Source organism: Mustelus asterias, chromosome 15 (assembly GCF_964213995.1).
Source record: "Mustelus asterias chromosome 15, sMusAst1.hap1.1, whole genome shotgun sequence".
Taxonomy (NCBI): domain Eukaryota; kingdom Metazoa; phylum Chordata; class Chondrichthyes; order Carcharhiniformes; family Triakidae; genus Mustelus; species Mustelus asterias.
The window spans coordinates 68,637,406-68,781,584 of NC_135815.1; the positions used below are offsets into that span (position 1 = coordinate 68,637,406).

General features: G+C 45.3%; 1 protein-coding gene across 1 annotated transcript; it reads right to left on the bottom strand.

Annotated features, from left to right (window-relative positions):
• Window positions 1-8,443: 8,443 nt before the first annotated feature.
• nt5e (5'-nucleotidase, ecto (CD73)) lies at window positions 8,444-85,157 on the bottom strand. Its single transcript, XM_078230064.1, has 9 exons — window positions 84,793-85,157; window positions 45,827-46,049; window positions 45,555-45,743; window positions 34,412-34,609; window positions 28,687-28,841; window positions 19,164-19,272; window positions 14,989-15,138; window positions 13,698-13,898; window positions 8,444-9,724 (listed from the first exon to the last, which is right to left on the bottom strand). The coding sequence occupies exons 1-9, from the start codon at window positions 85,108-85,110 to the stop codon at window positions 9,555-9,557; spliced, it is 1,713 nt and encodes a 570-aa protein (XP_078086190.1). The 5' UTR covers window positions 85,111-85,157; the 3' UTR covers window positions 8,444-9,554.
• Between the last annotated feature and the right edge of the window lie 59,022 nt (window positions 85,158-144,179).

A 144,179-nucleotide genomic window follows, 5' to 3' on the forward strand; every position in this document is an offset into this window, starting at 1 on the left:
TATGTTCTTATTTCTTGATATTGAATAGATATTTATAATGTTGGATATCTCAGGAGGGGGCTAGAATGGATCATCCATTCGATACTTCCACCTTAAAATTGTTACAGATGTTTCAACCTCATCCTTCAGTCAGTTGTTTATTTGTCCACCACCATTCACAACAGGATGCAGCAGTACTGCAGAGCTTTGAGCTGATCTGTAGGTTGTGGGATCCCGATGCCCTGAATATCACATGTTGCATATGCTGTTTAACTTGCATGGTGTCCTGTTTTGTAGCCCCACCATGGTGGCATCTCATTGATCCAAGGTTGATTTCTTGGTAGTGGAGTGTAATAGTTGAGGGGGGATATGATGGGCCATGAGATTAGAGATGATTAGAGATTAGGGATCAGAAATTGGCTAGCTGTAAGAAGACAGAGGGTGGTGGTTGATGGGAAATGTTCATCCTGGAGTTCAGTTACTAGTGGTGTACCACAAGGATCTGTTTTGGGGCCACTGCTGTTTGTCATTTTTATAAATGACTTGGATGTGGGCGTAGGAGGCTGGATTAGTAAATTTGCGGATGACACTAAATTCGGTGGAGTTGTGGACAGTGCGGAAGGATGTTGCAGGTTACAGAGGGACATAGATAAGCTGCAGAGCTGGGCTGAGAGGTGGCAAATTGAGTTTAATGCGGAAAAGTGTGAGGTGATTCACTTTGGAAGGAGTAACAGGAATACAGAGTACTGGGCTAATGGTAAGACACTTGGTAGTGTGGATGAGCAGAGAGATCTCGGTGTCCATGTGCATAGATCTCTGAAAGTTGGCACCCAGGTTGATAGGGTTGTTAAGAAGGCGTACAGTGTGTTAGCTTTTATTGGTAGAGGGATTGAATTTCGGAGCTATGATGTCATGTTGCAGCTGGACAAAACTCTGGTGCGGCCGCACTTGGAGTATTGCGTACCGTTCTGGTCACCGCATTATAGGAAGGATGTGGAAGCATTGGAAAGGGTGCAGGGGAGATTTACCAGGATGTTGCCTGGTATGGTAGGAAGGTCTTATGAGGAAAGGCTGAGTGACTTGAGGCTGTTTTCGTTAGAGAGAAGAAGGTTAAGAGGTGACTTAATAGAGGCATACAAGATGATCAGAGGATTAGATAGGGTGGACAGTGAGAGCCTTTTTCCTCGGATGGTGATGGCTAGCATGAGGGGACATAGCTTTAAATGGAGGGGTGATAGATATAGGACAGATGTCAGAGGTAGGTTCTTTACTCAGAGTAGTAAGGGCGTGGAATGCCCTGCCTGCAACAGTAGTGGACTCGTCAACATTAAGGGCATTTGAAGGGTCATTGGATAAACATATGGATGATATTGGAATAGTGTAGGTTAGATGGGCTTTAGATTGGTTTTACAGGTCGGCGCAACATCGAGGGCCGAAGGGCCTGTACTGCACCGTTATGTTCTATGTTCTATGGTTGAAAATAATTTTACTGCTGTTGATGGCCCACAGCACCTTATGGATGTTTTGAACTGTTAGATCTGGTCTGAGTCTATTCCATTTAACATTTAATATTGCCACTTACCATGATGCAGGGCATCCTCAGTGGGATGCTGGGACCTCGCCTAGACAATGATTTTGTGGTGGTCAGTCCTACCAATGCTATCATGAATGGATGCATCTGTAACAGGTAGATTTGAGAGGGTGGGGTCAAGTAGGCTTTTACTTCTTGTTGGTTCCCTCACCACCTGCTGCAGAGCCAGTCTAGCAGCTATGCCCTTTCAGATCCAGCCAGCTCGGTCAGGTATGGTGCTGCTTGGTATTAGACATTGAAGTCATCTCGAGTACCTTCTGGTCTCTTACTACCCTCAATACTTCCTCCAAGTAGTGTTCAACATGGAGAAGTACTGACTCATCAGCTGAGGGTGGTAATCAGCAGGAGGTTTCCTTGCCCATGCTTGCCTTTATGTCATGAGACTTCATAGGGTCTGTTATTGATATTGTGTACTCACAAGGCCCCTATCTCCCAACTATATACCACTGACAATTAGGGATGAACAACAAACCCTGACTTTTCCAGTGACACCCACATTGCATGAAAGAATAAACAAAGAATAAATGGTGCCACCAGGCATTGGTGAGCTTCCTTAACTGTAGTGTCGGCATGGGGGGACCAGGATAGGTTGTTGGTGATCTGGACATCTAAAAACTTGAAGCTCTTGACCTTTTCTACTTTGTCCCCGCTGATGTATACAGGGGCATGTTCTCCTTTACGCTTCCTGAAGTCAATTAAAATCTCCTTCGTTTTGTTGACATTGAGGGAGAGATTATTGTTGCCGCACCAGTTCACCAGATTCTCTATCTCATTCCTGTACTCTGTCTCATTATTGTTTGAGATCCAGCCCACTACAGTCATGGCGTCAGCAAACTTGAAAATCAATTTGGAGAGGAATTTGACCACACAGTCATAGGTGTATACCGAGTATAGTCGGGGGTTGAGAACACAGCCTTGTGGGGCATCGGTGTTGAGGATGATCGTGGAGGAAGCGTTGTTGCCTATCCTTACTGATTGTGGTCTGTAAGTTAGGAAGTTAAGGATCCAGTCGCAGAGGGAGGAACCAAGGCCCAGCCAACAGAGTTTGGAGATGAGTTTCATAGGAATAATTGTGTTGAAGGCTGAGCTATAGTCAATAAATAGGAGTCTGACATAGGTGTCCTTGTTATCGAGGTGTTCCAGGGTTGAGTGCAGGGGCAAGGAGATGGTGTCTGCTGTGGACCTGTTGCAGCGTTAGGCAAACTGTAGTGGATCCAGGCAGTCCGGGGGGCTGGAATTGATTCGTGCCATGACTGACCTTTCGAAGCAGTTCATGATGATGGCTGTCGGAGCCTCCGGATGATGGTCATTAAGGAATGCTGCTTGGTTTTTCTTCGGTACCGGGATGATGGTCGTCGTCTTGAAGCAGATAGGGATCTCAGATTGTTGTAAAGAACAGTTGAAGATTCTGCAAACACCCCTGCCAGCTGATCTGCGCAGGATTTGAGTGCTCGTCCAGGTACTCCATCCGGGCCAGTTACTTTTCCGTTAGTTGACCTTCGAGAAGGCTGTTCTGATATCTTCAATGGTGACCTCAGATACAGGTTCATCCAAGGCTTCCAGGATGGAGGGCATGTTCTCGCTGACCTCTTGCTCAAAACGGGCGTAGAATGCATTGAGCTTATCAGAGAGAGGGGCGTTGGAACCGGCGATTTTACATCTTGTAGCCTGTTATGTCTTGCAGACCTTACCATAGTCGGCGGGGGTCGGTGTGGCTAGCCTGGGACTCTAGCTTGGTCCGGTACTGTCTTTTGGCATCTTTGATGGATCTCCTTAGGTCGTATCTGGCTTTCTTGGATAAGTCGGGGTCACTTGACTTGAACGCCTCAGACCTAGACTTCAGCAAGCAGCGGATATCCCTGTTCATCCATGGTTTCTGGATGGGAAACACGCGGATTTGCTTCTTTGGCACAGAATCTTCTACGCACTTACTAATGAAGTTAGTTACTGTAATGGCATACTCGTTCAGGCTGGTTGCAGAGTTTTAAATACTGACTAGTCCACTGACTCCAAGCAGTCCCATAGGAGATCATCCGATTCCTCAGACCAACATTGCACGACTTTCTTTGATGGATTCTCCTGCTTCAGTTTTTGTTTGTAAGCCAGGAGCAGGAGCACAGCTTTGTGGTCTGATTTGCCAAAGTGTGGGCAGGTGCTAGAGCAGTAGACATGATTGATATTTGTGTAGCAGTGGTTGAGGATGTCTGGGCCTCTGGTGGAACAGGAGATGTGTTGGTGGTAACTTAGTAGTATGCTCTTGAGCTTGGCCTGATTGAAGTCCACGTGGCCCAGTTTGGCCCAATTTCTCTGAGGAGTGTCGATTGAGCTGGGTCTGTTTTTTTTTGTTTCTGGTGCTGGGTGTTCTGTCCTGAGTTTTATTCTCTTTTGACTTTCTGTAATGGCTTGGCATGACTGAATGGCTTGCTTTTCAGAGGGCAGTTAGGAGTCAACCACATTGTGTGGATCTGGAGTCACATATAGGCCAGACTAAGTAAGAACAGTGGATTTCCTTTCCTGAAGAATATTGGTGAACCAGATGGGTTTTTGTGTTTAAGTAAAAGTAAAATTTATTTATTTAACACTGCAATGAAGTTACCCTAGTCACCACACTCCGGCACCTAACCAGCACGTCTTTCAGACTGTGGGAGGAAATCGGAGCACCCGGAGGAAACCCACGCAGACATGGGGAGAACATGCAAACTCCACACAGACAGTGACCCAAGCTGGGCTTTCAATGTCACCATTACTGAAAATAGAACAAAACCAAGCTTTGACCAGGCAGTCAACAGTCCGTTCAGAATCCCACCTGGCAAGGCATTGTAATTGTTTCCGTAATGCGGAGTCAGAAAAGCAAAGTAAGCCTTCAAGACCTAGATTTAGGAAAACGACATATAGGCGTGTCCAGGAGAGTGCAAATCATGAAGGTCCATGTAAATCTGATGTGGAACAATTAAACTGCATAGTAATGTCCAAATTTGAACCAATTATGATAACTAAGATTAAGTGGACGTCCAGTGTTGATGGAGGTTGATACAGGTGTGTTGGTGGTTGGAAAATCAGTATTCAGTAAACTTTGCACTGGACTCCAACCCTCAACTTTAATCAAGATGTTATACAGGAGAACCACTAAGAGTTGTGAGTACAACCTTTGTTCCCGTCTCTTACGAAAAGCAGTTGGTTCGCTTACCATTAATGGAAGTGGAGGGTTCAGGCCCAAGCCTAACATGGTGAAACTGGTTGAGAGAAATCCACCTGGAGTGGGTCAACATCTTCCAGTTAGAAAATGGTCGCTTGAGTGAAGTCCTGCTCAGATACCCAGAGGTTTTCCGAGAACGGCTGGGAACCATAAACGGAGCCAAGGTGGTCTTACATGTCGATCAGGATGCAGTCCTGCGATTTTGCAAGGCCTGCCGGTACTGTTTTGCTTAGTTGTTCACCACCATTTATGAATGGACATGGAGTGACTGCAGAGCTTTGACCTGATCCTTGAAGAGAGGGCTGAGTGGAGATTTGATAGACACATTCAAAATCATGATCGGTCTGGACACAGTAGAGAGGGAGAAACTGTTTCCATTGGTGGAAGGATCAAGAATGAGAGAGCACAGGTAATTGACAATAAAAGTAATAGAGATGTGTGGATAAATGTTTTCACACAGAGACTGGTTAGGATCTGGAATGCATTGCTTGAATGTGTGATTGAGTCAGGTTCAATCAAGACATTCAGAAGGGAAATGGATTGAAAAAGGAAGAATGTGCAGGGTTATGGGGGATTTGTACGAGGTGAACTGTTCATTCGGAGAACGAGTGCAGATACGACTAGCCAAATAGCCTCCTTCTATACTGTGATTCATAGAACATAGAACATAGAACATAGAAAGCCACAGCACAAACAGGCCCTTCGGCCCACAAGTTGCGCCGATCACATCCCCACCTCTAGGCCTATCTATAGCCCTCAATCCCATTAAATCCCATGTACTCATCCAGAAGTCTCTTAAAAGACCCCAACGAGTTTGCCTCCACCACCACCGACGTCAGCCGATTCCACTCACCCACCACCCTCTGAGTGAAAAACTTACCCCTGACATCCCCCCTGTACCTACCCCCCAGCACCTTAAACCTGTGTCCTCTCGTAGCAACCATTTCAGCCCTTGGAAATAGCCTCTGAGAGTCCACCCTATCCAGACCCCTCAACATCTTGTAAACCTCTATCAGGTCACCTCTCATCCTTCGTCTCTCCAGGGAGAAGAGACCAAGCTCCCTCAACCTATCCTCATAAGGCATGCCCCCCAATCCAGGCAACATCCTTGTAAATCTCCTCTGCACCCTTTCAATGGCTTCAACATCTTTCCTGTAATGAGGTGACCAGAACTGCGCGCAGTACTCCAAGTGGGGTCTAACCAGGGTCCTATAAAGCTGCAGCATTATCTCCCGACTCCTAAACTCAATCCCTCGATTAATGAAGGCTAGTACGCCATACGCCTTCTTGACCGCATCCTCCACCTGCGAGGCCGATTTAAGAGTCCTATGGACCCGGACCCCAAGGTCCTTCTGATCCTCTACACTGCTAAGAATGGTACCCTTCATTTTATACTGCTGCTCCATCCCATTGGATCTGCCAAAATGGATCACTACACACTTATCCGGGTTGAAGTCCATCTGCCACTTCTCCGCCCAGTCTTGCATTCTATCTATGTCTATTCAGTGATCTATTGACTGTGGAATTGCTTAACTGTCTATAGCACGCTGTTTCTGCTCTTTAACATGTCCTGTATTATATCTTCACCGAGTTGGCAGCACATCTTCAGGTATGTCTGCCTATAGTGCCCCAGAGACACCCAGTTTGAGCTGCTAGGTTTGTTCTGAATCTATCCCATTTACCGCAGTGCTAGTGTCACATATGGTGGGTGCATGATTTTTATATAAAGATGGAACTTGGTCTCCACAAGGACTTGGGGTGGTCACTATGTTATGGACAGAAATGTTTGAGATAGCTAGATTGGTGAAGGTAAAATCAATTGGTGAAGACAAGGTCAAATAGATTATCTCATGTTGGCTCTCTCATTGCCTGCCACAAATCTGATCAAATATTTACATTTTCCAGGGCTAAGCCAGCCCCATCAGCCTCCCACCCAGAGTACGTTCTGTGTCCTTGCTACCATCAATACTGCTTCCAAGGAGTGTCCAACATGGCAGAGAATGGATTAATTATGGATGGTAAGTTTTCAGATGACACCAAGATTGGTGGCACAGTGGACAGTGTAGAAGCTTAACTAGGATTGCAATGGGATCTTGATCAATTGGGCCAGTGGGCTGACGAATGGCAGATGGAGTTTAATTTAGATAAATGTGAGGTGATGCATTTTGGTAGATGGAATCGGGGCAGGACCTACTCAGCTAATGGTAGGGTGTGGGGAGAGTTATGGAACAAAGATCTAGAAGTACATGTTCATAGCTCCTTGAAAGAGAAGTCACAGGAGGACAGGGTGGTGAAGAAGGCATTCGGCATGCTTGGTTTCATTGGTCAGCACATTGAATACAGGAGTTGGGATGTCTTGTTGAAGTTGTAGAGGACATTGGCAAGGCCACACTTGGAATACTGTGTACAGTTCTGGTCACTCTATTATAGAAAGGATATTATTAAACTAGAAAGAGTGCAGAAAAGATTTACTAGGATGCTACCGAGACTTGATGGTTTGAGTTATAAGGAGAGGCTGGATAGACAGACTTTTTTCTCTGGAGCGTAGGAGGCTTAGGGATGATGTTATAGAGGTCTATAAAATAATGAGGGGCATAGATAAGGTAGATAGTCAACATCTTTTCCCAAACTAGAGGGTATAGATTTAAGGGGAGATGCACAAAAGGGTCCAGAGGGGCAATTTTTTCACTCAGAGGGTGGTGAGCGTCTGGAACGAGCTGCCAGAGACAGTAGTAGAGATGGGTACAATTTTGTCTTTTAAAAAGCATTTAGATAATTACAAGGGTAAGATGGGTATAAAGAGATATGGGTCAAATGCGGGCAATTGGGACCAACTAAGTGGTTAAAAACTGGGCAGCATGGACAAGTTGGGTCAAAGGGCCTGTTTCCATACTGTAAACCTCTATGGCTCAGATGAGGATAGGCCATGATTAAAAAAACAAAGCCAAAGCAAGTGTTTTCCCATTGGCGCACACAAACAAAATAGATTTAACCTTTGTGTACCAAATGTCTTTTGAAACTTGCACAATTGTTGATTGCTTAAACTGATTTTTATTTCATTTCATGAGACTTTATGGTTGAGGACTCCCAGGACCATTCCCCTCAGACTACATAACGTACTGTCCCCACTTTGGAGGGTCTGTCCTGTCGGTGGAACAGGGCAAATTCAGGACGAATGATGCATGTCTGCAGGACATTATCTGATCGGTCATCCCATTCCCCTTCTGCCTCCAACAATCCCATTCCCTACGCTCCTACCATTGCTCATCTGACCCTTTCTGTACTGAATGGAAAGGGAACTGAATGGATTAATTTTGACGGGCAGTTAACTAGCTCTTTCTCTCCAATCTCCAGTCTTAGAGCATTGGCAACCCTAGCGCAGAGTCCATGAGCGCTTATAGTTATCTTACAGCGATAAATGATCCACATTATTGGTAAATCATTGACCACAGACTGTTCTATAGGCTGTCGCCCATTTAGAATTGGATTTAGATTGCCCAGAATCAGCCATCAGAAAGAGATTCTTTTCCAATTAATAAAGGGCTGGATTTTAACCTGGCATGTGTCCAAATTTCCTACACTTCCATACTCAAACACGTATATGCTCATTCACACAATTTTCATAGTTTAAAAAAAATTGCAAGAGTAAAATCTGAAGAAAAGCAATTACACAAAGTAAACAACTAAATATCTTTATTCAATCTCCAGTAGATAAAAAGTCAATTCACTGATCAATTAGATATAAAAATATTAAGATGGCAATACATTGTCATTTTTCAGTAATTACATCTCATTGACTGCTTCCAGTCAGTAAGAGCCATGAAAGATCAACCCCTTCACCATAAAATTATTTTAAAATTAACTTATAAATCCTTACTGATATTATGCCAAGAATAATTTCCTTTTACTTTTTCTAAAACATCTTTGGTAAAACATTGTTTCTGTACTCTCTCTGAAAGTGACTTGATTTCAACCCAAGAGATATTTCTTGACATATAGAAGACAAAGAAATTACTTCATTATAAGGAGCTGCATATTCCATAATTACACACAGTTACACAATTACTGCCTCCAACAATCAGTTTAAATATAGGATTGTGCATTGATCAAGTCTTGGTCTTGTTGCCCTGGTACAGTGATAACGCTCTCACCCGAGTCAGAGGTTGTGGGTTAAAATTCCAGTTCAAAGATTTTCACAGGTTGATGCTCCAATGCAGTACCGAGGATGTATTGCTCTGCTGGAGATGCCATCTCTATTACAAGAAGTAGAACCGAGGCTCTATCTGCTCTTTCAAGCAGTTTACAAGAAGCCATAGCACTATTTCGAAGAAGAGCATGATTATGCTTCACTCATACACGAAACTGGTGTCCTGGCAAAATTTCATCCCTCAATCAAGAACTAAAAACAGATCTTCTGGTCATTTATCTCAATACTTTTTGTGGGAGCATGTACAGAAATTGGCTGCTTTGTTTCCTGCATTACAGCATGTCTGTACATTGTCAGACAAGCACTTTGGGATATTCAGGGGCTGTGACAGGCACATAAATGGAAGTCTTTCTCAGTGCATTTGTTGGTTGCTCTGTGCAGCTCCACTCCATTATCTAGAAACCTATGTGCCTCCTCAATGAGCAGCTAGACTGGGGATCATCCCAACACTGTGTTAAATGGAAAATATGATCAACTTCTCTGGGAATATGCAAATTACAGGGAATATGCAAATTACAGAACAAGATTTCATTAAGAAGGCCAACAGTGAATTCACTGAACTAATTAACTTGTCACAATCATCATAAATGGAAGGAGCATGCAAAAAGTGAGAGAAAAAGCAATCCCATTTTCAGATTAATGTATGACCGTGTGCCACTGTTTCCAATTAATAATATTCTTCCATCAACTGCAGGATAAACCCGTTGCATTTGTCTGATGTAGCTCGAAACAACTGAATAATCGGTGTCACCTGCAATAGCAAAAGAATACTTATTAAAGTTACATTTTACATAAATACTAGCAGAGATCCACAAACTATTTACAGTGAAATCAGACTGGAGGCAATCTTGAGCCTGTTTTCACTGTCCACGAGAATGGCGGTGGGGGTTAGATTTGATGAAACCCTGAAGTCACGGATTTTATTGGCGAGATTGCAACTTCCGATATTCCCTGCCCTTCACGGGTGAGGTAATCTCATTCACCCCCATAATGATTGCCTGAACCTGGTTTACATTAATTTTAATATAGTTACATTTCATTAACCCCCCCCCCCCGCTTCACCGTATATTGACCCCCCACCATGACGTCACATTGGTGCAGTTTACAACAGGTAATTGCGGACTAAACCTGTCGTGGGTGTCCTCCCAGGGGCATAAAAGGGAGTATAATTCCCGGAGGAGGGGGACATGGCCAGGCAGTGCCCTGGCAACTGCCCTACAAAGGCTGGCACCATGCCCATGCCAACCTGGCAGTACCAACCTGTGCCAAGGGGCAGACCCCAGTGGGAGCCTCATCGGGGAGGGAGGGGGAGGATTCATTTATATATGGTGGTGGCTGGGAGCTGGGGATACTGGCGGTGTGTGTTTGGGGGAGGGGGGGGGGTAGGTGGGGTTGGAGAGGTTCCAGCTCCGACTCCCATTAGGTTGGGGGTGAATGCTGGCTCCTATTTGGGTTCATTTGGGCAGGGGGTGCTGATGGGGGGGCGAATGGCAGCTTTGATTAGGGAGGGTGGGTGGTGGGGGCGGCTGGGGCGAGCCCTTTAGACCTCCGTTGTGGGCTGAGGGGGGTGGGCTGAGGGGGAAGGTTTCTTCATGTTGTAATTGGGGTGCCCTTTAAGCATGGCACCCCGATCTCAGTGCAGCTGGGTTTTGCAGGTGTGTGGTGGCCCTGACTCCCTACTTGATGGCGTGAAACTGGAAGCTGGGAGAAGCTGGAATCAGATGTAACAGTAATACAGTTGAGTAAAGATAATTAAAGTGGCAAGAGGGAGGAGCTGGCCAGAGTTGATTGTAAAAGGAGCCTAGCAGGAAAGATGGTGAAGCAGCAATGGTGGGAATTTCTGGCAAAAGTTGGGGAAACACCAGCAAAGTTTCATCCCAAGGCAGAAGCATACTAAGGGGAGGACAAGGCAACCATGGCTGACGAGGGAAGTCAGGGACAACATAAAAGCAAAAGAAAAAGCATACAGCGTAGCAAAGATTAGAGGGAAGCCAGGGGATTGGGAAGCCTTCAAAAACCAGCAGAGAACAACCAGAAGAGCAATAAGGGGTAGAAGAGGAAATATGAGGGTAAGCTAGCGAGGAATATAAAAGAAGATTGCAAGCGTTTTTTTAGATATATAAAAGGGTCAGAGAGGCATGAATGGACATTGGATCGTCAGGAAATAATGTTGAAGTAGTAATGGGAACAAAGAAATGGCGGACGAACTGAATAGGTAATTTGCATCAGTCTTCACAGTGGAAGACACCAGTAACATACCAAAAATTCAAGAGAGTCAGGGGGCAGAGATGAGTGTAGTTGCCATTACTAAAGAAAAGATGATAGGGAAGCTGAAAGGTCTGAGAATAAATTATCTAGACCAGATGGACTACGCCCCAGAATTCTGAAGGAGATAGCTGAAGAAATAGTGGAGGCATAAGTAGTGATCTTTCAAGAATCACTGGAATCAGGGAGGGTCCCAGAGGACTGGAAAATTGCTCATGTTTAAGCAGGGAGGAAGGCAAAAGACTGGAAATTAGAGGCCAATTAGCCCGACCTCGGTCATTGGTAAGGTTTGAGAGTCCATTATTAAGGATGAGATTTCAGAATACGTGGAATTGCATGGAAAAATAGGGTGAAGTTAGCATGGTTCCATCAAGGGGAGCTCATGCCTGACAAAATCTGTTAGAATTCTTTGAGGTAATAATGAGCAGGTTAGACAAAGGAGAGCCAGTGGACATTATCTACTTGGATTTCCAGAAGGCTTTTGTCAAGGTGCCAAACAGGAGGCTGCTGAGTAAGATAAGAGCCCATGGTGATAGAGGCAAGGTACTAGCATGGATAGAAAATTGGCTGACTGGAAGGCAGCAGAAAGTGGGGATAAATGGGTCGGATGGCAGCTGATGACTAGTGGAGTTCTGCAGGGGTCAGTGTTGGGACTACGACCTTTCACTTTATAAATCAATGATCTAAATAAAGGAACTGAGGGGATTGTGGCCAAGTTTCCAGATGATACAAAGATAGGTGGAGGGACAGGTCGTATTGAGGAGGTAGGGAGGCTGCAGATTAGGAGAGTGGGCAAAGAAGTGGAGATGGAACACAACTTAGGAAAGTGTAAGGTTATGCACATTGGTAGGAAGAATAGAGGTGTAGACTATTGTCAAAATGGGGAGAGAATTCAGAAATCGGAAGCGCAAAGGACTTGGGAGTCCTAGTTCAGGATTCTCTTAAGGTTAACTTACAGGTTGAGTTGATAGTTGGAAGGCAAATGCAATTTTAACATGCATTTCAAGAGGACTAGAATACAAACGCAATACAAGAGGACTAGAATACAAGTGCTGAGGCTTTAAAAGGCTCTGGTCAGACCGCATTTGGAATATTGGTGAGCAATTTTGGGCCCCGTATCTAAGGAAGGATGTGCTCGCCTTGGAGAGGGTTCAGAGGAGGTTCACAAGAATGATCCTGGGAATGAAAGGCTTGATGTATGACAAGCATTTCAGGAATTTGAGTCTGCATTTGATTAAGTTTAGAAGGATGAGGGGGATCTCATTGAAACTAACAGAATACTGAAAGGCCTGAATAGAGTGGATATGGGGAAGATGCTTCCATTAGTAGGAGAAACTAGGGATCTGAGGGCACAGCCTCAGTGTAAAGGGAAAACATTTTAGAACTGAGATGAGGAGGAATTTCTTCAGTTAGAGGATGGTGAATTTATGGAATTCATTGCCACAGAAGGCTATGGAGGCCAGGTTATTGAGTGTATTTAAGACAGCGATAGAGAGGTTCTTGATTGGTATGGGGATCAAAGATTACAGGGAAAAGGCGGAAGAATGGGGTTGAGAAACTTATCATTCATGATCGAATGACAGAGCAGACTTGATGGGCCAAATGACCTAATTCTGCTCCTGTATCTTATGGTCTTATGGAAACACGCCCAGTTGTTCTTTTTGTGGCAGAGTGTGGTAAGATCTGGAGAGAAAACTGACCCAAACTGGGTGGAACTTTCCTGTCACACCCGCCATGGGAATTGTAGCAGGCAGGACAGAAAATTCGGCAGACCCTGCAAAGGTCCGTTAATCTTGGGCGGGAATTTCGGCCTTGGGCGAGTGTGGCCGGAAAATCCTGCCCACTGTTTTTCTTGGTGGAACCGACATACTGCCATTTTTGTAAGATTTCGCCCACTCTTTATTGCAATTATACATCCTTAAATTCCCATCTTGTGCCACTCCATCCATTCCAGGCCATACCCATTGCTCTCCTCTCTCTCACTTCATGCTCATGTCTAACCCACCCCTTCCCCCTATTCAATCCAACCCATCATGTATCTCCCATGCCTCAACCCTCTGCCAAGTTGTCTACCCCCAATATTGTTCCCCCACAATGCCATTTCTCTCCTCACATGCCATTCTCCTTGGTGTCATTTCCTGCCCCCTCCCATGCCATCATCCTCCTCCAGCCACAGGAACTTTTTTGTCGGGCTCCCCTCACCGTTTTTTACCCCCCCATTTTACTATTTTTTTACCCCCCCCCCCCACCACCAACTTCCCTCAAACCGGCGATCACCAGCAAGCACTGGAAGCCGATGTTCATCTAATGTTTCATTTGGCCTCATGGCTCATGTGCCCTGTCCAGCAAATCAACCCATTGACTAATCAGGACAGTGTGGACAGATAGAAACTGCGTATTATTATAGGTTGGTAATAAATGGCTGCTGATTTGAACATCAGTTGAAAATGTGTACATACCAGTATCATGTTTCAAGTTTTTATCCTTCAACATGGTGAATCCATCTCCACCTCCAGCAAGATAAGAGTTGACAATGATTTTGTAAACTTTGGAGTCTTTGAGTGGCTCATAGTGTGGCACTCGGCAGTCTGAGCAGAGAACATCCAGTCTGACCACCCTGTGACCCTGCTTTTTACTCAGGTCGAATTCCACATGGACGCCTAAGACAAAGAATCATGTCAGACTTGGCAGCAAGGAGAGAATTAACATCGTAGGCAATCACATTTGGCACCTTATGGGTGGGATTTCCTGGCCGTGCTCACCCAAAGGCCAGAAATTCCCGCGCGAGGTCAACAGACCTTTGCATGGTCCACCCCCGCCCGCTACAAACCCTGTGGTGGGCGGAACAGGAAAATTTCACCCAATGTCCCTGAACCTGTTCGCTTTAATTCCCTCCCAACTGGACTCCTCTCTTCCCTCTGAACCCTTCCCCTTCCATTCGCTTTTGGTAAACAAAATTCTTCTATTTGTTGTGGGATGAAGATGCTTCATTTGTGTATGATATACACGTCATAGGATCTGGTTTAAATATTTCATGTGACTTCCCACCTGAAATGTCATGTTCTCTGGCTGCTCTTCTCAGGACCCCTGGAAAGGAGGCAGCATTGGAGTGTCACCATATTCAGACCAACCTCTCCTTGTTGATTCCTTTCTTATAGGTACACCCACAGTACTGATAGGGAAAGAGTTCTAGGATTTTGACCCAGCGACAGTGAAGGAACGGCGATATATTTCCAAGTCAGGATGATGAGTGACTTGAAGGGGAACATCTGGGTGTTCCCAGATATCTGCTGCTTTCGTCCTTCTAGATGGTAGTGGTTGTGGGTTTGGAAGGTGCTGCGTAAAGACTAATTTACCTCACTAACCGGCTTTTCTGTACGTTCCAACTATTCCCAGAATGCCAATTGGTATCCTTTGAGATAGGCTCCTATTTTTCCGATTAAAAAGGTCCTAAAACATGAAGACTCTTCAGATACCCCATGGACAAAAGTAACCATGAGCAAATACAAGCAATTTAGAAGGTGGTATGTCTACCAACCCCATTCTGAGGGAGTTGTGTTTTCAGTAAGTTAAAATTGGCTCCACAATTATAAATTATGACTGCTTGATAGATTTAAAGTAATGATCAACAGTGTTCTGAGAGGTATGAATGATTGCTGAAGTGTATTTTTGCCAGAGATTAGCTATTGTATTGCAGCTACAATTGTCTTGTAGGATAGTTTTGTGTTCAATGATGTAGAATGACCTTACCAGCCACCTGCAGGAACTCCCCTCTTCCCTGTCCATATCTGTGGACAGAATGCTCAAAAGCTGCTCTTAAAGTGGAACCGTAAACTTTCAGCAGATCAATAGTATTTCCAAATGGTAAAACAGTTAAAATATTTTCTGCTAGTATTGTTCCTGTGCGTAGAAAAGAAAAGATAAACACATTAAGTTACTTCTAGCTTTTTTCATTGAGCTTTTAATCCCCCAAACTGGAGAGTTTTACATTTCAAATTCACCTATTATTTATTTTGCCCTCAAATATTTATGATGTGGAGATGCCGGCGTTGGACTGGGGTAAACACAATAAGAAGTCTCACAACACCAGGTTAAAGTCCAACAGGTTTATTTGGCAGCAAAAGCCACTAGCTTTCGGAGCGCTCGCTGCTCCTTCGTCAGGTGAGTGGGAGTTCTGTTCATAAACAGGGCATATAAAGACACAAACTCAATTTACAAAATAATGGTTGAAATACGAGTCTTTTCAGGTAATCAAGTCTCAAAGGTACAGACAATGTGAGTGGAGAGAGCGTTAAGCACAGGTTAAAGAGATGTGTATTGTCTCCAGCCAGGACAGTTAGTGAGATTTTGCAAGCCCAGGCAAGTCGTGGGGGTGACAGATAGTGTGACATGAACCCAAGATCCTGGTTGAGGCCGTTCTCATGTGTGCGGAACTTGGCTATCAGTCTCTGCGTTGTCGTGTGAAGAGATCTTCGGGTAAATTGAGTTTGTGTCTTTATATGCCCTGTTTATGAACAGAACTGTAAGAAGTCTCACAACACCAGGTTAAAGTCCAACAGAACTCTATGAACAGAACTCCCACTCACCTGACAAAGGAGCAGTGAGCGCTCCGAAAGATAGTGGCTTTTGCTACCAAATAAACCTGTTGGACTTTAACCTGGTGTCGTGAGACTTACGCAAATATTTATCCAGTTTTCTTTGAAAGCATGCAGTTTTCCTGTCTATGACACGATGATTCCAGGATATTAACCTGTTGAATTCACATTATATTCTCTCTTCGACATTAATGTCTTTTCTATAATGAGGCTCCCTACCTGGCAGCTAGAGACATGCTAATCGTGGCTCACCCAACATTTATACAAATTTATCATTCCTTCTTTAATCTTGTACATTGTACCTGTATTTCTGAGAAACACAATGGCTGGAACTCTACCACCCCCCCCCCCCCCCCCCCCCCCAACGGAATCGGCGCTGCGAGAGTCCAACAACAGAAATCTCTGTTCACCTCAGGCAGGAATCTGCCCTCTGGGTAGGATTTTAAGGATAGTGAGTGATCAGCGCCCCTCATCCCGAGAGTTGGCATGTAATGCGCTAGCACCAACTTTTTAGCTCCCACTGCCATTTAACGCTCAGTTGAGCATTGATTAACAGTGGACAGGACTTCCATCCACTGTTGTATGGAAGTCCTGGCTGTGAGAGCTGTCGGCCAGATTGACGGACAGGTCTCCAGACCGGCCAGGCACAACACTGCAGTGGCCAGAAGCGGTACTGCAGCACTCTGCCTGGAACCAAGTCCTGGGACCATTGGAAAGATAAGTCCTGGGGATCCCCAGGGTGGGTGAGTAAGGGACACACTGCGAGGGGGGGGCGGTTTGGATCTGGGTGATCGATCGCGGCGTCAATGGTCGGCTGGGGGGGTGGGGGCGGGGAGCGGATCCCAGGGCTTCAATGTCCTGGAGGAGAGGGAATCGCAATTCTGGGGGGGGGGGGGGGGTGGGGGGGCGCGGGGGGGCGGCGTTCAGACTGAAGTACCCGCCTTCTCTTTCCACACTAATTGCCTTAGATGGAGAAATTTATTTTTCGGCAGTTTCCTACCCTACCTGCATCTGCCAGCCTAAAATTTGAGGCTGGGCAGGAAGTCGCTACTTAAGAGTTTTAATAAGTTAAAGGGGCAGAATTCCTGCCCAAGGTCCTGCCCAATTAAATGTGAAATTGCATTGGGGTTTGGGTGGGTGGGTCTCTGTGGGGAATCACGTCCATTCAATTTTACACTCCCCGTGACCCCCCCCCCCCCACCTCACACCTCAGAACCCGCCACGGGGGTAGCATAAAATTCTGCCCAATGTTGTTGCCTTTTTAAGGGTTTATTCATCCACATTCTCACTTCAGGGAATAATGTGTCCAAACCAATCATTCTCTGTAACCATCTGCTCCCTTCCCCATCTTCTGATGGACTGCTTTATCCCATACAGTGCTCTTGGCCCGGATCCTTCAACCTCGCCCACAGCTGGGATTCTCCAGTCCCACTGCTCTGAATGGAAATTTGGCTGAGCACAAAATTCTCCAGTTTCACTGGCAGCACTGGCAGGGTGTGAACAGTCAGAGAATTCTGGCCCTTATTTCCAATTATCTCACAAAATGTCCACAAAAATGTACCTTCTACCATCTGTTTGTTTTCTATCACCACAGCAACAGCTTACAGCTGCTTCACAGGAGGGGAATCGGGCACAAATCTATCAACCTCTTCATATTTTCCTTCTGGCTTTTGCTTTCCTCTTTTCTGTTTACCAAGCCTGTATTTTGTTGTCATCAGCAGGTTTTGAGATTGTGCTAATTCAAATTATCTCTGCATATAGAGAAATAAAATGGTCCTCGGATATCCCACTGCCAACTTGGTCTATCCTATGCAAGATCCATTTGCCTTCATTTGTTATCAGACAACCATCCATATTGCTACATTTCCTCTCGTGCTTTATGTTTGAATTTTCTAACAACTTGCATTTTTTAGCTTTAATGTAACAAAACTTTCTAATCCTCTTGTGAGACCCTTTCTCTAACAACCCGTTTATATCAATTCCATTCCCTTTATCTAGAGCTAATGTTGCAAAGTTGAGTAGAGTAATTGTAGATTAGTGTTTGTAAAATGCTAGGTCCCTTTAAAAGGTGGTGCTTTTTCTGTGCTTAGAGAGAGTTAAAAAGTGCACATAGAGCCCCAAACTGAAACATTTGTATCCTAAGGACAAGCAGCAGTGTTACTAAGCCAACAGGCTTTTGAATTCAGCCAATCAATTTGAATAGGCACATAGATACCAAGAACCTATTAAATTTAAATCTAATGGTTTTGACAACCTGAGACCAATCTTATTGTGGAAATATTGATATGTCATCACAGCTATAAAAGAAGGGGGCAGTGGGACCATGACAGGATTCCTGTTACATCATTAATGGGGCAGATGGGATGAGTGGGGGGAGGGGTGCCAGGGACAATACCTACGGGAAGTTCCACCAGCATAAATCATGTTTTGGGCCTTCCACCGGAGTTGTTTTGAGTCCGGAAGACTCTTTCTTCATTGTTACAGCTACCTCTGAGGGGCATTCTTTTTAAATGCCGAACAACTTCTAAATCTTAATAAAGCGAAAGGATCTTTTTGTTTTAGACAAAACTTTCTTTTACGTTTTCAATTCACTAAAATTGCTGAATTTGGGCTATTCCAGTTGACATATGTTTTAATGAAAGCTTCATCAGGTTTATTCATGGTCAGAAGTGCTCAAAGTGTTTGAAAGGGTTAATAATCACAAGTTTAAAAATCACAATCTGCAAGATGCTAAACTCAGTCACACAGGACAACAATGAGAAAACCATAGGTCTTGATTAAAACAAACCCAGATAAACATCAAGGACCATAAAATTCATAGTTACATAGCACACACACATCACCTCTATTGAATTATGCACAACTGCAGTTCTAACAAGAGACAGTGGGACAGGGGAAGACATGAGGGGTTGATATGCCACTGGTTGGAAAGATAACTGATAATTGTGTAGAAAGAAATATAGCCTGGTGATATTCTAATTAGGTAGACATGCACAAGATGTAATTGGACGAGTAAATTCTTATGTTATTCGTATGTAATCCCAATTGTTAATTTTGAGTGGATATAGATAACTTCAATACAAATGTACATCTCTGATTGGTATATGTTAATTACTTGTAATTGAATCTGGACAAACATCTGTTTATGTGAAACTGCAGCCAGTGCTTTGGACTGCGATACCAGCTGGTGTACTGGAGCCCGAGCTGTAGTTATAGATTTTAAAACTCCAACATTCTTCATCTGGTCACTTGAAAGCAACAAAGTCCGTAAACAGCTGGACACAATGGCCCCTCTACAGTATTTGTGAAAATAATAGATGACCCACAAACCATTGCCACTGAGTTCATCAATGGGTGCTCGGATTCCACCCCCTTGCGTCAAACAAATGGATACATGGGTCCAAGATTTTGTATCTGGCTTTCGGATATTTTCATAGATCTGAAATTATTGCAGATAAAGAGAGAAGAGCAATGTAGGTTCTGTTAGCTCAGTTATGTGATACGCTGTAGTTCTGTTAGACATTCATTCTAATCACTGCTCAGATGCATGCAGATCGTCACAGACATTTCCTGGTTAGTGAGATTCAACAACAACAACTTGTATTTATGTAGCATCTTTTCCATAATGGAATGTCCTAAGATGCTTTGCATAATATAAGACAAAGTGTGACACCAAGCCATAAAGAGCTGGCCAGAAGCTTGATCAAAGAATTGGGTTCCAAGAAGCCTCAAAGGGGGAAGGTGAGGTAGGGAGGTAAAGGGAGGGAGCTTGGATCTGGACAACTAAAGACGTGGCTCCTAGTTCTGGGACAATTATAAATGGGAATGCATAAGAGACCAGAATTAGAGGAGCACAGATATCTCAGAGGGTTGTGGGGCTGGGAGAGTTCACAGAGATTTAAGAACATAAGAGCTAGGAGCAGGAGTAGGCCATCTGGCCCCTCAAGTCTGCTCTGCCATTCAATAAGATCATGGCTGATCTTTTTGTGGACTCAGCTCCACTTACCTTTCTGCTCACCATAACCCTTAATTCCTTTACTGTTCAAAAATTTATCTATCCTTACCTTAAAAACATTCAATGAGGTAGCCTCAACTGCTTCACTGGGCAGGGAATTCCACAGATTCACAGCACTTTGTGTGAAAAGGTTCCTTCTCAACTCAGTCCTAAATCTGCTTCCCCTTATTTTGAGGCTGTGCCCCCTAGTTCTAGTTTCACCCGCCAGTGGAAACAACTTCCCTGCTTCTAATCTATTCCCTTAATCTTATATGTTTCTATAAGATCTCCCCTCATTCTTCTGAATTCCAATGAGTATAGCCCCAGTCTACTCAGTCTCTCCTCATAAGCCAACCCTCTCAACTCCGGAATCAACCTGGTGAATCTCCTCTGCACCCCCTCTAGTGCCAGTATATCCTTTCTGAAGTAAGGAGACCAAAACTGTATGCAGTACTCCAGGTGTGGCCTCACCAGCACCTTATACAGCTGCAACATAATCTCGCTGTTTTTAAACTCCATCCCTCTAGCAATGAAGGACAAAATTCCATTTGCCTTCTTAATTACCTGCTGCACCTGCAAACCAACTCCTTGAGATTCCTGCACAAGGACACCCAGGTCCCTCTGCAATTTTTTACCATTTAAATAATAGTCCATTTTGGAAATGGATGACCTCACATTTACCAACATTGTACTCCATCTGCCAGACCCTCGCCCACTCCTGAGATTATCTATATCCCTTTGCAGACTTTCAGCGTCTTCTGCACACTTTGCTCTTCCACCCATCTTAGTGTCATCTGCGAATTTTGACACACTACACTTGGTCCCCAACTCCAAATCATCGATGTAAATTGTAAACAATTGCGGTCCTAACACTGATACCTGAGGCACACCACTAGTCACTGATCGCCAACCAGAAAAACACCCATTTACCCCCACTCTTTGCTTTCTGTTAGTTAACCAATCCTCTATCCATGCTAATACATTAACCGTAACACTGTGCACCTTTATCTTACGTAGCAGTCTTTGGTGCTGCACCTCGTCAAATGATAGAAAGGGGAAAGGCCATGGAAGGATTTGAAAACAAGAATGAGAATTTTAAAATCAAGGTGTTGCTTGACAGGGAGCCATTGTATGTCAGCAAGCACAGGAATAGTCACACCTCGAGGTGACAAAGGCATGGATGAGGGTTTCAGCAGCAGGTGAACGGAGACGGGCGAAGTTGATGTTACCAAGATGGAAATAGATGGTTTTCGTGATGGTTTGAATATTTCAACATAAATGACTCAATCATTGTAGGTGGCACAGTGGTTAGCACTGCTGACTCAATGTCAGGGACCTGGGTTCGATTCCCGGCTTGGGTCATTGTCTGTGTGGAGTTTGCACGTTCTCCCCGTGTCTGCGTGGGTTTCCTCTGGGTGCTCCGATTTCCTCCTACAGTCCAAAGATGTGTGGGTTAGGTGGATTGGCCATGATAAATTGTCCATTAGTGTCAGGGGGATTAGCAGGATAAATATATGGGGTAACAGGGATAGGGCATGGGTGGGATCGTTGTCAGTGCAGGCTTGATGGGCTGAATGGCTTCCTTCTGCACTGTAGGGATTCTATGACTCTATGATCATTATCATAACTATAAAAATGTTTTGCATTTTACTCTAAATTGATATAGTGACATGATTAATGAATATGAGGGATGGAGATGCAATGGAATAAATTTTATGTTTCTGTTGACTAATAGAAGGACATGCACTTGATTTTGATATAAACTCAATTGACAGTAAGTCCCACTTGATGTTGACTCACTTTAGCATTATTAATATACAGCAGATTTTATGGCCTTGCTCATCCCGAAACCGTAAAATCCCACCCAAGGTCAGCAGACCTTTCCATGTTCACCACCCCTCACCCGCTCAGATTCCTGTAACAGGCGAGGCGGTAAAATTCCAGCTAGTGTCAAAGTATTCATTTATTGTCACAAGCTTTGCTTACATACTGGTTGCCAGATATTTCCTGTTCTCTCGACTGCCTGCGCACATGACCTTTTCCCAGTGGTTAAATTCCCCCCCCTCAGTCCTGAAATCCATCGTGCTCCCATTCCCACCCATCATTCTTACTTTTAAAGTTCCTGATATGCATTGTCATCACTGGGAACTTCTTTAGCTGCTCCTCTTAACTCTTGCTCCTACCATTACCCCTGGCCTTGCTCCCGGCTCTGCTCCCTGCATGACTTTGCTCCAACTCCCACCCCCATCCTCAGTCCCTCTTTTACCCACCTCCTGTTCTCACCCTCTTATCTTTAAAGTCCCCTGTTTCTGTTGCCATGACTGGGGATGTCTTCAGCCGCTGCACCTTTCCTAGCTCCCCTTTCCTCTCTGAAATCACAATGAAATCCTGGGACTTCAGCTGCTACCTACACCAACCAATTTCTGTCACTAGATGGAACCTGGTCAATTTAAAGCTAGGCAGGTGTAGCTTTTTAAACATTTAATTATGGTTACTGTATTTTTTAATATTTTAAAATGTATTTCAGTTTTAAGCTTAGTTGTTACAAATGAATGCAAATTCCCATCCAAGCCACACGCTATCCTAACTTGGAACTATGTTCCAATTCCAGGCTACACTAACCAGTGGGCCATAATTCTGGAATTCTCTCCCGAACAGTACTAAGGATGTACCTACGCCACAGGGACTGCATCGGTTCGAGAAGGGAGGTGACCACCAACTTCCCAAGGGTAATTATGGATGGGCAATGAATGCTGGCCCAGCCAATGATGACTGCATCCTGTGAGTGCACAGCACTTAACTTAAAATGTTTTAATGTTTCCTTCTGCTGAGAAAAAGCATACAGTACCTCAGTATAAAGTATTTATCTTATATTTAGTGAATTATTTTATTTTGTAAATTAGTTCATCTATGAATACATTGTACTATAGGTGCATGCTACCGTATTTCAACCGGTACATTGGTTTTTCCAACAGCAAATGTCTGAAGGAACATAACTCTGATTTTAACATCGATTCCAATGGGAACCAATGATTCAATTAAAGTAGTTTCACTTAAAACCCTGATTTTCAGAAATGCAACCATAAGTGAGGCCTTACTGTAGTTCCATTGTGCACATAATCCACAGCTCAAATTTACCTTTAATTCTGCACTAACATTGAAATTTCATACTTGATTACAGTAATGTAGGAAGTGTAAAGAAGGTTAGCAGTGATTTTCATTTTGAAACTGGAATTAAAGTATAGAACATAGAACATAGAACATTACAGCGCAGAACAGGCCCTTCGGCCCACGATGTTGCACCGACCAGTTAAAAAAAAAACTGTGACCCTCCAACCTAAACCAATTTCTTTTCGTCCATGAACCTATCTACGGATCTCTTAAACGCCCCCAAACTAGGCGCATTTACAACTGATGCTGGCAGGGCATTCCAATCCCTCACCACCCTCTGGGTAAAGAACCTACCCCTGACATCGGTTCTATAACTACCCCCCCTCAATTTAAAGCCATGCCCCCTCGTGCTGGATTTCTCCATCAGAGGAAAAAGGCTATCACTATCCACCCTATCTAAACCTCTAATCATCTTATATGTTTCAATAAGATCCCCTCTTAGCCGCCGCCTTTCCAGCGAAAACAATCCCAAATCCCTCAGCCTCTCCTCATAGGATCTCCCCTCCATACCAGGCAACATCCTGGTAAACCTCCTCTGCACCCTCTCCAAAGCCTCCACATCCTTCCTGTAATGTGGGGACCAGAACTGCACACAGTACTCCAAGTGCGGCCGCACCAGAGTTGTGTACAGTTGCAACATAACGCTACGACTCCTAAATTCAATCCCCCTACCAATAAACGCCAAGACACCATATGCCTTCTTAACAACCTTATCTACTTGATTCCCAACTTTTACCAAGGAGATGGATGCTAACCAGGACATGGTGACAGATGAGGAATGTCACTAGAAGTGTTTAAAATTGATGAGGAAATGTTGAATAGATTGTCAGTACTTAAAGTTGACAATGCACTGGGACCAAATGAGATGCAACCAATGATATTGAAGGAAGGGAGAATTTCAGGGGTACTGGAGATCATCTTCTTCGTCTTCACTAGACTCAGGGGAGGTGCCAGAGGACTGGAGAATTGTAAATGTTACACCCTTTTTCAAATAGGTTGCAAGAATAGCCCCAGCAATTACAGGTCAGTTAGTTTAACATCAGTTGTGAGTAAGCTTCAAGAAACAATTATTTGGGACAGAATTAATCACATGGAAAATTGTGGGTTAATTAGGAAGAGCCAGCATATATTTCCAAAAGGGAAATCACATTTTACTAACTTGCTGGAGTTTTTTGAGGTGGTAACAAAAAGGGTCGATGAAGGTAATGCTGTTGATATAGTGTACATGGACTTTCAGAAGACATTTGATACAGAGCCACACAACAGACTTGTGAGAAAGGTTGTAGCTCATGGAAGAAAAGGGACAGTAGCAAGTGGATGCAAAATTTGCTGAATGATAAGTAGAGACTAATGGTCAATGGATACTTTTCAGGCTGAAGGAAGGTTTGTAGAGGAGTTCCCCAAGGGTTGGCATTGGGACCTTTGCTTATCCAGATATGTATTAATTATGTTAATTTTATTAATTATCTTGGTGTGCAGGAGACAATTTCAAAGTTTGCGGATGATTAAAAACTTGGAAGAATTGTAAACTGTGAGGAAGACAGTGCAGAATTTCAAAAGGACAGAGACAAGTTGGTGGAGTGGGCAGATAGGTGGCAGATGAAGTTGAATGCGGAGAAGTATGAGGTGATGCATTTTGGAAGGAAGAACATGGAGAGACAATATAAAATAAGGGATACAATTGTTGAGGGGGTGCAGGAGCAGAGGGACCTGGGTGTATTTGTGCAGAGATCATTGAAGATAGCAGAACAGGTGGAGAGAGCAGTTAATAAAGCATAAAAAAGTCTGGGCTTTATTAATAGGGACACCAAGTAAAGAGCAAGGAGATTATGCGCAACTTATTTATACAAGACATTAGGTAAACCTCAGCCAGAATATGGTGTACAGTTCTGAGTGCCACACTATTGGAAAGATGCAGAAGAGGTTTACATGAATGGTTTGAGAGATGAGAAACTTCAGTCATGCGGATAGGTTGGAAAGGTTGGGACTGTTCTCCTTGGAGAGAAAAAGGCTAAGAGAAAGTTTTGCAGAGATGTTCAAAATCCAAGGGAGCTGGACTAGAGTCGATGGGCAGAAACCGTTCCCATTAGTAAAAGGACCATGAATGAGGGGACACAGATTTAAAGTCATTTGCAAAAAGAAGTCAATGTGATCTGAGAAAAACATTTTTACACAACCAGAGCAATTTTGTGCCTGTATTTGCAGTGAGCATAATTGATTTTAATTTGATTTATTATTGTCACATGTATTAGTATACAGTGAAAAGTATTGTTTCATGCGCGCTATACAGACAAAGCATACCATTCATGGAGAAGGAAATGAGTTCAGAATGTAGTGTTACAGTCATAGCTAGGGTGTAGAGAAAGATCAGCTTAATGCAAGGTAGGTCCATTCAGAAGTCTGATAAACATAAACAGTGATGCTGGCTGGAATCTTGCAAGAGTTGGGAAATAGGATTCTTGCCGGCAAAAGTTTGTTTCCTGGCTTTCCCTGCCTCACCCCAGTGCCAGTGAGGTAGTGAGGTGCCTGTCCACGAAGGGCAGAGACCTAATTTAAATATATTTGAATGAATTTACATATTATTAAAGGGCCTACATGCCACATGATTTCCCCCTCACCCTCACTGAATATTCAACCTCGTTAATCAGCAAGGTTCATAACAGGTTTATGAAGACAGTAAACAGTCGAGAGGATCCCATTGAGGCGTCAAGGTCGCTATAGTTCTTGGCGGGAGAGGGCAGTACACTGCCAGCTGTGCCAACTTATGCCAGTGACAGTGCCAGGGCAAGCCCTCTGGGCAGCCCAATTGGGGGGGGGGTCCTATTGTGTGGTGTGGAGGGGGGTGGGTAGAGCACCGAGGCCTTTGAAGGGAGTACTTGGCAGTGGCAGGGAGAGTGCTGGCAGTGAGGGGAGGGAACCTGGCATTGGGTGGATTGGGGGGTGCTGGCAGTGAAGAGGGGGAGGACGGACAACTTGGCAGTGAGGGGGGGGGGGGGGGGAGAACACCAGCGATATGGCCAAGGCTGTGTGGGGGATGTGGAGAGCCCCTGATAATTGTGCAGTGGTGGGGGGAAGCGACCCTGATACCTTTATGGTGTAGGTGGGGGCTCTGAGGGAGTTTCACATGAGCATTGATCGGGGTGCCCTTTAAAGATGGTGCCCCGATCTCTGCAGGGTGGGCCTTTCTGTCTCTATCAGACCCTGCCCCTCCAGGCTGACAGCATAAATATGTCCCCGATTTTATTTTGCTGGAGTGGCTCAGGGTCTGATCTGAAAATTCTGTCCATCTGGAAAGATACATGCCAGATCCTGACACTGTGACATGCACTGCCTGGAAGTGTGGTGAAGGCAGGTTCAATTGAGGCATTAGATTATTACTTGAATAGAAACAATATGCAGGGACACAGGAACAAAGCAAGGGAATGGAACTAAGTCATTATGCCCATTTGGAGAGTTGGTGCAGGCATGATGGGCCAAATGGCCTTCTTTTGTTTTATAATGATTCTGTGATACAAATACCACCTCAAATCCAGCTCACCAGCTCAGCTGTATCCATTTTGAAACATGCTTATGTTTCAGTGGGTGCTGAAGATTCATGCTCAACATGGATTCCTCCTGCTAATTGTTTTGTAAATACCAAGGAGCAAGGCCAATGTAGATATTCACAGGATGAAAGCAAGTGACTTGCAGAACATTTTTCATGACCTCAGAATGTCCCAATGTGTTTCTCAAATACCTTTTGAAGTAAAGGTCCAGGTCTACGTGTCTCAAAAATGTTGGGAATGGGTGTTGGTTTGGCAACAAAAGTCAGTGGAACCGCAATTTTTAATTTCCAACCGGAAAAGTAGCCTGCACAAACTTCCCAGGACTGGGAAGAGGTCTAGATCAGGTTCAGGTTGTAACCCTGTGTGAATGTCCTGTGATATCGGGGTCATTTACAGCCCCAGGGGAAATTTGTTTTCCCTATCTCCCAGTACTTTTGTCAAGTCAGGCGGGTTTTGCAAAACCCAGTTTGTTTAAGTTTGTGAACCTTGGGAAAAGCCTGCTGAAGATTGGGGAACATTCTGACAGCTAAATGTTAAATAGTCTGATGGCTTCACATGTTATTAGTGGATTTTCTCTTATAGGTTTGATGCATTTTTACTGCAGTGCTTGATCAAATAACTCTATTCTGCAAAAGTAGGTTGACTATTACATTGACTGGCATTGTGTGTACATTGAAATGTATTAGAGTACTTTTCCTACAGTCTCAAAACTGAAAACAATAATGCTTGCAAAGTCTTGCATTATGATCTGAATTGATTTAAATGCCCAGTGTTATTTAGCATAAACAAAAAAAAAAACAGCAACCACCTCTGGGACTCCTTTGATTGATAGGACATCTGGTGTAGCTCAGAAAAATCACAGGGCAAAATTTTAAATTTTTTTCTGCAAGTGCTGGACCAGGTGAAAAACCCAGTGTGCAGCTCTCCATCTGATCAGCCCATTTTGCCACCAGCACTCACTCCTTTGACACAACCTTGAGGGTTGGACAACCTGAACCATGTCCATCCATATCTCCAGGAGATAAAAACATGTCACATTGTGACAGCGGTGACAGGCTTAAGTTTCTAAAGTCAGGAAATGGCCCAACCCGCATTTCCCAAGCCCAAGACAAAAGTCCAGCCCATTGCCTCAGATGTTGTGGATGGAAATGCTGCAGTCAATTTACGCTCAGAAACTCCCACAAGCAATATTGTAATAATGAGCAGCCAATCTGTGTTTAGTGCTGTTGGTTGAGCATATAAGGGAGTGCCTGTTATAAATGCCTCTTCCTCAGTTTGAAAATAGTTTCTTAGAATTCCAGTGCTCTATTGCATTGTACCTTCACCTCAATCTCCTTCCTTCAGCTGTTTCAGTTCTGTTATTTAACCCAGTGTTAAACCAAATAACATAAAAATGGAACCAGAGTTCAGAGCAGGATGTACAAAATCAAAGTTGGTGATGCAATGCACTCCTAATATCATCACTATCCAAATTTTATGACTTGACCACTCAGACATATTGGTCAAGTATGGAGCTCTGACCACGCGTAAATGGCAGGATTGACAGTCTAGACTTTCAGTCAGTCACCAGCTGCTGCCTGTGTAAGCATCCATGAGAGAATGGAAAACTATATCTAAGTATAAATTCCTATCTTTCAGAGGTGAGCAGGGAAGAAACTGGAGGAGTTTCTATCACTTGATGATTGTACAACTCCGATCACTTGAACAAGTGACAGAAAATGGAATTAAATGATGTCAGATCATCATTTACTTCACTGATATCAACCCAATAGTATATGACACTGAGGTTGTTCACACAAGTGGGAGGTAATGGCATAGTGGCAGGTAATGGCATAGTGGCATTACCACTGGACTAGGAATCTCACCATGGCAGATGCTGAACTTTGAATTTACTAATAATCTGGAATTAGAAATTTAATGATGGCCATGAAACCAGTGTTGTGGAAATCCATCTGGTTCACTAATGTTCTTTAGGGAAGGAAATCTGCCATCCTTACCTGGTCTGGTCTACGTGACTACAGACCCATAGCAATGCAGTTGACTCTTAAATGCCCTCAGTTCAAGGGCAGTTGAGGATGGGACAATAAATGCCAGCGAGCAATGCCTATGTCCCATGAATGAATTTTTAAAAAGTGTTTCTTACCATGGCTTCACAGATTAAATTCCCCATATTGCATTCCCGATTCCTGCATTCCTCCATGGTTCCATTCAGGTAGACCAATGTTTGCCCAATGAATTCCTTTGAAAAATTGCCAAGTGCTTTTTTCCAGCTGTTTACATCCGTCAGCAGCACCTCATCTGAAGGTCAGACAGGAGAGAAAGTGTTAATGCCATTGATTTATAGAATTAAATAATACTCCTCGACAGCTTTTCTTTTTCTGCCCCAGGGAAGAACTCCCCTGCTATTATTCAAAATAAGAGTTTTAACAACACCAGGTTAAAGTCCAACAGATTTACTTGGTAGCAAATACCATTAGCTTTCAGAGCGCTGCTCCTTCGTCAGATGGAGTGGAAATCTGCTCTCAAGCAGATTTCCACTCCATCTGACGAAGGAGCAGTGCTCCGAAAGCTAATGGTACTTGCTACCAAATAAACCTGTTGGACTTTAACCTGGTGTTGTTAAAACTCTTACTGTGTTTACCCCAGTCCAACGCCGGCATCTCCACATCATTATTCAAAATAACAGCAACAGCTATTTGAATTTATATCGTGCCTTTAATATAGGAATTAAATAATGTCAGATCATTAGCATTGCACGAAAGCATTATCAAACACCAAATCACATGGGGAAATACTGGACCAAAAGCTTGGTCAAAGAGCAATGTGTAATGGAGGATTTAAAGGAGGGTAGAGAGCTGGAAAAATTTAGGGAAGGAATTCCAGAGTTTGGGTCGAAAGTACAGTCACCAGTGGTGGAGTGATTAAAACCAGGAACACACAACAGCTCAAATTTGGAGGAGTACAGAGCTTTGAGTGTGCCAGAGATATTTTATGTCCACTTGAGAGGCCGGATGAGGCCTTAGTTTAACATTGCATCTTTCAGTGCTGCATTCTCACAGTACTAGTCAGCTGTGGCTCAGTTGGTGGTGCTCTTGTCTCTAAAGACAGAAGGTTGTTTACTTCTGGCTCACGGTCCTTCATCTTTTGATGGTTGAGTGGCATTCTTCAATGACTGTACCAACCTCTCCACCAATCTGTTAGTGGAAGGATGATTAGGCGCAGTTTTGATATGATGCATGCCATGACTTCTAAGGTAGTCCATTAATTCCCTCAATGTGAACTGAGTTCCATTATTGCTAACTAATTGCTCCGGGTTGCCAAACCATTCAAATATTGCGTCTAGTCATTTGATTGTCTTTTCAGTAGTCGTCGACTTCACCATTATGATTGTACATTTCAAATGTACATTCAGTAGAACGAGAAACATAAATCCCTCAATTGGCCCCAAAAAGTCAAAATAAACTCTTTGCCATGGTTGTCTCAGCCAATCCCACGGGAGAAGTGGTTGAAGAGATGGAGTATTTTGTATCCTAGCACAAGACTAATACTGTCCTACTCTTTTATTCTGTGAATCTAGTCCCAGTCACCAGAAATAATTCCTTGAGTTCTTTCGTACGTACGACTCCTGGATGTCCTTCATGAAGTTGGTCCATTATGACTCTTCAAACATGGAGGAATGATTACTCTGATTCCCCCATAACAGTACTCTGTTTTGTAATGCTAACTCATATTAGGTTTGAATTCTTGATTCCTCCTCTGCTTATCCAATGATATTCCTTTCAAAATCATGTCCATGACCTTTCCCATCACTGGATCTGATCTGGTGCGTCTTTGCACTTGAGATGCTGTAATAGGTACATTAGCAACCTAGGAAAAGTACAAGATGTTCACATGATTCTCCTGTGGTTCAGCTTTGTTCTGAATTGGTAGACATGATAGAACATAGGTGTTCACATGTTGCTCAGATCTTCTGTATTTAATCTTATAATTATGCGCTGATAAAATGAGGGACAATCTCTCGCAGCTAGAGATGGTATTCCTATGTTTAGACCAAAGATCGTTGTTAAAGGCCTGTGATCTGTTAACGAGGTAAAATGTCTTCCATACAGATAATGATGAAAACCCTCGATTCCAAAAACTATACTCAGAGCTTCCTGTCCAATTGAGCATCATTTTGTTCAGCACTTGTCAACGTTCTCAAAAAGTGAAAGCTGGTCTTTCGTCTCCATTTGACATTATGTGAGAGAGAACCGCACCCACCTCATTAGGCGGTGTCACGTGAGTTAGATTTTTAAATGTGTAGAAATGAACAAAGTCTTCGATTTTGTGAGCATATTTTTGACTTCATTATATGTCTTTTTGCAGTCTTTTTTCCAAATCCATTGTTGGTTCATACATAAAAATTAATGGAGTGGTTTTAATTTGTTAGCAAGATTTGGAATAAATTTTCCGTAATAATTGATGAATTCTAAAATAGATCTGTTGTGATATATTCTGCGGTCTAGGTGCATCTAAAATCACAGTCACCTTCTTAGGTTCTTTGTGAATCTATCCTCATCGATTACATGGCATACATAACTTATTGCTGATTTGAAAAATTTGCGTTTTCTTTCTTCACATGAAGATTGTACTTCTCTACACTCTCCAGTGTTTCTTCCAAATTATGTAAATGTTCCTGTTCATCTTTCCCGATGATTAAATTGTTGTCCAAATAACACTGAGGCCACTTAGGATGTGACTCAGTTCCACTTGCATTTGAAGGTATGCTTGGGAAAAGTCTATATTACTGAGCTGTTGACTCCCAGACAATCCAGTGAATAGATCCCCAATTAATGGTAAGGGATACTGGTTGACAGACAGCACTGGATTTATCGTTGTTTTGAAATTCTTATAGAATCGTCTGATTTAATGACAGGGACAATTAGAGTTGCCCAAATCGCTTGGTTACAAATTCGATCATTCCATCTTTTCCAGTTCCATTTCAACTTTAGGTTGGTTAGTGTAAGGCATAGTTCTTTAGTCATTTTGGGTTGCTATTAGGTTTAATCTTAAATTGTGCCTCGACTCCTGTCATTTCCCCTAAAGCATTTTCAAATACCTTCTTGTATTCTTCTAAGACTTTCTGTAATCTATTCTTTCCATCAATCAATTGGTTAAATGCTTGCCAATTTAGTTTGATTTTGTTTAACCATGCTCTTCTGTAAAGTGCAGGAAAATTTCCTTTCACAACATGTAATGGCAATTTTTCAGATTGACCATTTGTTTCAACCTGCACCATGATATAACTCGTCACTGGAACCATTCCACGCAAGTTCTCAGGACAGGAAGCCCCGAGTATAGTTTTTGGAATCAAGAGATTTTCATCACTCTCTGTAATGGTACATTCTGGAGATTTTGTCAAAGATAAGAAATACAGAGGCTCCCATATCTACTTCCATTTTTATTTTGTTCCCATTCTGTTTCGGATAGACGCACAATCTCTGTGTATTGCCTTGTATCTAAAATACACCAAGTTTTAGTTCCTCGATCTCCATATACACATGTATCTTCCTGGGAATCCTTCATAGCTTTCAGTTATTCTATAGACCTTTTGTGTAAATTTGGGTGTATTCTTGTGTTTATCCTTGTTTGAGGTTTGAGGATTCTGTCTGGTCTTGGTTGTGTGACCTTTTTTGCCACAGTTGCAACATTTGTTTTTTCGACACCAACATTCCCTGTGGAGAATGCCCCACCTGGGTACACCTGTGGCATGCTTGTGTGTTGATAGATACTGTTTCCTCAGTATTCATCTTGTGTATTTAGACACCAGCTCTGATTTGGGAAGTTTATTTAGTGGCCAATTCCGTGGACACTGCTAGCTCACCAGCAAGTTTTAATGTTAAAGAGCATTTGGTGAACAATCGTGTTTGAATAGCTTCATTTCAAAGTCCACAAACAAATCTGTCTCAGAGTGTCTTCAAGGGTCGGGCCAAATTCATTACTCTTTGTTAGTTTCCGTAGTACAGATACAAATTGTGGAATATTTCACCTTCATCTTGGCTCCGTTGATGAAATCTGAATCTCTCCGCTATGAGTAAAGCTTTGGGCGAGAAGTATTCTTCAAGAGTCTTAGTCAATGCTTCGTATGTCTTTGAACCAGGTTTAGCAGGAGGAACAAGATTTTATAATAGGTTTTCCATCCTATTACAATCAGGAAAGTCACTACTTTAATTTCATCCGGTATCCTGTTTGCAGCAAGGAGTATTGAAATCTCTCTTCATAAGTACTCGCATAATGCCATCTGCTTCTGCCATCACGGTTATCAATTCTTAAATTGTAGTACTTTCTTTAACTTTTCCTCTTGTTTGATTTATTTTCTCTTCCAACCTAATTTGTATTATTTCTTTTCTTTGTTTCTTTAAAATGTTCTTTTTTTTGGACTGTAGCTTGAAGAAGACATTTTCTCATTCTGTTTTTTTTTCAAACATCCTGTTTCAAAACCAGGAGATTTCAGCTTTAGTCCTGCTTAATCTTGGTTACAATTGCGTTACTTGTTTTCCTTATTGAGTAGTGACTACCCCAAAAGTCGGTTTCTCTCTCTCTCTCTCACTGAGTTTGAGGACCCGATGCTGCAACCTGCCACGTATGAAGGCAGCTGCTGGAAAAGACCCCCCAGCTTCAGTAAGTGAAGTTGTTTCTACACAGCCTACGCTCTTATTTTCGCACTTTGCTCATTTTCTCGGAGCCCACTGATTGTTTAAATCAGCCAATATCACTGGCGACATGCTGGCTGAAGAAATGTTTTTCTTTTCCTGCTCCGATTCTGAATGCTTCCAAGGTTGCAGTGAAGTTAAAAAAATTAGGGAATGGTCCAGAGTGCTTTTTATCCATTTTAAAATTGATGTACACCCTTAGCAAAGGCTATAAGTCCATTTCCAACAACCAGATTTACTGCACTCCAATTGATGGTGGAGTGGTCTCCTGAAAATAAATCCTTAACTCAAGGTCCAGGTCTGAATTATTCCTTCTAACTATTTTCACCATCTTTGTCACCAATTTTGTCTTTTACTGTTGTGTATTAAAATGGTCAGCTCACTTTAACAGCAAATATAAAATAATAAAAAGGTTGCCACGCGGTGGGTTATTTAACCAGTTAGTGAAGCTTTATTAGATAGGTGCTGTTTGCTTACAGTCCAGGATGGAAGAGAGAAAAAAATCTCCCAAATGTCTCTGATGTCACCAAGTAATCATGTGACACACTACATAGCGATGTATTGGTTTACTTCTTTCTTTCACTGAGGTGTTAGCTTGGTTAATGCACTCAAGCCTCTGGAGTGGACATGCACCCACAGGCTTCTGATTCACAGGCGGGAATGGGACCAAAGAGTCAAGGCCGACACTGGACACAGCGTCAGGCACTACTCTCGATGCAAGTAATGCATTATGGGAATGTCAACAAAGCAGTCTCCTCAATTCTAGTCCAGTTCCTCAAAGGATTTATTCAGCTGGAAGTTCTGGAGTAGAATAAGCTATTTTTATACACATTATAATAAAGAGCAACAATTGTGTAGGAGTTGAGACTGCCATCTTTAGATCATGCATCTTAAATACAAACACAAAGAAAATAACATGATTGATTTTATGAGGATCAATAATAAATATAATGATTGGATAGAAAACTGAGGGAAATTTGAATGGTTACTGCATGAGACAACAGTCCAGCCTCCTCCAGTTGTACTGAGCATCAATCAGCATTTGTATCCAATCCGGTTAAATTCTTTTCATTGCATTGTGTCATGGTTCAAAAAGCTATGAAAAGTTGCTTCAAAAATTCAATTTTTGTCATTGATAGGGAGATTATTCATTGCAATGTCTACTTGTCATATTACCTTGAGGAATGTTGCTGTTTAACAATATTGGATTTCCCTTTGCTTTGGTCACCAGTCCCTTCTCATCAAATGTCACCTTCAGATGTCCAAGGTATTTTCCGTAAGCGTAGGCCTGTACGACAGGAACGTCTTTGCCGTCGTCTGAATGTACAATGTAGGGATAAGGACCAACTGGGACATCATTGGAAGGAGCCTTGCCTGTTGGGTTAAAACATACAATGTAATAAGTAGAGAAGATAGGCAAGGACCAATTTATTGACCTTAGTCATAGAATTGTCCAGCACATTGAGCTGATCAAGCCTGTGTCGGTTCATTGGACGAACTTTCTAAATATCCCAACACTCTGCACTCTCCCAAAGTTCTGTAAATTTTTCATTTCAATATAGATCCAATTCCCTTTTGAAAGTTATTGATGAATCTGCTTTCATCATTTCTGGAAATGCAATCTTGACCATAACAGCTGTAAAAAAAAACACCAACAAATTCTCCTCATCTTCTCTGCCCATTATTTAAAATCATCCTCGAGTTACCAATCGCCTTCTCGGTGGAACCATTTTCTCTTGATCAAAACCCTTCATTTTCTATTCAATCTCTCAAAGAACAATACAGCACAGGAACAGGCCCTTCGGCCCTCCAAGCCTGCACCGATCATGTGTTCCTAACTAGACCATCCGTTTGTATCCCTCTATTCACTCTCTCCTTAACCATTGCTTGAAGGAAAAGAATCCCAACTTCTCTAGCCTCAACATTGAACTAAAATCTTTCATCCCTGGTTCCTGTTGAATCAATCTGCTGTTGTACTGAAGGCTTTATCCATTCTAAAGTATGGAGTCCAACATTGGACCAATAAATAGCTCGGGTCTAATTAGTGATTTGTAAAGATTTAGCAAAACGCTCTTGTTTTTGTACCTTATTGTTTCGATGTACAAGGGTGAGGATTCTGAATGCTTTCCTCAATGTCTGACAGGTATTTATTCCCTGATTTGACAGCCAATGAAACAAGTTAACAATTCCCTGTAAACATCAGGAAAATGATGGAAGACCTGCCTTCAGGCAAAGAACAAAGAGAACAAAGGAAATTACAGCACAGGAACAGGTCCTTCAGCTCTCCAAGCCTCCACCGACCATGCTGCCCAACTGAACTAAAACCCCTGACCCTTCCGGGGACCATATCCCTCTCAAAGAACAAATCTGTTTTAGGTGGAGGAATAAATATTGGTTAGAAGCTAACTGCTTTTCTCTCTGGGATTAGGAGAGAGAATATTTGGTCATTCATTTCTAATATTGTCACTTTTGATATTCCAAAGTCTTGCACAGCCAGTCAAATACTTGTGTAAATTGTAATGTAGGAAACATGGCAGCCAAATTGTCTACAGCGCAATGCCACAAACAGCAATATAATAATGACAATAAAATCCCGTGGCACAGTGGGCAGTTCCCCGGCCTCGGAGCCTGAAGCGCTGGGTTGAAGTCTCACTCCAGGACTTGATGTTGGCCGGGGAAGATGCATTTATACAGCTAAATAGCAGCCATGTGATGGAAACAAATTCAAGCTTTATCATCACTATTCATAGCTCCAGGCTACAACATGCATTGAAAAATGTGCACTGCCTCAGCAACTCAGACTCCTTGGGGGCTGGTTGGTTGGTGCAGATCAGATTAGTGTCAAAGGCACAGAGTTCGATCTCCATTCCAGCTGGGGTAGATTCAGGGAACCTTTCCTTGTCCTACCCTTGATGCAGATCAGACCTGCCTTCAGGCAAAGAACAAAGAGAACAAAGAAAATTACAGCACAGGAACAGGTCCTTCAGCTCTCCAAGCCTCCACCGACCATGCTGCCCGACTGAACTAAAACCCCTGACCCTTCCGGGGACCGTATCCCTCTCAAAGAACAAATCTGTTTTAGGTGGAGGAATAAATATTGGTTAGAAGCTAACTGCTTTTCTCTCTGGGATTAGGAGAGAGAATATTTGGTCATTTATTTCTAATATTGTCACTTTTGTTTCTGTTTCAGCAGCAACAATTTGAAGTTATCTTTACTACATGATGTGTGTTTGGGGGGGGGGGGGGGAGGGGGCCGGGGGCGGGGGGGATGAGCAGTTGATATCAAGGTGCTGATTCTCTTAAAATGGGGTTGAAGTAAATGATGAAACAGCATCATATTAAAACCGCAGGAGAAAACAAATAAGTCAACTTTTCAGCAGCACCCAAGAGTTGGATTTAGGGTTTATCAATTTTATTGAACCACAATTGTCCATCTTTCCGGTTCCTCAGAAGGTACATCCACTCTTCCCCTTTCCCAAATAAAGGTTCCATTGAGATGAAAACAGATTTCATAAAATATTATAATCCGGTTCAAATCATCACACATGTAACATTTTCTTGATGAAGGAGTCAATGGGTCAAATGTTTTTGGAAAATAGCATGTGAATGATGCTCACAATTATTGATGCGCTAATCAGCCAGCGAGCTGGAGAAATGGAGATACGTGTGAGTTAGGGGAGGCAATGGCATAATTATATTATCCTTAGACTATTAATCCAGAAACTCAGCTAATGTTCTGGGGACCCAGGTTCAAATCCCGCCACTGCTGAAAAATATTTGGAATTAAGAATCTACTGATGACCATGAAACCATTGTCGATTGTCAGAAAAACCCATCTGGTTCACTAATGTCCTTTAGGAAAGGAAGTCTGCTGTCCTTACCCAGTCTGGCCTACATGTGACTCTCAACTGCCTTCAGGCAACTAGGAATGGGCAATAAATGTTGGCCAGCCAGCAATGCCCATGTCCCACAAATGAATAAATTAAAAAAAAATGCATGTGTGAAGATGTTATTATTTTTCATATTTTTAGGGTTAAATGTGTGTGTGTATGTGAGAGACAGAGATAGAAAAAGAGACTAATTTAGTCAAAGTGATGTGAGAGGGACGCACTCAAAGTAAATGTGGCCAAATGGAATTCTCTACAGGTGGTTAAACCATGGGTAGGAACTTGCACTGGGAAATAAGGGATGATTTGGATTTTTCGTTGTTAAAGTTAAAGGGCTTACAACTTGGAAAAGATCATGGCTGACTTTGGTCTCTCACACCCCACCACCGCTGCGAGACTGGAGAATTTGGTGCTCAGCCAAATCTCTGTTTACAGCCTCGGGACCGCAGAATCCCAGCCGCAGATGATGTTGGAGAATCTGGCCTTATAAATAAGTAAAGCAAGGTTATTACATTTTATTTTACCGAAAGTGGGAGCAGTGGGGAGAACATAATAGATTTTGATTTCCTGGGAAAGGTGAGTTTCTAAGGAGGATAAGGACAATGGAATGAAGAGGAAATAAGGAAAAACTGCTTAAGGAGAGATGTGAAAACTGTATGGGAGTGGCCATGTGAGAGCTCATGGAGATCATTCTGTGCTGGAAAAGTGAGCAGCCTTCTATCCAGTCCACCCAGAAAAGTGTCCGTCTGCTTTCTCAGAAAGCAGGGTTTTGTTTCAAAGTGACTTGAATTTCTACAGCAGAGAGGGAGCTGAGAAACTCTGTAATATTCCTTCTCTGCACCAACAGTGGGTTTGTCTTGTGGTCATACCACTGAACTTTTTAAAGTTAAACAGAAAGGATTGTTGTCTCAAGGGGTGTTCATTTTGAGAGTCTAACCAAGTAGGAAATCCTTTTTGGGGAATGTTCTGTAAATCTAATTTTAACTCTGTAAATGAAATCTTGTGTGTTTAAGTTTTTTGTTAATACATGTTTTAATTTAATATTCAAAATCCTCAAAAATGTTACAAGAATTTGTGGCTTCAGAATTCAGCGTAAATGTCCCTTCTCATTATTAAAAAAACCAAAAAGAAGAGTTGCGATACGTAGGCTAGTTTCCATTTGAGATTTGGTCTGTATGGCAATTAACATGCACCAGATCATAACACATGCACTTTGTAAAATGTTGTTAGCAATTTTTAAAATTTCAAATGTCACATTTTTTCTCTTCTCTCTTACTCCAATCTTTCTTTCCTCTCTTTATATATTTTTTCTGTACCTGCTTTAACCTCTGCATCATCCTGTGTCTCTATTGGTCCTCTATTTATTTTCCAATCCTCAAATCTCACTCTTTGCCCTATCATTCACCAAGGTCCCAGATGTCCCACTGCCCTTGACACATTATTAGCTCACACTTGCAGCAACTTGCTGGAAATATTTCCCTTGAGCTGATAGCTGAGGGAAATGTCTACCTAACAGCAAGACTTGGCCCAATATAAACCGTACAAACATTGTGAATATTAAATAACCTGTGACATTAGAAAGTGCAGATAATATTAAAATTAAACAATAGTGATTATCCTCCTTTGAGGACAGACTCTTTAGGAATCGGTTCACTCCAAGGTGGCATGCCTGACGAAAATGAACCAACTATGTCCACCTCGATGATCTGATATCTGAACCAGGTTAAGTCGACGAAACCGCTCATAGAAATCACTAACAGAAAGAGGCCATTCGGCCCATCGAGTCTGCACCGACCACAATCCCACCCAGGCCCTACCCCCATATCCCTACATATTTTACCCGCTAATCCCTCTAATCTACGCATCCCAGGACACTAAGGGGCAATAGTAGCATGACCAATCAACCTAACCTGCACATCTTTGGACTGTGGGAGGAAACCAGAGCACCCGGAGGAAACCCACGCAGACACGAGGAGAATGTGCAAACTTCACACAGACAAGCCGGGAATTGAACCCAGGTCCCTGGAGCTGTGAAGCAGCAGTGCTAACCACTGTGCTACCGTGCCGCCCCAACTGCTGATGCTGTTTGGCCCACATGGGGCAGGAGACATATCACTGTGAGCTGGGCGTTACTTGATTTAAAAGTCAGCTGTAGCCTTGCACATACAATTCCTAGGCCTTTGATTAGACTAAGTTCTATCAATTTGGGAAGGTTTGGTCCCAATTACCCACTCCACATGGGGAGAGAACATACCATCAAACAGGAACTCCACCTGTGTAACTTCATGTTGGTTTGGAGACTGTTACATAGGAACAAAGGCAGCCTTATACTTTTGGGGGCCCCACACTCTCCTTGGCAAGGGCTTCATGAGGTCACATCCCACCCCCTGATGATGTGGCAAACCACCCACCAGTGAGGGCCTCTCCCTCACCTGCCCAAGCCCTGGTCTGGGGATTGAGTCGCCACTGCAGCTACTCCCCTCGATGATCTGAGCTCACAAGTGTGTTGGTGGCTCAATGGTTAGCTGGTGCTGGCTTTATCTGGCTTGCCCCAAGTTGGCGGCCTCATCCTCTCCGGTCCTGTTGCCCAGTGCCCCTCACTCTCAGCCCTGGCCTCTGGTAGAGTTGTCTGGCTGCTCTCCAAAAACCAGTTGGCGCCTGCCAGGCCCTCACACCTCCTGACTGCTCAGGTGGTGAGCCTTGACAATTGTGTGCGCTTCTGGCTGGGTGCCTGACTGCTGTTGCTGGCTCTCTTTGGCCTGGCCTCTGCTCTTGCCCTCTCCAATCTGGTTGCCAACCAGCCCTCTCACTCTCTGCCCTGGTCTTGGATCGAGGTGCCTCATTGCTCCCCGAAAAGCATGCTGGGTCATGCCTGGCCCTCACACTTAGCGAATAATGATAAAGCTTGATATTAGCTTGGTGGATAGCGGGCGATAAGGGAACTTGCTTTGGGCTCAATGAATTTCCAAAGTAGAGCCTTATTTTCAGGTCGTTGTTTTAACCATCAAATTATTCTTTCCAATCACTCCCAAAGAACAAAGAACAATACAGCACAGGAACAGGCCCTTCGGCCCTCCAAGCCCGCGCCGCTCCCCGGTCCAGGATTGAATCCTGAATCCAGGATCCCCGCCCAATTTTCCAGCCTATCTACATACCAATATCCTATCCACCGAGCTGTCCCTCACAGCTACGATGCTTTGTTCATTACAACCTATTAACTCACCCCCACCCCCCCATTCCAGACCATGTGATCTCCAGGGAGAGGCGAAAACCCAGAGTGAAAAACCCCAGGGCCAATATGGGGAAAAAAAATCTGGGAAATTCCTCTCCGACCCCCTGAGGCGATCGAAACGAGTCCAGGAGATCACAATGGCCCCGATCGGAAAATGCTTCCCAACCCTAGTCATTTCCACTTCCACGAACACCATATGAATTCCCTGCCCCCGAGACAGGTTCCCAACTATCCGCAGTCTCGCTCTGTACTGGCACCAGCAAGATGATCATAGAATGAAGCCTTGAAACGAGAAACAAAGAACAATTAGCCCGCGCTGCTCCCTGGTCCAAACTAGACCACTCTTTTGTATCCCTCCATTCCCACTCCGTTCATATAGCTGTCTAGATAAGTCTTAAACGTTCCCAGTGTGTCCGCCTCCACCACCTTGCCCGGCAACACATTCCAGGCCCCCACGACCCTCTGTGTGAAATATGTCCTTCTGATATCTGTGTTAAACCTCCCCCCCTTCACCTTGAACCTATGACCCCTCGTGAACGTCACCACCGACCCGGGGAAAAGCTTCCCACCGTTCACCCTATCTATGCCTTTCATAATTTTATACACCTCTATTAAGTCTCCCCTCATCCTCCGTCTTTCCAAGGAGAACAACCCCAGTTTCCCCAATCTCTCCTCATAACCAAGCCCCTCCATACCAGGCAACATCCTGGTAAACCTCCTCTGTACTCTCTCCAAAGCCTCCACGTCCTTCTGGTAGTGTGGCGACCAGAACTGGACGCAGTATTCCAAATGCGGCCGAACCAACGTTCTATACATCTGCAACATCAGACCCCAACTTTTATACTCTATGCCCCGTCCTATAAAGGCAAGCATGCCATATGCCTTCTTCACCACCTTCTCCACCTGTGACGTCACCTTCAAAGATCTGTGGACTTGCACACCCAGGTCCCTCTGTGTCTCTACACCCTTTATGGTTCTTCCATTTATCGTGTAGCTCCTCCCTACATTATTCCCACCAAAATGCATCACTTCGCATTTATCAGGATTGAACTCCATCTGCCATTTCCTTGCCCAAATTTCCAGCCTATCTATATCCTTCTGTAGCCTCTGACAATGTTCCTCACTATCTGCAAGTCCTGCCAGTTTTGTGTCGTCCGCAAACTTACTGATCACCCCAGTTACTCCTTCTTCCAGATCATTTATATAAATCACAAACAGCAGAGGTCCCAATACAGAGCCCTGCGGTACACCACTAGTCACAGGCCTCCAGCCGGAAAAAGACCCTTCCACTACCACCCTCTGTCTTCTATGACCAAGCCAGTTCTCCACCCATCTAACCACCTCCCCCTTTATCCCATTCAAATGTACACTCCTAATGCTTACAGCAATGCCTTTTCAAACAATTCACCACTCCAACCCAGTAACACTGACTGATCTATTCACAGCTCTGATGGTCCCTTCAGCTCTTCACTCTGCAATCAATATTCCAAAATTTCTCTCAGTTTCACAAGGCAATACATTAAATGTTACAGGATCGCAAGAAAAATATTGGGGGTGATTCTCCCAAAAAAATTCTAAGTGTCAAATTCACGTAAAAACTGGAGTAAATCCCGTTGGGTTTTTCAAAATGTATCTCCCACACTCTGTGCACTGCAGAGTGCACTAGCGTCATTCACTCCAAATATCAGTGGCCAGGCTTATTCCCGCCGGAGAGGCCGGCAGCATTGCACTGAGTGGGCCACCACGCATGCGCTTCGAAATCGGCGCATGCACACTGGCCCTGCACTGCTGGCCTCCTGATCGCTGGCCAGCAATCAGGAGGCCAGCTGAGGGGGAGGGCTGGAGAGGTCGTGCCCACTGATTCGAGTGAATGGTGACCACAAAGACCGAAAACCCATGGGAACAGGAGGTGATGTTAGTGGGTAGTCTTGCCCGCTCAGCGGCCACGACTCGGAGTGTGTGGAGCTGGGGTCGTACCTCACAACTGCTCAGCTCTCGCTCAGGTGGCCGGGCCTTGACCCTCGATGACCTAGTATGCTCCTAGCTGGCTGCTGTTGGCTTTATCTGGCTTACCCTGTGATGCACCATCAATCAAGCAAAGACTAGTTTGTATGCAAGAACAAATAGGCTTTTATTAGCACACCCATGCCGATGAACTGGTCCAGACTGAGGCAGGGGGGTGGGGAGCAGTCGCCTTTATACCTGGACCCGGGGAGGGGGGGGGGGGGGGGGGGGAGGAGTCCCGGGCAGGGCCGGCAGGGACATGTCCAGACATGTCACACACACAGGCAATAAGCCAACAGTGGTTTACCACATTCACCCTCTGTTTTTAAAAAAAGAGTCCGCCGGGGGTGAGGTGGGTGGAACGATATTTACAGAATTACAAATTTAGTCTCTCTGGGGGCTTGATCTGCCGCTGCGACTGCCGTAGTGCTGGTTGTGGTGTTGGTTCCGGTGGCCGCGGTGTTGGATCAGGCGCCAGGTCGTAGTCGCTCGAGTCGTCTGTAGTCCCCTCAGATTGTCAGGTGCGTGGTGGCAGCTTTTGGGGCTCAGGCATGCTGTATATGGTGGCTAGGGGGGGGGCGTGCTGTGGCCCTGGTGCTGTATGGACAACGTTGGGGGTTGGGGGTGTGGGGTTGTGGGTCGTAGTGGTCCCTGGGGCACCTGCGGGTGCCAGGTCTCGAATAGAGACCGTGTCCTCCCGCCTGTCAGGGTACTTCACATAGGCGTATTGGGGGTTGGCATGGAGGAGTTGGACCCTTTCGACCAGGGAGTCGAACTTATGGGTCCTCACGTGCTTCTGGAGCAGGACAGGACCTGGGGACGTCAGCCACAACGGTAGTGGGGTCCCCGAGGAGGACTTCCTGGGGAAAACAAACCTTCTTTCATGAGGGGTAGCATTAGTAGCTGTGCAAAGGAGTGATCTAATCGAGTGTAGTGCATCAGGGAGGACTTCTTGCCAGCGGGTGACTGGAAGACCTTTAGATCTCAGAGCTAGTAAAACAGTCTTCCAGACTGTCGCGTTTTCCCTCTGTACTTGTCCGTTCCCCCTGGGGTTGTAGCTGGTGGTCCTACTCGAGGCACCCAAGATGGCGGCCCCGCGGGGTCGCACGCGGCGCTACTGGGCTTGGAGGTCGATTTCGCTCTGCATACCTTCACGTAATGGCCCTTCTTTCCATACCCGGTGCAGATCGCATCCTTCGCCAGGCAGCGTTGTCGGGGGTGTTTCCCCAGGCCGCAGAAGTAGCACTTCGGGCCTCCGGAGACTGCTGCAGCGGTCGGGCCATTGGTGGGACGTGGCGTGACGTAGGCCTGCGGCCCTCCCGAATAAAGAGGTGGCGGCGGCCGCGGTGTCCACGATGCGCCCCTGTGGTCGGGGGTGTAGGCCGAGATTACGGAAGGCCACCTCTAACGAGTCGGCAAGCGCCACAGTCTTTTGTAAGTCCAGCCCACCCTGTTCAGCAGTCGTTGTCGGATATAGTTTGACCTGATACCCATGACATAGGCATCGCTGATTAAGTCCTCAGTGCTTTGGGCGGCTGTTACGGCCTTGCAGTTGCAGGCCCTGCCAAGTGCTCGCAACGCACGCAGGAATTCATCACCTGATTCTCCTGGCTGTTGTCTGCGAGTAGCCAGAAGATGTCTGGCGTAGATTTCATTAGACCGTTTGTTGTACTGGCCTTTTAAAAGTTCGATCACATCCTTGTAAGTTTCAGCGTCTTTAATCATCGAGAATACTTGATCGCTTACCCGGGCGTGGAGCACGTATAGCTTGTCGGTTTCGGTCCGGACGACAGAGGAGGAGGTGAGGAAAGTTTCGAAACATCGCAGGCAGTGATTGAAGCTGTTAGAGGCTCCTACAGCTTGAGGGTCCAATTCGAGTTTGTCGGGTTTCAGTATCTGCTCCATCCCAAAACATTTGCTAATAAAATTGATGCACCATCAATCAAGCAAAGACTAGTTTGTATGCAAGAACAAATAGGCTTATATTAGCAAAAGACTTGGAGCACACCCATGCCGATGAACTGGTCCAGACTGAGGCAGGGGGGTGGGGAGCAGTCACCTTTATACCTGGACCAGGAGGGGGGAGGAGTCCCGGGCAGGGCCGGCAGGGGCATGTCCAGACACGTCACACACAGGCAATAAGCTAACAGTGGTTTACCACACCCTGGCCTCTGCTCTCACCCTCATTTGACGGACTTGCCCTCACCAGTCTGGTTAACATACAGTCCTCTGTCTTCTCAGCCCTGACCTCTGGTCATGTAGTGTCGCTACTCCCCGAAATCCACGCAAATTCAGAGCTACCAGGCTCGGATTGGTGCTCCCACAGTAATCTCTCAGTATTGGACCGGGGCCCTGTGTGTTTCATTGTAAGTCCACCTCTCGGAACAAAGGATCATTTAGTTCCTCAAGCCTGTTGCACCGTTCGAATAGATCGTGGTTATTTCTCTACCCGAGTTCCATAAGCAAAAATCTATCCATCTCAGTTTAGACATTTTCATCTCCACATCATAAGTTTATCCAACCGCCTTTTAGCTAAGTTCTTACTCTGGTGAATCTGTACTGCATTCTTTCCAAGGCAAATATATCCTTCCCGATTGTGCTGAATGCAATTCTAAATAGAGTTTGATCAGAGCCCTGTACAGCTGTAACAAAACTTCCACTCCTTTATATTCCATTTAAAATAAATGCAACATTCCAGTAGCCTGTTGAATTAATTATTCTTTATAACTATCCATTGGCTTTAAGTGCTGTGTGTGTTTGGGGCCCAAGATCTTGTGGTTTCTCCCCAGTTCCTAGCTTCTTGACAATAAGAAAATAGATTAATCTACCTTTTACCAAGAACTTTCCACGTTGAATTCATCCACAATCTTCTCTGTGATGTTGGGCTGCGATGCATAACAAATATTTGACTGACTAAAGGTGGATTGGGTACAGTGGTCAGGGTGCAGAGCTGGGGGAGTTGCGGAGGTGGGGAGATTCAAGAAGATTCAATAGAAACTCTCAAAAGAGAATTTACGTTAATCTTGAAGGTGATTAATTTGCTGGTCAATGGGGGAAGAGTATGACTGAGAATGGGACTAACTGAGAACTTTTTCAAACAACTGGCCCTGGTGCAATGCACAAAATGGCCTCCTTCTGTGCTGTAAAATTCTCTAACTTTGGCAGAACTGATAGAGGAGTTGTTTGAGATGTTTACCTGTGTAAAGAAAAGTGTTGGTATGTCCTCCCACTACAACATCAACCCCTCTCACTTTCTTTGCAATTTCTTTATCTGTTTCGAATCCTGCATGACCCAGGGCGATAATCTTGTTAACCCCCAGAGTTGTGAGTTTGTTAACTTCACGTTGCACAGCTTGAATCTCATCACCGAAGATTAGATGTGGGCCTGGAATATATAAATAAAAAATTAATTGTTGCCCATTTCAAAGCTCCAGTAGACAGTGAAGCTCAGTTTCAATCAGTACCTACCTGAACTTGAAAGTATTGGTGTTTCTTTGGTGGTGTATCCGACCACACCAATCTTCTGCCCATTGACTTGTAGGATTGTATAAGGATGATAATAGCCCATGAGATTTGGGGATAAGTATTGGTCTGCTTTGATATTCGCACTCAGCACTGGAAAGGAAACGTTCTGAAGAAAGGGGCCCAGGAGACCTTCCACACCATTGTCAAATTCATGATTCCCCAGAGCCTAAAGAACACAACAGTGATCGAGTTACAAAACTAAAACAAGAACCAAATTATACAGGGCATTAAAATTGATCAACCTCAATTCAGTCTGATTCTAATTCGCTTTATGATTATATTGCCCAATCTGTTCAAGTTAAACAGTGAGTGCAAATGGAGATAGAGGGCGAAATCTGTTTCAACTCTATCTTAATTTTACAGTTAATCACAAACAGAGCGAACTGGAAGGGAAATAAAACAGTTTGGGTATGGTGTCACCATAGGTTCTGGCCAAGATGACACAGAAGGATGAATCTTTGCCTGTCAGCAGTGGGGAGCTAGGTGGACACGGGAAATTAATGTGGCATGAGGCCAAATATCAGTTTCCCGATGTTGGGTTAAACTTTAGCAATTATGTTTCTTGATACTTCATAGATTGGCCAAGATCACTGACGAACAATTCTGGAAAGTCTTTTTGCATGCATTAGTATGTCATACATGCTCATTAAAAGGCCATCTCCCAGGAACTAAGTTCCCCTCCAAATTAAATTCCCCACCAGTGAGAAATTAGAACATTCATATTCACGACTGCACGCAAGTCGTGACCACCTGGTGAGGTTGACTCCACCCAATTAACAGTGTTGCCGATGCATTGTCCACTTAAAAGTTTAAAGTTTATTTATTAGTCACACGTAAGTCACACTGCAATGAAGTTACTGTGAAATTCCTGTAGTCGCCGCACTCCGGCGCCTGTCCAGGTCATTGCACCTAACCAGCACGTCTTTCAGACTGTGGTAGGAAACCGAAGCACCCAGAGGAAACCTACGCAGACACAGGGAGAACATGCAAACTCCACAAGCCGAGAATCGAACCTGGGTCCCTGGCACTGTGAGGCAGCAGTGCTAACCACTGTGCCGCCATGATGTGCCTGAAAATGCCAGCCAGCGCTTGAGAATAGGTGCAGTACAAGGTGAGTGGAGCATGACCAAGGAAAGGGGAAAGGGTTAGAAATTGGTTTGATTTATCATTGTCACATGTATTAATATACAGTGAAAAGTATTGTTTCTTGCTTGCAATACAGACAAAACATACTTTTCAAAGAAAAGGAAAGGAGAGAGTGCAGAATATAGTGTTAGTCATAGCTAGGGTTTAGAGAAAGATCAACTTAATGCAAGGTAGGTCCATTCAAAAGGCTGATGGCAGCAGGGAAGAAACTGTTCTTGAGTCGGTTGGTTCGTGACCTCAGATTTCTGTATCTTTTTCATGATGGAAGAAGGTGGAAGAGAGAATTCCAGTGTGGGTGGGGTTCTTAATTATGCTGGCTGCTTTGCCGAGGCAGCGGGAAGTGTAGACAGAGTCAATGGATGGGAGATTGGTTTGCTTGATGGAATGGGTTACATTCACATAACATAGAAACATAGAACAGTACAGCACAGTACAGGCCCTTCGGCCCTCAATGTTGTGCCGAGCTTTGTCCAAAACCAAGATCAAGCTACCCCACTCCCTATCATTCTGGTGTGCTCCATGTACCTATCCAATAACTGCTTGAAAGTTCCTAAAGTGTCCGACTCCACTATCACAGCAGGCAGTCCATTCCACACCCCAACCATTCTGAGTAAAGAACCTACCTCGAACATCCCTCCTATATCTCCCGCCATGAACCTTCTAGTTATGCCCCCTAGTAACAGCTACATCCACCCAAGGAAATAGTCTCTGAATGTCCACTCTATCTATCCCCCTCATCATCTTATAAACCTCTATTAAGTCGCCTCTCATCCTCCTCCGCTCTAAAGAGAAAAGCCCTAGCTCCCTCAACCTTTCCTCATAAGACCTACCCTCCAAACCAGGCAGCATCCTGGTAAATCTCCTTTGCACTCTCTCCAATGCTTCCACATCCTTCTTATAGTGAGGTGACCAGAACTGCACACAATATTCCAAATGTGGTCTCACCAAGGTCCTGTATAGTTGCAGCATAACCCCACGGCTCTTCAACTCAAACCCCCTGTTAATAAACGCTAACACACTATAGGCCTTCTTCACGGCTCTATCCACTTGAGTGGCAACCTTCAGAGATCTATGGATATGAACCCCAAGATCTCTGTTCTTCCACGTTCCTCAGAACCCTACCTGTAATCCGCATTCAAATTTGTCCTACCAAAATGAATCACCTCGCACTTATCAGGGTTAAACTCCATCTGCCATTTTTCGGCCCAGCTTTGCATCCTATCAATGTCTCTTTGCAGCCTACAACAGCCCTCCACCTCATCTACTACTCCACCAATCTTGGTGTCATCAGCAAATTTACTGATCCACCCTTCAGCCCCCTCCTCCAAGTCATTGATAAAAATCACAAATAGTAGAGGACCCAGCACTGATTCCTGTGGTACACCGCTGGTAACTGGTCTCCAGTCTGAAAATTTTCCATCCACCACCACCCTCTGTCTTCTATGAGATAGCCAGTTACTTATCCAATCGGCCAACTTTCCCTCTATCTCACACCTCTTTACTTTCTTCATGAGCCGACCATGGGGGACCTTATCAAGCACCTTACTAAAATCCATGTATATGACATCAACTGCTCTACCTTCATCAACACACTTAGTTACCTCCTCAAAGAATTCAATCAAATTTGTGAGGCAAGACTTACCCTTCATGAATCAGTGTTGACTATCCCGGATTAAGCTGCATCTTTCGAAATGGTCATAAGTCATATCCCTCAGGACCTTTTCCATTAACTTACTGACCATCGAAGTAAGACTAACCGGCCTATAATTACCAGGGTCATTCCTATTTCCTTTCGTGAACAGAGGAACAACATTCGCCACTCTCCAGTCCTCTGGCACTATCCCCGTGGACAGTGAGGACCCAAAGATCAAAGCCAAAGGCTCTGCAATCTCATCCCTTGCCTCCCAAAGAATCCTAGGATATATCTCATCTAGCCCAGGGGACTTATTTTCCCTCAGGTTTTTCAAAATTGCTAATACATCTTCCCTCAGAACATCTACCTCCTCTAGCCCATCCACCTGTATAACACTCTCATCCTCAAAAACATGGCCCCTCTCCTTGGTGAACACTGAAGAAAAGTATTCATTCATTGCCTCTCCTATCTCTTCTGACTCCATGCACAAGTTCCCACTACTGTCCTTGACCGGCCCTAACCTCACCCTGGTCGTTCTTTTATTTCTCACATAAGAGTAAAAAGCCTTGGGGTTTTCCTTGATTCGACCCACCAAGGACTTCTCATGCCCCCTCCTAGCTCTCCTAAGCCCTTTTTTTTAGCTCATTCCTTGCTAACTTGTAACCCTCAATCGAACCAACTGAACCTTGTTTTCTCATCCTTACATATGCTTCCTTTTTCTTCTTGACAAGACATTCAACCTCTTTTGTGAACCATGGTTCCCTCACTCGGCCATGTCCTCCCTGCCTGACAGTGACATACCTATCAAGGACACGCAGTATTTGTTCCCTGAACAAGCTCCACTTTTCATTTGTGTCTTTCCTTGACAGTTTCTGTTCCCAACTTATGCCCCTTAATTCTTGCCTAATCGCATCATAATTACCCCTCCCCCACTTATAAACCCTGCCCTGCCGTATGGACCTATCCCTCTCCATTGCAATAATGAAAGACACCGAATTGTGGTCACTATCTCCAAAGTGCTCTCCCACAACCAAATCTAACACTTGGCCCGGTTCATTTCCCAGTACCAAATCCAATGTGGCCCCACCTCACGACCCTTTGTAGTTCCTTGCGGTTGAAGTGGGGAAAAACATAAAGATGGGTACATAACACATAAAATGGCTGCCTGGCACACAAAAAGTTACCTGGGAGAGAGACATTAAACAGGCAATGACTTTTAGTGCAGACAGCTACTTGAAATTGAAACATACAGGACAGACAGTTATTTAAAGTTAAACATGCAGGGAACAAATACTACAGGAAACAGCCAGGGCTTGGGGCACTTTTAAAATAAGGACAGATCTAGGACAATAAGGACTGATAAAGAGGTTAGCCACAAACGGGAACGGGAATACATAAATGCAGGAAAACCAATTACTGTATGTATAGACCAAAACTAAGTCATTGATAGGGAAAATGTACCCACTCTAGGAAACAATGTGATGTTAAAAGCCAATGTCTGTATATGTCTGGCTGTAACGATGTGTTAACTATCGATCCTACTCAACTGTAACTATGTGTTAAATGGCTAATGTCCGGACTATCCATTGTCTGAAAAGTATAAAAATGAACCACTCCAATTGTATAATTGAGAGAAGGTAGCTGCCTAAAGCACTGTGGAGTGCCAGTGCCTTTTCTCCATGAAGCTTCGTCAAATAAAACTGTATTGTTGAAACCTCCAAGTCTGACTCCGAAGTGGGAACTTTCCCACAACAATTGGCGTAGTCGGCTAGGATCCTATTACAGGTAAGCTCCGATCGATTGGCCACGATCGGAAAGCTGGGGTAGAGATCACTGAATCTGTGGGAGTCAGACAAGGTCAAGAATACAGTTTGAAAGGGGTTAAACTTAAAAGGGTATTTGTAGTAATAAGTATTGTTGTAAATGATATAGTGATAAGTACTAACTGCTGATCGTGATAAGTAACTGTTGCTTGTGCTGACCGACAAGAGGACAAGGTAGTGCCTGTCTCAAAAACCCAGCCTTAGACCAGCTGTTAAGAGGGGAAATCCCCCACGCGATGGTCAGGAATTGAAGTGGGCAAAGAGACACCAAGGGCACTTAGGATTGTGAAGTACAAGTAGCAGAGGTCGGTTAACATCAAACTCCGTAGTGGTGAACAAACACAGAGTTGCCATCTGATTGCATGAAAGTTTGTAAAGTTGGGTACAGGACTGTCAATGTTGTAAAAGCAGGGCGGAAAAGGAGCTTGATCAACTCTGACCTAAACCGGATTCCGGTGGAGAAGCACATTGCCGAGGTGGTAATAGTGGAAGCTGTGAGTATAAATTGAAACCCTGAGACGGTAGTGAAACACTATGCTAGAGTAGTAATAGTGGCCAGGGGTAGTGAAGTCCCTACGGTAGAGAGAACACTTTACTAGGAAGTAATTGTGGCCGTACAGTGCCTAAAACACATTGCCAAGGTGGCAATAGTGACCGGGGGTAGTGAAGTCTGCGAAATGGCAGATATTGAAGTAAAGAGGGGATCTGCAGGTTCTCTCATTGAAGTGTACATGACAGACAGGAAAGCATTAATAAAGAGGATGCAAAAGGATGGCTGGGATACCTCTCAGACCTTAGAGCAGCAGAGAAAGTGGATAGATAAAGAAAAGAGAAACAAGACAAAGATAGGAGTATTGTTAATACATCAGTTAGCTGGTCTAATTGAGCAAGTAGTCACCTCTACTAAGAAGTGGAGTGAAGATAAAGAAAAGATTAGAGAATTAGAATCGCGAGTGAGGGAACTGGAGAAACAAAACCAGGTTTTAGAAGAAAAGCAATGGAGAGGGGAAACTGTTCCTCTACCTCCTTATGAGTCTGCACAACAGGGACCAACCGCTCCTCCAAGAGGAGTGGGAAGCGCTAGAACACAACTTAGCACCAGTAACCCGAGGGGGAACAGAGGTGTAGCCAAAGACAAATTATAAAGCCTTCACCCCAAGTGAGAGACAGCAAATAATAGCCTCCCTGGGTAAATTACAACCTAGAAGCACAAACACTAAATTCTGGGAAGAATTAGACACAATCTGGGTAGGCCACCAATTACACCTGAGAGACATACACCAGCTGGTCAGGGCAGCCTGTCCAGCAGATAAGTGGAGGCAGGTAGCAGGTGGACCCACCGCTCCTTCGGCACAGGATTATAATGGGGGACAGTGGACACATGCAGTCACCCCAACATCGGAGATAGATGCCCAACAGGCATCCTTCACCCAGTTTAAAGCAGAGATTCAGAGGGTATTAGGGAATGCTCCCACTAACTGGAGCAGAATTACCACAACAAAACAGCTAAAAGAGGAAGGAGCTTCTGAGTACGGGGAACGGTTGTTCTAGGTATATCAAGAGTGCCCTGGTCGAGGAGATAGAGCATTCATCCAGGCTTTTAAGGGTGGACTCTCTAGCGCTCAGGAGGTCACCCTAAAAATGGGAGTGATTATGTCCCAAGATTACGATGAGTTGGTAGAGTGGGCTAGCGGAGTACCGAGAGAAGAGAAATCCCAGGCAAGAACAAGACTAGAAAGAGTAGCAGCCTACAGTAACGGGAATGGAACAAAGTCTAAACTGACTTGCCACAATTGTGGCCGGCAAGGACACTCTGCGAGGGATTGCGGGGCTCCACGGAAAGGGAACAGATTTTGGAACAGTGGGAAACATTGCAGCCACTGCAATAAATATGGACACACAGAAGCAGTGTGTTGGAATAAGCATGGGAGACCCCCGACCCGATCCATGACCACAGCATAACCGGAGGAACCACAGACTTGCTAGACTTGGAAGTTGGTGTGCATTTTGGTGATAGTGACCACAATTCGGTTACGTTCACCTTAGTGATGGAAAGGGATAGGCATGAACCTCGGGCCAATGGTTTTAGCTGGGGGAAGGGTAATTATGAGGCTATTAGGAGAGAATTAGGAAACATAGGTTGGACTCGGAGATTACAGGGACTGGGAACGTCCGACATGTGGAGTTTTTTCAAGGAGCAGCTACTGCGAGTCTGTGATAGGTATGTCCCTGTCAGGCAAGGAGGAATTGGTAGGGCTAGGGAACCGTGGTGCACCAAAAAAGTTTCTTTGTTGGTTAAAAAGAAAAAGGAGGCTTATGTTCGGATGAGACGTGAGCACTCGGGTAGTGCACTAGAAAGCTTTAGATTGGCTAAGAGGGAGTTGAAGAGCGAGCTTAGAAGGGCTAAAAGGGGACATGAGAAGACTTTGGCGGATAGGGTTAAAGAGAATCCTAAGGCGTTCTATAGGTATGTCAAGAACAGAAGGTTGGTTAGGGCAAGTTTAGGGCCAGTTATAGATGGCAGAGGGAAGTTATGTGTGGAACCGGAGGAGATTGGTGAAGCATTGAACCAATATTTCTCTTCGGTGTTCACGCAAGGGGACATGAATATAGCTGAGGAGGACACTGGGTTGCAAGGGAGTAGAATAGACAGTATTACAGTTGATATGGAGGATGTGCAGGATATTCTGGAGGGTCTGAAAATAGATAAATCCCCTGGTCCGGATGGGATTTATCCAAGGATTCTCTGGGAGGCAAGAGAAGTGATTGCAGAGCCTCTGGCTCTGATCTTCAGGTCGTCGTTGGCCTCTGGTATAGTACCAGAAGATTGGAGGTTAGCGAATGTTGTCCCATTGTTTAAGAAGGGGAACAGAGACTTCCCCGGGAATTATAGACCGGTGAGTCTCACTTCTGTTGTCGGCAAGATGTTGGAAAAAATTATAAGGGATAGGATTTATAGTTATTTGGAGAGTAATGAATTGATAGGTGATAGTCAGCATGGTTTTGTGGCAGGTAGGTCGTGCCTTACTAACCTTATTGAGTTTTTTGAGAAAGTGACCAAGGAGGTGGATGGGGGCAAGGCAGTAGACGTGGTATATATGGATTTTAGTAAGGCGTTTGATAAGGTTCACCATGGTAGGCTTCTGCAGAAAATGCAGATGTATGGGATTGGGGGTGATCTAGGAAATTGGATCAGGAATTGGCTAGCGGATAGGAAACAGAGGGTGGTGGTTGATAGTAAATATTCATCATGGAGTGCGGTTACAAGTGGTGTACCTCAGGGATCTGTTTTGGGGCCACTGCTGTTTGTAATATTTATTAATGATCTGGATGAGGGTATAGTTGGGTGGATTAGCAAATTTGCTGATGACACCAAAGTCGGTGGTGTGGTAGACAGTGAGGAAGGGTGTCGTAGTTTGCAGGAAGACTTAGACAGGTTGCAAAGTTGGGCCGAGAGGTGGCGGATGGAGTTTAATGCGGAGAAGTGTGAGGTAATTCACTTTGGTAGGAATAACAGATGTGTTGAGTATAGGGCTAACGGGAGGACTTTGAATAGTGTGGAGGAGCAGAGGGATCTAGGTGTATGTGTGCATAGATCCCTGAAAGTTGGGAATCAAGTAGATAAGGTTGTTAAGAAGGCATATGGTGTCTTGGCGTTTATTGGTAGGGGGATTGAATTTAGGAGTCGTAGCGTTATGTTGCAACTGTACACAACTCTGGTGCGGCCGCACTTGGAGTACTGTGTGCAGTTCTGGTCCCCACATTACAGGAAGGATGTGGAGGCTTTGGAGAGGGTGCAGAGGAGGTTTACCAGGATGTTGCCTGGTATGGAGGGGAGATCCTATGAGGAGAGGCTGAGGGATTTGGGATTGTTTTCGCTGGAAAGGCGGCGGCTAAGAGGGGATCTTATTGAAACATATAAGATGATTAGAGGTTTAGATAGGGTGGATAGTGATAGCCTTTTTCCTCTGATGGAGAAATCCAGCACGAGGGGGCATGGCTTTAAATTGAGGGGGGGTAGTTATAGAACCGATGTCAGGGGTAGGTTCTTTACCCAGAGGGTGGTGAGGGATTGGAATGCCCTGCCAGCATCAGTAGTAAATGCGCCTAGTTTGGGGGCGTTTAAGAGATCCGTAGATAGGTTCATGGACGAAAAGAAATTGGTTTAGGTTGGAGGGTCACAGTTTTTTTTTTTAAACTGGTCGGTGCAACATCGTGGGCCGAAGGGCCTGTTCTGCGCTGTAATGTTCTATGTTCTATGTTCTACAGGACCTCCGGGGTCAGCAAGATTGACGGTCTGCAGCCCTCATTCACAAGGGTAAGGAGGGAAGGATTTACGTGTCAGCACTAGTAGGGGGCAGGCAATGTGAGATGCTAGTGGACACAGGAGCATCCATATAGAATCATTCTATGATTCTATGATATCTGTCACCGACCTACCCTTACCCACTACAAATAAAATGATTTACCTGACTGGGATAGGAGGGAACAAAACACCCACCTACCTGAGCGAGACCACGTTAGTAGAGATAAATAATCTGTATATACCAATGAGGTTTTGTGTGTGTAAAAATAACAAGGGTACAATAATGGGAAATGATCTGATGAAAGAATATGAGATTCTGATAGACTGTGGAAAGGGAGAATTAATGTGGCCAAGACAGGATGGTCGGAAAACTAGAATAGGGAAACTTACAAGTCACCTCGAAACTATTAAGGTGGCCACAGTCACCACCAGAAATTGGGAATTAGAGACAGGAGGGTTCGGAGCCACCTGTGCTTCCGTCCCTGGAGTATGGGGTAAAACAAAGTTAGATACCGGTTTGACTAAAATGGACCCAATAAAGGTACCGGGATCGAGCATAAGCCACACCGACAATACCCAATAAAACCAGAAGCAGAGAAAGCTGTAGTGGAGACAGTTAAAGGGTTAGTGGAGAGGGGGATTCTGAGAGAAACCACAAGCACCACTAACTCCCCAACATGGCCAGTGAGCAAACCTGACGGAAGCTATAGGCTCACGATAGATTACACCGGACTCAATAAAGTCACGTCCAAGTTGCACCCCATTGTAGCAAGCCCTTCGACAATCCTGAATGGACTGTCACAGGAGCACAAAATATTCACAGTATTGGACATGGCCAACGGATTCTGGTCCTTACCATTGGATCCTGAATCCCAAGACAAATTCGCCTTTACAGTGGGAGACAAGCAGTACACTTGGACTCGTTTACCACAGGGATTCCACAACAGCCCCACTATATTCCATTGAATAATGTGTGACATCCTAAACAGAGTAGAACTGCCAGAGGGTAGTATGGTCCTACAATATGTAGACAATATCCTGATAGCTTCAGAGTGCAAGTCAGAACATCAAGAAGCCTTATATTTAGTACTGAATGAATTAAAAACTGCAGGGTTAAAGGTGAGGCCCAAAAAGGCACAATTCGGGAAAACACAGGTCCTATACCTAGGACACCTTATATCCCAAGGACTTAAAGAAATGCCAACGGACCGAAAGAAGGCGGTACAACAAATGCCGCGACCCGTCACCGTAAGAGGGGTCAGAAAGGTGCTAGGACTATTCAACTATAGCCGGAGTTTCATCCCAGGGTTCGCAAAATGAGCAGAACCCAAACAAAGACTAGTCAAAGGGGGAAAACCAGCTTTAGATCCCGTAGAATGGGGACCCGAGCAGGAAGAGGCTTACAATAAACTAAAAACAGAACTGATATCAGCCCCTGGACTAGGATTACCCGATTCTAATAAGGACTTCCATATCCATAGTATGGAGGGAGGGTTCTATTCCGCCGTGGTAACACAGGACCATGGCAACAGAAAGAGACCCATAGGGTATTATTCCACCACAGAAGGGCCGGTCGTCACCGGACTGCCAAGGTGCATAGCCACCTTGGATTGCGCCGCCTGGGCCGTAAAGGCTAGCGAGCCAGTCATCATGACAGGGAATATAATCCCTCACACCAAACACACCTTGGTGGAAATGTTGAACACGGGAAAACTAAGGTCAGTCTCAAACATGAGAAGGGCTAAGTGGGAAGCTGTCCTCCTACCTCCAAGCAAGTCCGTGATAATAATCAGGGATACAGGGAAAAACCCAGCAGAAGGGATTTTAGATGAAGGAGAGCCACACAATTGTGAGGATATAGACATGGACGAAGGAGAGGGTAGGATAAAGGATATACCCTTAATAACAGCTGAGGAGACCCTTTTTGTAGATGGGTCGCACAAATATGTGGAAGGATCACCCCGAACAGAGTGGGCAATAGTGAATGACAAATTAGAGACAGTAAGGTCAGGAAGGATTGATGGGAGTTCTATCCGTGCAAGTGGCAGAACTAGTGGCACTCACACAGGCACTAGAGTTATCTGAAGGTAAAACAGTGAACATCTATACAGATAGTCGCTATGCATTCGGAGTCATACATGGACTACATGACAGCATGGGGAAGAAGAGGGTTCATAACCACGGGAGGGGCCCCTATTAAGCACCGGCAAAGAATTGAGGCATTGTTGAGAGCGAGCGAGCGAGAAACCTAGAGAAGCCGCAGTAATCAGAATTAAAGGACACCAGAAAGAACCAGGAAGAGATAACCTGGACTGGTTAAATTTCAAAGGGAACCAAGCCACAGACAGGAGACAATTGGTGAGCTGCCAATAGCAGCAACAGAACAGACAGGAGACGAAATAGATATTCGGGACTTACATGAGGATACCTCAAAAGAGGAAAAGGAGAAGTGGGAAGCACAGGGAGCAGTGAAAGGGACTGATAAAATTTGGAGATGGGAAGATAAGGTAATAGCACCAGAGTGCATACAAAACACCGTATTGGAACTACACCATGGACACTCTCGCATATGGGTACAGAGGCCATGATAACTAATATAGGAAAAGAATGGTGGTGGAAAGGAATGGGAAGAGATATAGCCCGACACTGTCACCGATGCGTGACGTGCGCGCAACACAACCCTGGTAGACCCATAAAAATTAAAATGGGACACCAGCCGAGACCAAAGGGACCCTGGGAATATCTGCAAATAGATTTCACAGGGCCATTACCACAATCCCATGGCAAAACTTATTGTCTGGTTATTATAGACCAGTTCACCAGTTGGGTAGAAGCGTTCCCTACTACAAATTGTACTGCTACCACGGTGGCTAGGATATTAGCAGAAGAGGTAATCCCTAGATGGGGAGTACCCTACAAATCGATTCGGACCAAGGGACGCACTTCACTGGAAAGGTGGTCAAAACAGTATGCCAATTAATGGGGATAAAACAAAAATTTCACATCCCTTACCACCCAGAGTTCTGGAATGGTGGAACATATGAATAGAACACTTAAAAATGCACTCGCTAAAACCATACAAACATCGGGAAAAATGTGGACAGAGGTATTGCCCACTATACTAATGAGATTAAGAGCTACCACAAACCGGACAACCAGATTAACCCCTTATGAACTAATGACAGGACGGGCGATGCAATTACCAGAAAGCATCATAACAGGTGGGACAGATGTAAATGAAGAAATCAAGAGCCCAATTCTCCCATCCCGACTCGCATGGTTTTTGGCGCGTTGGGATGGGAGAATCGCGTGTCGGCCATTTTGTGGGATTCACGCATGCGTTCCTAATGCATGCACGTTTCCCATAGCAGGAGAACAGGTGCAGTCAGGACTACGCTGGAAACTGGCGGGAAGAGTCTTTTTAAAATGTATTTTAAATGTGATTATCGGGCCCGGCACGGAATTCTCCGGTCCCAATAGCATCTCCCACCCTGCCAGGAGTATTTCACTCCAGTAGGGTTTAGAGTAGCTCCCTTGTGGGGAACTAGCGGGAGACCCTGCCAGAGTGAAGGAGTGGGCAATCGGAACCCCCTGGGCATGGACACCTGGCAGTGCCAGCCTGTGCCCCTGGCACTGCCCAAGGGGCAAAGTGCCCACACCCAGGGGGCATGTTGGCACTGCCCATCGGGCATCGGCAGAGTGAATAGGCCCCATCTCCTGAGCTTTTAATGAGATTCACGATTGTGACCTTTGCAGTGCACAAAGTGTGGAAGATTCTTGTCTGAAGTTGAACTGAAAAAAGGTTGTGATTTACACCAGTTTTCTCGCCAATTCAGCACTTTTGGGAGAATCTTCCCCCCAAATCTTTTCAGAAATGGTGTCATGCCCTTTGTTTAATCTTGTTGATAACTGTTAATGCTGAGGGTGGAATTTTAACTGTGCTGCATCGCTCCCGACAGCAGAAAAAAAAAGTGGTTATCACCTTCACTCTTTACGCTGTTTCCCCAAGTGATTACTATTAAAATTTAAGTGCTGGTGGCTTGCACGTGAAATCGCTCAGCACTGTGAAAGCCGTTGTGGTACTATCAAGCTCCTAGACAAACAGGGACCCTCTGCATCACATCCACAACCTCCATTGACATTAACATAAGATGTACACAAAGGTGATATTCAAATTTAAATATTAATACCAATGTAAATGTTTCATGTTCTTAGTGTGTGAATCATCGTTATTAATAGAGAAGGTTAGTTTGAGAACTAAATGTACTGACACACCTTATGTCATGGTTGGCATGCACTGATGGTTACGGGGAATTAAGAGACATTCTTCATTATGGAAAAAGCAATGATGTGTCTTGGCATTCACTCTTTATGTTAATGTCTAATGTTTTACCCAGCCTTCTGTGAGACATAGCTGAACTTTCAGGCTCAACTGGTTTGCCCTTCAATACATTGCAAAGGACATGTCCAAAAGCACTCAGTAGGGAGAATTCAAATGTGGGTGAACTTTAAGTGCTGTAAGGACTCTGCCAGCCAACACCGAGACGGACCCATGCGTGGTCCTTTAGGCCCCCGATTTTTAGCCTTGACTGACTGACTGTTCCCAGCCACACCCAGCATACTAGGTTCTTCCCTCTTCCACACCCGCCGATGCCACCCCCTCTCCTCCCTTGGATCCCTGTTCTATTCCTCCATGCCACCACTCCATTCTGCAATTCCCTCCTTCCTCACCACCCTTGCCAAACCTGAGCCTCCATTCAAGCTGTCATCCTCTTGCCACCTCCTCCCGTGTCACACAGTTCAAAGAAAATCACTGACCTCAGAGACAACTACACAAAACTGGCTGTTGCATGCCACTTTGAAATGAACGCAAGCTGGGTGCTGCCACGAGATTCCCGCGTGCCACTAACTTTAGGTTGAAGGTAGGACTTTATTAAAAACAGTTCCGTGCTGATGAGATTCATTGCATGCAAATATATTCAGAGTACAAACATGCCAGAGTACGGCATGAGGCATGACATACCATAACCAGGCCACACGCTTAATCTCTGCATCTCGACCTGCTATCAGCAAATCAAAATTTCAGCTCTTGCCCAATTGAGTCATCCCCTTTCCACTTTGCACTCTTGCGGGCTACATAAGTAAGTAAGTCTTGCATCACAAATTTGATTGAATTCTTTGAGGAGGTAACTAAGTGTGTAGATGAAGGTAGAGCAGTTGATGTCGTACACATGGATTTTAGTAAGGCGTTTGATAAGGTTCCCCATGGTCAGCTCATGAAGAAAAGTAAGGTGGTGTGAGATAGAGGGAAATTTGGCCGATTGGATAAGTAACTGGCTATCTCATAGAACACAGTAAGAGTTTTAACAACACCAGGTTAAAGTCCAACAGGTTTATTTGGTAGCAAATGCCATTAGCTTTCGGAGCGCTGCTCCTTCGTCAGATGGAGTGGAAATCTGCTCTCAAACAGGACACAGACACAAAATCAAGTTACAGAATACTGATTAGAATGTGAATCTCTACAGCCAACCAGGTCTTAAAGATACAGATAATGTGAGTGGAGGGAGCATGAAGCACAGGTTAAAGAGATGTGTATTGTCTCCGTACAAGACAGCCAGTGAGATTCTGCAAGTCCAGGAGGCAAGCTGTGGGGGTTACTGATAGTGTGACATAAACCCAACATCCCAGCTTAGGCCATCCTCATGTGTGCAGAACTTGGCTATCAGGTTCTGCTCAGCGACTCTGCGCTGTCGTGAAGGCCGCCTTGGAGAACGCTTACCTGAAGATCAGAGGCTGAATGCCTGTGACCGCTGAAGTGTTCCTCCACAGGAAGAGAACACTCTTGCCTGGTGATTGTCGAGCAATGTTCATTCATCCGTTGTCGTAGCGTCTTCATGGTCTCCCCAATGTACCATGCCTCGTGACATCCATTCCTGCAGCGTATCAGGTTGACAACGTTGGCCGAGTTGCAAGAATAGGTAGCGTGTACCTGGTAGATGGTGTTCTCACGTGAGATGATGGCATCCATGTCGATGATCCGGCACGTCTTGCAGAGGTTGCTGTGGCAGGGCTGTGTGGTGTCGTGGTCACTGTTCTCCTGAAGACTGGGTAGTTTGCTGCGGACAATGGTCTGTTTGAGGTTGTGCGGTTGTTTGAAGGCAAGAAGTGGGGGTGTGGGGATGGCCTTGGCGAGATGTTCATCTTCATCAATGACATGTTGAAGGCTCTGGAGGAGATGCCGCAGCTTCTCTGCTCCAGGGAAGTACTGGACGATGAAGGGTACTCTGTCCACTCTGATAGGATGCAGAGCTGGGCCGAAAAATGGCAGATGGAGTTTAACACTGATAAGTGTGAGGCGATTCATTTTGGTAGGACAATTTTGAATGCGGATTACAGGGTCAACGGCAGGGTTCTGAGGAATGTGGAGGAACAGAGAAATCTTGGGGTTCATATCCACAGATCTCTGAAGGTTGCCACTCAAGTGGATAGAGCCGTGAAGAAGACCTATAGTGTGTTAGCGTTTATTAACAGGGGGTTTGAGTTGAAGAGCCGTGGGGTTATGCTGCAACTATACAGGACCTTGGTGAGACCACATTTGGAATATTGTGTGCAGTTCTGGTCACCTCACTATAAGAAAGATGTGGAAGCATTGGAGAGAGTGCAAAGGAGATTTACCAGGATGCTGCCTGGTTTGGAGGGTAGGTCTTATGAGGAAAGGTTGAGGGAGCTAGGGCTGTTCTCTCTGGAGCAGAGGAGGCTGAGGGGAGACTTTATAGAGGTTTATAAGATGAGGGGGATAGATAGAGTGGACGTTCAGAGACTATTTCCTCGGGTGGATGTAGCTGTTACTAGGGGCCATAACTATAAGGTTCATGGTGGGAGATATAGGAGGGATGTCCGAGGTAGGTTCTTTACTCAGAGAGTGGTTGGGGTGTGGAATGGACTGCCTGCTGTGATAGCGGAGTCGGACATTTTAGGAACTTTCAAGCGGTTATTGGATAGGCACCTGGAGCACACCAGAATGATAGGGAGTGGGATAGCTTGATCTTGGTTTTGGACAAAGCTCGGCACAACATCGAGGGCCGAAGGGCCTGTACTGTGCTGTACTGGTCTATGTTCTCTGTAACCCTCGTGACCTCATCCCATCCAAGTGCAAGTCTGCATAAAGGAGATGCGTCATGTGAAAATATCTTAATGATGATCCCTTTGACCTCTGAGGATCAGCCCTGACCAACATTAGTGACTGCGGAAATCCTATTGCAACAGACATGTTAAAAAAAGGGAAGTTGCACCAGGAAGGAATAATTACAACCTTCAAAAGAGGTGAGTAATATATCATATCGCCTGAAGATCTTCCTTTCTGACCTTGGAACTGAAGAAAGTCACGTTTTCTGTAGTTTGACCAGATAGGGAGGGGGAGGTTGTTACTCATACCGTAAGTTTTAAAGTATGAGAAGAAAGACCAAGAAACAAAAACCCTAAACGTGTAAATGATCCAGCTTTGTGGTCATGCAGCGCAATACCTTTGCACTGACGGTGACTTTGCTCCTGATTCAATTCTGTTTAAAGAGGCAGGGAAAGATCAGGAAGAATGAGAAATAGCAGGAATCAGCTGCACTGCAACTTCAATTGGATTGCACCAGCAATTCTGAGACACAGGCAGCATTCAAACCAGCACAGGATATGCAACTAGCTAACCACAAATAGGCATTATTCTACCAAACAGACAATTTCATTTCTTAATTCAGCTGTTGATAAAAATAGATCAGGAGGAGATATTTAAAGGGTTGGCAATTCTAAAGTAGTAATTTAGTCTGATGGGATGCATCCAATGCCTGAAGGAAGAACAAGTGGAAAATAGCTGAGGCTTTATAAATATGGTCACTAGTAATAATGTGGGAAATTCAGCAGCCAAGTCACATAAAGCAAGATCCCACAAACATTATTAGATCAGTTTTGAGTGGTTTGAATTTTTTTATTGTGGTCTCCTGTTTTAATGAAAAGGGTCATCCGTTTTTTTTTTGGTGATGTTGGTTGAAGGATAAATTTTGCCCAGGACACTGGAGGAATTCCCTGCTCTACTTTGAATGGGACCCATTTCATATTCAGAGAGGGTTGATGGGATGTTGGTCTAAAGTTTCACCTGAAAAACTGCATGTCCAATGCAGCACTCCCTCAGTACTGTACATGAGTGTCAGCCTAGATGTTGTATTTAGATCTGTGTAGTTTTGTATTCATTTATGGGATGTGGGTGTTGCTGGCTCGGCCAGCATTTATTCCCTGTCCCCAATTGCCCTTGAAAAGGTGATGGCGAGCTGCCTTCTTGAACTGCTGCAGTCCATGTGGTGTAGGTACATCCACTGTGCTGTTAGGGAGGAAGCTCAAGGAGTTTGACCTAATGACAGTGAAGGAACAGCGATATATTTCCAAATCAGGATGGTGAGTGACTTGGAGGGAAACCTCCAGGTGGTAGTGTTTCCAAGCATCTGCTGCTCTTGTCCTTCTAGATGGTAGTGGTCATGGGTTTGGAAAGTGTTGCCTAAGAAACCTTGGTGAGTTCCTGCAGTGCATCTTGTAGATGGCACACATGACTGCCACTATTTGTCGATGGTGGAGGGATTGAATATTTGTGGAAGGGATAGCAATCAAGTGGGCTACTTTGTCCTGGATGGTGTCAAGCTTCCTGATTGTTGTTGGAGCTGCACTCATCCAGGCAAGTGGAGAGTATTCCATTAGACTCCTGACTCTTGCCTTGAAGATAGTGGAGAGGCTTTGGAGGGGTCTGGAGGCAAGTTACTCGCCACAGGATTCCGAGCCTTTGACCTGTTCTGGTAGCCACAATATTTATATGGTTTGTCCAGTTCAGTTTCTGGTCAATACTAACACGAAAAGAAACACTCACTGATATCGAACCTAACTTAGAATGATAGGGATGAATCTTCCAGTCCCACCAGCAGTGGGAAGTTTGGCAAGTGGGGGAACTTAAATTGGCGTGGGGCCAAAATGATAATGGGAGGATGAACTTCAGTAATTATGTTTTGGAGACTTTACAGGTGGGTTAAAGCTTCTTGCTCATTAAAGGACCAGCTCATCAGAATTAAGTTCCCCCTCCAGATTCAGTTCCCTGCCAGTGAGAAATTAGAATGTTCACATTCAGGACAGCATTTATTCCCTATCCCTAATGGCGAGCTGCCTTCTTGAACTGCTGCAGTCCATGTGGTGTAGATACATCCACTGTGCTGTTAGGGAGGAAGCTCAAGGATTTTGACCCAACGACAGTGAAGGAACAGTGATATATTTCCAAGTACATTAGTGGCTGACACCCGGTGATCTGGACATTTTCCTTGACTAATGGTGAGTTGCTGCTGCATCGTCCTCTTTGGGTAGTGTCTGTTAATGCCAACCTATGCTCGAGACCAATTGGTGTCTGTGCAAATTTCATGCAGAGTGACCAAGGAAGGGTTAACATGGAAGGATAAAGCAGTACTTGGGTAAAGGTGAAGGGGATTGTGCAGGATATCTGGGTGTCCTTTTAATATGGTGCTTGGACCTTTAACTCCATGAAGTGACTTCCTGTCTGTTCCTGCCATGAGAATGGGCGAGCTGAACAGTGCTAGATTGTGCAGCCGAGTGGAAATCATTCTAGCTCCCATGTCCGCTATCGAGCTTCAACACCAGAACAGAAGATAAGAACATAAAAAAATAGGAGCAGGAGTAGGCCATCTAGCCCCTCGAGCCTGCCCCGCCATTCAATAAAATCATGGCTGATCTGAAGTGGATCAGTTCCACTTATCCACCTGATCCCTATAACCCCTAATTCCCTTACCGATCAGGAATCCATCTATCCGTGATTTAAACATATTCAACGAGGAAGCCTCCACCACTTCAGTGGGCAGAGAATTCCAGAGATTCACCACCCTCTGAGAGAAGTTCCTCCTCAACTCTGTCCTAAACTGACCCCCTTTATTTTGAGGCTGTGCCCTCCAGTTCTAGCTTCCTTTCTAAGTGGAAAGAATCTCTCCACCTCTACCCTATCCAGCCCCTTGACCCCCCTCAGCCTTCTAAATTCCAACGAGTACAAACCCAATCTGCTCAGTCTCTCCTCATAATCAACACCCCTCATCTCTGGTATCAACCTGGTGAACCTTCTCTGCACTCCCTCCAAGGCCAATATATCCTTCCGCAAATAAGGGGACCAATACTGCACACAGTATTCCAGCTGCGGCCTCACCAATGCCCTGTACAGATGCAGCAAGACATCTCTGCTTTTATATTCTATCCCCCTTGCGATGTAGGCCAACATCCCATTTGCCTTCTTGATCACCTGTTGCACCTGCAGACTGGGTTTTTGCGTCTCATGCACAAGGACCCCCAGGTCCCTTTGCACAGCAGCATGTTGTAATTTTTTTCCAATTTAGATAATAATCCAATTTGCTATTATTTCCTCCAAAGTGAATAACCTTGCATTTGTCAACGTTATACTCCAGCCATAGAATCATTGAATAGTTACAGCACAGAAGGAAGCTATTCAATCCACCATATTTGTGTTGGCTCTGCAAAGGAGCAATTCACCTCGTGTCACTCATCTGCCTTTTGCTTATAGCTCTGCAAATATTTCCTTTCTTTAGATAAGGATCCAATTTTGTTTTGGAAGTCTCTATTTACCATGACTCCACCTCATATTCATTGAGTGAAAAGGTTTTCTCTGTTCCCATTGCTCCCTTTGACAATTACTGTAAATCTGTGCCTTTTGTCTCTTGCTCCTCTGTCCAAACCCACATTATTCACACTGCCATGAAATTACTGTGAAAATTCCCTAGTCAACATCCTCTGGCGCCTGTTCGGGTACACCGAGGGAGAATTTAGCATGGCCAATTCACCTAACCTCCACATCATTGGACTGTGGGAGGAACCTGGAGGAAACACACGCAGGGAAGAATGTACAACCTCCACACAGACAGTGACTCAAGCCGGGAATTGAACCCAGGTCCCTGGCGCTGTGAGGCATCAGTGCTAACCACTCTGCCAACGTGAGATGTGGGTGTTGCTGGCTGGGCCAGCATTTATTGTCCATCCCTAATTGCCCTTGAACTGAGTGGCTTGCTAGGCCATTTCAGAGGGCATTTAAGAGCCAACCACATTGCTGTAGATCTGGAATCATGTGTAAGCCAGACCAAGTAAGGATGGCAGATTTCCTTCCCTAAAGGGAATTAATGAACCAAATGTGTTTTTACGATAACTGACAATGGTTTTATGGTCATCATTAGACTTTATTATTGAATTTAAATTTGTATTCTGCCATGGTGGGATTTGAACCCAGATCCCCAGATTACTAGTCAAGTGACAATACCACTACACCACTGCTTCCCATAACAATTTCCAAACTCAAACAAAAGGACTGCTACATAGGGTTGACCATTGGGCGCGAGAAAGCTTGCAATACCTCCCTCTCAAATCTTCTCTTAACCTTTGCTTCAAGGAGAACAGTCTCAACTTCTCCAATCTTCCTAAGTAACTGAAGTTCCTCATTCCTGGAACCATTCTTCTGAATTTTTCCTGCATCCTCTCTAATGCCTTCACATCTTTAAGCTATGGTGCCCAGAACTCAATGCAATACACCAGTTGAGGTCGAACCAGTGTTTTATACAGGTTTAACGTAAATTCATTGCTTTTGTACTCTATGCCTCTATAGGTAACTCCCAGGATATTGTACACTTTAACTGTGCTCTCAACTTGTCCTGCCATCTTCAATGATTTATGCAAATACTTACCCAGGACCCTCTGTTCCTACATCTCCTTTTAGAATTGTACCCTTTATTATGTATTGCCTCTCTCCATTCTTCCTATCAAAATGAATCACTTCCCACTTTCTCCATTAAATTTCATCTGCCATTTGTCCGCCCATTGCACCAACCTGTTTCTATCCTTTTAAGTTCTACATTAGCCTCTTCATGGTTCACAATGCTTCCAAGCTTCGCATCAACCACAAATTTGGAAATTGTGCCTGTATACCAAGGTCTAAGTTATTAATATGCATCAGGAAGAGCAGGGTTCCTAATACTAATCCCCTGGGAACTCTACTATAAACCTTCCTCCAGTCCAAAAAACTACTCAGCCAATTTTCTATCCATGTTGCTTTGGTCCCTTTTACTCCACGAGGTCTACATTGCTCTCAGGTTTGTTGTATGGCTCTTTGTCAAATGCCTTTTGGAAGTCCATGTATATCACATCAACAGAATTACCCTCTGTTAGTTAAACACAATCTGCCCTTAAGAAATCCATGCTGGCTTTCCTTAATTTCTCTAGCGTTAGCTATCTCTCCCAGTATTCTTTGCACATTGGTATTCCTCTCGAATGTTACATCTCACCTCCTGCCATGTTAGTTTAAATCCTCCCCCATAGCAATTGCAAATTGCCCTGTAAGAAACTGAGTCCTGGCTCTGTTCAGGCACAAACTGTTCGGCCCAGATCCCATCTCTCCCAGAGCCAATGCCAATGTCCCAGAAATCTAAAGCCCTCCCTCCTGCACCATCTTTCTAGCCACTCATTCATCCCATTTTTATCTTCACTTGTGCGTGGTACCAAGAGTAAGCTGGAAGTCACTATCCTAGTGATCTTGTTTGCTAATTAGTTTCCTAAATTCCGATTGCAGGACTGCATCCCCTCTTTTGGGTGGCACGATGGCGGAGTGGTTAGCACTACTGCCTCACAAAGCCAGGGACCAGGGTTCAATTCCGGCCTCAGGTCACATTCTGTGTGGAGTTTGCATGTTCTCCTTGTGTCTGCGTGGGTTTCCTCCGGGTGCTCCAGTTTCCTCTTACAGTCCAAAGATGTGCAGGTTAGGTGGATTGCCATACTCAATTGCCCTTAGTGTTATGGGGATTAACAGGGTAACTACGTGGAGCTACAGGGATAGGGCTGACTAGGATTGTTGTCAGTGCAGGCTCGATGGGCCAAATTGCCTCCTTCTACACTGTAGGGTTTCTATGATATCAAAGTTGATCATATCAATGCGGATCACAACCACTGGCTGTTCACCATCCCACATCAGGGTGCTCTGTACCCATTCAGTGGCATCTTTGACTTTGGCACCAGGGAGGCAACATGCTATATTGGATTCACATCTGTGGCCATAGAAATTCCAGTTGATTCCCCTAACTATTGAATCTCCTATCACTAATTTCTCCTTCATGTCATCCTGTACCGCTAACCCACCTCTGGGGTAATGGACTTGGCTCTGGTTGCACTCCACAGCTGAAGCATCACTCATTAGCATTCACAGCTTAACACAGGTTGGAGAATGTGATGCACTTTGGGGTCTCCTGGACTACCTGCCTCTATTCATGGCTGCCTAGTGGTCACTCACTCCATCACTCCCTGGGTACTCTCAAACTGTAAGGTGATCACATTTAAAACCATGCTGTCCATGAAGCTCTCAAGATGCACTGCATCAACACCAGCTCAAGTTTGAAAACCCAGAGCTCAGGCTGCTGCAGCTGACAATATTTCCTCCACAAGTCATTATCAAGGGCAGGGATCAAAATGAAATCAAGTCTCATCAACTACTTTTTGTCTGTGTCCCTTAAACATAGAACAAAGAACAGTACAGCACAAGAAACAGGCCCTTCTGCCCTCCAAGCCTGTGCCGCTCCTTGGTCCAACTAGACAAATCGTTTGTATCCCTCCATTCCCAGGCTGCTCATGTGACTATCCAGGTAAGTCTTAAACGATGTCAGCGTGCCTGCCTCCACCACCCTACTTGGCAGCGCATTCCAGGCCCCCACCACCCTCTGTGTAAAAAACGTCCCTCTGATATCGGAGTTATACTTCGCCCCCCTCAGCTTGAGCCCGTGACCCCTCGTGATCGTCACCTCCGACCTGGGAAAAAGCTTCCCACTGTTCACCCTATCTATACCCTTCATAATCTTGTACACCTCTATTAGATCTCCCCTCATTCTCCATCTTTCCAAGGAGAACAACCCCAGTCTACCCAATCTCTCCTCATAGCTAAGACCCTCCATACCAGGCAACATCCTGGTAAACCTTTTCTGCACTCTCTCTAACGCCTCCACGTCCTTCTGGTAGTGCGGCGACCAGAACTGGACGCAGTACTCCAAATGTGGCCTAATCAGCGTTCTATACAGCTGCATCATCAGACTCCAGCTTTTATACTCTATACCCCGTCTTATAAAGGCAAGCATACCATATGCCTTCTTCACCACCTTCTCCACCTGTGTTGCCACCTTCAAGGATTTGTGGACTTGCACACCTAGGTCCCTCTGTGTTTCTATACTCTTGATGGCTCTGCCATTTATTGTATAACTCCTCCCTACATTATTTCTTCCAAAATGCATCACTTCGCATTTATCCGGATTAAACTCCATCTGCCACCTCTCCGCCCAATTTTCCAGCCTATTTATATCCTGCTGTATTGCCCGACAATGCTCTTCGCTATCCGCAAGTCCAGCGGAGTCCTAGGGAGAGGAATTAAAATTTGGGCCCATGTATTTTACACATGTGCCTCCGTCGACTCCTACCAGCTTTATCCTTCACTAAAACAACCCTCCAAAAAGCACAGAATCCGAAGCCAAGATTTGGGAAATGTGAAATAGTCCATTTTGCCAGGATAAATAAAAAAGCAGCTTGTTATCTAAATGGTGAGAGATTGCAAATGTCTGAGATGCAGAGGATATTGGGTGTCTGAGTGCATGAATTGCAAACAGACAGTATACAACAATTCATTAGGAAAGCTAATGGAATGTTATAGTGTATTGTGAAGGGAATTGAACAAAAAACTTCAGAGATTATGCTTCAGTTATACAGAGCACTGGCACACTACCAGCCACAGCCATCTCTCCCACTCTCTTGCCCCATGCAGGGAAGAGTAATCTGTGGCTGGTAGTGTACCAGTGATGGTGTATCCCTTTACAGGCCCAGCTTGGTCCTTCTCCAGTGTCTCCTCTTGGACTTGTACTGATCTTGTAGCCGGTTTTCATGCGGATCCACTATGGAATTGGCCGGTTCTGCTTCATCTTCTTAGCGAGGAATCGCTTCATCCTCAAGGTTTTGTGGGATGGCATGGCCGCACGTCCACTCCGGCAGGAGGGATTCATTCCTCCGGTGGGGAGGAGGGATCTCCCGCAGAGTGGTGGCGGACCCCCTGCCCCCTCCCCACCGATCAGCCGCAGACTGGCAGCGGACCCCCCCCCCCCGACCAGAGGATGATACGGCACACCCCCCCCCCCCCTCTCCCCAGGGGATGATCGGTTACACCCCGTCCCTCCCACCCAGGGGATGATCGGTCACATATCCTCTTGGGCAGGGGGGGGGGGGGGGGGGGGGGCGGTGGGGGAGGGTGAGACGTCACCGCCCCCCCCGACCAGAGGATGATCTGGGTCCCGCCCCCCCCTCCTCCTCTCCCCTCCCCCCCCACCCCCGACCAGAGGATGACTGTCAGAGAGCCGCTCTCTCCACTTTTTCTTTCGCACCCCGTCAGATTTTTTGTGAACTGTGCATGCACAGTTCAGAGCTCTGATCGGTCCGCCAGCGCTAAGCCCCGCCCACAGCGCGGATCGGGCCGGAGCCGGCAAAACGCGTATGGGCGCGCTGGAAAGAGGATTCCAGGCACGGATCTATTTGACGCCCGGATTCGGCACTTAGACTCAAAATGGTAAAATTCCCCCCCAATGAGTTCTGTGATCTACTTTTGCTCCTATTTCTTGTGTTCTTGTAAAGTCTTGAATGGTGCTGATAATTTACCCTTATCACCCTGTTTCCAGTGGCAAGAGGATCAGTAACCAAACGACACAGGTTTAAAGTGAACTATAAAGAACCAAACACATGGGGAAACTTTTTTATATTGTAAGTTTTATGATTTGGAATGTATTTCCTAAAATAATAATTGAAACAGATTCAATAAGATCAAAGGAGAATTAAATAAATAGTTGAATGTGTATATGTAGAATATAAGTAGAAGGCTATGGCAAAAAAAGAGGGAGTGGGATCAGTTGGGATAGCTGTACTAAAGAGACAGCACAGGCATAGTGGAACAAATGGTCTCCCTCTGTGACGTATCATGATTCAAAATTACATGCTTAGGAGCAATGGGATTGAAGTATCCTTTATGTCAGTTTTCATACCCTTTGTACTGATTTGGTATAATGTTCCTTAAATCAGAATATAGCCATTATTTATAATACAGCTCTAATCAAATTTTTACACTTTTACAGTCCAAAGATGTGCGGGTTAGGTTGATTGGCCATGCTAAACTTGCCCCTTAGTGTCCTGGGATGTGTAGATTAGAGGGATTAGCGGGTAAAATATGTAGGGATATGGGGGTAGGGCCTGGGTGGGATTGTGGTCGGTGCAGACTCGATGGGCCGAATGGCCTCTTTCTGTACTGTAGGGTTTCTATGATTTCTATGATTTATACGAATGACTTGGATGAAAGGATCAAAGTTATGCTTACTGAATTTCTTAATGGTATTTAGATAGGTAGGAAAGTACTTGTGAAGAGGACATAAGGAGGCTATAAAAGGATACGGACAGGTTAAATGAGTGGGCAAATATCTGGCAAATGGGGTGTAATGTGGGAAAAGGTGAAACTGTCCATTTTAGCAGGAAAAGTTAAAAAGCAGATTATCTAAACAGTGAGAGATTGCAGAGCTCTGAAATGCAGAAGGATTAGGGTGTCCTAGTACAAGAACCACAAAAGGTTAATACGCAGGTACATCAAGTAATTAGGAAAGCTAATAGAATGTTATATTTTATTGCAAGGGGAATTGAAACAAAAAGTAGGGAGGTTAGGCGTCAGTTCTACAGGCTATTGCTGAGACCACATTAGTATATGTCTCCTTTTTAAGGAAGGATATAAATGAGATGGAAGCAATTCAGAGAAGGTCACTTATTTAAGACAGACGAGTAGAAATGTTTCTCTCAATTAGTACTGAAGCTTTGAAACTCTCTTCTTCAAAGGTGGTGGAAGAGTCTTTGAATAGTTCTAAGGCAGAGGTAGTGTTAGGATAGCAGACCAGAAACCCCAAGGTATATTGTGAAGTCAGACTAGACCCCAACAATTTGCTATTTTGGGTTTTGTGTGGATATGGGGGGGGGAGCGATTTTCCAAAAAAAAAACCTGAGTGCCGAACGGATGGGAAAATGGGAGGTTTTCCCACCCATTTTTTGGGCATACTTAGTCATTTGAATTTCTGGCACTCTGTGCTGCAGTGTCCGTACGGGATACATGCTGGTAGTGGTTTGGGAGGGGGGGGGGGGGTAAATCTCACTGGAGAGGCTGGCATCAGTGCATTGAGTGGTCCACTGGACCCCCCCCTGATCACCAGCCTCCCGGTGGCTACCCAAACCTCCCCCAATCGCTGGACCGGACACCTCCTACTCCTGATCGCTGGTCCCGACCTCCCTCCGATTGCCGGCCCTCCCACACACACTCCACTTGAAGACCAGCCAAAACTCTGAATATAATTAAAAGCTCGGGGATGGGGCCTATTCACGCCAGAGTCTGACAGTTCCAGACCTCTGCACATGCGCAATGGCCCCGAACTGTCAGCCTGCACTTTGCTGGCCAGCTTGACCAGCCTGGCCTACACCCACAGTGCTGATCCCATGGCCCGATCGTGGCCCTCACAAGCATTCCTGGGCCAGCCCCGACCCCCTCCATCCTGGAGCGCCCCGGTCTTCAGCCTGCCCCCCCCCTCCCCCTCCCCCTCAGCAGTGACGATCCACTCAGTGGGCAGTGCCAAGGTGCTCCCTGGGCATGGGCACTTTGCACCTTGGGCAGTGCCGAGGGCACAGGCTGGCACTGCCTGGGTACTCATGCCTAGGGGGTACTACCCCCATCGTCCAACCCACTGGGGGGCCCTGATTGCTCCCCCTTCACTCCAGCAGGGTCAGGACGCTAGTTCCCCGAAAGTGGGGAGCTGGTCTTAACCCCACTGGAGTGAAATTGTACTGGCAGGGTAGGAGATGCTAGCAGGCCTAGAGACTTCAGTCCCGGGCCCAATAATCACATTTAAATAAGATTAAAGATTAAAATGACTTACCTGCTGGTTTCCAGCGTGGTCCTGACTGCACTGGTTATCTGGTGCTGGGAGATGCGCGCGCAATGGGAACGCATGCGTGAATCCAGCGAATTGGCCCGCATGTGATTCTCCCAGCCCGACCCACTAAAAGATTAGTGCAGCAGGATGGGAGAATCACCCCCAGTTTTTCTTCCCTGCCAGCTTAGCTCCTCTCAGTAAGCACATGACTCTGTCCCTGTCAATCGACTTGATCCAAACTCTACACTGAAAACTCTACAGGGAAGACCCAAAAAAACAAATGAATTGGCTTTGCTTAAAACAAACACTCCAGGTCTAAAGTGAGTACGTAACCTTTAAATTGATAGCTGGGAGCACAGGATTTGCTTAATAAATCGACAACTTGCAAAATAGATCTGAATTCTAAACAAACCCTTTACAAGAAACATGAAATACATATATTTCTAAAAGGCAGTGTATCATCACAGTAGATAGATTCTTGATTAACAAGGGTGTGAAAGGTTATCAGGGTAGTTTGGAATGGAATTTGAGGTTACCATCATATCAGCCATGATCTTGTTAAATTGCAGAGCAGGTTTGAGAGTGTATCTTACGCCTGCTCCTAATTTGTATGTTCATATGTTTATGTTAGTTCGACACGGAAAGAAAAGGAGAAGGATGTGTACCTCTTTTTGGTCAGCCACATGGGAGCACAGTGTTCTTTACTGACTGGAAGTTAAGCTTCTCAAATGAAAAGCCAACTGGAACCAAAACAAATTCTCTGAGACTAGGAGTTGGAGATTTGTCTTGTATTGCACCACCACCTTATACAAAGTGCCCACTTTCAATTTCATTTCTTTGTGCCAACACCAATGACTAATTTGTGTCCTCAGCTCTACAATTACAGTTTCTTTACACGAAGGGTCAGCCAAGTTCTGGCTTCATCACAACATATTACTGCCATTAAAAAAATACTCCTTAGTCTACTGTTCTCAGGATTGTACTTGCATTAAAATGTGCTGGTGGTTAATCCATCATTGACCTTAGTGATATGAGTCAAACACCAACCAGTACCTAGTACCCAGCCATGTGCCCGTCACTGATGCAACATTAAACATGTTTACGTTTTCAATACTCAGTGGAACTTTGTGTTCACTATTGCATGTTTTTAGCTAATACAGAACTTAATATAGAGCAAGAGCTTTCTTTATTCTGTAGTTTGCACAGCATCTTGTCATTCTTTATGTTTCCATTACAAACCTTTTCTGTTCCCATTGTACAGTTCATTAGTGCTTTGCAAAATCACAGGGTGTAGAAGTATTTCTAACACTGATTGCACTGCATAACCTTTGCTCTTTCATTTACAATAATACTTCTACTGTATTTAATGTGCTCACTCACGCCCTCACCTCCACCTTACTCACATATCAATCACATATTTTGCCTCGGTTTTCATAGAGGAGAAGGACCTGGGTGGATGTACTGCGGGCTTGCGGTGGACTGAAAAGATTGAGTATGTGGACTTTAACAAAGAGGTTGTGCTGGAATCTTTGAATGGCATCAAGATAGATAAGTTGCCGGGTCCGGATGGGATGTACCCCAGGTTACTGTGGGAGGCGAGGGAAGAGATTGCAGAGCCTCTGGCGATGATCTTTGCGTCATCGATGGAGACGGGAGAGGTGCCGGAGGATTGCGGATGTGATTCCTATTTTCAAGAAGGGGAATAGGGATAGCCCAGGAAATTACCGACTGGTGAGTCTAACCTCAGTGGTTGGTAAGCTGATGGAGAAGATCCCGAGGGGCAAGATTTATGAGCACTGAGAGGTTTAGTATGCTCAAGAATACTCAGCATGGCTTTGTCAAAGGCAGATCGTGCCTTACGAGCCTGGTGGAGTTCTTCGAAAATGTGACTAAACACATTGACGAAGGGAAAGCGGTAGATGTGGTTTATATGGATTTTAGCAAGGCGTTCGATAAGGTCCCCCATGCAAGGCTTCTAGAAAAAGAGAGAGGGCATGGGATCCAAGGGGGTGCTGCCCTGTGGATCCAGAACTGGCTTGCCCAAAGGAGGCAGAGAGTGGGTATAGATGGGTCTTTTTCTAAATGGAGGTCAGTCACCAGTGGTGTGCCCCAGGGATCTGTTCTGGGACCCTTGCTGTTTGTCATTTTCATAAATGACCTGGATGAGGAAGTGGAGGGATGGGTTGGTAAGTTTGCAGACGACACGAAGGTTGGTGGGTTTGTGGATGTCAGAAGTTACAGAGGGACATAGATAGGATGCAAGACTGGGCGGAGAAGTGGCTGATGGACTTCAAATGCGTAGTGGTCCATTTTGGCAGGTCAAATGGGATGAAGGAGTACAATATAAAGGGAAAGACTCTTAGTACTGTAGAGGATCAGAGGACCTTGGGGTCCGGGTCCATAGGACTCTATAATCGGCGCCGCAGGTGGAGGAGGTGGTTAAGAAGGCGTGCTGGCCTTTATCAATCGAGGGATTGAGTTTAGGAGTCCGGGGATAATGATGCAGCTATATAAGACCCTCGTCAGACCCCACTTGGAGTATTGTGCTCAGTTCTGGTCGCCTCACTATAGGAAGGATGTGGAAGAGATTGAAAGGGTGCAGAGGAGATTTACAAGGATGTTGCCTGGATTGAGTGGCATGCCTTATGAGGATAGGCTGAGGGAGCTCGGTCTTTTCTCCTTGGAGAGACGTAGGATGAGAGGAGACCTAATAGAGGTATATAAGATGTTGGGAGGCATAGATCGGGTGGACTCTCAAAGGCTTTTTCTCAGGGTGGAAATGGCTGCTACGAGAGGACGCAGGTTTAAGGTGCTGGGGGGTAGGTACAGGGGAAATTTTTTACAGAGGGTGGTGGGTGAGTGGAATCGGCTGCCGTCAGTGGTGGTGGAAGCAAACTCAATAGGGTCTTTTAAGAGACTCCTGGATGAGTACATGGGACTTAATAGGATGGAGTGTTATAGGTAGGCCTAAAAGGTAGGGATATGTTCGGCACAACTTGTGGGGCCGAAGGGACTGTTTTGTGCTGTAGTTTTTCTATGTTTCTATATCTTAATGAGGCAAAAGGCCATAAAATGATTCGGACAGTTCTAAATGTGTGACAAGAGGCAATTCCTACTGTTAAATGCAATTAAAAAGTTTATTTATCAGTCACAAGTAAGGCTTACATTAACACTGCAAAGAAGTTACTGTGAAATTCCTCTCGTCGCCACACTCCGGCACCTGTTTGGGTCAATCCACCTAACCAAAAGACAATCCCTACTGTTAAATGCAATTGGATACATCAACTCAAGAGAATTATTACAAATTCATTCTACCCATTGTGTGGCCTTGCTTTGGGTTTCCTCAAGTTCAGTAACTGTCAAAATAGTTTGCAAGAAGAATTGTCTCACTTTTGTAAAACACTATTTGTTGGATTTGACAATTGTCCCCGTGCTAATCTTTGATGGATCTATCCTTTTGACCATTGCTGGAAACTAATTGTAGAACCTACCCACCTTGTAAACTTTTACAACTTTGTTGTGTTTGTGTGACATATGTACAATACAAGAGAAAGATGATCTACCCTCTTTGGGAAGATCTTCATCATTCTTCTGATAGAAAGTTCTCCAGAAGCTTTATTGCCCCTGGCCATCATCTCGAAGTTAAATTCTGTAGCATGGGTCAAAACAAACTAATTCTTCGAGATATTGACTGTCTTTTGTACACAGTGTACATTTGGCAATAACTGCTTTCTGACATCACTTTCTCTCCCCCCCCCCCCCCAGTTCCCAAATTATTGCCCAGGCCCAGTAGTTTTCATAGAATCCCTGCAGTGCAGAAGAAGGTCATTCAGTCCATCAAGTCTGCACTGACTCTCCAACAGAGCATCTTACCCAGGTCCTATCCCCATATTTTTATCCCATTAATTCATGTAACCTACACATCTCGGGACACTAACGGGCAATTTAGCATGGTCAATCAACCTAATCTGAACATCTTTGGCTTGTGGGAGGAAACCCACGCAGACATGGGAGAATGTGCAAACTCCACACAGTGACCCAAACCAGGAATTGAACCTGGGTCCTTGGCGCTGTGAGGCAGCAGTGCTAACCACTGTGCCACCGCTGTAGGACAAGGGCAAACTCCAGTAGCAATTAATCTTTGCGCCATAATCCATGAGTGATTAAGTTATGACTTAGAAAGAAGAATGCAGTGGACCAATTATTATTATCATTGATATACACAGGTCAATCTAAAGGTCATGTAACCATGAACAGTTTATGAACATTGTGAGGGATTCTCTATATGCCATCTTGAGCAAGCTGGTTAATGTATTCGTGCCAAAGTCACACATTGAGTGCTATAGCACCTATTTATCTTAAATGGTTTGATAAGTAGGTCATATGGTAAATTAACATTAACGTGACAACCAATGAGCGTTAAAAACAGCAAAGTGAAGGGTCTCAAATTCATGAGGTCATTGCTTCTGGAGAAATAAGTTAGTAAATTAGTTCATCCATTCCAGTAAGTGAAGTTCACCTGCAAACACTTGTGCAACATTTCTCCGTGCTATGTTTCACGAATAAATCCTAAACTGACCTTTGGATTTGCACAATTGAATTGTAATTTGTTAACATTTTATCAAAGTCAACCGGTCGTGAGTTTGATTTTTTTATTATTCATTCATGGGACATGGGCATCGCTGGCCAGTCAACATATATTGTCCATCCAACCTAGTGTTCTTGAACTGAGTAATAGAATCACAGAGTCATAGAGATTTAGAGCATGGAAACCGGCCCTTCGGCCCAACTTATCCATGCCACCCAGTTTTACCCATAAGTTAGCCCTAATTGCCTGTTTTTGGCCCATATCCCTCTTTATTCGGCATGGTGCACAGGGGTTAGCACTGCTGCCTCAGAGCCAGGGACCCAGGTTCAATTCCGGACCCGGCTTCATAGAACATAGAACATAGAACAGTACAGCACAGAACAGGCCCTTCGGCCCACGATGTTGTGCCGAGCTTTATCTGAAACCAAGATCAAGCTATCCCACTCCCTATCATCCTGGTGTGCTCCATGTGCCTATCCAATAACCGCTTAAATGTTTCTAAAGTGTCTGACTCCACTATCACTGCAGGCAGTCCATTCCACACCCCAACCACTCTCTGCGTAAAGAACCTACCTCTGATATCCGTCCTGTATCTCCCACCACGAACCCTATAGTTATGCCCCCTTGTAATAGCTCCATCCACCCGAGGAAATAGTCTTTGAACGTTCACTCTATCTATCCCCTTCATCATTTTATACACCTCTATTAAGTCTCCCCTCAGCCTCCTCCGCTCCAGAGAGAACAGCCCTAGCTCCCTCAACCTTTCCTCATATGACCTACCCTCCAAACCAGGCAGCATCCTGGTAAATCTCCTCTGCACTCTTACCAGCGCTTCCACATCCTTCTTATAGTGAGGTGACCAGAACTGCACACAATATTCCAAATGTGGTCTCACCAAGGTCCTGTACAGTTGCAGCATAACCCCACGGCTCTTAAACTCCAACCCCCTGTTAATAAAAGCTAACACACTATAGGCCTTCTTCACAGCTCTATCCACTTGACTGGCAACCTTTAGAGATCTGTGGATATGGACCCCAAGATCTCTCTGTTCCTCCACAGTCTTCAGAACCCTACCTTTGACCCTGTAATCCACATTTAAATTTGTCCTACCAAAATGAATCACCTCACATTTATCAGGGTTAAACTCCATTTGCCATTTTTCAGCCCAGCTTTGCATCCTATCTATGTCTCTTTGCAGCCTACAACAGCCCTCCACCTCATCCACTACTCCACCAATCTTGGTGTCATCAGCAAATTTACTGATCCACCCTTCAGCCCCCTCCTCTAAGTCATTAATAAAAATCACAAAGAGCAGAGGACCAAGCACTGATCCCTGCGGCACACCGCTAGCAACCTGCCTCCAATCCGAAAATTTTCCATCGACCACCACCCTCTGTCTTCGGTCAGACAGCCAGTTACCTATCCAATCGGCCAACTTTCCCTCTATCCCACACCTCCTCACTTTCATCATAAGCCGACCATGGGGGACCTTATCAAACGCCTTACTAAAATCCATGTATATGACATCAACTGCCCTACCTTCATCAACACACTTAGTTACCTCCTCAAAAAATTCTATCAAATTTGTGAGGCACGACTTGCCCTTCACGAATCCGTGCTGACTATCTCGGATTAATCTGCATCTTTCTAAATGGTCGTAAATCCCATCCCTAAGGACCCTTTCCATCAATTTACCAACCACCGAAGTAAGACTAACCGGTCTATAATTACCAGGGTCATTTCTATTCCCTTTCTTAAACAGAGGAACAACATTCGCCATTCTCCAGTCCTCTGGCACCATCCCCGTGGACAGTGAGGACCCAAAGATCAACGCCAAAGGCTCTGCAATCTCATCCCTTGCCTCCCACAGAATCCTAGGATACATTTCATCAGGCCCAGGGGACTTATCGACCTTCAGTTTATTCAAAACTGCCAAGACATCCTCCCTCCGAACATCTATTTCCTCCAGCCTATTAGCCTGTAACACCTTCTCTTCCTCAAAAACATGGCCCCTCTCCTTGGTGAACACTGAAGAAAAGTATTCATTCATCACCTCGCCTATCTCTACTGACTCCATACACAAGTTCCCACTACTGTCCTTGACCGGCCCTAACCTCACCCTGGTCATTCTTTTATTCCTCACATAAGAGTAAAAAGCCTTGGGGTTTTCCTTGATCTGACCCACCAAGGACTTCTCATGTCCCCTCCTAGCTCTCCTAAGCCCCTTTTTCAGCTCATTCCTTGCTAACTTGTAACCCTCAATCGAGCCATCTGAACCTTGTTTCCTCATCCCTACATAAGCTCCCCTCTTCCTTTTCACAAGACATTCCACCTCTTTTGTGAACCATGGTTCCCTCACTCGGCCATTTCCTCCCTGCCTGACAGGAACATACCTATCAAGGACATCCAGTATTTGTTCCTTGAAAAAGTTCCACTTTTCATTCGTTCCTTTCTCTGACAGTTTCTGTTCCCAACTTATGCCCCCTAATTCTTGCCTAATCGCATCATAATTACCCCTCCCCCAATTGTAAACCTTGCCCTGCCGTACGGCCCTATCCCTCTCTTCGATTCCGGCTTCAGGTAACTTCCATGTGTGGAGTTTGCATGTTCTCCCCGTGTCTGTGTGGGTTTCCTCCGGGTGCTCAGGTTTCCTCCCATGCTCCAAAGATGTACGGATTAGGTTGATTGGTCATGTTCCCCTACCAACACATCAACCACCTGTCCGGCTTCATTCCCCAGAATTAGCTCCAGCACAGCTCCCTCCCTTGTTGGATCCTCTACATATTGACTAAAAAGGTTTTCCTGTACACATTTTAAGAACTCTACTCCATCTAAGCCCTTAACATGATGGCTATCCCAATTAATGTTGGGAAAGTTGAAATCATCTAATATAATTACCGTCATTATTTTTACACCCCTCTGCGAATTGCGCACACATTTGCTCTTCAATTTCCCACTGACTATCTGGGGGTCTATAATAAACACCTAGCAATGTAGCTGTCCCTTTTTTATTCCTAAGCTCTACCCACAAAGCTTCATTTGATGCCCCCTCCAAGATATCATCTCTCCTTACTGCAGTAACTGCCTCCTTAACTAATAATCCAATGCCACTTCCTTTTTATCACCTCCTCTGTCTTGCCTGAAGATTCTATATCCCGGGACATTGAGCTGCCAATCCTGCCCCTCACTCAATCATGTCTCTGTGATGGCTATTATATCATAATTACACGTGTCAATCCTCACCCTTAACTCATCCATTTTACCTTTAATACTCCTGGCATTAAAGTCGAGGCCCTCCAGCCTCGTCTTACTCCCTTGAAACTTACTACCGCTGTATTCCTTCTGACCCGATTGCGTTTCTATGGTATACTGTGTCCCTATTCTGCTCACAGTCTAGGTTCCCTCCCCTTGTCAAACTAATATAAACTCTTCCCAACTAGCAAACCCGCCGGCAAGGATGTTAGTCCTTGTGTTTCCATTACAAATCTTCTTTTTGTTTTCATTGTACTGTTCATTAGTGCTTTGCAAAATTATAGGGTGTAGAAGTATTTCTAATGCTGATTGCACTGCATAACCTTTGCTCCTCCATTTCCAATAATACTTTTACTGCGTTTAGTATGATCGCGCACATCCTCACCTCCACCTTAATCACATATCAATCACATCAAGCCTGCCCTCCAATTATAACAATCACTGATGTTAATGAGGAAAAGGCCATAAAATGATTCAGACAATTATAAATGTGTGACAAGAGGCAATTCCTACTGCTAAATGCTATTATAAAAATGTATTTATTAGTCACAAGTAAGGCTTACATTAACACTGCAATGAAGTTAGTGTCAGATTCCCCTAGTTGCCACATTCTGGCGCCTGTTTGGGTCAATCCACCCAACTAGCACGACTTTCAGACTGTGGGAGGAAACTAGAGCTCCCAGAGGAAACCCACGTAAACACAGGGAGAACGTGCAAAATTCACACAGGCAGTGACCCAAATTGGGAATTGAAACAGTGTCCAAATCGAGAGAATTATTACAAATTCATTCCACCCACTGTGTGGCCTTGCTTGGGGTTTCCTCAAGTTCTGTAGCTGTCAAAATAGTTTGTAAGAAGAACTGCTTCACTTTTGTAAAACACTATTTGCTGGATTTGATGGATCTATCCTTTTGACCATTGCTGGAAACTAATTGTAGAGCCTACCCACCTTGTAAACTTTTACCACTTTGTTGTGTTTATGTGACATATGTACAATACAAAAGAATGATCTACCCTCTTTGGGCAAGATCTTCATCATTCTTCTGATAGAAAGTTCTCCAGAAGCTTTATTGCCCCTGGCCATCATCTCGAAGTTAAATTCTGTAGCATGGGTCAAAACAAACTAATTCTTCGAGATATTGACTGTCTTTTATACACAGTGTACATTTGGCAATAACTGCTTTCTGACATCACTTTTCCCGAGTTCCCAAATTATTGCCCAGGCCCAGTAGTTTTCATAGAATCCCTGCAGTGCAGAAGGAGGTCATTCAGTCCATCAAATCTGCACTGACTCTCCGACAGAGCATCTTACCCAGGCCCTATCCCCGTAACTCCACATATTTTCACTACTAATTCCCCTAACCTACACATATCGGGACACTAAAGGACAATTTAGCAAAGTCAATCAACCTAATCTGAACATCTTTGGAGTGTGGGAGGAAACTGGACTACCCGGAGAAAACACACGCAGACACAGGGAAAACATGCAGACTCCACACAGAGTGACCCAAGCTGGGAATTGAACCCGGATCCCTGGTGCTAAGAGGCAGCAGTGCTAGCCACTGTGCCGCCGCCGTAAGACAAGGACAAACTCCAGTGGCAATTAATCTTTGCACCATAATCTATTAGTGATTAAAGTTATGACTTAGAAAGAGGAATGCAATGGAACAATTACTCTGTTGATATTTATCATCAACACAGGTTAATCTAAAAGGGTTCAGGTCATGTTATCATGAACAGTTTATGAACACTGTGAAGGATCGTCTATATGCCATTTTGAGCAAACCGGTTAATGTATTCGTGCCAAAGTCACACTGAGTGTTTATAGCACCTATTTATCTTAAATGGTTTGACCAGTAGGTCATATGGTAAATTAACATTAACACGAGAACCAATGAGCATCATAAACAGTAAAATGAAGAGCCTCAAATTCATGAGGTCATTGCTTCTGGAGAAATGAGTTAGTAAATGCATCCATTCCAGTAAGTGAAGTACACCTGCAAACACTTGTGCAACATTTCTCCCTGTGCTATGTTTCACGAATAAATCCTAAACTGACCTTTGGATTTGCACAATTGAATTGTAATTTGTTAACATTTTATCAAAGTCAACCGGTCGTGAGTTTGATTTTTTAATTATTCATTCATGGGACATGGGCATCACTGGCCGGTCAACATTTATTGTCCATCCCTAGTGTTCTTGAACTGAGTCACAGAATCATAGAGTCATAGAGATTTACAGCATGGAAACAGGCCCTTCGGCCCAACTTGTCAATGCTACCCAGTTTTTACCATAAGCTAGTCCCAAATGCCCGTGTTTGGCCCATATCCCTCAATATGTGGCACGGTGGTACACTGGTTAACACTGCTGCCTCACAGCGCCAGGGACCTGGGTTCGATTCCGGCCTCTGGTCTGTGTGGAGTTTGTACATTCTCCACATGTCTGCGTGGGTTTCTTCTGGGTGCTCCGGTTTCCTCCCATGCTCCAAAGGTGTGCAGGTTAGGTTGATTGGCCATGATAAATTGACCCTTAGTGTCAGGGGGATTAGGAGCGTAAATATGTGGGATTATGGGGATACGGCCTGGGTGGAATTGTTGTTGGTGCTGGCTCGATGGGCCGAATGACCTCCTTCTGCACGGTAGGTTCCATGATTTTATACAAACCTTGGCTTGGTAGGCCATTTCAGAGAACAGTTGAGTGTCAACCACACTGCTGTGGCTCTGCAATCACATACAAGCCAGACCAGGTTAGGGTGGCAGATTTCCTTCCCTAAAGGGCATCAGTGAACCAGATGGGTTTTTCTGATAAACAACAATGGTTTTATGGTCTTCAGTAGGTTTTTAATTCCAGATATTTTTATTGAATTCAAATTCCACCATCTGACGTGACGGGATTCAAACCCTGGTCCCCAGAAAATTAGCTGAGTTTCTGGATTAATAGTCTAGCGATAATAACATTAGGCCATTGCCTCCCCTTACTTTTGAGATATGAGAGGCACACACTAAACATGAGGCTTTTATGTAGAAAATATAATGTACAGTCCATATATGTTGGAGAAGAAAAAGAAAACGTAAAGGAGATTTACACAGATATTACTCCATCATTGCCAACCCCCCCACTCCTGCGATAAATGGAGAGGGCATGTTAAAGATTGTAGTATTTTCCTGATAACAGATGCTAGGCTATCTGGTCTGGAATGGTGTCTCACTCTCATATTTCTTAAATAGTGAACAACATGATCAATTTTCCAATCTAAAAGAACAGTTTTTAAATTGAAAGTTGGTCAAAAGAACAGAGGAGTCTGTTCCAAAAAACAATCCCTTTATCACAAGCTGTGTATTTGTGAAAGGAACATGGATTTGCTCCAAGTTCCATCAGGGTTTCCTACACCTATTAGCCTGACTAATCAAATCAAAAGGAAACTGTGGATATGCAGATGCACTGTGATGGTTGCCAATGGACTGCGCAAATCAGCTCATTAGATGTTAACCATACCTTCAGGCTCTTGGACACGGAGTGGAATTTTATGGCCTCACTTGTCCCGAAACCATAAAATCCCCCCCTCCCTGACCTTTTGCCCCTCACCCGCTCCGATTCCCATGGCAGGTGGGGTGGTAAAATTCCAGCCACTACATAGGTTGACATTCCAGTGCAGCACTGCCAGAGTGGCTATCTTTGGATGTGACATTAATCCAAGGTTATTAATCCAAGGTCTATGATTCTCAGGTAGACATAAAATATAAGCATGAAAATATTCCATGAAAAGTTGAAAGAGCAAGGGGTGTTCTTCCTGGTAAGCTTTTATGATTCAACCAACACCTGAAGTATGTTTATCACTTTGCTATTTGAGGGATTGATTGTGCGCATCTTGGCTGTTCCTACATTTCTACACCTACACTTCAAAAGAACTTAATTGACTATTGAAATGTTCGGAGATGGTGAAGGAGGCTATGTAAATGCAAGCTCTCGGAAAGGAAACAGTAAACGGAAGCTTGTCTAACATCTGATGACAAATGACCGTCCTTCTTTCTGCAGAATGGGATTAAGGATTTCCTCTAACTCAGATTGGAAAGCAGATATTTCCAGCACATTAATGCTCTCTTACCATTGCATCGTAGTTCAGTTTGTTCATGAAGTGGGCAGCCTCAGCACCTTTGTAATAATTGAACCAGATGGTTCCCTGGTACTGATCCCCGGCATCCAACAGCAGCACATTTTTCTCCTGCTGCCTGATCTCTCGGATTTTAGTTAATCTCCTGGCCACTCCGGCATAACAGTTTGACCTGCACTTGCTCGAATCCTCGCTGGTCTCCTCCACCCTGGCGTGCACATCGTTAGTGTGGAGAATAGTGAGCTCAAAGGAAAGAGTGCCCCTGATGCTGAGCAGCCAGAGAGCGAGCAGCAGTGCGGGGGAACAGCCCATGACAAGCGAGAGAGAGCGTGGCTGGTGCCTCACTGCTTTCAGCTGCTCATTCTCCAGCTTTATAGGAACCAGAGCCTTGGACTCTGTTTTACATATAAGGGGTAGGCGGAGCATCAATTACTAATGCAGCTTCCTAGTGTAAATCACAAGGAGTTCATTGATGACCCCGGGAACTGCAGAAATTTGAGAATATTTGTTGACAAAAAGCTACAGATTTTTAATTGCACGGACCATATTCAAATCTCTGCATTTCTCCCCACTACAGAGTGGCTGGAACTTTTCACAGGTCACTGATAGTTCATGCCTGGGTTGGTAGCAATAAACTGAGAGCTGACTTGAACACAGCCTGTGTTAAACCGAGGTCCTATCTGCTGCCAGGTTTTTGGAACTCCTTCCTCAGAATGAGGTGGAAGCAGAATCTTTGAATATTTTAAAGCAGGAGTAGATAGAACATAGAACATAGAAAAGCTACAGCACAAACAGGCCCTTCGGCCCACAAGTTGCGCCGAGCATGTCCCTACCTACTAGGCTTACCTATAACCCTCTATCTTACTAACTTCCATGAACTTATCCAAAAGTCTCTTAAAAGACCCTATCGAATCCGCCTCCACAACCACTACAGGCAGCCGATTCCACACACCCACCATCCTCTGAGTGAAAAACTTACCCCTAACATCTCCTCTGTACCTACTCCCCAGCACCCTAAACCTGTGACCTCTTGTGGCAACCATTTCGGCCCTGGGTAAAAGCCTCTGAGAATCCACTCTATCAATACCTCTCAACATCTTATACACCTCTATCAGGTCACCTCTCATCCTTCGCTTCTCCAAGGAGAAAAGACCTAGCTCTCTCAACCGATCCTCATAAGGCATGCCACCTAATCCAGGCAACATCCTTGTAAATCTCCTCTGCACCCTTTCTATGGCTTCCACATCCTTTCTGTAATGAGGCGACCAGAACTGGGCACAGTACTCCAGGTGGGGTCTGACCAGGGTCCTATACAGCTGCAGCATTATCTCCCGATTTCTAAACTCAATTCCTCTATTAATGAAGGCCAGTATTCCATACGCCTTTTTAACCACAGCCTCTACCCGCGACGCTGCTTTGAGCGTCCTATGAACCCGGACCCCAAGATCCTTCTGATCTTCCACACTGCCAAGCGTCTTACCCTTAATATTATATTCTTTCATCCTATTCGACCTGCCAAAATGAACCACCACACAATTATCTGGGTTGAAGTTCATCTGCCACTTCTCCGCCCAGTCTTGCATCTTATCTATGTCTCGTTGCAACTGCTGACATCCCTCTACACTATCCAACCTTTGTGTCATCAGCAAACTTGCCAACCCATCCTTCCACTTCCTCATCCAGGTCATTATAAAAATCACAAAGAGCAAGGGTCCCAGAACAGATCCCTGGGGCACTCCACTGGTGACCGACCTCCATGCTGAAAAAGACCCATCTACAACCACTCTTTGCCTTCTGTGGGCAAGCCAGTTCTGAATCCACAAGGCAATGCCCCCTTGTATCCCATGACCCTTCACTTTCTCAATAAGCCTTGCATGGGGCACCTTATCAAACGCCTTACTGAAATCCATATAAACTACATCTACCGCTCTTCCCTCGTCTATGTGTCTAGTTACATTTTCAAAAAATTCAATTAGGCTCATAAGGCATGATCTGCCTTAGACAAAGCCGTGCTGGCTATTTCTGATCATACTATTCCTCTCCAGATGTTCATAATCATGCCTCTCAAGATCTTCTCCATCAACTTACCAACCACTGAGGTTAGACTCACTGGTCTATAATTTCCCAGGCTATCTCTTCTCCCTTTCTTGAATAACGGAACCACATCCGCAATCCTCCGGAACCTCTCCCGTCTCCATTGATGACGCAAAGTTCATTGCCAGAGGCTCAGCAATCTCATCCCTCGCCTCCCACAGTAACCTGAGGTACATCCCATCCGGTCCCGGCAATTTATCTAACTTGATGCTTTTCAAAAGCTCCAACACATCCTCTTTCCTAATGTCCACATGCTCAATCTTCTCAGTCCACTGCAAGTCTGCACTGCAACTACCAAGATCCTTTTCCACTGTGAATACTGAAGTAAAGTATTAATTGAGTACCTCTGCTATTTCTACCGGTTCTATACAGACTTTGCCACTGTCACATTTGATAGGTCCTACTCCTTCACATCTTATCTTCTTGCTCTTAACATACTTGTAGAATGCCTTGGGGTTTTCCTTTATGCAGTCTGCCAAGGCCTTCTCATGACCCCTTCTTGCTCTTCTAATTTCCCTCTTAAGTTCCTTCCTACTAGTCGTATACTCTTCTAGATTTCTAACATTACCTAGCTCCCTAAACCTTTTGTAGGCTTTCCTTTTCCTCTTGACTAAATTCATTACAGCTTTCGTGCACCATGGTTCCTGTAACCTACCATAACTCCCCTGTCTCATTGGAACGTTGCTGTGCAGAGCTCCAGACAAATTTTCCTTGAAAATTTGCCACATTTCTTCTGTACATTTCCCTGAGAAAACCTCCTTCCAATTTATGCCTCATAATTGCCCTTACTCCAAATAAATGGGCGGCACGGTAGCACAGTGGTTAGCACTGCTGCTTCACAGCTCCAGGGTCCCGGGTTCGATTCCTGGCTCGGGTCACTGTCTGTGTGGAGTTTGCACATTCTGCTCGTGTCTGCGTGGGTTTCCTCCGGGTGCTCCGGTTTCCTCCCACAGTCCAAAGATGTGTGGGTTAGGTTGATTGGCCAGGTTAAAAATTGTCCCTGAGATGTGTAGTTAGAGGGATTAGTGGGTAAATATGTGGGGGTAGGGCTTGGGTGGGATTGTGGTCGGTGCAGACTCGATGGGCCAAATGGCCTCCTTCTGCACTGTAGGGTTTCTATGTTTCTAAACACTTTCCTAGCTTGACTGATCCTATCTCTCTCCAATGCTAATGTAAAGGAGATAGAGTTATGATCACTATCCCCAAAATGCTCTCCCACTGAGAGATCTGACACCTGCCCAGGTTCATTCCCTAATACCAAATCAAGTACAGCCTCTCCTCTTGTAGGTTTATCCACATACTGTGTCAGGAAGCCCTCCGGAACATACCTAACAAACTCTTCCCCATCTAAACCCCTTACCCTAAAGAGGTCCCAATCTCCCATCACTACCACTCTGTTATTATCACATCTCTCCAGGATCTGCTTCCCAATCTGCTCCTCCACATCCCTGCTACTATTGGGTGGCCTATAGAAAACACCCAGTAAAGTTATTGACCCCTTCCTGTTGCGAACCTCCACCCATAGAGATTCCGTAGACAATCCCTCTGTGGCGTCCATCTTTTCGACAGCTGTGACACTATCCCTGATCAACAGTGCCACTCCCCCACCTCTTTTGCCTCCTTCCCTGTCCCTCCTGAAACATCCGGCACTTGAAGTATCCAGTCCTGTCCCTGAGATAACCAAGTCTCTGTAATGGCCACAACATCACACTTCAAAGTAGTGATCCACGCACTAAGCTCATCCATTTTGTTCACTACACTCATTGCGTTAAAATAAACACATCTCAACCCTTCGGCCTGAACGCTCCCCTTCTCCGTCACGTGCATATCCTCCCCCTCACACTGTCTACAAGCCCCTTTTATTTTTAAGCTAACCTCCTCTCTCCCAGTCACCTCATTTTGATTCCCACCCCCCAACCATTCTAGTTTAAACACTCCCCAGTAGCCTTAGCAAACCTTCCCGCCAGGATATTGGTCCCCCTGGGATTTAAGTGAAACCTGTCCTTTTTGTACAGGTCGCACCTGCCCCTAAAGAGGTCCCAATGATCCAGGAACCTGAATCCCTAACCCCTGCTCCAATCCCTCAGCCACGCATTTATCCTCCACCTTATTCCGTTCCTTTCCTCACTGTCTCGTGGCACAGGCAGCAATCTCGAGATTACTACCTTTGCGTTCCTTCTTCTTAACTCCCGACCTAACTTCCTATATTCTCCTTTCATAACCCCTTCCCCTTTCCTGCCTATGTCAGTGGTACCAGTATGCACCACGACCTCTGGCTCCTCTCCCTCCCACTTCAGGATTTCTTGGATACGGTCAGAAACATCCCTGATCCCGGTATCAGGGAGGTAAACCACCATCCACGTTTCTCGATTTCCTCCACAAAAATGCCTGTCTGACCCCCTCACTGTAGAGTCCCCTATCACCACTGCCTTCCTCCTCCTTTCCTTACCCTTCTGTGCTACAAGGCTGGACTCCGCGCCGGAGGCACGACCACTGCTGCTTCCACCAGGTGGGCTGTCCACCCCAGCAGTACTCAAACAAGAGTACTTATTTTTAAGGGGCACAACTACTGGGGTACTCTCAACCACCTGACTTTTCCCTTTCCTGACTGTGATCCACTTGCCTGTCTCTTGTGGCCCCGGTGTGACCACCTGCCTATAACTCCTATCTATCACCTCCTCGTTTTCCCTGACCAGACGAATGTCCTCGAGCTGCAGCTCCAGTTCCCTAACTCGGTCCCTTAGGAGCCGTGGCTCGACGCACCCAGCGCAGATATGCACTTTTGGGAGGCTAGGAAACTCCATGACCTCCCACATCCGGCACTGAGAACAGCAAACTGGCTTCACATTCATAATGCCCCTTTTCCTCAGATTCCACAGGGAAAGAACTAAGATTTAAAAGTTGAAAAACAAAAATAAACCTACCCTCCCTCACCCATTTTCTCCTAAGCCCGTTGAGCCAAAGCCCTTCAGCTCTCACTCTGCTACCTGCTCACTCCGCTGTCCGCTACAACGCTGCCCGCTGAATAGTGCGGCCTGCCTTTTAAAACCTCGCGCGCTAAATGACCCCTTCCCAGGTCACCCCGCGGCTTACTTCCACTTTTACCGTTAAAAATAATAAACTTTTAAAAACAAAAACCCCGCTAAAAATCAGATACAGCAAGTAAAACTCATCCCAGTAAAAAGCTCCCTCCACAAGTCGCTCCTCTCAGCTTGCTCCGCTCGAAACAAAGGTAGATTCTTGATAAGCAAGGGTGATGGTTAGCAAGAATGTTAGGTTGCGATCAGGTCGCGGATGGCACGGTGGCACAGTGGTTAGCACTGCTGCCTCACAGCGCCAGGGACCCGGGTTCAATTCCGGCCTCGGGTGACTGTGAGGAGTTTGCACCTTGTGCCCGTGTCTGCATGAGTTTCCTCCAGGTGCTCCGGTTTCCTCCCACAGTCTGAAAGATGAGCAGGTTAGGTGGATTGGCCATGCTAAATTGCTCCTTAATGTCAGGACACTATAAGGGTAAATACATGGGATTACGGGGATAGAGCTTGGATGGGATTGTGGTTGGTGCAGTCTCGATGGGCTGGATAGCCTCCTTCCGGACTGTAGGGATTCTATGATTCTCGATCAGTCATAGTCATATTGACTAGCAGAGCATGCTCAAGGGGCTGAGTGGCCTACTCCTCTTCCTAATCCATGTGTTCGGCTGGTAGTGAATGTAAGAGATTCCCAGGAACTGTATGGAAGATCAAGGAACCTGTTCCTGATATCCTAAGAACATAAGAACATAAGAAATAGGAGCAGGAGTAGGCCATCTAGCCCCTCGAGCCTGCCCCACCATTCAATAAGATCATGGCTGACCTGAAGTGGATCAGTTCCACTTACCCGCCTGATCCCTATAACCCCTAATTCCCTTACCGATCAGGAATCCATCTATCCGTGATTTAAACATATTCAACGAGGTAGCCTCCACCACTTCAGTGGGCAGAGAATTCCAGAGATTCACCACCCTCTGAGAGAAGAAGTTCCTCCTCAACTCTGTCCTAAACTGACCCCCCTTTATTTTGAGGGTGTGCCCTCTAGTTCTAGCTTCCTTTCTAAGTGGAAAGAATCTCTCCACCTCTACCCTATCCAGCCCCTTCATTATCTTATACGTCTCTATAAGAGCCTCAGCCTTCTAAATTCCAATGAGTACAAACCCAATCTGCTCAGTCTCTCCTCATAATCAACACCCCTCATCTCTGGTATCAACCTGGTGAACCTTCTCTGCACTCCCTCCAAGGCCAATATATCCTTCCGCAAATAAGGGGACCAATACTGCACACAGTATTCCAGCTGCGGCCTCACCAATGCCCTGTACAGATGCAGCAAGACATATATTCTATCCCCCTTGCGATGTAGGCCAACATCCCATTTGCCTTCTTGATCACCTGTTGCACCTGCAGACTGGGTTTTTGCGTCTCATGCACAAGGACCCCCAGGTCCCTCTGCACAGCAGAATATTTACCCTTAAACCAGCAACACTAAAAAAGATCTAGTCATTATTGCATTTCTTTAAGTGTTTGCTGAGTGTAAATTGTCTGCCAGGTTACTTACATCACAACAATGACCACACTACAAAAGCATGAAGCACGCTGGAATATCCCGAGTTGTGGAAGTTACTTTATAAATAAGTCTTTCTTTCCCACTGAAGCCACAGACCTGTTCATCTGAATTTGAAAGTGTGTTAGAAACACTGATCCTCATTCTCCAATGGTCTCGTGACTTCACCTGGAGACGAATTAGCTTCTCATAGAAGATGCCCATTCGGCCCACCAAGTCTGCACCGACTCTCTGACAGAGTATCTTACCCAAGCCCTCTTCCCCGCACTATCCCCATAACTCCACACATTTACCATGGTTAATCCATTCACTTACACGTCTGTGGACACTAAAGGGCAATTTAGCAAGGCCCATTCACCTAACCCACATATCTTTGGACTGTGGGAGGTAACTGGAACACCCAGAGAAAACTCACGCAGACGTGGGGAGAATGTGCAAACTCCACACAGTCAGTCACCCAAGGCCGAAATTGAACCCAGGTCCCTGGTGCTATGAGGCAGCAGTGCTAACCACTGTGCCACCATGTGGCTCCACATTTCTAATCACATTTTTGTTTAACTGTGACAAATAGTTTTTAACTGAGAACTGGAAGCTTCAATGAGGCAAAACGTTTGGATTGCTAACTCTGGTCAGACATATTCCTCGCGGCTTCATCACAAGTCAAAATGACAATTGGTTACCATTGTAGAGTGAGACAATATTGACCTTGAGATAACATCATAACTCCTTGCACTGTTCCACCAGTAAAATGATTGAGAGATGATAAGCACACGAGGCCTTGACAATCCGACAGACTGTCTCCAGGGATATACAAACGGAGAAGCTAATAACAAGGCTGGTGGGGATTGGGGTGGATTTTCTCCTTCTTCTTTTGGGAGGCTGGGATCGGCAACAGAGTAAGAGTTTTGTAGAAACTTGATGTCTGTGTCGATATGCGCGATCTTCTTGGAAATTCTCTCCACTTGGAACCGGCAGTTTGCAGTGTCGATGGTAGTCATGATGTGGCAACATCCACATCGGCAACAGAAGCAGAGAATCCCATGGGAGTCCCAAAAATGCAGTTTACACCCGCGGGATTTCCCATTCTGACTGTCTCCCCACCCCCTGCCTATGATGTAACGGGAATACTGACGTTGGACATCGGGGTACCATTGGAATTAATTTAAGTATAATCATCATGCCAATGTGAATCCTGACAGATCCCCCATAACATGCACCTGTCAAGCACAACCCACCAGAACATGCAAGTAAGTACATCCCCATGGAGAAAGGGACATGCCCGGACAGCACCCTTGCACTTACCCCTGGCACTGCACCCTGACACTGCATGGGCAGTGCTGGGGCTAAGTGCCAGGGGCAGTGCTGGTGGGCAATGCCAGTGGGTAGTGCTGGAGGATCTTCCATGGTGGAAGAATGGGTGCGTTTTGTGGGGCGGGGGCTTCATGGAGGAGGGTTGATTGGTGAGCCGGTGAGTGTTTCTATTTTTATAGAGCATAACATCATGGGATCCAACCCTTAACTTTTTTCAACTGTTGTCAGCGATTTGCCTAGCAGCAACAGTAACAAGAATTTAGAAAGGCCTGGAAGGTAGAAATCTGCCTAGCAACAGTAACAGCCAGCCTTACCCAGGGGCAGGCAAGCCTGTAAAAGTGATCAGGGCATTCTAAAGACATGAGAGCATCTAAAGATGATCAAGTATAAATTGCTGTAGGAAAGGAAACAGATGACTGCTATATAAATGTTAAATTCTCCAAGCAGAAAGAGTTTACCTAAATGACTGGGTAATTCAGGGCTATAGAAATGCTAAGCTCCACAAAAGGAAACCATTTGAATTATGTGGGCAGCCTACTTTTGAGTTTGAAATACCAAAAGGGGAAACAGTATCACTATTAGTCCCCCTCAGAAGCAAACAGGCTAGTCCACACCTCACATCCAGAGGTCAGTCCACACCTCACAACCAGAAGCCAGTCTGTAACTCACAGCCAAAAGGCTAGGACCCATTTCACAGCCAAGGGGTCCTATAACATATTTTACTTCTCAGAGATGCTACAGTGTTACATCTAAGTCTTAGATCCAAGGCATTGCAGGAAATCTTTTGTAAAGGCAGTTTAAATACCTTTGCTGGACCAGGAAAATATGTTTCCCAGACTTGACCATCAGCCCTGTATTTTGTGGTAACCATAAGCTGGATTTGACTTAGAGAGTTATTTAGTTGGATGTTGTTTGGGAAAGGGAAGTCTTAGTGAGTTCAGGGATCATAGATATATTTTGGATCAAGAGGTAATTCCTACAGGTTTGGTTATTTCTGTACTTAAGTGTCTTAGAGCATTGCAATCCTTTTCATTGGGGATTTGTTTTTTCTTTTAAGTTAATAAATATTCTTTAATAATTGTTATATGGCGATTGGGCTGATTCCTCACTGGAGTTTAATGTGACTCTTCACAATATTCCAAAAAACTCCGATGTTTAAAGTTGGGATACTCTCACAGGTAAGATGATGAGGGGGATAGATAGAGTGAACGTTCAAAGACTATTTCCTCGGGTGAATGGAGTGGTAACTAGGGGGCATAACTATAGGGTTCATGGTGGGAGATATAGGAAGGATGTCCGAGGTAGGTTTTTTACTCAGAGAGTGGTTGGGGTGTGGAATGGACTGCCTGCAGTGATAGTGGAGTCAGAAACTTTAGGAACATTTAAGAAGCTATTGGATAGGCACATGGAGCACACCAGGATGATAGGGAGTGGGATAGCTTGATCTGGGTTTCAGACAAAGCTCGGCACAACAACGTGGGCCGAAGGGCCTGTTCTGTGCTGTACTGTTCTATGTTCTAATATCAGTGTGGTTCATGACACTATGAACCTAAAAACACAGCAGAGGAAGTTACCCTTTGGGCTGACAGCTTCCACACCATTTTTCCTATCTGCTTTTTTATTTATTCATTTATGGGATGTGGGCATTGCTGTCTAGACCAGCATCTATTGCCATCCAAAGTTGCCCTTGAGAAGGTGGTGCTGAGCTGCCTTCTTGAACCGTTACAGTCCCTGAGGTGTAGATACACCCACAGTGCTGTTAGAGACGGAGTTCCAGGATATTGATCCAGCATCATTCACTTCATCAAAGCCATCCTCCCTCACCAAAGTGATGACTTCATGCTCAGCCTCGTGTACAGTGTCATGAAATTCTCTGTGATCACCAACATATTTGAGCTACAATTTCTGCCACATTCCATTCAGACTTCAGTCCATGAATCAGCGATATTGTCGATGCCATGAAGAATGTTGTAGCCACGCCAAAATTCTTAGATGGATGGTACATTCTCATTGTCAGTTGCCTTGATAAGCTGGGAGAAGGTATGCAATGGGTATTCGGCCTTGAATGTTGCTAATGCTCCCTGATCCATGGGATGTATCTATGAAGTTATGTTGGGTGGCAGGAAAATCTTCTTCACATTTTCAGACTATTCATCAAGGTTGATAGGATGACCTGGGCAAATACCAAGAGAAACATTGGGCAGAATTTTACGGCCTTGCTCGGGTGAGACCGGAAATTCCCGCCTGAGGTCAACAGAGATTTCCGTTGTCGGACCCTCGCTTGCGCTGATTCCGTGGTGGGTGAGGTGGTAGAGTTCCGGCCAATATCTTTAAGGCAATATTTTCTCTGGTGCAATATGTCCTCCAGGCAGGATTGACATACAGAGAACACCATTTTGAAAGAGTGCCCCTGTCACCCAGGCTTTTGTATTTGAATTCCAATTGATACACAGATGTTCCTTGGAATAATCCCTCAAAGCCCTGGGTGTCTCAGATTGATATACTACTAAGGGCTTAAACTTGAAATCCTGTGCAGCTTCCCATTGAGCACAGCAGTCAGGTGATCTTTGGCAGCTTTAAGTCCTGGCACCATTTTCTCCTTTTGGAAATGTACATTTTCTGTGGCACATGCTTCCAATAAAAACTTGTCCATCAACCTTAAAACCTTATTTTGTTGAATAGCCTACCTTCTTCAATGATTGTCTTCAAATTGGTGAAGAGAAACTTCTTCACCCAGAGAGTGGTGAATCTCAGGAATTCACTACTTACGGGAAGTAGTTGAGGCCAAAACGTTGTGTGCTTTCAAGAAGAAATTAGATATAGCTCTTGGGGCTAATGGGATCAAAGGATATAGGGGAATGGGATCAGGACATTGGACGGGATTTTCCGGCCGCGCTCACTCCATGACCGGAAAATCCCGTCCGAGGTCAACAGACCTTTGCATGGTCCCCCCCCCCCCACCTGCTATGGTTTCCATGGCAAGCAGAAGGAGAAAATTCAGTCCATTGAATTTGATGATCAGCCATGATGAAAATGAATGGTGCAGCAGGCTCCAAGGGCTGAATGGCCTACTCCTACTTATATTTTCTATGTTTCATCAACCACTCCTACATTAGCACTAACTGCTCCATTCGTCACTTTAATATTGTGTAGATAGGAATTGAAACACTCAAACCATCTATGACTAGCATCAAAACTTTCTGACTGAGAATACTCACCCTGCTCATTCTGTACGTCTTCATATAGGCTTTTGCTTGAATGACTACCAAACTAAGAGGCGCCTGGTGCTGGATTTGGGCTTTGATCTAGATTGCCAAGAGCCTGTCCATATTGTCCGTTATGCTGCCTCCAGTCTAACTTACTCTGCTAGCACTTAAAGACGTCACAATCTGAGTGCTTTGTTTAATGTTACCACAGATTGTTCCCACTGATCTAGGTGGTAGTCTAAGCATTCTACCAATATTGACTGCTCATTCTCTGGCTTTAAGTCACTTTAAAACCTCCAATTTGATTGCTAGGGTGATAATTTTTCTTCTTTTCCTAGCATCAGCAAACTTAATATTATCATTTTCTGGGCATTTCTGACTTACCTTTAAGATTGATTCCAAGGGATTACAACACTAAATCACTGAGGCACAAAGGACTTCAAAATGGCTTCTCTGCCTCAACTTCAGCAAACACTTACCTCACTGGTTTCAAAATGGCTTCTCTTTAACACCTGCTGCAGAACAAAGGCCAGACTTGGAACTCCAACATTAATCAGAACTTTTCAGAGTCAGCCTTCTGAAGGGTAAGTGAAGCAGTAAAGTGTGTTGTTCTATCTTGGACTCCAGGCATGGGATTTTGTTCTTAGGCAGACTGTTTATACTCAGACATCTGCTTAACATTAGTTTATTAGTACTGTATCTAAATAAGTAGGCACATTGCTCTTGGGCATAATTCTAATCCCTCTCTTAAGAGTCTAACACGTGATTGACTGGTATCGTTATCTACGTCAAACCTTAGCACACGGCATTGGTTAACGCTTGATTTGATTTATAGAATCCCTACAGTGCAGAAGGAGGCCATTCGGCCCATCGAACCTGCACCGGCTACAATCCCATCCAGGCTCTATCCCCATAACCCCACATATTTACCCTGCTAATCCCCCGATACCAGGGTCAATTTACCATGGCCAATCAACATAACCCGGACATCTTTGGACTGTGGGAGGAAACCGGAGTACCCGGAGGAAACCCACGCAGACACGGGGAGAATGTGCAAACTCCACACAGACAGTGACCCGAGGCTGGAATTCACCCTGGGTCCCTGGCATTGTGAGGCAGCAGTGCTAACCACCGTGCCGCCCCACTTAGAATAATCATCCGGGCAAATTGACATAGGGAAGGACAAGGTATTGGAGGTGTGGGCAGGCTTAAAATTGAACAGGTCCAGATGAATTGTGCCCCAGGCTGCAGTGGGAGGCAGGGGAGGAGATTGCAGGAGCTCTGACCCAAATTTTTAAATCCTCTCTGGCCACAGGAGAAGTGCCATAGGATTGGAGAGCAGCTAATGTGGTTCCATTATTTAAGAAAGGTTGTAGAGAAAAGCCAGGGAACCACAGACCAATGAATCTCATGTCAGTGATAGGGAAACTATTCGAGAAAATTCTGAAGGAGACCATCTATCTCCATTTAGAGAGGCAAGGCTTGATCAGGAATAGTCAGCTTGGCTTCATCAGAGGAAGGTCATGCTAAACAAATTTGATTTGATTTATTATTGTCACATGTGTTAACATACAGTGAAAAGTATTGTTTCTTGCGCGCTATACAGACAAAACATACCGTTCATAGAGAAAGAAACGAGAGAGTGCAGAATATAGTGTTACAGTCATAGCTAGGGTAGTAGAGAAAGATCAACTTAATGCAAGGTAAGTCCATTCAAAAGTCTGACAGCAGCAGCTGTTCTTCAGTCGATTGGTACGTGACCTCAGACTTTTGTATCTTTTTCCCGAAGGAAGAAGGTGGAAGAGAGAATGTCTGGGGTGTGTGGGGTCCTTCGTTATGTTGGCTGCTTTGCTGAGGCAGCGGGAAGTGTAGACAGAGTCAATGGACGGGAGGCTGGTTTGCATGATGGGTTGGACTACATTCACGACCTTTTGTAGTTTCTTGCGGTCTTGGGCAGAGCAGGAGCTATACCAAGCTGTGATACAACCAGAAAGAATGCTTTCTATGGTGCATCTGTAAAAGTTGGTGAGAGTCGTAGCTGACATGCCAAATTTCCTTAATCCTCTGACTTAGTAGAGGCGTTGGTGGGCTTTCTTAACCATAGTGTCAGTATGGGGGACCAGGACAGGTTGTTGATGATCTGGACACCTAAAAACGTAGAAACATAGAAAAACTACAGCACAATACAGGCCCTTCAGCCCACAAAGTTGTGCCAAACATGTCCCTACTTTAGCGATTACTAGGCTTACCTATAACTCTCTATCTTACTAAGTTCCATGTACTTATCTAAAAGTCTCTTAAAAGACCCTATCGAATCCACCTCCACCACCGTTGCTGGCAGCCCATTCCACGCACCCACCACCCTCTGAGTGAAAAACTTACCCCTGACATCTCCTCTGTACCTACTCCCCAGCACCTTAAACCTGTGTCCTCTTGTGGCAACCATTTCAGCCCTGGGAAAAAGCCTCTGACTGTCCACTCGACCAATACCTCTCAACATCTATCAGGTCACCCCTCATCCTTCGTCTCTCCAAGGAGAACAGGCCGAGCTCACTCAACCTATCCTCATAAGGCATGCTCCCCAACCCAGGCAACATCCTTGTAAATCTCCTCTGCACCTTTTCTATGGCTTCCACATCCTTCCTGTAATGAGGCGACCAGAACTGAGCACAATACTCCAAGTGTGGTCTGACCAGGGTCTTATACAGCTGCAACATTATCTCACGACTCCTAAACTCAATTCCTCGATTGATGAAGGCCAGTACACCATACGCCTTCTTAACCACAGCCTCAACCTGCACAGCTGCTTTGAGCATCCTATGAACTCGGACCCCAAGATCCTTCTGATCTTCCACTCTGCCAAGAGTCCTACCATTAATATTATATTCCGCCATCCTATTTGACCTGCCAAAATGAACCACCTCACACTTATCTGGGTTGAACTCTATCTGCCACTTCTCCGCCCCGTCTTGCATCCTATCAATGTCTCGCTGCAACTTCTGACATCCCTCCACACTATCCACAACACCTCCAACCTTTGTGTCATCACCAAACTTACCAACCCATCCCTCCACTTCCTCATCCAGGTCATTAATAAAAATCACAAAGAGTAAGGGTCCCAGACCAGATCCCTGGGGCACTCCACTGGTGACTGACCTCCATGCAGAATATGACCCATCTATAACCACTCTTTGGCTTCTGTGGGCAAGCCAGTTCTGGATCCACAAAGCAATGTCCCCTTGGATCCCATGCCCCCTCACTTTCTCAATAAGCCTTGCATGGGGCACCTAATCAAATGCCTTGCTGGAGTCCATATATACTACATCTACTGCTCTTCCTTCATCAATGTGTTTCGTCACATCCTCAAAAAATTCAATCAGGCTCATAAGGCATGATATGCCTTTGACAAAGCCATGCTGACTATTCTTAATCATATTATACCTCTCCAAATGTTCATAAATCCTGCCTCTCAGGATCTTCTCCATCAACTTACCGACCACTGAGGTTAGACTCGCTGGGCTATCTCTACTCCCTTTCTTGAATAAAGGAACAACATCCGCAATCCTCCAATCCTCCGAAACCTCTCCCGTCTCCATTGATGATGCAAAGATCATCGCCAGAGGCTCAGCAATCTCCTCCCTCACCTCCCACAGTAGCCTGGGGTACATCTCATCCGGTCCCGGCGACTTATCTAACTTGACGCTTTTCAAAAGCTCCAACACATCCTCTTTCTTAATATCTACATGCTCAAGCTTTTCAGTCCGCTGCAAGTCTGCACTACAACCACCAAGATCCTTTTCCATAGTGAATACTGAAGTAAAGTATTCATTAAGTACCTCTGCAATTTCTTCCGGTTCCATACAAACTTTCCCACCGTCACACTTGATCGGTCCTATTCTTTCACATCTTATCCTCTTGCTCTTCACATACTTATAGAATGCCTTGGGGTTTTCCTTAATCCTGCCTGCCAAGGCCTTCTCATGACCCCTTCTGGCTCTCCTAATTTCCTTCTTAAGATCCTTCCTCTTAGCCATATACTGTTCAAGATCTCTAACATTACCTAGATCCCTGAACCTTTTGTAAGCTTTTCTTTTCTTCTTGACTAGATTAATTACAACCTTTGTATACCACAGTTCCTGTAACCTATCATAACTTCCTTGTCTCATTGGAACGTTGCTATGCAGAACTCCAGACAAATATTCCCTGACAATTTGCCACATTTCTTCCGTACATTTCCCTGAGAAAACCTCTTTCCAATTTAAGCCTCCAATTTCCTGCCTGATAGCCTCAGGGAGGCGAATTAAACACTTAATTAAACACTCCAATTAAACACTTTTCTAACTTGTCCGATCCTATCTCTCTCCAGTGTTATTGTAAAGGAGATAGAATTATGATCACTATCTCCAAAATGCTCTTCCACTGAGAGATCTGACACCTGCCCAGGTTCATTTTCCAATACCAAATCAAGTACAGCCTCTCCTCTTGTAGGCTTATCTACATACTGTGTCAAGAAACCTTCCTGAACACACCTAACAAACTCCTCCCCATCTACACCCCTTACTCTAGGGAGATTCCAATCAATATTTGGGAAATTAAAATCTCCCATCACGACAACTCTGTTATTATTACACCTTTCCAGGATCTGTTTCCCTATCTGCTCCTCAACATCCCTGTTGCTATTGGGCGGCCTAGAGAAAACACCCAGTAAAGTTATTGGCCCCTTCCTGTTCCTAACCTCCACCCACAGAGACTCCGTAGACAATCCCTCCATGGTGTCCATCTTTTCTGCAGCCGTGACACTATCTCTGATCAACAGAGCCACTCCCCCACCTCTTTTGCCTCCCTCCCTGTCCCTTCTGAAACATCTGAAACCCGGCACTTGAAGTAACCAGTCCTGTCCCTGAGTCATCCAAGTCTCTGTAATGGCCACCACATCATATTTCCAAGTAGTTATCCACGCTCTAAGCTCATCCACTTTGTTCACAACACTCCTTACGTTAAAATAGACACATCTCAAACCTTCGATCTGAGCGCTCCCCTTCTCTATCACCTGCCCACCCTCCCTCTCACACTGTCGGCAAGCTTTCTCTATTTGTGAGCTAACCTCCTCTCTCCCAGTCACTTCAATTTGATTCCCACCCCCCAACCATTCTAGTTTAAACTCTCCCCAGTCGGCTTAGCAAACTTCCCCGCCAGGATATTGGTCCCCCTGGGATTCAAGTGCAACCCGTCCTTATTGTACAGGTCACACCTGCCCCAAAAGAGGTCCCAATGATCCAGAAACCTGAATCCCTGCCCCCTGCTCCAATCCCTCAGCCATGCATTTATCCTCCACCTCATTCCATTCCTACTCTCACTGTCACGTGGCACAGGCAGCAATCCCGAGATTACTACCTTTGCGGTCCTTCTTCTCAACTCCCTATATTCTCGTTTCAGGACTTCTTCCCTTTTCCTACCTATGTCATTGGTACCAATATGTACCACGACCTCTGGCTCTTCTCCCTCCCACTTCAGGATTTCTTGGACACGGTCAGAAACATCCCGGATCCTGGCACCAGGGAGGCAAACTACCATCCGAGTTTCTTGATCGCGTCCACAGAATCGCCTGTCCGACCCCCTCACTATAGAGTCCCCTATCACTACTGCCTTCTTCCTCCTTTCCCTACCCTTCTGAGCTACAGGGCCGGACTCTGTGCCGGAGGCACGGCCACTGTTGCTTCCCCCAGGTAGGCTGACCCCTCCAACAGCACTCAAACTGGAGTACTTATCGTTAAGGTGCACAGCCACTGGGGCACTCTCCAGTACCTGACCTTTCCCCTTCCCCTCCCTAACCGTGACCCACTTCTCTGCCTCCCGTGGCCCCGGTGTGACCACCTGCCTGTAACTTGAAGCTCTTGATCCTTTCTACTTCGTCCCCATTGATGTAGACAGGGGTATGTTCTCCTTTACACTTCCTGAAGTCGATGACAATATCCTTCATTTTGTTGACATTGAGGAAGAGATTATTGTTGCTGCACCAGTTCATCAGATTCCCTATCTGTCTAGTCATTGTTTGAGATCCGACCCACTGTGGTGGTATTGTCAGTAAACTTGAAAATCGAATTGAAGGGGAATTTGGCCACACAGTCATAGGTGTATAAGGAGTATAGTAGGGGGCTGAGAACACAGCCTTGTGGGGCACCGGTGTTGAGGATGATTGTGGAGGAGGTGTTGTTGCCTATCCTTACTGATTGTGGTCTGTGAGTTAGGAAGTTGAGGATCCAGTCGCAGAGGGAGGAGTCGAGGCCCAGGCCATGGAGTTTGGAGGTGAGTTTCGTGGGAATAATGATGTTGAAGGCTGAGCTATGGTCAATAAATAGGAATCTGACATAGGTGTCTTTGTTATCTAGGTGTTCCGGGGTTGAGTGCAGGGCCAGGGAGATGGCGTCTGCTGTGGACCTGTTGCGGCGGTAGGCAAACTGTAGTGGATCCAGGTAGTCTGGGAGGCTGGAATTGATCGTGCCATGACTAACCTTTCGAAGCACTTCATAATGATGGATGTCAGAGCCACCGGCCGATAGTCATTAAGGCATGTTGCTTGGTTATTCTTAGGTACCGAGATGATGGTTGTCTTCTTGAAGAAGATAGGGACCGATTTTACAAGCCTTCATCTTGTAGCCTGTTATGTCTTGCAGACCTTGCCATAGTCGGTGGGGGCCGGTGTGGCTAGCCTGGGACTCTAGCTTGGTATGGTACTGTCTTTTGGCATCTTTGATGGATCTCCTTAGATCGTATCTGGCTTTCTTGTGTAACCCCCTGCTGACCACTATATGGGGCTACTATTTAAATATTCAATCAACAGGATCCCGAATTCCTAGCGGTTGATGTTGATTTGGCTAATTTCCTGTTTACCCATAAATGTCAGTACTGTAATCGGAATATCAAAAATAAATTTAATAACAAATATAATTAACAGACATAAAACAAGTAAAGAATCCCAAACCGAAGATCTTCCCACCAAACAGTTTCAACCCGAAAAAAAAATGTTCAAAACATCTCCAAGAGCTCTGATCTATAACCGTTGGGGCCCATCCGTTGGTGCACACATGGGGAAATGCTTCCTCAGTAACACACTTGTAGATACTGTTCCAGATGGATTGTATATTCCCCACCAGTTACTCACGACACACACACAGTCTAGAAGAGAGACACGTGTGGAAGATGATGCTGTAGGAGGCAGAGGTGCCGCGAGCTATCCGTGCAGCAACGCAGGTCCAGTGCGCTGAAGGCTGTCCTCCTCGGCAGTAATGAAAAGAACAGGCAGGAGAACGCCTGACTGCCTCTCATTCCAAACCAAATTCTCACTGCCTGGGAAAAGCTCCTCTTCAAAACGTGGCTCTCTCTCTCTGCACACTCCCTGCCTTACTCCGCAGCTGCTTCACTTCCTGGTGCCTTTTTTTCTTCCCGCCCCCAGAGCAATCCGATTGGCCCAGCCCACATCACTCAACAAACAGCATCCTGTTCAGCAAACAGGACACGGAAACCCACAAGGGACAAAGAACACTTGTAAATGTCTTCCCCACAAATCCCCATTTTTCTCAGTCCCTTACATTCTCCCCCCACCAAAAATACAGCATGCCCCCATGCTGAGCTACATGACATGGACCCAGTTAACCAATTACACCATGTACCTTAAACTGGCCCTCAGTGTGATGACTGGTATAATAGTGGGTGAAAAGAGTGGTACCTTATTCATACATGACAAGCACTGAGCAAAGGAGTTTACACCACCATGCATGACAACAATTGCAGTGTTCAGGGAAATGCATAGTGGGTGGTGAAGCTGAGTGAACACTTGTATGTCCTACTACTACAGACTTTGCACACGGCTCTCCCAGCTTTGTATAATGGAAACGGTCTGCTGGCTTTCTCTCTCTCTGTGATCTCCTTATCTCTGATTCTGGATTTGCTATGTTAGATGTGTCTGTAGTGTAAGTGCCCCCAACAGAACTTTCTGATTCTAATTCCCCTTGCTCAGTTAGTACCTCTTCTATCACAACAGGTAGCCCTTCTGAAGATTCTGAGCCGGCTGCGACATCTGTAGCATTTGTGGGGGGATTGGACTCTGTAGGCATGACATCCTGTTCCGGTTGTTCACAGATGTCCTCAGGATTATCAATGATCAAGTCCTCTGGGTAATGTCCATACTCTGACTCTGAGTCTGAAGAGTTTTGATCTCCCAGGTGCACATCAGCTGCGGAGTCATCTTTGAGAACCTCAGGAGTTTGATTCCTTTCTTTTGCTTTTCTGCGCCTGAGGGCTCTTGGAGAGGGAGTAGGCTTTGGGTCAACCTCAGTGTTCAATTGGACCTCTTGTCCCAGGGGCAAAAGATGATTGCGATGCATGACTTTAATGGGTCCCGAACCATCTGCAGGCTTTAGACGATAAACAGGAAGATCAGACATTTGACTCTCAACCACATAAAGATTTGCACTCCACCGATCAGCAAGCTTCTGTTTCCCTTTCAGGCCAAGGTTTCGAATGAGGACTCTATCCCCAGGCTTCAAGCAATGGTAGCGCACTCTTCGGTCATACCTCTCTTTGTTACTTTGATTCATTTTAGCGGAAGTGGCTTGGACCAACTGATAGGCTGCTTGCAGCTCTTTTTTCATCTTAGACACATACTGCAAGTGTTGTTGTGGTCCCATCTGCTGACATGCCAAAGCAAACGTCCACAGGAAGTCTGGCTTCCCTCCCGAACATTAAAAAGTAGGGTGAATACCTGGTAGCTTCATTTGGGGTGCAGTTGTACGCGTGGACCAGATGTGCAATGTGCTGACTCCATTTGGATTTTTGACTGGGCTCAAGAGTTCCTACCATGTTCAACAGGGTTCTATTGAACCTCTCTGGTTGAGGGTCACCTTGTGGGTGGTATGGTGAAGTTCTTGATTTCCTCACACCCAACATGGTCAACATCTCTTTCACCAACTGGCTTTCAAAATCCCGACCCTGGTCTGAATGTATGCGAGTTGGTAGGCCGAAGTGAATGAAATATTTCTCCCATAGAGTTCTGGCAACCGTTATGGCTCTCTGATCCTTAGTTGGGAATGCTTGTGCATACCGAGTGAAGTGGTCAGTGACTACCAACACATTACATACGTTACGGGAATCAGGTTCTATGGAGAGAAAGTCAATGCTTACAAGATCCATAGGGCCTGAACTTTGGATGTGGGAAAGTGGTGCTGCTCTCTGTGGCAGTCTTTCTCTTAATGCAGCATTCACATGTCTTGCAGTATGTCTCTACGTCTAGCTTCATGCGGGGCCAGAAGAATCTGTCACAGACCGAGTGCATAGGTCTTGTCAAATCCCAGATGTCCATTGTTGTCATGCAGTGACTTCAGAACAATACGGTGGAACTGCTCGGGGAGCACAAGCTGTCGCCGTAAGCGTAGGTCAGACTGTTTGACTGTCCTGTAAAGTAGACCCTGCTCGATTGACCACTTCCCCCACTCTCGTTTCAGAAGTGTAAGATCAGGATGGTTTGTCTGTATTTGACTTGCCGGTGCCTTCTGATTGACAGCTAGCCATACTTCTCCTATACACGGGTCGCTTTTCTGAGCAGCTTGAAGCTCTGCTGGACTGAAAGTGGGCAGCTGATCAGCTACTACTGCAACAGTATGACAGAAAGCCTTGGGAACTGCCGACACATGAGCCCCTATTTGTTCGATCACACATGGATAGGAGTGTCCTGCTCGTGTGCTACTCGACACAGTCTGACAGAGAGCCCGCACTCCTGGAACTGGGATTTCTTGCCATTTATCATCTGGTGTCATGCTGTCATGTGGACGTCGAGATAACGAGTTTGCGTCAAGGTTATGCTGGCCTGGTCTATACTTAAGGCTAAAGTTGTACGTGGACAGTGCTGAGAGCCAGCGATGAGCAGTGGCATCCAGTTTAGCTGACGTTGTGACATAGGTCAGGGGATTGTTGTCCGTTCTGACTTGTACGGCAGCTCCGTAAAGATAGTCATGTAGCTTATCCACAATAGCCCACTTGAGAGCTAAAAACTCCAGTTTGTGTGCTGGATAGTTTTTCTCAGATGGCGAGAGACTTCTGCTGATGAATGCAACTGGGCGTAGACCATCATCCTGCTCTTGGTATAAGACACCACCTAGTCCATCCAGGCTAGCATCCATGTGCAGAATGTAAGGCTTCTGTGGATCTGCGAACACCAATACAGGTGCTTTGGTGAGCTGGGTCTTGAGTCCTTGGAAAGCCTGTTCGCATTGCTCATTCCACCAAGAGCCAAAGGGTTCAGAAGGCTTGAAGTAAGTCTTGTCAGGTGAGTTTGCAGTCTGACTCCCCTTGGAGCGGGAGCGGGGAGGATATCCTTGAAGGAGTCCGTTGAGGGGACGGCAGAGTTTGGAGAAGTCCTTGACAAAGCGGCGATAATAGCCACAAAATCCAAGAAAGGATCTGAGCTCTGTCACAGTTTGGGGTCTTGGCCAAGAGACAACAGCCTCTACCTTGGATGGGTCCATCGCTATTCCGTCCTGCGACACTACATGTCCAATGTAGATGACAGAAGTCCTGCCAAACTGGCACTTGTCAATCGACAGCTTCAGACCCTCTTCTTGGAGCCGGTTGAGCACTTTGAGCAACCGCTCCTCGTGTTCTCCGAGGGTTCGTCCAAACACAATGAGGTCATCCAGGTACACCAACACCTCCAGAAAGTTCATGTCGCCGACAGTATGTTCCATGACTCTCTGAAAAGTGGCCGGTTCTCCTGAAATTCCCTGAGGCATGCGTTCGAACTGATAAAAGCCCAACGGGCAGATAAAAGCGGTCTTCTCCTTGTCAGCTTCACTCATGGGTATTTGATAGTACCCGCTCCTCAGGTCGAGGACTGTGAACCATTTACTCCCAGACAAGCAGTGAAAAGCGTCTTCTATCCTTGGGACAGTGTACTGGTCCGGTATTGTTCGAAGGTTAAGGGTTCGGTAGTCCACGCACATTCGTACCTTCCCAGACTTCTTGCGTACGACTACTATTGGTGATGTGTAGGGACTACGCGATTCAGAGATGATGCCATGGCTCTGTAGTCCCTGTAGGTGCTGGCGCACATCCTCAAAGTCAGCAGGCGACAAGCGACGTGACCTCTCTCGGAAGGGCCTTGCATCCTTCAGTCTTATTTAATGTCTGGTGCTTTTAGAACAACCTACATCCCACTCGTGCTGAGAGAAGACCTCTTTCCTCTCCATCATTTTCTCACAGAGATGCCTCCTTGCCTCCTCTGGCATTGGAGAGGCTCCGAAATCAAAAGATGAAGGGGTCAGTTTGATTGCAGCAGAGGAACAGGGGCTACTGGAAAAATATGGGCTACTGTAGTTCCACGTTTCAAGGAGATTTCTCTGGATGACAGGTTCTTCACAGTCACAGTAATACGTCTACTGGAAACAACTGATGCAGGATGAACCTCAGGCCTCACCCACAACTCTTCAGAGGAAAAAATGTCATTAGTCTGATCTACCAGTGCTAGCTGGTCTGTGAAATCACCAGGAAACTTTGGGAGGCCAGTGACTTTAAACACTTGTCCTGGTTGCAAGGTGATTGGCTTGTGCTGGGTAAACCACACAGTACCATGCTTGCCTACCCCTTCTGTTGTGGCAGACTGGGTGAGTGTCTCATAAGCTTCTCGGAGGACGGGGTGTATGGTCAAAGTACCCAAGAAGCGTTCTCCCGCCTGTTCTTTACAGGACTCCACCAACTCTCTCACCAGCCGGTATTTGTCCCCACCAGCACGGCAATGTTGCCATCTTTCACAGGGTCAGGACATGCTAAGGCCAAAGTGTCAACTGTCTGCGGCACTCCGGTTACAGTGGCAGTGAACTCGAGTTGTATGGACAGGTAGCCATCATATGAGTATTGGTGAGACCTTAAACCCCATATTTCCAGGTCTTCAAGTGGCTGGAGAGGTAAGTGTTTCAGGTAGGTGTCGTAGAAGTTGCGATACAAAATGGTTACTTGGGAGCCACTGTCAAGCCAAGCTCTTGCATAAACTCCTTCTATTTGCACAGGTACATCAGAGATGGGCCCACTAATCCTGCAGGTAACTGGTTTGAGCCTTGCTTTGCTGGGGGTGGACATTGGGTGGAACGTATTCCACACGGAACCAAGCACCGTTCCTTCACCTGGCTCCTGAGAAGTTTCCCTGCTGTATGCTTGCTTTTGATCAGCTTCTGATTCACTTTCCTCAGATCCTTGGGTTCTTTGCGCTCTCTCCTTGTATGCCCATCTTGCCCACACTTGTAGCAAAAGATTCCTGCTGGCAGTGGTTTAGACATTTTCACTCGGGGCGATGCGTCCCGAACAGCAGCTTCTGGCGCTTACTGTACGGACCCAGTCCTTGCTGTCGTACTTTCAGATGTAGGGGTAACTGGGGCGGCGCTCAACAGTCTGGCCACCTGAAAACTCAGTTCCCTTACCTCATTTCGTAGGCTGTTCAACTCAGACGTAATTGAGGACTGCGGTACAGTGGCGGTGGCTGCGGTAGCAGTAGTGTTCACCCCTTCTCTGGCGCTAATCCAATTTTCTTCCTCTCTTACCTCCCATATCAGCTGGAAGAAGGAAGGGGGTTTGTCCAGGGTGTGGCTCATCCTTACACGCAGAGCAACCATGTCTCGAGTGAGTGCACCCTTGACTAGCTGTTCCATCCGAGCTCGATTCATGTCTGCAGCCGTAATTCCTCTCTTAAGAAGAGCACGATGGAGAAGTTTGGCAAGGTGATATAGAAAAGCAGAGAGTTTTTCTCCTTCATCCTGGCATGTGTGTCTGAACTTGGCCAAGATGTCGGCTCCACTCTCTGTGGTGCCATAAGCTGTGTCCAGAGCAGATAAATAATCGGTGGCCGTAGCAGTGGGAGTGCTAACTTTCAAAAGTCGGACAATGTCAGCAGCAGGCCCTTTTAAACTCTTCACTATACGCTGTCTCTTGGTGGCGTCAGTGCATTGCCACTCGCTGATCATCTGGGTAGCCTGCTCCATCCAGGCATCATATTCTTCCTCACCTGGGGGTACAGGTTTCAGTCCTGAAAACAGTCTCAGCTTTCTGTAGCTGGGCCCATCGGTAGACACTTGGTTGCACTTGTCCACCAGTTTGCCAATAGCAGTCACTAAATCCATGTTCACATCCACTTTGGGAGCTTGGTTTTCTGATACTATGGCCTGAAAATCCTCCATTGACTTGCCTTCCTGTTGTAGTAGTAACAACAGCTTTGTATGGAAAGCATCCTCTTCAGGAACAGCATCCTGTGTGACAAGGCTTTCTCGTGTATGCATAGCCCATGGCCCAGCTTCTCCTTCAATACCTACATCTGGAGGTACAGTGTCAGGGGTTAAATCAATGCCAGTCTCCACTAGTATGAACAACTGTGTGCTGGTAGAATCCCCACGGCGACCACAAATCTTGGTGTGACCAAAAACTTTCATTGTGTTTAAGACCCGAGCAATGGTCTCCTCACTAGTATCTATTGGCACATTGCTCAGTAATATGCCACGAGAAAGACTGATATTCCTTTGGCGGCTCCAGTCAGCAGCCTGAGAAAAATCCATTGTCTTAAGTGAGCTACTAATTGGTGCTGTTGTAATTATTGGGTTAACTGTTACTGACTGACGATAAGAAGAAAAAAAATATTTGACCTGTCTGGTAAACAGGAAATGATCTCAGCGGTACCTCCAAAAATGTAACCCCCTGCTGACCACTATATGGGGCTACTATTTAAATATTCAATCAACAGGATCCCGAATTCCTAGCGGTTGATGTTGATTTGGCTAATTTCCTGTTTACCCATAAATGTCAGTACTGTAATTGGATTAACAAAAATAAATTTAACAACAAATATAATTAACAGACATACAACAAGTAAAGAATCATAAACCGAAGATCTTCCCACCAGTTTCAACCCGAAAAAAAAATGTTCAAAACATCACCAAGAGCTCTGATCTATAACCGTTGGGGCCCATCCGTTGGTGCACACATGGGGAAACTCATCCTCAGTAACACACTTGTAGATACTGTTCCAGTTGGATTGTATAGTCCCCACCAGTTACTCACGACACACACACACACAGTCCAGAAGAGAGACACGTGTGGAAGATGATGCTGTAGGAGGCAGAGGTGCCGCGAGCTATCCGTGCAGCAACGTAGGTCCAGTGTGCTGAAGGCTGACCTCCTCGGCAGTAATGAAAAGAACAGGCAGGGGAACGCGTGGCTGCCTCTCACTCCAAACCAAATTCTCACTGCCTGGGAAAAGCTCCCTTCAGAACGTGGCTCTCTCTCTGCCCACTCCCTGCCTTACTCCGCAGCTGCTTCACTTCCTGGCACTTTTTATTTCTTCGCAGCCCCAGAGCAATCCGATTGGCCCAGCCCATATCACTCAACAAACAGCATCCTGTTCAGCAAACAGGACACTGAAACCACAAGGGACAAAGAACACTTGTAAATGTCTTCCCCACAAATCCCCATTTTTCTCAGTCCCTTACACTTGTATAGGTTAGTGTTGCCTGACTTGAATGCCTCAGACCTGGACTTCAGCAAGCAGTGGACATCCCTGTTCATCCATGGTTTCCGGTTGGGGAACACACGGATTTGCTTCTTTGGCACCCAGTCTTCTACACATTTACTAATGAAGTCATTTAGTAGTGGCGTACTCGTTCAGGCTGGTCACAGAGTTTTAAAATATTGACTAGTCCACTAACTCCAAGCAGCCCCGTAGGAGATCATCCAATTCCTCAGACCAAGGAAGTATTCAATGCACGACTCTCTTTGATGGATTCTCCCGCTTCAGTTTTTGCTCGTAAGCTAGGAGCAGGAGCACAGCCTTGTGGTCTGATTTGCCAAAGTGTGGGCGGGCGATAGAGCGGTCGGAATGTTTAATATTTGTGTAGCAGTGGTCTGGGATGTTTGGGCCTCTGGTGGAGCAGGAGATGTGTTGATGGTAATTTGGTAGTATGCTATTGAGCTTGGCCTGATTGAAGTCCCCGGCCACAATGAACAAGGCCTCGGGATGTTTCATCTCAAGGCTATTCGTAGTGGTGTATATTTCGTCCATCGCAATCTTCACGCCCGCATGGATGGGATGTAAACTGCCATCAGGATAATGGAGGTGAATTCCCGCGGAAGGTAGTAGGGGGCGGCATTTTAGCATCAAGTATTCTAGGTCTGGGGAGCAGAAAGTTATGATGTGGAGATGCCGGCATTGGACTGGGGTGAACACAGTAAGAGTTTTAACAACACCAGGTTAAAGTCCAACAGGTTTATTTGGGAGCAAACACCATTAGTGTTTTGCTGCCAAATAAACCTGTTGGACTTTAACCTGGTGTTGTTAAAACTCTTACTGTGAGCAGAAAGTTGCCAGTGTTGCTACGTCTAGGCACCATGAGGTGTTGATTAGGAAGCAGACCCCACCTCCCCTAGCTTTGCCTGAGGCCGCTGTACGGTCCATTCGATGGGTTGAGAAGCCCTCTGGTTGTAGGGCACTGTCTGGTGAAGCAGGAGTGAGCCACGTCTCCGTGAAACAGAGCACACAGCAGTCCCTCAGTTCTCTTTGGAAAGTGAGTCTGGCTCTGAGTTCGTCTAGCTTGTTTTCCAAAGACTGGACATTTGCAAGGAGTAAGCTGGGGAGGGGGGGCCTTGGGACCGCGTTGTTTCACTCTCACCTGCAGGCCTGCATGTTTTCCACACTTCCTGGAGTGTCTGCTTCTTTTCGAGCCTGGGAGACGGTGAGAGTGGCTTGCGGTGTTAAGGGTATGGTTGTGTCCAGTGAGGTTCTTTGCTCTGGTCGGTATGCGGATTTGATTGAATCTTTTGAGGAGGTGACCAGGTGTGTAGATGAGGTCAGTGCAGTCGATGTAGTTTATATGGATTTCAGTAAAGCCTTTGATAAGGTGCCACATGGGAGACTTATAAAAAGGCAAATGCACATGGGATACAGGGAAATTTGATAAAGTGGATTCAAAATTGGCTCAGTTGTGAGAGCCCTGATGTGGAGATGCCGGCGTTGGACTGGGGTAAACACAGTAAGAAGTCTCACAACCTGGTGTTGTGAGACTTCTTACTCAGTTGTGGGAGACAGAGAGTGATGACAGAAGGCTGCTTTAATGACTAGATACCAGGCATACCACAGGGCTGGATCCCCTATTATTTGTAATTTGTATAAACGGCATAGATGGCTGAATGGGCTGGGGGGCGGGGAGGGGGAGGTAGAATTAATAAGTTTGCAGATGACACAAGGATTGGTCAGGTGGTTAACAATGAGGCTGAGTGTCTTGGGCTACAAGATATAGACTCAATGGGCAGATAAATTTAACCTTGAAAAGTGTGAGATGTAATTTGATAAGGAAGTATTCAATGAACAGCATGACACTTGGAAGTTCTGTGGAACAAATAGACCTTGTCCATAGATCTCTGAAAGCGGAAGAGCACGTTAGTAGAACAAAGAACAAAGAACAGTACAGCACAGGAAACAGGCCCTTCGGCCCTCCAAGCCTGTGCCGCTCCTTGGTCCAACTAGACCAATCGTTTGTATCCCTCCATTCCCAGGCTGCTCATGTGACTATCCAGGTAAGTCTTAAACGATGTCAGCGTGCCTGCCTCCACCACCCTACTTGGCAGCGCATTCCAGGCCCCCACCACCCTCTGTGTAAAAAACGTCCCTCTGATGTCTGAGTTATACTTTGCCCCTCGTGATCGTCACCTCCGACCTGGGAAAAAGCTTCCCACTGTTCACCCTATCTATACCCTTCATAATCTTGTATACCTCTATTAGATCTCCCCTCATTCTCCGTCTTTCCAAGGAGAACAACCCCAGTCTACCCAATCTCTCCTCATAGCTAAGACCCCCCATACCAGGCAACATCCTGGTAAACCTTCTCTGCACTCTCTCCAATGCCTCCACGTCCTTCTGGTAGTGCGGCGACCAGAACTGGACGCAGTACTCCAAATGTGGCCTAACCAGCCTTCTATACAGCTGCATCATCAGACTCCAGCTTTTATACTCTATACCCCGTCCTATAAAGGCAAGCATACCATATGCCTTCTTCACCACCTTCTCCACCTGTGTTGCCACCTTCAAGGATTTGTGGACTTGCACACCTAGGTCCCTCTGTGTTTCTATACTCCTGATGACTCTGCCATTTATTGTATAACTCCTCCCTACATTATTTCTTCCAAAATGCATCACTTTGCATTTATCCGGATTAAACTCCATCTGCCACCTCTCCGCCCAATTTTCCAGCCTATCTATATCCTGCTGTATTGCCCGACAATGCTCTTCGCTATCCGCAATTCCAGCCATCTTTGTGTCATCCGCAAACTTGCTGATTAGGGTGGTTCAAAAGGCGTATGGGACACTTACCTTTATCAGTTGCGACATAGATTACAAAAACAGGAAAGTCATGTTGGAGTTGCATAGAACTTTGGTGAGTTCACAGCTAGAGTACTGTGTTCAGTTCTGGTCACCACATTATAGGAATGATGTTATTGCATTGGAAGGGTTGCAAAGGAGATTGAAAAGGAATAGTTCCTGCAGTTGCAGATTCTCTCACATTTAAGATGCACAGGCTGGAGATAAAAAGCTTTGTACCTGCTTGATTTCATTGGATTCCATCCAAGAAAATTCAGCTTTTGTATCACTATTACTCCCCATTTAGGAGCTAGTCCTGACTTCTGTTTCAAAATTTTCCCTCCCACAAGCTATTAGTGAATTCAAGATGCTCAGGGGATCTGGACTGTCTCTTGTCTGTTTTCCCAGGTCCACTTCCTTATATTCTATATATTTCCTACATAAAATCATAGGAACAGCACAGCTCAACCTCAGGCCTATCTTGCATTCAATTAGAACATGGCTGATCTGTACCTTAACTTCCATTCGCCCACCTTAGCTTCACCAAGTCTTCTCTGATCACACAGATTCCGCACACCACAGGCCGAGTGCCATCCCCTTCTGTAGTATCTGCTTCATCCCAAAGGTTTAATCAAAGCTAAACATGTGACCTCACAATTTCATGTTTAAAATATTTAGATTTAATAAATCTAGACATCTAAACTGATAGCGTACACTAACAATCACATTGAGAGCTTGCCAGCTCCAGCTGTGTACAACACCAAGTCAAATCAAAATACATTAAAGCAAACTGGGATAATAATTGCTGACCTTCTCCCTACTTTGGAAATCCTCCACTAGCCAGAGTTAAATTTTGCGAGCCTCTCAACTTTAAATGCTGAAATGTCTAATTAACCAGATATCACCCTCCCAACCTCCACACAAGGTGTTGCGCATACCTGATTAAACTGTATCATTCTAGAGGGAGTGTACACCACCACAACAACACAGGGGAGACAGGAGAGATCAGACTGGAGCTGACAAACCCCAGACCTTGCCCTCTGTAGAATCCCTATTCCAAAATCCCAAGAGACATGCTGTAGCTTTTCCAGAACTTTTAAGCTTTCTGCCTTTTACCCACCTCCACCACTGACCCAGTCCAGTGGTTAATAACCAAATAATAGCTATCAGTTCTTACATTTCAGTGACTACCTTTCAAACTTGAAACAAATTTTTAAATGAACATATTTGCAGAAGGAACCACAATTTGCAATAATAACCTTTGATAGAATTTAAAAATCCGAAGTGATGGAGGCTAAGGCTGCAGTTATACTGTGGCTACCCTGTGAGATGGGTATCTGCTATTGACCATGCATGATGTGGAGATGCCAGCGTTGGACTCGGGTAAGCACAGTAAGAAGTCTCACAGCACCAGGTTAAAGTCCAACAGGTTTATTTGGCAGCACTAATTTTCGGAGTCTCAAGCTCCTTCATCAGGTAAATGAGGACTTGTGTTCACAAACAGGGCATATAAAGACACAAACTCAATTTACAAGATAATGGTTGGAATGTGAGTCTTTACAGGTAATCAAGTCTTGAAGGGACAGACAATGTGAGTGGAGAGAGGGCCAAGCACAGGGCCAAATGGGACCAACCAACTAACTTCTCTCCACTCACATTGTACCTTTAAGACTTGCTTACCTGTAAAGACTCGCATTCCAACCATTAACTTGTAAATTGAGTTTGTGTCTGTATATGCCCTGTTTGTGAACACAAGTCCTCACTCACCTGATGAAGGAGCTTGAGACTCCGAAAGCTTGTGATGCCAAATAAACCTTTGGACTTTAATCTGGTGTTGTGAGACTTCTTACTGTATTTACCGTGCAGCCAGTTTAGCTGATATTGGAGCACACTGTAAAGACAAGAGCATAAAGCTTCAAAAGTTTCCATGTAATCTAATGCAGGAGTTCACAACCTTTTTGCTTCCATGTTACAAATTGTGCGACAGAACCAGTCTTTTTTTCTGCGTTAAAGTAATTACACAATTCATCACATATATTTGTTCATATTTTTGTTTGACAATGTAAAGCTTGTTGGTGCTGGGCAGCTGTTTTGCATAAGATGTCTTTGACAATAATATCTTTACAAATGTACAATGTTCAATGTGCTTCAGTGTTTTGTTTTCATTAATCCCATTTAATGCTATTTCTTTAAAATCCAGTTTTGCGCAGATTAGTTGTACCAAATGGAACCAATATTTTCACTGCTCCAAAAGCAGAAGTTCTGTTTTCATTGGAGCATTCACTCCGGCAGCATTTCATTGAAATCTCAGAACTGTGTCTGATGAAATGTCAGTGAGCTCTTCAAATAGATTTCTAGAAACAGATGGTGGCAATATTCACTTAAAAGTGGTTTGGAGCCCACAAGTATGCGACAGTTGTTTGGTTGTGAATTCTGGAAAATAAGAACTATATTTGTTATATGGGCCAGAAAGATGTGTTACATCTGACATTAAATCAATCTGCTCCATGACAGTGGCTGGTATTATACTGCCCCGCCGCCATGGGAATTGGAGCGGGCGAGGCGCGGACAATGGGAAGGTCCATTGACCTCGGGTGGGACTTTACGGTTTTGGGACAAATGAGGCTGTAAATTCCCGCCAATATCTTTTGACATCAGTATTTTCCTAGTTTCTTGGCCTTGGAGGAACAGAGAGATATTGGGGTCCATATCCACAGATCTCTAAAGGTTGCCACTCAAGTGGATAGAGCTGTGAAGAAGGCCTATGGTGTGTTAGCTTTTATTAACAGGGGGTTGGAGTTTAAGAGCCGTGGGGTTATGCTGCAACTGTACAGGACCTTGGTGAGACCACATTTGGAATATTGTGTGCAGTTCTGGTCACCTCACTATAAGAAGGATGTGGAAGTGCTGGAGAGAGTGCAGAGGAGATTTACCAGGATGCTGCCTGGTTTGGAGGGTAGGTCTTATGAGGAAAGGTTGAGGGAGCTAGGGCTGTTCTCTCTGGAGCGGAGGAGGCTGAGGGGAGACTTAATAGAGGTGTATAAAATGATGAAGGGGATAGATAGAGTGAACGTTCAAAGACTATTTCCTCGGGTGGATGGAGCTATTACAAGGGGGCATAACTATAGGGTTCGTGGTGGGAGATATAGGAAGGATATCAGAGGTAGGTTCTTTACGCAAGAGAGTGGTTGGGGTGTGGAATGGACTGCCTGCAGTGATAGTGGAGTCAGACACTTTAGGAACATTTAAGCGGTTATTGGATAGGCACATGGAGCACACCAGGATGATAGGGAGTGGGATAGCTTGATCTTGTTTTCAGATAAAGCTCGGCACAACATCGTGGGCCGAAGGGCCTGTTCTGTGCTGTACTGTTCTATGTTCTATGTTCTGTCCAAATACTCCCCTTTTGATTCCAGTAGCCTTATCAACTCCGTACCAAGTGGTTCCCAGTCTTTTATGTATTACAGCATACCTCGATACTACAAAAACATTTTGAGCCACACCTGTTTTCTCTGAACTGCTCTTCAGCAAGACTTTTTTGGGATGATTTTCAACTTGCCATCAGAGAGATTCGGTGAAGTAGGGGAAAAATCCGGAGAGAATCGGGAAATGCGGGTTTCCATGTTTTACTGTGCATGTGTGCATGCCAAAACTCATTTCCACCATAATAATGCTGATAGCTTCAGTTCTAGCTATTGTAAAACCTGGCTTTGGGAAAATGTAAACAATACAACATTAATGTGAACTATATGAAGGGAACTTTGGTTTCCTTAAAAACAACAATTCACAAATAAATTTTCCAGTTTAGACAAGGTTTAATACTTTGAAATCGTCATCAACATGAATTTTGACTTTTTCTCTCCACAGATGCTGCCTGATTTTTCTTCTTATATCAGATTTCCAGCATCTGCAGTATTTTGCTTTTATATTAATATTGTGATGATACTGTGCCTTTAAGAAATGTATTTGGGTCAGGTTTCTTGTGCAGGATCTATTTTAGCAGTTTGTTTTATTTTCGATGCCATTTTGTCTGCCTCCGCAGCCCTGTTGGTACTGCAGCAGCATAATTGATCTTAATTGCTAACATTTTTATTTTAGTCTGGGATAATTCAGTGCTGCTATTTTAGTGTTTTCCCCTGGGGTTTTTCAGAAGGGCTTGATTAGGTTGATTGACAGGTAAGGTCATATGACTGGGTGGGACTAAGCTTACACAGAGAAATCAGGTCAGCTTGGAAGCTGCAGAGAGAAATAGCTCTTTCTCTCTCTCTGAAATGTGGAGACTCAGAGCTGCCAGAAACTAGGTTTATTTCACTGATGTTCTGCTGTTTGATGATATATCCTTCTCCGGAAACTGCTGTATGGGAATCTGGAGGGAGGTGTCTTTCTGTACCTGTCCAGAGGGGTTAAAAGGCAAAACAATTAGCATAAATGTGAGCATATCTGTTTTTGGTTCTAATTGGTTTTGAAGTAGGATGTATATCTATGGGAGTATTGCTTAAATTGGAATTATAGAGATTGATAGCTGTTAAGAATTATACTTTGTCAAGTCTAAGTATTTTAATTGGTAAAAGTTATGTTAATTCTTTGGTTATATTCTAATTGTGTTCTTAGATAAAGTTTGTTTTGATAAAAGCTTCCTAGTGGGTTAATCGAATCATACCTGGAGTGAAATATCTTATGCTCACCATAATGCCAAAATCAAAAATGATTGGGGTCGAGGCTGACTTCATAATCTACCTTGGAATTTCTGATCTGGTCCCGAACAATATTTTCCATACTATTACCTCAGGTAGAAAAACGAAGTATGAGGAAAAAGCAGTAACATTTAATTAAAAGAAAGCTGAAGTACAGGACAGAGTTCTCAGCATAATGCTAATCTCATTTCTAGGCATGAGCTAAACATAAATATAGATACAAGTTATTGGCATGGTTTCAATATTGTGATTTTCAGAACAACAGATGACTTTTTTTAACCACTCTCCCTCTCTTGCTTCTCCCAGAGTTTTTGCATCTTTTTGAGTTTTCGCTTTTTGTACAAACTCAGAAGGCCTTTGCCTTTGGCTCCAAGTTTTGTTGCTCATGCGTGTGGGTCAGACCAGTATAAAAAATCTAAATATCACATGAGTCACTCTTTCCCAGCTGACTCATGCGTGGGAGAAGAACAAAAGAACGTAAGAACTAGGAGCAGGAGTAGGCCATCTGGTCCCTCGAGCCTGCTCCACCATTCAATAAGATCATGACTGATCTTTTCATGGACTCAGCTCCACTTACCTGCCCGCTCACCATAACTCTTAATTCCTTTACCGTTCAAAAATTTATCTATCCTTGCCTTAAAAACATTAAATGAGGTAGCCTCAACTGCTTCACTGGGCAGGGAATTCCACAGATTCACAACCCTTTGTGTGAAGAAGTTCCTCCTCAACTCAGTCCTAAATCTGCTCCCCCTTATTTTGAGGCTATGCCCCCTAGTTCTAGTTTCACCTGCCAGTGGAAACAACTTCCCAGCTTCTATCTTATCTATTCCCTTCATTAAACTGCCTTGTACAGTTCTATGGTTCTAATTGGTCAAACCAGGTCGGTCAAGGCAGCCTTGAGGAGGAGTTCATAGAATGTATCCGCGATAGCTTCCTTGAACAGTATGTAATGGAACCTATGAGGGAGCAAGCTATCCTAGAGCTGGTCCTGTGTAATGAGACAGGAAAAATTACAGTTAGGAATCCTCTCTGAAGAAGCGATCACAGTATGGTTGAATTTAAAATACAGATGGAGCGTGAGAAGATAAAATCCAATACCAGTGTCTTGTGCTTAAACAAAGGAGACTACAAAGGGATGAGGGAGGCATTGGCTAAGAAAGACTGGAAGCAAAAACTTTATGGTGGCACAATTGAGGAACAGTGGAGGACTTTCAAAGCGATCTTTCACAGTGCTCAGCAAAAGTATATACCAGTGATAAGGAAGGACTGTAGAAAAAGAGATAATCAGCCATGGATATCTAAGGAAATAAAGGAGGGTATCAAATTGAAAGAAAATGTATACAAAGTGGCAAAGATTAGTGGGAAACTAGAGGATTGGGAAATCTTTAAAGGTCAACAGAAAGCCACAAATAAAGCTATAAAGAAAAATAAGATGGATTATGAGAGTAAAGTAGCTCAAAATATAAAAACAGATAGCAAAAGTTTCCACAAATATATAAAACGAAAAAGAGTGGCAAAAGTAAACATTAGTCCTTTTAAACTTTTCTCCTTTCACCCTTAACCCATGCCCTCTGGTTTTTTTCTCCCCTTGCCTCAGCGGAAAAAGCCTGCTTGCATTCACTCTATCTATACCCATCAAAATCTTATACACCTCTATCAAATCTCCCCTCAATCTTCTACGCTCCAGGGAATAAAGTCCCAACCTATTCAATCTCTCTCTGTAACTCAGCTTCTCAAGTCCCGGCAACATCCTTGTGAACCTTCTCTGCACTCTTTCAATCTTATTTACATCCTTCTTGTAACTAGGTGACCAAAACTGTACACAATACTCCAAATTCGGCCTCACCAATGCCTTATATAACCTTACCATAACACTCCAACTTTTATACTCGATACTCCGATTTATAAAGGCCAATGTACCAAAGGCACTCTTTACGACCCTATCCACCTGTGACGTCACTTTTAGGGAACTCTGTACCTGTATTCCCAGATCCCTCTGTTCAACTGCACTCTTCAGAGTCCTACCATTTACCCTGTACGTTCTTCTTTGGTTTGTCCTTCCAAAGTGCAATATCTCACACTTGTCTGCGTTAAATTCCATTTGCCATTTTTCAGCCCATTTTTCTAGTTGGTCCAAATCCCTCTGCAAGCTTTGAAAACCTTCCTCACTGTCCACTACACCTCCAACCTTTGTATCATCAGCAAACTTGCTGATCCAATTTACCACATTATCATCCAGATCATTGATATAGATGACAAACAACAATGGACCCAACACCGATCCCTGCGGCACACCACTAGTCACAGGCCTCCACTCAGAGAAGCAATCCTCCACAACCACTCTCTGGCTTCTTCCATTGAGCCAGTGTCTTATCCAATTTACTACCTCCCCATGTATACCCAGCGACTGAACCTTCCTAACTAACCTCCCATGAGGGAAATGTCAAAGGCCTTGCTGAAATCCAGGTAGACAACATCCACCGCCTTCCCTTCATCCACTTTCCTGGTAACCTCCTCGAAAAACTCTAATAGATTGGTCAAACATGACCTACCACGCACAAAGCCATGTTGACTCTCCCTAATAAGTCCCTGTCTATCCAAATATTTGTAGATCCTATCCCTTAGCACACCTTCCAATAACTTGCCCACCACCGACGTCAAACTTACTGGCCGATAATTTCCCGGATTTCTTTTGGAACCTTTTTTAAACAACGGAACAACATGAGCCACCCTCCAATCATCCGGCACCTCCCCCGTGAATACTGACATTTTAAATATGTCTGCCAGGGCCCCTGCAAGTTCAACACTAGCTTCCCTCAAGGTCCGTGGGAATACCCTGTCCGGTCCTGGGGATTTATCCACAATTGATATGTAGATTAAAATCCCCCATGATAATTGCTGTACCATTTTTACATGCATCAGTTATTTCTTTGTTTATTTCTCGCCCTACCATGATGTCATTATTTGGTGGCCTATAGACTACACCTATTAGTGACTTTTTCTCCTTACTATTTCTAATTTCCACCCAAATGGATTCAACCTTTTTTTCCATAGAACCTATATCATCTCTCAGTACCGCCCTAATATCATCCTTAAATATCAGAGCTACACCACCTCCCTTACCTTCCTGCCGGTCCCTCCGAACAGTCTGATACCCCTGGATATTTAACTCCCAGTCATGACCACCCTGCAACCATGTCTCTGTAATGACCACCAAATCATACTCATTCGCAATGATTTGTGCTGTCAACACATTTACCTTGTTTCGAATACTACGAGCATTCAGATAAAATGCCCTTATGCTAGTTTTTGTACCTTCTTTTTGAATTCAACACTTCCATTAATAACATCTCCTGAGTTCTCCTTCCTTTTAACTTTTTTCCTGATTTTTTATGTAGTTGGAACCTTCTCCACACATTTTGTCCTTGCTCCCTCCTTCTCGGACTGAAATTTGTCAGGTCTTGGAGATACCAACCTCAGAGCTGATGATGAAGGTTTAATTACAAGACTTTTTAGTCACTGTTAACTATCCGGCCAGTATTTATGTCATCTGCAAACTTTCCTCTCACATAGTCATCTGTGGTGTTTATATAAATAATGAATAATAGGGGACCCAGCACAGATCCCTGTGTTACGTCACGAGATGTTGGCTTCCAGTCATGAATGCAGCCTTCTGCCATCATCCTATGTTTCCTACAACTGAGCCAATTTGTGAATATCTAGATCGGAATATGGGAGGAGTGGGAGAATTTTTCCAAAGAAATAAACCGAAGTGTCATAATGGCAAGAAAGCCAGAGTGATCTGTGCTGACCTGTCAGGCGTGGCCCGGACTGCAATCGTCCCACACTTAGTGCACTGAAAGAGCCCCCAGGTGTGTGACTCACCCGAACTGACCGCAGCTGAACACTATTAACAAAGGGGAGCTGCATTTAAACGCTCCCTCTGCGCTCAGCCACTCACACCAGGAGGATGGCAGCGCAGAGACACACACCTCAGTGGGCGGAATTGGCAGACAGGCTTCAGGGTCACTTTCTGGTGAGCGTCACACAGCTGCTGATGCACATCAGTGGAGGTGGGAACATGTGAGGGATCGGGCAGGTGGAGGTCTGCTGGATCCAAGGAAACAGCTGGACCCCAGCCAGATGCCAGGCCACTGGGAACAATTCTCCCAAAGCTGCAGGAAATGCAGCTGCAGAGCCAGGGATTGCAGGCGGAAGTGTCAGACACATTCCAGCAACTGTAAGGCTGTTTGAAGGAATCCCACAGCCTTCAGGTACAGGAGATGGTTCTGGCATTGCGTGGCACCCAGGCCAACATTGCAACAGTGGTGACTGTGGTGTAAAGGCTGGGGCAGGAAATGGTAGCCATGGGCGGCAGGATCCTAGACTTGGCTGTGTCACTGAGAACCATGGCTGAGGGCCTCAGGAGCATTCTCCAGACACAGCGGGCAATTACAGAGGGGCTCCTGAACTTGGTCCAGACTCAGAAGGCTATCGTGGAGGGCTCACACATCATGGTGCAGGCAATGTTGGGTCTCCAGGACTGGCAATGCCAGGTAACACAGAGGCTTCGGAGCTCATTCCAGCTTCTCCACTGTCCCATGGAGTGTCCTCGAGCACCCCTGGGGAGGAGAAAGCCCTGGAGGCCATCCCAGGACCTTCCACCCAGGAGACTCCGGCAGTCTCTAGTCCTTCCAAATTCCCCCTTTTCCTGACTCTGGTGCATCTCCCGGGCAGGGTGGAACAGCTACATCCATGACACGCGGTAATCAGCTGCACCCCCCCCCCCCCCCCCCACCGCCCCCCGCCACCTCTCCCACCCCCCGCCCCCCCAGGTCCCGGTCCTCAAGGGACACCCACCAAGGACATCAAAGGCCATGGTGCACAGAACACAGCAGATCATCTCCACCTGGGGGTGGGGGGTCACCTAGAAGTAGCAACAGGCTACATAACATTAAGAAGTTGTAGGGTCACCAAGAAAGCACAGGTGAAGGGAGACACTGTAATTAAGGAAAGGGTAATATTGACTGTAAACGGTAATGATTAAATGATGTTGCACCCCAAAGTTGTGACTCCTCTGTCTTTGACCTGTCTCCCACAGGGACTTTCATATCCCATCTGTACCATAGAGGCACAGAGCATCGTACAGTGTGGTAAAGGCCCTTCGGCCCATTGAGTCTGCATCGACAATAACTACCACTGAAGCCGTGCTAATCCCATTTTCCAGCACTTGTTTCACATCCCTGAGCATCATGGTACTTCTAGTGCTCCTCTAAATACTTCTTAAAAGTTGTAACATTTCCGGCCTCCACTACCTTTCCAGGCAGTACATTCCAGATTCTCATCACCTTCTGAGTGAAAAATCTTTTTCTCAAACTCCCGCTGAATTTCCTGCCTCTTACCCTAAAACTATGCCCCCTCATCATTGACCCCTCAACCAAGGGGAACAGCTGCTGCTTCATATTCACCCTGTTCATACCCCTTATAATTTTATACACCTCAATCATGTCCTCCCTCAGCCTTCTCTGCTCTAATCCAAGCCTATCCAGTCACTCCTTATAGTTCAAATGCTCCATCCCAGGCAATATCCTGGTGAATCTACTCTGTGCCCCCTCTAGTGCCACCACATCCTTCATATAGTGAGGTGACCAGAACTGCACACGGTACTCCAGCTGTGAACTAACAACACTCTGTACAACTCCAACATTACCTCCTTGCTCTTATACTCTATGCAATGACTTGTAACTGTTAGTGGATAGTGGGGCCTGGGATGGAATGTCCGTAGTAAGCCACAGGGCCTTTCAAGCAGACAGATGGCAGGATAACCAGTGCAACATTAGTGGGATTTGAACGTGACCCCAAATGAAACCCCTCGAGGTCTTTCATCAGGCAGGGAGAATGTTGTCTCAACCCAGCGGCAGCCCCAACCTCAGGCCCAACCCGAGTCCAAGCCTCCCCAAGCCCCTTGCACCCTTGAAGGCCCCCCATCCCACTCCACACCATGGCAATGGCTGACCCACCCTCTTGCACCCTGGAGATTGGTCCTAAGTGGTACTCACCTCCTTCCTCACCCTTGCAACTGTGGTGCCTGAACCACACTTAAAAGGATCAGGGCTGACTCGTACCCATGTGACGTCCTCTGGAGAGGTGGGAATATTGCGGGAGGGGGGAATGATCACGTACCGAACTCACTAATGAGATTGAAATGCAGTCAATCTGCTAATCAGCCTCGTGCCCTTTCTGCCACATGATCCGGTTTGTGCCAGTAGAACAGGACCGGGACCATTGCAAGCTGTTTGGCATTGGGCAATGTCCAATTTTTAGGCCTGTGCATTATTTTCCAGGATTGGTGTGATCTGCACCAGGCATGGCAAGGCTGGAAAATCACCCTCAATGGATGTGCTGGCTATGATTTTCCAAAATTCTCAAGATTGTAGAATAGGTCCAGTAGATTGGAAGTTAGCAAATCTAACATTGCCAATCATGCAGAGAGAAAATGTGCAACCACAGGTCATTTAGCTTGACATCAGATGTCAAGAGAATGTTGCAATGCATTAAAGAATGCACTTAGAAAATCAGAGGGTGATCAGAAAATGTTAACATACTTTTACAAAAGGGAAATAGTGCTTTACCAATTATGAGAGTTTTTTGTGGATATAATCAATAGGGTAGATAAAGGGGAAAGCAGTGGTTGTAGTAAACCTTTATTCCCAAAAGATATTCAATAAGGCGCCATGCGAAAGTTTAAGATGTAAGGCTAATGGAGTTGGGGTAATGTATCAGTATGGATAGTGGATTGGTTAATGGACAGAATGAAGAGAATCAGGATAGAAAAGGCATTTTCAAGTTGGCAAGGCTGTGAGTAGTGGAGTGCCAACAGGAATTAGTGCTGGGGCCTCAGCTATTTACAAACTATATTTAACAACTTAGACAAAGAAACTGGGAGTGATGTATCTAAGCTTGCTGATAATACAAAGATAGGTAGGTATGTAAACAGTGCAGAAAACATCACGAGGCTGCAAAGAGATATAGATAAAGTAAGTGGGGAAGTATGAGGTTATTCACTTTGGTTGTAAGATAGAGAAGCAGGATTTTAAAAAAAGTATTGATGTTAAGAGTGACTTGGGTGTTCATACCAGGAACATAGAAGGTTAGCATGCAAATACAGCATGTAACCAGGAAGGCAAATGGCTGCTAGCTTTTATTGCAAAAGTATTTTGAGTGCAAAAATACAGGATGGATTTTTCCGTCCCGCTGTGTTGGTCAAGTAGCAAAGCGGGGTGGGAAAATGCGCAGAAGCGGAAAAACGTGAAACGCCTTCTGCAATCTTTCCAGGCCATTTTCTCTAGCACGATTTGCACATCAGTTTAAATGTTTTTGCATTAGTTTCCATATCATTGGTGAGTTTGACAGAGCCATTTCTCCCATACTGTACCTTTCTCCCCTTTCTGGCATGATGCCATGCCGGGAGGAGGGTGGGGGTAGTACCCAGGTGCTGCAAAGTGCTGGGTGGGCGTTTGCATGGATGCTGGGGTTTGGGGGGGAGGCCTATGTCAGTCTCGGGATCTGCAGATTGGGGGGTGTTGCTGGCTCCAGGCTCATGGTGGGTGCATTGCCCCTGGCTGCAGAGAGACCCCCGAGGGGTGCCACTTGAGGTCCACCACCAACCCCACGAATATCGACTTGTTTGCCCTGCGATCTGTCTGCTGGACAGGCACTGTGGCTGAGTGCAGACCTTGCATCCCAGGCCTTATTAACAGTAACAGGCAACAGGTCAGGCAGCTGCTGCTCCAATCAAGAGAGCTGAGCAGGTGTTAACACAGTCCCTCGCACTGCATGGACTCTGCTTCAAAGAGCAAGGTTCATTATCATGTCGTGTGAATAGCTTTTTGGCATCTTCCAGAAATGCTCCCTATGCGACTACCCAAAGTTAACCTGCACGATTACTCTTAAAGAGAAAGTTGAGAACAACTTTTGGTTTGTTGTTACCTCCAGAAACATCAGAGATAATAGAGTATCAACAACAATATCAAGTTGTTAAGATGAGAAGTGAGAGCGAAACAACACTCATTTCAACAAAGAGATTGTGTATTTGGGTGTAATTATGTAATCTGCTAAAACTATGATATCAGCCATAGTTTTAACAAAAACAGCTCCAATTTCTTACATGGTTCAAACAGAAAATGGGCTAGTTTGGCAATGCCATGCTGACCAATTGTTATCATCTCAAAATGATTTCTCAGAAACATCTCCAGAAGTGCGAGTTTCTTTCATCCAGAGTGTCGTGAGTTCTACTACGGAAATCTTAGTTGAACTGAGTTGCCTGATGATTCTGTCTTTGCTATTATACCGAGTGAGAATGACGCAGAAATAGCTCCAGGAGAAGAAGTGTGCTGGTGGTGCTATCTTTTGCACCACCTGATCGAAAATCTGGTGTTTTGTGTCCATATTTATGGCAGGAAATACTTGGAGGTGGTAAAGCAAAGGTTCACAAGATTGGTTCCTCAGATGAAAGGGTTGTCTTATGGTGAGAGGACGAGTGTATTAGGTCTAACTCTTTGGAGTTTGGAAGAATGAAAGGTGATCTCATTGAAGCCTACCAGATTCTGAAGGAGCTTGACAGGGTAGACACTGAGAGGTTATCTGATTTTGTAAACTTGATTTCTTGGAATACCTTTCCTTGTTTGGTCTCTAATTTGGAAAATAATCTTTCCTGATGCAGACATTATTCCAAACTCCCTGGCATTAACTTTGCACCATGTTCATTGCTACTCACGGCTCCTCAGATACTGAAGTGGAGCATGTCACTGGACAACACTCAGGCTTGTGCTGACAAGTGGCAAGTAGCAAGAATGCCACAAATGTCAGCAATGACCATTCCAACAAGAGAGAATCTAACCATCTCCTCTTGGCATAACTGGCATTACCATCACTGAATCAATCTTTCACCATCAATACCTCAGAGTTAGCATTAACCAGCCATCTAAAAACTGTGGCTAAAAAGACGGTCAGAGGCTGGCAAAGCTGCATTGAGTAGCTCCCCCACTCACTCCACAAAGCCTGCCCTCCTGGAGTTAGGAGTGTGATGGAATACTGTCCACTTGCCTGGTTGAGTGCAGCTCCAAAAACACCCAAGACAAAACAGCTCACTCAATTGGCACCCATATCCAAAACCTTAAAACATTCAATTCCTGCACCACTGGCATACAATGACAGTAGCATGTATCAAATACAAGATACACTGCAGACATTTACCAAGGTTCCTCCAGCAGCACTTTCTAAACCCACGATCTCTGAGTAGCATATGCCTGAGAAACCATCACCTCAGCAAGTTCTCTTCCAATCACACATTATCTTGTCTTAGACCATAAGATGCAGAAGCAGAAGTAGGCCAATTGGCCCATTAAGTCTGCTCCTCCATTCAATGAGATCATGTCTGATCTGATATAATTCTCAACTCTATTTTTCCGCTTTATCCCCATAATCCTCGATTCCCTTGCTGATTAAGAATCTGTCTATCTCAGTATTGAATGTAATTAATGATCCAGCCTCTACAGCTCTCTACAGTAAATAATTCTGCAGATTCACTACCCTCTGACAGAAGAAATTCCTCATTGTCTCTGTCTTAAGTGAGCAACCACTTATTCTGAGATTGTACCTTCTGGTCCCAGATCTCCCCAAAAGGGGAAACAACATCTTAGCATTTACCCTGTCAAGCCCCTTGATAATCCAATGTCTCAATAAGGTTACCTCTCATTCTCCTAAATTCCAATGAGTACAGGCCCAACCTGCTCAACCTGTCCTCATAAGAAAATCCCTCCATACCTGGGATCAACCTCATGAATCTGCCTCCAATGCCAGTATATCTTTCCGTAGATAAGGGACCAAAACTGTTCACATATTCCAGGTGTGGTCTAACTAGTGCCATATATAGTGTTAGCAAGACTTCCCTATTTTTATATTCCATTCCCTTTGAAATAAAGGCCAATATTCCACTTGCTTTCCCTATTACCTGCTGAACTTGCAGGCTATGTTTTTGTGATTTATGCACAAGGACACCCTCTGAACTGCAGCTTTCTGCGGTCTTTCTCCATTTAAATAATATTTAGCTCCTTTATTCTTCCTACCAAAGTGCATAACTTCACATTTTCTCTATTATGTTCCATCTGCCAAGTTCTTTCCCTTTCACCTAACCTGTCTATATCTCTTTGTGTCATCCTCGCCATTTGCCTTCCCAACGGTTTTTGTGTTATTTGCACATAGTACATTATTTCCCTCATCCAAGTCATTAATATATATTGTGAATAATTGTTGCCCCAGCACTGACACTGGTGGTACTGTACTAGTTACAGGTTGCCATCCCGAAAATGCCTCTCATATCCCAACTCGCTGTCTTCTGTCAGTTAGCTAATCCTCTGTCCATGCTAAAATACTACCTCCTACACCATGGGCTCTTATCTTTTTAAGTGACCTTTTGTGCGGTACCTTATCAAACAGTTTTTGGAAATCCATCTACTGGTTCCGCTTTATCTATCCTGCTTATTGCCTTCTCAAAGAATTCTAATAAATTTGTCAGGCAAGAGTTCCTCTTCATGAAGCCATGCTGACTCTGCTTGATTATATTATGCATTTGTAATTGCTGTACTATTACATCCTTTATAATGGACTCTAACATTTTCCCAGTGACAGAAGTTAAGCTAACTGGCCTATTTTATGTTTTGGGTGGAATTTTACGACCTCATCACGCCTGTTTTGCAGCGGGAAAATGTCATGAAATCGGGCGTGATGCGACTAGCAGGAATGGCACCTGTTTTCATGCCCATTCCCATTTTACCAAAAAAATCGGCACAATTGGGAGCCTGCCCAAAACAGGTGAAATGTCAATTTGCAATTTTTGTATTCATCACAATGTAATTAGTGAGCTTCACTCCCAATCGTCCCAGCTCACCTGCCTTAAACACCTCATTCGCTGCAGCTGGATCAGTCAGGGAGGACCATCTGACCTCTTGCCATAGTGGTCAAGCCCTCTGTGAAGACCCTCTGAGTTGGGGCCACCTGTTAATGGCAGCAGCAAGTAGCCCTCTGAGACTGGGCCGCGTTCTCAAAGGCTGCAGCTATAGCCCGCTGTGTCTCAGCACTTTTCCGCTGGGTCTCCTGCAAGCCCTCGAACCTCTCAGCCATGGGACGCAGAATCTCGAGAAGCCTGTTGAGGCCCTCAGCTGTGGCCTGCTGTGACACGGCCAAGGTCCTCTGGGGCTCCGCCGTGGCCTGTTGTGACTCGCCCATTGCTTGGAACCTGCCACTCATGGTGAGGATCTCCTGCCTCAGGCTCTCCACCGTGCATGCCACCCTTGCAGTCTTGGCCTCGGAACCACGCAAGACAGGCAATAGCTGGTCCACCTGAAAGCTTTGAGACTCCTCCCAACAGCTTCGCAGTCGGACCAGTGTTGCTGCCAACCCCTCCTGCGTTCTGTTGCTACATTTCCAGCAGCTGAAGGCGAAGTAATCACAGAGGCCCAGGATGTAGCCTGGGCAAGCTGAGTCCTCTGGAATGGTGAGTTGCAAGGTAAAAGCTGACGTGGAATTGGTGCCGGTCTCGGAGGTCCCTTTATCGGCTTCCTCCGAGGAGTATTCCAAGCTGTCAGGGGCAGGATGGGTGGGAGCAGCAGTGGGGGCCGCAATGCCAGATAGCCCAGGCGCGCTGGGGTCCCTTCCTGCAACACAGGTTAGGTGCAAGGGAGGAAGAGGAATCTGGGCTGCATGCAACTTACTTGAGATTTCTCCAACAAGTGGAGGACTGGCAGATGCTCACTTCTATGCTCCAGCCTAACCATGCTGTCGCTAAAGGTCCACATCCCCTACTCTCCCGCAAGCTCCAGCGCCCATTCCTCAAAGTGTGTGAGGACTCGGAGGTCAGGCACACCACCACCTGTCTTTGTCCTTTCTTGGCAATTATGGGTATTCTTCTCCTGTGGGGACAGAAGGAGGCATGTCAAATCTGATGGCAGGAGTCCTGCAGGGTTTCAGGGGATGGCCTTCAGAGGGCAAGGGTTGTGATACTCTTGGGGGGGGTGGGGTGGGGGGGAAGTGCTTGGGGGTCATGGGCTGAAAGCATGCAGGGTGCTGGGGGTGGGGGAATCTGGTGGCTATTTAGGGGGAAGATGCTAGATGAGGTAAAACACTCACCCTTGCTGCCCAGATTAGGTCATTCAGTTTCTTGCAGCACTGCCTCCCGGTTCTCATGGCCAGTGCCCTGGCACTAACGCATGCTGCCACCATCTCCCAGGCTGCGTTTTCATCCCTTCCCCTGGGACGGTGTCCTGCTGGGGGGGAGGGAAAGAGGGTGTCCCACCTTGCCTCCATCGCCTCCAGCAACCTGGCCAGATCTGCAACCAAAAAACGGGGACCCGTCTTCCCGGAGGCCATTTCTTCCTGCCTGTCTGTTCATCCTTGGGATTTTAATGGAGCTGTCCCTTGTTAGGGCAAGTCAGCTGTAGGTAGTTTGGGCGAGTCATGCGCCCATTAGAGCATTCCAGCAAGTTTAATGCAGTTTGCTTGTTACCATGAAGGGGAAGCCAAGTCTGCACTTGCAGGTGTGCTAATGGAGATGGGCGGGTGGGGGGTTGGGATTTGTGTCTCTGTGATGATCTGGTGCAGGGGAGAGAGATGGTCAGTCAGCCATTGGGGCTGATTGGGGGTGTTGAGGGGGCCATGTGCCAAGAGGTCTGGAAGGGGGTCTGGGGGCAGGGGTGTTTGGGGTAAGGGGATTGGTAATGTTGGGGGTGGTCTCCAATGTCCGTGAGGGGAAGGGGGAGGCTGTATCTGGCCCATGGGGGTTCTGTTAGCAGAGCTGTTTTTTTCCGTTTTTCCTGCGAACGTGCAGTTTGTTGCTCCGACCCATAATCTGCCAAAAAATGGATCAGCAACTGTCCCGTTGCTAGATGGACACTTAAAAAAAATCTCATAAAATTCTGCCCCTTAAGTCTCCTTCCTTTTTTGAATATGCAGTTTTCCAATCCTCTGGGACTTTTCCAGAATTTAAGGATTCTTGGAAGATTACTACCCGTGCATCCACTATGTCTGTAGCTACTTCCTTTAATATCCTAGGATGCAACCCATTAAGTCCAGAGGACTTACCAGTCTTTAGCCCCATTATCTTCCCGAGCACTTTTTACCCTAGTGATAGTTATTGTATTTATTTCCTCCCCCCCTCTTCTGCCCCTTGATTATTTAGTATTTTTGGAACAATAGTGTCTTCCACTTTGAAGACTGATGCAAAATATTTATTTAACTCCTCTGCCATTTCCTGGTTCGGAGATGCCAAGCAGTTTGCGCTGTCGATGGTAGTCATGATGTGGAGATGCCGGAGATTCTCCACTCACATTGTCTGTACCTTTAAGACTTGATTACCTGTAAAGATTCGCATTCCAACCATTATTTTGTTAATTGAGTTTGTGTCTTTATTTGCCCTGTTTGTGAACAGAACTCCCACTTACCTGACGAAGGAACAGTGCTCCGAAAGCTAGTGGCTTTTGCTACCAAATAAACCTGTTGGACTTTAACCTGGTGTTGTGAGACTTCTTACTGTATTTCCTGGTTCTCCATGATTTCCCCTATCTCATTCTGTAAGAGGCCTATGTTCATTATTGCCTCTCTTCCTTTTTATATGTTTAAAGAAGCTCTTAACTTTCTGTTTTTATATTACTTGCTAGTTTACTCTCATAATTTACCTTCTCCTTCTTTATTTTTTTTGGTCATCATTTGTTGGCTTTTAAACCTTTCCTAATCCTCTGGCTTACCATTAATCTTTGCCATATTATAGGCTTCTTCTTTCAGTTTAATACTACCCTTTCTTTCCTTGGTTAACCATGGTTGATTTATTCTCTTCCTACAATTTTTCATGGAACCATATTGCTGTCACTGTGTTGGAATTCCTTTCTTAACTGCACAATGAGTGTACCTACACAAGATGGACTGCAATGGTGAAGAAGTAGCACTCCACCTCAAGAACTAGTTGGGATGGGCAGCAATTGTTGTTCTTGTTACCAATGTTAATATCTCATGAAAGAAAAAAAATCTTTGCCTTTGTGTGATAGAGTAAAGCGGTGACAGCAAATCGACCATTTTATATCAAAGTCAATTGAAATTAATAATCTATTGTAACACCAGCTGCCAATTCAATATCCCTCATTTAACGACATCACATTAGTCAAAACTCCTCTCCCTCATTCTAATGAGGATACAGGGGCTAATATCAATATACTTGAGCTTGTCTTTTTGGGAACCATTATTGTTGTTCCATGTTCTTGTTAGTCCAACTTCAATTGAAACTGTAGCTTCTGATATTTTTTTATGGCACATCTCTGACTGATGCAAGAAGCTCATAAATTTGTTTGTCCCGATAGCAGAGTCCCTTTAAGAACGCGGTTTTCATAGAAATCATAGAAACCCTACAGTGCAGAAGGAGGCCATTCGGCCCATCGAGTCTGCGCCGACCACAATCCCACCCAGGCCCTACCCCCACACATTTACCCGCTAATCCCTCTAACCTACGCATCTCAGGACTCTAAAGGGCAATTTTTTTTTAACCTGGCCAATCAACCTAACCCGCACATCTTTGGACTGTGGGAGGAAACCGGAGCACCCGGAGGAAACCCACGCAGACACGAGGAGAATGTGAAAACTCCACACAGACAGTGACCCGAGCCAGGAATCGAACTCGGGACCCTGGAGCTGTGAAGCAGCAGTGCTAACCACTGTGCTACCGTGCTGCCATGAGGGTCATGTGATCTGTTCGGCCAATCGGGCCATGTGAATCTTGGCGCTGAACAGACTCTCCCAGGCAGTCTCAGAGCCAGAGTCAAAGTAATTGGTAGCATCTATCTTACTGTCAGCACACAGTTTTATATTTTTAACAAATTGCCCTTTTTAAAAATTCCACTTTTTAGTCACTACTCCTTCCAAGATATTACTGTCCCCAAGACAGAGTTGATCTGTTGAACCTCGACTACTTTATTCCCTCCTCTTGCTGGGTGGTCCCTACTGCTTGTACCCTGAATCTGTCTGATTTCAGTTTCTTTCCAATCTCCCCTTTAACTTTACCTTGTTGGTGAGATCCATCTCTTACTCACTTGACCCCATCCCCACTAAACTGCAGAACACCAATTTCTGCCCATGTTATCTGACATGTAAATGCTCTCCTCTCTTCAGGGCATCCTATTCTCCAACACCTCTTTGTATTTCCAGACAGTCTCTGTGACAGCCTGCACTGGATGAGCTACATTTTTCTCCACTAAACATTGGAAAATCTAAGACTGTGGGCTTTGGCCCCTGGCCAACACCTCTAACCCCATCTGGGCCCCAGTCTCAGGAAATGTTGCAATGTTGGTGTTTAATTCAATTCTGAGCAGTGGTGCTGACTCCAAATCCTCTCCATCACATAGACTGCCTATTTCCCTCTCTATAATATCTCCCACCTTGATTACTGACTCAACCAAGCTGCAGCTGAAACCTCTATCTATGTCTTTATCACATTCAGACACAAGTATTCCAATAGTCTCCTCATGAACATCTAATTCTCCATTCTCCGTAAACTTTACTTCATCCAAAGAGGTAGCATCAAGTCCTGCTACCTGTTACTCCAAACTTGGATAACCTACATGGGCTACTGGTCCCCAACACCTCATTTTTAAAATTTCACATACCTATGTTTAAATCTTTCCATGGCCTTGTGTATCTCGAACTCTGTATCCCCTCTCAACCACACAAGCCCCTGAACCAATCATTCCTCTCTCTGACTCTGGCATCTTGATCGTAACTTTTTCCTATTGTCATTCTATTGCCTATTGCTATTTGCTTATTGCAAACTTTTCCCAATTCCCAATGTAATAAAGTCAACATTGAGTGACTTTACATTGATAGTCTCTTCAGAGACTGTTTATATGTGAAAAATAGGAAATCAGGTGGAAGTTCAACAGGCAAAAAGTATCTTTGCCGATAATAAAACATTTAGTGCTTGATGGAAATAGAATTTAGTCGTTACTTGACTTGGGCTAAATTTTAGCAGCATGGTGGCACGGTGGTGAGCACTGCTGCCTCACAGCGCCAGGGACCCAGGTTCAATTCCGGCCTCAGGTGACTGTGTGGAGTTTACATGTTCTCCCCATGTCTGTGTGGGTTTCCTATGGGTGCTCCAGTTTCCTGTCACAGTCCAAAGATGTGTGGGTTAGGTTGATTGGCCATACTAAAATGCCCCTTAGTGTCAGGGGGATTAGCAGGGTAAATATGTGGGGGTTACAGGGATAGGGCCTGGGTGGGATTGTTGTCAGTGCAGGCTTGATGGGCCGAATGGCCATCTCCTGCACTGTAGCGAGTCTTTGATTCCCTTCGAGATTATGCTTGTGTCTGACTAGGCCTATCTCACTGAATTCCATTGGCCTCCTTCATTCGCACTGCTTCTGACCCTCATCATTTATTTGGCTCGTTGTTGTTTGTGATTGTTGGGTGATTGTTGTTAATAGTTTATTTGGCCACAAGGTCCAAACAGGCACTAAGTGGATGCAGTATTGATAAAACTCAGCTGTTTGAAAGTTTACATTTAGCACACAGCTTGGTCCTAATTGTTAGAATTTGAACTTGCCTGCAATGCTAAACGGAAAGCTGCAGGCTTAGCATTCAAATGCTGATTAGATGCAATTTTCATTGAGCTCCTTACACCTATTTCCAGGAAAGGTGTGGGATGATGTGGCTGGGGCAGAGCAGCATGTTACTTAGGAATCAAAGAGGAGTGTACAGGTTCTCCAATGTAACACTGGAAATCCTGGTGGAGATGATCCCGAGGAGGGGGGGGGAATGTCTAGACCTACAAGAGAGAAGGATGCCACCTTGATCTTCTATTCCTCTCTCCTGCAGCAAGCTCTGCCTGGACTTGTGTGCTCCTCCCATTCTTCATCCAGACCAAAGGAATCCAGCAAAATGCCCATGACCAAAGCACTCCCTCCTGGCGACTCTGTGAAGGTGTCAGGTAAGGTGGAATCACGGTGTTCTCATACTTTTTGGGTATTGAGTAAATGTTATGTGAGTGTTGGTGAACTCTTGATAAAGCATCACAGAAAGTCTCCAAATGTGATTCAGAGATCCATTTCACTGCTCCAACAACCAGTGAACGTGAAATGGTGAATATACTTTTAAGTAGGACTTAAAATCGACATTGGCACCTTGTTTATTCACAAACAGCTGGCTGATGTTAGGAAATGGCATTAGTTGAAAGGCTAGTCATCAGAATGCAGTGTATCCTCGCTTCTTCAGCAGTAATCACTGTTTAACAAGCCCCTAGGCTACTATTCCTGGTGCTGGCTTCAGTTTTTTACCTAGAATCATAGAAACCCTACAGTGCAGAAGGAGGCCATTCGGCCCATCGAGTTTGCACCGACCACAATCCTACCCAGGCCTTACCCCCATATCCCTACATATTTACCCGCTAATCCCTCTAACCTACACATCTCAGGACACTAAGGGGCAATTTTAGCACAGCCAATCAACCTAACCCGCACATCTTTGGACTGTGGGAGGAAACCGGAGCACCTGGAGGAAACCCACGCAGACACGAGGAGAATGTGCAAACTCCACACAGACAGTGACCCAAGCCGGGAATTGAACCCAGGTCCCTGGAGCTGTGAAGCAGCAGTGTTAACCACTGTGCCGCCCATACTTGTGAAATGTGAACGAAGTGCCATTTCAGTTTAAGACCACATCCTGGTCACCTCAGATAGTCAGTAAAGCCGCAAGTGACCAGTAAAAATCCCCCCATCCCTTTATAAAATATCTGGGGATGTTTCCCAATGCTAAAACCATATCAATGCAAATATTGAAAAATGTAAGTAGTCATCGAGTCCTTGATTCTAATTCTGCCTTTTGCTCTATGATCTTTCTCAATAATTCGTTTTGAGTGCTGTGGTTAAATATGTTCACAGTCATGAGACAATTGAGCCAAAAAGAAAGATTGTATCCCCTTATTTCCTGGCAGTAACTACTATTTGTACTGTCACAAATTGACAGAGAATTTGCAACACTTAAACAGGACATTTAGCACAAATTGTCCTTCCATGAGCCCCCACCAATTCCTCTTCATTATACTCTGTCAGCATAATCTTCCCTTCCTTGCCTTCTGCTGTGCTTATTTAACTCCCCCTTCAATACATTTACATGATTCACTATAACTATCCCAAAGGAACAACTTCCCTGTTTTTATCACTCTGTGTGTAAAGACATTTCTCCTGATTTCTTATTGGATTTTTCAGTATCTGTGGCCCTTAATTTTGGAATCCCTCTACCATCTTTTTTCTGGAGAAAAGCATTTCAGCCTTTTCCATCATTCCTAATAGACATGAGTTATAGGCAAGTAGTTACACCGGGGCCTCGGGAGGAAGACACGTGGGTCACAGTTAGGAGGAGTAAAGGTCAGAAGGGTAACGTACCAGAGAGTATCCCAGTGGTTGTGTCTCATAGCAAAAAGAATACAGCACAGGAACAGGCCCTTCGGCCCTCCAAGCCCGCGCCGCTCCCTGGTCCAAACTAGACCATTCTTTTGTATCCCTCCATTCCCACTCCGTTCATGTGGCTATCTAGATAAGTCTTAAACATTCCCAGTATGTCCGCCTCCACCACCTTGCCCGGCAGCGCATTCCAGGCCCCCACCACCCTCTGTGTAAAATACGTCCTTCTGATATCCGTGTTAAACCTCCTCCTCCTCCTCTCCTACCCCCCCCCGCCCTCACCTTGAACCTATGACCCCTCGTGAACGTCACCACCGACCTGGGGAAAAGCTTCCCACCGTTCACCCTATCTATGCCTTTCATAATTTTATACACCTCTATTAGGTCACCCCTCATCCTCCGTCTTTCCAGTGAGAACAACCCCAGTTTACCCAATCTCTCCTCATAACTAAGCCCTTCCGTACCAGGCAACATCCTGGTAAAACTCCTCTGCACTCTCTCTAAAGCCTCCACGTCCTTCTGGTAGTGTGGCGACCAGAACTGGGCGCAGTATTCCAAATGCGGCTGAACCAACGTTCTATACAAGTGCAACATCAGACCCCAACTTTTATGCTCTCGGCCCCGTCCTATAAAGGCAAGCATGCCATATGCCTTCTTCACCCCCTTCTCCACCTGTGACGTCACCTTCAAGGATCTGTGGACTTGCACACCCAGGTCCCTCTGTGTATCTACACCCTTTATGGTTCTGCCATTTATCGTATAGCTTCCCCCTATGTTAGTTCTACCAAAATGCATCACTTCGCATTCATCTGGATTGAACTCCGTCTGCCATTTCTTTGCCTGAATTTCCAGCCTATATCCATCTGTAGCCTCTGACAATGTTCCTCACTATCTGCAAGTCCAACCAATTTTGTGTCGTCCGCAAACTTACTGATCACCCCAGTTACACCTTCTTCCAGATCGTTGATATAAATCACACAGAGCAGAGGTCCCAATACTGCGGAACACCACTAGTCACAGGCATCCAGCCGGAAAAAGACCCTTCCACTACCACCCTCTGTCTTCTGTAACCAAGCCAGTTCTCCACCCATCTAGCCACCTCCCCATTCATCCCATGAAATCCAACCTTTTGCACCAACCTACCATGAGGGACTTTGTCAAACGCTTTACTAAAGTCCATATAGATGACATCCACGGCCCTTCCCTCGTCAACCATTCTAGTCACTTCTTCAAAAAACTCCACCAGGTTAGTGAGGTATGACCTCCCTCTCACAAAACCATGCTGACTATCGTTAATGAATTTATTCCTTTCTAAATGCGCATACATCCTATCTCTAAGAATCCTCTCCAACAACTTCCCGACCATGGACGTCAAGCTCACCGGCCTATAATTACCTGGGTTATCCTTCCTACCCTTCTTAAATAACGGGACCACATTAGCTATCCTCCAGTCCTCTGGGACCTCATCTGTGTCCAGTGATGAGACAAAGATTTGCGTCAGAGGCCCAGCAATTTCATCTCTCGTTTCCTTGAGCAGCCTGGGATAGATTCCATCAGGCCCTGGGGATTTGTCAGTCTTTATATTCCCTAAAAAACCTAACACTTCCTCCCTTGTAATGGAGATTTTCTCTAACGGGTCAACACTCCCCTCCAAGACACTCCCAGTCAACACATCCCTCTCCTTTGTGAATACCGATGCCAAGTATTCATTTAGGATCTCCCCTACTTCTTTGGTCTCTAAGCATAATTCCCCACTTTTGTCCCTGAGAGGTCTGATTTTTTTTTTTCCCTGACAACCCTTTTGTTCCTAACGTATGAATAAAATGCCTTGGGATTCTCCTTAATCCTGTCTGCCAAGGCCATTTCGTGACCCCTTTTTGCCCTTCTAATTCCTCGTTTGAGTTCTTTCCTACTTTCTTTGTATTCCTCCAGAGCTCCCTCCATTTTTAGCTGCCTAGACCTAACGTACGCCACTCTTTTCTTTTTGACCAATCCCTCTATTTCCCTGGTACACGGTACATACACTTGCAATTCTGCCAACGTTGTCTACCTGATACGCTGCAGGAAAGGATGTTCCGAGGCATGGTACATTGGGGAGACCATGCAGACGCTATGACAACGGTTGAATGAATACCGCTCGACAATCACCAGGCAAGAGTGTTCTCTTCCTGTTGGGGAACACTTCAGCAGTCACGGGCATTCGGCCTCTGATCTTTGGGTAAGCGCTCTTCAAGGCAGCCTTCACGACACATGACAATGCAGAGTCACTAAGCAGAGACTGATAACCAAGTTCCGCACACATGAGGACGGCCTCAACCGGGATCTTGTGTTCATGTCACACTATCTGTAACCCCCACGACTTGCCTGGGCTTGCAAAATCTCACTAATTGTCCTGGCTGGAGACAATAAACATTTCTTTAACCTGTGCTTAACCCCCTCTCCACTCACATTGTCTGTACCTTTTAAGACTTGATTACCTGTAAAGACTCGCATTCCAACCATTATTTTGTAAATTGAGTTTGTGTCTTTATATGCCCTGTTTGTGAACAGAACTCCCACTCACCTGATGAAGGGGCAGCACTCCGAAAGCTTGTGGCTTGTGCTACCAAATAAACCTGCTGGACTTTAACCTGGTGTTGTGAGACTTCTTACTGTACTTACCCCAGTTCAATGCCCGCATCTCCACATCATGGCTACCAAAAGGAAAACCAGAGAGTTTCCCGCTGGCGCTGGCAGTGCCTCCCAAGTGAGATTCACTCACCTTTAGCAATGTAAAAATATGATTAACGGGAGGCACGCCAGATATCCCACCTTCACTCAGATCTCCAGCTTTTGAACTGGGACATTGACTAACCATCCTTTCTATTTCCTTCTCAATGCCCAGCCACCAGACATAATCCCTAGCTAGGGCCTTCATTCTACTTTGACCTGGATGAAAGTCATGTTGTTCCTGTAACAGGAGTTGTCTCCCCAGGGGTAGGATTATAACTCTAGTCCCCCCACTGAAACACCCCGCCTTCACAGGTTATTTCCATCCTTCTACTTTGATAGGGTTTTAGCAACTCTGACTTCTCATATCACCTCCCTTGCATTCCCATCTTTTTTACTTTTGACAATACAGGGTCTCTCTCGCTCTCTATCCACAACTTTATATGTTTAGCTAAGACTGGTAAGGTCTCTACCAGATTCAAAGCCAGTATAATCTCTAGAGGAACCAGTGGTGATGCTGCTGTTTGTGGCAAAGGCAACTGGCTAAGTACGTCTGCATGTGATATCTATGTTCCAGGGCGATCCTGAAATGTGTAACTGAACACTGCTGTTATCACTGATTTCTTAAGAACTAATCACAGAAGACTCAGAGTAGAATTTGATTTGATTTATTATTGTCACATGTATTAACATACAGTGAAAAGTATTGTTTCTTGCGCGCTATACAGACAAAACATACTGTTCATAGAGAAGGAAACAAGAGAGTGCAGAATGTAGTGTTGCAGTCATAGCTAGGGTGCAGAGAAAAATCAGCTTAATGCAAGGTAAGTCCATTCAAAAGTCTGACAGCAGCAGGGAAGAAGCTGTTCTTGAGTTGGTTGGTGCGTGACCTCAGACCTTTGTATCTTTTTCCCGAAGGAAAAATGTGGAAGAGAGAATGTCCGGGGTGCGTGGAGTTCTTAATTATGCTGGCTGCTTTGCTGAGGCAGCAGAGAGTGTGGACAGAGTCCAGACAAAGTCCCCCATGGTCCGCTTATGAAGAAAGTAAGGATGTGTGGGATAGAGGGAAGTTTGGCCGATTGGATAGGTAACTGGCTATCTAACAGAAAGAAGTCTCACAACACCAGGTTAAAGTCCAACAGGTTTATTTGGTAGCAAATACCATAAGCTTTCGGAGCAGAGCTCCTTCGTCAGATGGAGTGGAAATCTGTTCTCAAACAGGGCACAGACACAGAAATCAAATTACAGAATACTGATTAGAATGCAAATCTCTACAGCCAGCCAGGTCTTAAATGTACAGACAATGTGGGTGGAGGGAGCATTCAACACGGGTTAAAGAGATGTGTATTGTCTCCAGACAGAACAGCTTGTGGAATTCTGCAAGTCCAGGAGGCAAGCTGTGGGGGTTACTGATAATGTGACATAAATCCAACATCCCGGTTTAGGCCGTCCTCATGTGTGCGGAACTTGGCTATCAGTTTCTGCTCAGCGACTCTGCGCTGTCGTGTGTCGTGAAGGCCGCCTTGGAGAACGCTTGCCTGAAGATCCAAGGCTGAATGCCTGTGACTGCTGAAGTGCTCCCCCACAGGAAGAGAACAGTCTTGCCTGGTGATTGTCGAGCGGTGTTCATTCATCCGTTGTCGTAGCGTCTGCATGGTTTCCCCAATGTACCATGCCTCGGGACATCCTTTCTTGCAGCGTCCCGAGGATGTCCCGAGGCATGGTACATTGGGGAAACCATGCTGACGCTACGACAACGGATGAATGAACACCGCTCGACAATCACCAGACAAGACTGTTCTCTTCCTGTGGGGGAGCACTTCAGCAGTCACGGGCATTCAGCCTTGGATCTTCAGGTAAGCGGTCTCCAAGGCGGCCTTCACGACACACGACAGCGCAGAGTTGCTGAGCAGAAACTGATAGCCAAGTTCCGCACACATGAGGACGGCCTAAACCGGGATGTTGGATTTATGTCACATTATCAGTAACCCCCACAGCTTGCCTCCTGGACTTGCAGAATTCCACAAGCTGTTCTGTCTGGAGACAATACACATCTCTTTAACCTGTGTTGAATGCTGCCTCCACCCACATTGTCTGTACATTTAAGACCTGGCTGGCTGTAGAGATTTGCATTCTAATCAGTATTCTGTAATTTGATTTCTGTGTCTGTGCCCTGTTTGAGAACAGATACCCACTCCATCTGACGAAGGAGCTCTGATCCGAAAGCTTATGGTGTTTGCTACCAAATAAACCTGTTGGACTTTAACCTGGTGTTGTGAGACTTCTTACTGTGCTTACCCCAGTCCAACGCCGGCATCTCCACATCATATCTAACAGATGACAGAGGGTGGTGGTGGATGGAAAATTTTCGGACTGGAAACCGGTTACCAGCGGAGTGCCACAGGGATCAGTGCTTGGTCCTCTGCTATTTGTAATTTTTATAAATGACTTGGAGGAGGGGGCTGAAGGGTGGATCAGTAAATTTGCTGATGACACCAAGATTGGTGGAGTAGTGGATGAGGTGGAGGGCTGTTGTAGGCTGCAAAGAGATATAGATAGGATGCAGAGCTGGGCTGAAAAATGGCAAATGGAGTTTAACCCTGACAAATGCGAGGTGATTCATTTTGGTAGGACAAATTTAAATGTGGATTACAGGGTCAAAGGTAGGGTTCTGAAGAATGTGGAGGAACAGAGAGATCTTGGGGTTCATATCCATAGATCTCTGAAGGTTGCCACTCAAGTGGATAGAGCCGTGAAGAAGGCCTATAGTGTGTTGGCATTCATTAACAGAGGGTTTGAGTTTAAGAGCCATGGGGTTATGCTGCAACTGTACAGGACCTTGGTGAGACCACATTTGGAATATTGTGTGCAGTTCTGGTCACCTCACTATAAGAAGGATGTGGAGACACTGGAAAGAGTGCAAAGGAGATTTACCAGGATGCTGCCTGGTTTGGAGGGTAGGTCTTATGAGGAAAGGTTGAGGGAACTTGGGCTTTTCTCTTCGGAGCGGAGGAGGTTGAGAGGAGACTTGATAGAGGTTTATAAGATGATGAGGGGGATAGATAGAGTGAACGTTCAAAGACTATTTCCTCGGGTGAATGGAGTGGTAACGAGGGGGCATAACTATAGGGTTCATGGTGGGAGATATAGGAAGGATGTCCGAGGTAGGTTCTTTACTCAGAGAGTTGTTGGGGTGTGGAATGGACTGCCTGCAGGGATAGTGGAGTCAGAAACTTTAGGAACATTTAAGAAGCTATTGGATAGGCACATGGAGTACTTCGGGATGATAGGGAGGAAATAGCTTGATTTGGGTTTCAGACAAAGCTCGGCACAACATCGTGGGCCGAAGGGCCTGTTCTGTGCTGTACTGTTCTATGTTCTATGAGTCAATGGATGGGAGGCTGGTTTGCGTGATGGATTGGGCTACATTCACGACCGTTTGTAGTTCCTTGCGGTCTTGGGCAGAGCAGAAGCCATACGCTTTATTCAAGCATCTGCAGGGAGAGCTCTACTTAAGAGAAAGGTCTCCGGAGCAAACTCTGATATTTACAGGAAATTTGCATATATTTGTACCATTCTTTGCACGTCCACAGAAATTGTTTAATTTTCGATCGAGCTATTCATATAGGTTTTGCCAAAAAGAGGAACATTTTGTATTAGTCACATATTTAACCTGGTGCTCAATGCAGATGCTCTTAAATTACCTTGGTATGGGTACCCCCCTGCTCTTCTTGACTCCTGGGCTCCAACTGCCAGTCCCTCCTTGACCCGTAGTTCCCCCCCTCCTGCTGATTGACTCAGCTCCTGCTGGGGCAATCCATAGGGTCCTCACCAATCACATGGTCCTCGGGTAATATCCTCCCTTAAAGGGCCACACTGCTACACTCCTTCCCCCTAAAATCCAAATCATTGCGAAGGAAAAACAAAGAACAGAGTTAATAGGCGCACCACATGCTCTTATACAAAAAGGGTATCAGGAGAAACCTTTGGAAAATTCATCAAAAGTTCTATCGGTGCAGAGACTTACTGTTAGAGCGCCTCAGTCCAGTGGTAGGCTTGTCTGCATTAAAAGGTAGTCATGATGTGGAGATGCCGGCGTTGGACTGGGGTAAGCACAGTAAGAAGTTTAACAACACCAGGTTAAAGTCCAACAGGTTTATTTGGTAGCAAAAGCCACACAAGCTTTCGAGGCTCTAAGCCCCTTCTTCAGGTGAGTGGGAATTCTGTTCACAAACAGAACTTATAAAGTAATCTTATAAGTATCATGTAAATTGAGTCTGTGTCTTTATAAGTTCTGTTTGTGAACAGAATTCCCACTCACCTGAAGAAGGGGCTTAGAGCCTCGAAAGCTTGTGTGGCTTTTGCTACCAAATAAACCTGTTGGACTTTAACCTGGTGTTGTTAAACTTCTTACTGTGCATTAAAAGGGCCAGACTGGACAGACAAGAATGGCGGGCTCATTAATCCTGAATCCAGTGGCTTGTCAGTAGCATCAGGCTCCTCTGTCTCCTCAATCATGGATGGCTCAGGCCCCACATTTTCCACCAAAATCCAGTAGCCAGACCTGGCAAAGAACAAAGAAAATTACAGCACAGGAACAGGCCCTTCGGCCCTCCAAGCCTGCGCCGCTCATTTGCCCACTAGACCATTTGTTTGTATCCCTCTATTCCCAGTCTGTTCATGTGGCTATCTAGATAAGTCTTAAACGATCCCAGCGTGTCTGCCTCAATCACCTTGCTTGGGAGCGCATTCCAGGCCCCTACCACCCTCTGTGTAAAATACGTCCCCCTGACATCTGTGTTGAACCTTGCCCCCCTCACCTTGAACCTGTGACCCCTTGTGTTCGTCACCTCCGACCTGGGAAAAAGCTTCCCACTGTTCACCCTATCTATGCCCTTCA

Coding starts and splice junctions, on each gene's coding strand:
- nt5e (XM_078230064.1), bottom strand. CDS start 85,110: ATGGGCTGTTCCCCCGCACTGCTGCTCGCTCTCTGGCTGCTCAGCATC. Junction 34,610..45,554: donor CAACACTTTTCTTTACACAG/GTAAACATCTCA, acceptor TTAACCCAACAG/GCAAGGCTCCTTCCAATGAT. Junction 19,273..28,686: donor ATTTAATCTGTGAAGCCATG/GTAAGAAACACT, acceptor CAATAATTTCAG/ATCTATGAAAATATCCGAAA.